This window comes from Glandiceps talaboti, chromosome 13 (assembly GCF_964340395.1).
Source record: "Glandiceps talaboti chromosome 13, keGlaTala1.1, whole genome shotgun sequence".
NCBI classification, from domain to species: Eukaryota; Metazoa; Hemichordata; class Enteropneusta; family Spengelidae; genus Glandiceps; species Glandiceps talaboti.
The window spans coordinates 9,648,583-9,771,231 of NC_135561.1; the positions used below are offsets into that span (position 1 = coordinate 9,648,583).

The window sequence follows — 122,649 nt, forward strand, 5'->3', positions numbered from 1 at the left end:
TGACTAAATATATACACGACTCACGTCATACAGGCAAAGCTAGATGTGCGTGTTGTTATATCGCTCAGTCACGATATCTACATCTGCGTAATCTTGCACTCGTAAATATCAAATTTGTATTTGAAAAAGTGACTTTTATTTTTACCGTTCTCCCTTTTGTCATTTTAGGAGAAGATCAGTGATGCCAAGAGATGGCCTAGACCTTGATTACTGAACTTCTGATGATCGACGATCGTTACTAAAACAACAAATATCATCATTACCTAGCATTCGTCGGATTTTGTCGTAACTGGGTTAACAGTTTTTACATAGTCTGGTAGTCTTGTAAATTGTTTTGGATTTGTTTTTTTTTAATGATGGTGTTACAATATGAATAAATGATTTTTTTTTAATTTCCCTAAATGTTTGATATTTATATTGGCTTAGGTTGATGTTGTTTTAGAGTGATTGATTGTGAAAAAATCGTGTGTTAAAGATCATCACAATAGCCTTGGATTACAACAATAGTTTACAGCCCTAAGTCAAAAATCACGTCTTTTGGATTTATTGTCATTTCAGAATAAGGAGTGGTACAAACGCGCCATTTTGATACAATCCTAGGTAATGTTCATGTTACAAATAAATGTTTCGATTGAAGGTGGTCGGGTGTTGATCTGCAGACAAATTTATGACATGACCGGTTCAGGAAATTAACTCCTCGTCGGTTTATTTTTTAGCAGTGCATTATGTCAACAATGTGTGTTCCCCTGAATTGTACCAAATAAACAGGAGTTTATCCCGCCTCATATGACAATTTGGTTTTGCCAAATATGTGTGAATTTGTGTGTGTTGATGAAAAATGGTGCGTTTTTTTTATTTGGATACGTAATGTCGTCTTGACAACGGTTATATTGCCCACGGGCGAGCCTCACTTACCCTGCTAATATCCCGAATGTTTATATCTGAAACAATGGAAAGATGATATGTTTGTACGAAGGCATGTGATAAAGATAATTGCAATAGGATAGGACATAGTAATTTCTGAAAACATATGTCAGTTTGTATGCAAAGATAAATATTCAATTCTGCCAGATTATGTATACGTACTCTGTGTAAACGTGACAGTGAAAATTGGAAGGTTCACTTACAAAAGCGTTGGGTGAATGCAAAATAATTATACAGTTGAGCCTAACCGTTATACACATTCTTTGCACCTTGAACAAGCAGAGTGAGCTAATCATCGATTACAGGGAGAACTCTTCTTTGATAATATTATGGAAATCAAGCTATCGGCAAACTATAATAATAACACTTTATTTCCACAAGATTAAAAGATTACACACTAAAATGAACAACAAAATACCTTTGATCAGACGTGGAAATGTGGACAAACATAGTTGTCAAACCTCTCTCAATGAAGACAAATTAATACAAATTTACAGCAAGAAACATTTTTGAATTGAACAGTTGATAATGAAAAAATACCATGATGCATAACATAATGTGTGATGATAAACATTATAGTAAAAAAAAAATAATAAACAGATGGCACCTATTACTGATTTAGGATGTACTTCTTGAAGTCTGTTTAACTTACTCCGACAATAGGTATCTCTTATATAAGAAGGAATTGATAATGGACACAACCTACAAATCTGGTTTTTGCATGTGGTAGATTGCACAGGTGGATGAAAGCGGTGCAAAAGCAAACTTCATACCCATCATATGCTTGAGACGCTTACAATTCATGGAATTTTTTTTTTTTTTTTTTTTTTTGGGGGGGGGGGGGGGGGTTCTGGCGATATTTCATTATAATACCTAAAGTTACTACTGACCAGACACAGCCATGGAAATACGGATAACCTGCATCACGGTTTGTCGTGCTAAATGAACGGTGACTGATTGTATAGGTCAAAGTGTAATTGCTCGATTTAACCCTCATGGAAGAGAGGTGTATTGACGATTTGGTTCACTTCAGACAAAATCTCATGTACATACGCTTTCCCATACTTACGTCGAAAACAATCATACAACTCATGCAGAACCAGAAATGTGGTTTAACAACACGATAGAATATATCATAGAGGAATCTTAGAGCAGTGACCTAAATAGTGATTTTAATTTGTTAAAGATCGCTAAGTAAGAATTCCTATGTCCATGATTTTTCTGTTTAATGATTTATTTGCAATGAAATCAGTTAATTAGTACAAAGAAATCGTCCTCTGGCGTTTTCCTAGGATCGCTACATTTTACAGTCAATTTCAATACTGTGCAGCTTTTCTGTTTTATACAATATTGCAGAAACTAAAAGGACACTGGACATGCTACACTTATTATGATAGCAAGATTAAATGAGTACAATTTCTTGCTACATTTTGTCTAGGTGAAATGAACTACACATGCCACCATGCATACATCAAATGAACTCCACAAAGGACATATAATGCCCGGGTATCGAGTTTTTGATGGTAAGAAAAACATTGGCGCCCAAATGTCTGCATGGAGTTGCAATTATTTAAGTGTGGCATACGAGTTTCTTGTTGATTTCTGCATGCATGGTCGTATCAAACGTAAACAGAAAATCTGCACGGTATTGTGAAATTCACTATCGTCTGGCTCGACAAAAATCCTACTAACATGGCTGTATTTCATCTTCTGGCCCACCAAAAACTGTACAGCGTTGTTTTTTTATAATCACTCGCTCAAACAACAATATTACCAGCATTATATTGCTACATTTTTGTTCGTGATCTACCATTATCTTAACAGCTCATCGCCCAATCATATACAAATGGACATTTTAGTACAAGATACATTTTCGACTTTTTGTCACTAGATTATAATGTTGTAAATTCTACTTCAATTATTGTTGTCGCAGACGATATAATGTAATTAACATAATTCCATTAATATTGTTTGTTGAGCTAGATGATATTAAAGAACTAGCAATATTCGTAAGATTTTTTGTCGAGCCAGTCGAAGTTGTCTTTCTATTCACCTAGCTTTCATTGCATTAGCGTCTGACGACAGATCATTACAATGCAAAAAACAAGTACAGCTAGTACAGGTGGCTAAAATGCGATCGTATGTCCTTCATTTACGTCGCTGTTGAATAAAACTGCTTGAGCTTCCAACTGTATCAGATAACAATTTTGTATTTGAAACGTGTGGCGTATGTATATTCAAGAGAATCAATCGGGAGTGTCATAGAGGGCGAACCTGACGGTCATTTTTACCTTCCGTGAGGGAAGGTTATATTTTAGGACGGGATGTCTAAAACCTAACCAATGAGTTTTATAGGTTTGTGACTCTCAACCCTGTGAATTCTACGAAGCAAAGTATTCGAAACCATAAAATTTACCAATTATGCAATTTACAAAAAAATTATTCCTGAAACCTAGAGCAATATGATGGCGTCTATTCGACTGTCTCGTTCAGTAAACCACGATCCTTCTTGAGCCTTGGTTTATCAATGAAAGGGTGGGTTCTATTATTTGCCAGGACATAGTTTAGCTTCTATTTTAAAATATTGTACATCGACAGGAAATAGATAGAATTTGCAATACCCAGAGACATTAGATTTGGTTATTTCCGTCGTGGTAATTTATAATGAAATTTTATGTTAAAAAGAGAAATTATGACATAGGTGTTACTATAGTTTCCTCCTGCTGCTGGAGTCTGTGCACTTGGACTACAACCATGGCAACCATCGTTATACGAATATGTATGGTTCTCTTCATCAATGTATACGCACCCTGGTAATCTGTTAGAGCAGCCTGTCAAAACAATAGGAAAAGATGTTTTTCAAATTATGTTTTCGTTTCTATACTTCCCTGGTAATGAAATATTGGTTTGCTGCGTGGTTGAATGCTACCTTTTAAAACTAAATTGTATCACTATTTCGTTTTCATTCAATGGACCGACCGGAATTGCCTCCATCTGTTACCCATCACGTGACCTATCATATATTCATATTTGCATAGTATTCGACACTTTGTAAAATTTTACCCACTACATGGTATACACAAGGCACATAGATTTCGTACGTACCCCAAGGACATTTATTCCTACGGTTTTCACAGCACGACACACGTGCAATTTTGCGATAACTAGTACGGATGCTGACTTCGGCCATTCCTAACAGAAAGGAAAGGGCATGACGTCAAATGAAATGTCGTGAGGATCCCGGCTTGAAATTGGTTTCATTGCATTGCCGTTGGAAAGTTTAAACAGATGTTGAAAATATATTTAGTTTTAATTTATGGATAGTGGAAATATAATCAAGGCGATAAAATGTAGATTAAATTAATTCAACAATACAATTTAATAAACTAAGCCGTTGGGTATACTTAAGCGAATGGAATTGGCAATAAGGTTAATTATGGTTTTATACAAAGTGGCTCTCATTGGTTGCAGGCAAAGAGCAATAAAAACTATTGTATGATAGATTTGTATTGCCCAAGTAATTTTTGTCATATTTGTTTGAAAGGTGAAAACGTGTTACACATATTTCCGAGAGGCTAGCCGAGAGTTCTTACTCCGGCTGACGTTCCAGGAGGCTAAGTAGAGAGTTCTTACATTCGTATATTCGCTGTGCTGATTTTGCAGTATCTGTCATAAATATGAGTCTGAGATGGATATTCTTAATAGTATTTCTCCAAGCTGTCAATCATATCAACGTTAAAGCAGGACCGTTGCCATATTATCCTGATTTGATGTTACATACGCAGGGTGGAATAAAAGTAAGTTTTTTTTTCAAGTTTCATTTTGTCCCCTGTTTATGTATAATATTACTAATAAGGCCCTTCACTCTGTAGTTCTGTGGTGTTGTCCTAGCATACAATTCAATACTGATACATATGTTAATCAGCATCTTGTGAGGAATTATCATTGTAGATGTAAAATGTTTAAGCAACGTTACATATTTATTTCCCCATATTATATTCGATGCTATTTGGGGTCATGCTGTCGAATTTACACCTGAACTGAAATATCCGATACTAAGATTCGAATAAAACCATACAGATACATCGAAATATACATAATTGTACTTAGTGGTAGTCGAATAATTACACTTTTATTGTCTGCACTATTTTAAATTAATAATCAAAGAAATAGTGAAGATGAGGATGAATCTACTCGGTTGTACCATGCTGTTTATCAAAATTTGGAATCGTATTTCTTTTAAAATGATATTAACGGGCAGCAGTTCACTTCATACACACAGGTCCAACGCTAAAAGAATGTTCCTGAGAATTCATTTGTATGATTTTAAGTAAAATGTTTTGTCCAAGTAGACTCTGGAGTTCCATGCAAATAAGGAGAATCGAACAGAGAGCTTTAATAGTGATTGTGCTGTAATTCATCAGGCTTGTCAAGGAAAACAATGAATTTGATCCTGACACGTCTATTGAACAACAACTGAACCATTAGTGCAATGAAGAGTAAACATTACATTCAAAATTACATCCAAATATCACGAGTACTCATCTGTTACCTTTCAGAATGTCTTTGAAGACATCTCGAAGCGCCAATCGGGTAAATATACAGAGTTAATTCTCTTCATGATAGTGGGTAAAACAACATGTCCATTCACATTCTATGATCCATCATTCCTTTCAGTAATTTTAGGTTGATGTGAATGTTTCCAAATTCTTCACATAACGCAGGGAACGCATAGGTGTCTAGATGAAATGAAATTAATCAATGTCGAGTTGTCTCAATGTTGTTACCTGAACTGCATATTGGAACTACTAATATTTAAAAGTTTATATTTAACAACAGCTTAAAATTCCGATTTATTTGAGAGTATACCTGTATGCTAATTAGACTTCTAATAGTAAAGCAGTTGCCATGGTTAATCTGCTCATTTAGGAAGAACCTTATTAATTATCCAGGATCTTACCAACCTGACTGTGTGGACGCATTCGGTGCTGAAATGTGTTATCTACTGGTTGCCCACGGAGCGTGTGAAGCACAGGATCTCAGTGTAAGACAACACACAAATTTGTACTGCTGTCAAAGTTGTCACAACATACAGTCTACAGGTCAGTGAAAAAGTATCATAACACAATAACGCTTAGGAGAATTATTACTCTGGTAATCAAGATATCGATTTACTAACTCAGAGATAGACTTATACGAAACTGTTTACACAACATGTTGACACACCAGTGATAAGCTATTGAATGGACGTTGGTTTAATTATAGTCTCCGCAGGTAGAAACAAGTTCCATAAACCTGCAGTGTACTGTTTTGGAACATTCAATATACCTTATTCACAGTGTGATTTAGATTCGGACAACAGAAGAACCGCCATCACCCACTTGTGTAATCTACCACATCGAACAACAATATTTTTAGTTTGTGCCTACCTTAGTGAATAGAAGCCTCGATTGCCAAAGTCGTATATGCCAAACTGTCCTACATTATCTCAATTACATTAGGGATGGGGTTAGGGACAGGGTTAGCACTATCATTTCAACATTAAGATGGTGTGGTGTGGTGTGGTGTGATGTGATGTCATACGCTGTGGTCTGGTGTTTCATTATCATACTCAAAATGATAATTTTGAAAAATACTATTCCGCTTTTTTTATTTACTTTAATTATGGTTTATGATATTGTAATTTTGTAACTCATCCCTTTAACGTTATGATAAAGTAGTCTTTGTTCATATTTCAGATTGTATTGACGTATTTCCGCAGTGTACAGAGTGGGCTAACCACGGCGAATGCCATGGCAACCCCAATATGCTAATTACCTGCTGTCTATCGTGTAGTGGTGAGTTGTTCCGTACAGTCTGATTCTATCATCTAAACAGTTAATTCATGTATTGTATTTGATAAGATGTTGAATGGTTGGGGTTTTTTCGTTTCGGTTGTTTACCCCGTGTAATTATATGGATTATCTCAATTATGACGTCATTCAAAATTCCTGATCAAGTACAAAAATGATAGCAGTTTTTTGACAATGTTCACACCTTCCTACTTTATCATGAAAGCCAGTTAAGAAGAAACAAACGGTGGTCTGGCTTGATAACGCCTTACCAACAATGTTGCATTTTATTGTCTGGTGCAACAAAAATCTTATAAACATCGCTACATTTTATTGTGTGGCACGATAACACGGAAGTATAATTGTTACATTTTAACCCATTGACATGTCTGAAAAAACGTACATAGTGACGATGTATATGATTTGACCACGATTTGCTTCATAAGATATTGGTATCTCACACAAAGAAAATGTAGCAATATGTTGTATGATTGCCGTTACGCCTGGTGACGCAAAACTGCAAGTATTTGCAAGAAATGTATCTAGCCAGATAATAAAATGTAACACTATTAATCAGCTTTAAGTCGTTGCAGAAGACGGTTTATCTCAGTTGACTTCTATTGTAATCCTGATATTCTAATGTCGGTAAAGATCAAACAAGATATAATTAACATTATTAATTAATTTCATATGTAAATATTCAATATAGAAATTGATCCATGTCAGCCTAACCCCTGTCCGACTGGTGATGCATGTGTGAGAATGACCAAGAGTGGCTACCAATGTGAGATAGGTAAGGATAACGTTGTATGCTCCCTGATATCGTATTATGTATGACCCAGTTAACACTAGTCTTAACGTTCAATCGAATCGATAAAAAATAATGAAACAAGAAAGTAAAGAATTCAAATTCAGAAATTCTACTACTTCAGGAACACGAAACGATAATTTTAATGAATTATTTTGTTGTTGTTTTGTTGTTGTTGTTGTTGTTGTTTTTATTGTTGTTGTGGTGGTGGTGGTAGTGGTGGTGGTGGTGGTGGTGGTGGTGGTTGTTGTTGTTGTTATTATTATTTTATTTTTTTTTGTTTGCACATATTTTAGGTGGCGATCCTTGTTTAAACAACCCTTGTATGAATGGTGGTACGTGTGTAGCACTGAGCAATTCTGAATTTGTGTGTGGCTGTGCTCAACCAGATACAGGGGAACTTTGTGACGAAGGTAAGAAACTCAAAATGCTACGTTTTTTGTAGTTCTTTGTGGGATTCCTTTATAACAAGATACAAATGATATATGGAATGAATGCTGTTTCTTATTTCAAGCGCTTGAGGAATCATTAAATTCAACAATTCAATATGTAACGTATTATTCATCACTCATTCACTCACTCATGGTCCAATTCGTCATCAAATATACCAAGCAAGCTCACGACCCTTTCCATCATCTAAGCATGTGATATATTACACACTTCAAACAACAAAACAAACCGTCCTGTAAGAATAAAATTAATGATCAAATTACCAATCAACCATCCTGTCAACAATCAAACTTACTCAAACTTTCCATCGATCGGCAGCTTGCGCAAACTCTGTCGACGATGCTATGAATATAACACTGCTGGACTGGAGTGAAGAGATAGTTTGTTCTGAGGTAGCACGTCTCGGGCTATGTGAGCATCCATACACCCGAGATGCCGCTAAACATGCGTGCTGTGCAAGCTGCAGAGATGAAAGCCCATTCGGTAGATATAGTTTACATTACTTATCGATGCGTTATTATATCGTTAATGTTATACATTTTAAAAATTATATAGCGGTAATATCACAGTTGAAAATGATAAGTATATTATTTTATAATATTGCTTTTAAACAAATAGCTTTTAACTGCTTCCTTTCTTCATGAATGTCAATACTTAAATGGAACACCACTTCAGGAAATTTAAATAAAGGCATTTTCGGAACCTTTGGGTTTTGGACAGTGATTTCATGTTTTAACATCACATAAATTTCGCACCATTACCAAGAAACACCAATTTGAATCTTGTTCAACATCCACTGTTCTAGCAGTGATTCAGTGTTACCCTCAAGGGAGTTTATTTAAATGATCAATAACTACTCATAAGTAGTTATCAGTGAGGGTAATAGGCACTTTGGAGTCATGAATATGTATTGTTCATCTTATACATATGCATGTCTAGTGACTTCCAAAAGGCACACCGGATCACTGCTAATACATTCATAGAACAGTGAATGTGAAACAAGATTCAATTTTGTATTTATTGGCAGTCGCGGGAAATTCATGTGATATAAAATCATCCCGGGATTTCAAGTTGAGAGCATACATTTATTGCCTAGAGTAGTGTTCCCCTTTAACTGATAATTTGAGTGTGTAATTAATGAGTTAGGTGAATAACAAAAACGTCAAATATTGTATTGGTAATTTAAATCAACTATATCCACAGGTTGCTATGATACTGTACCCGAATGTGACCAAGCTAGTGAAGGGACCTGCGAATCGCTGGTCATTGATGGAAAGCTATTAGAGAACCTGTGTTGTGTGTCCTGTTTGCCTTATAAGGAAGTACCTCAAGAACAGGGTGCGTATATTTAGATCTTATTCACCAATATTTTTTGCTTCGTTCAGCTAAGGAAAATGCGAATGCGCTAAGGGGACTTTGTCATTACGAGTCGCTAGACGAGTAGTGATAACCTTAGGTCGAAAGCACTTTCCGGCTGAATGAAGAAAAATATTGAAAGATAGAATAACTAGCGAAAAATTGAAGAAGAAAAATTTGGGAAATTAATGGCAATTTCGAACGTTTGACTCATATTTCGAACACAGCAGAACCAGTGACGTAGACACGCATTGTCGTGACATGGAAGGAAGTTGTCGTGACGTGGAACAACTAGGATATATTGTTTTTCTAAATGGCTAGTGCATGGTATAATACGATATTTTTCCTTATTATATTTATTCGGTCGGTCACGAACATAAGATGTCCTGTCACTACAAGTCAATGACGTATAGTGACGGAATCTTTAAGAAGTATTGGTAAATGGCGGCGATTTTGAACATTTATCACTCATTCAAATAACTTCATAGCTAAGTATTGACCTGGTGATAATCTCAATTCCTAATTTTCCCTCGTAAGAACTGTAAAGTACGTAGCATTATTGTTGTTGTTTATAAATGGGTCTAAACTAGTCTTTATTCAGAGAACATCTGGCCGTGCCAAATAGTACGAGGGCCGTGGCTCGCATAAATAAACATATCAGCGGAAACATATATGTTCAAAACAACGTATGCTCGTTGGGTTTATTTCAATGAACGGTGTAAATTATCGATTTACAATGGTAATTGGATTTTTTTAATCAAACATTCACATTTTGACACAAATGCTTTTATTGAAATACCATGTAAATTAAATAAATAACTGATGTTGAACCGGGTTGTAACCTAGAAAATTTTGGGTCACTCTCTGATCATCAAGTCAGATCGTCCTTGATTGACACGTTTGAATTTTTCAAATACAAGGTTCAGTCGTTTGGTAAGGGTACTTGTAGTTACATCAGACAAACCCATCAAAGAAGAATAGCGAAATGTTTCGATTTTCCATTCTTAGTGATTAAGGTCATTTTCATGAAATGTAATTTCTAGTATGAACATGAAATGGTCTCAATTATTTCAAGGGAGTTGTTTGCCTCGATTTTGATTTAGTTTTTAGTAAATTAAGACTTTATGTTTGCTCTTTACATTTTAGGCTGTGAGAATAATGATGACAACTTCTGTAATGTGTTGGCAACACATGGTTGTGATAGTCCCAACTTACTCATTGATTTCGTCAATGAGATCGAGTGCTGCAATTCCTGTACTACAATAGATCCACAGGGTAAGTATTGTATATACTACCAACTTAAGTTAACACACTAACAGGATTTTAAACGTTTATGGTGAATTTGATATGTGACAGACAGACAGACAGACAGACAGACAGAGACAGACTCGCTTTTTCTTCCTATTTCAAAAGACTTCTGACAGACAAATGTGATACTACCAATGGAGTGGGAAGATCGGAAGTAGATCTCTAGTCCAAGACTAATCATTGCCTTTTGTTATCTTACACTCCTTAGACTGCATCGATGCGTTTGACCACTGTGACTATTTTGCAATTCGTGGATATTGTAGCTATCCCTATCTGAGTGAAACCTGTTGTCAGTCATGTAGTAGTAAGTTGGTGTAGCCCCATAGTCAAATATAATAACGTTTGAAACACGGAGAGAAAGAAGTAACACTGATAGGCAGGCTGGCAGACAGACAATAAGTATGTCTTTGGTGTAGTTATGTGCATAATACCTCAAGGAAAAAACTATATCACCATCGAAATGCATTGGTTGCTAACGTTTTATGATAGGTACCTTGTGTTATTTTCTTTCTTTAGCTAGCAGTACTTTCAAAGACTTAGATTTTACCTTTGATATAAAACACATGTATTCAAGTGTGTGTATATTTGTTTGGTTGAATGTATGTCTGTGTCTGTGATTTTAGATTATCAATTATAGCACAGTGCAAAGTCATGAAAGTAGATAAATCAAACCAACATTTTATACCAACATCAACTTGGATGTTATTGACAGAATGCTCTCATAAATTACCTGTACGAAGATTATCCAGCTGCCAACGCTACTATTAAGGACTGTAGTAGAAATACATCAAATTTACTTTTCCACAAGTAATTTTCATCATTCCTACGACAGATCCAAACGTTTGCCTGGACGATGATACTCAATGCGGTGGTATCGACTACTGTGTCCCTCTGAACACTATTGACACAACTTGTCTTCCCGGTATGTACAGCAACTTGTTTATTTCTTAAACGAATGTCTTCATTTTTCTGTAGACTTAAGAACAGTATTGATCATTAAGTACATTGACCGAAAGTACAAAGTGTTAAGGAAAATATTCATTGTGATTGTACTTCTTTGAACATCTTCGGGACAAATAGACAGACGTGGCGAAAAATAACTTTGGCAAAGCTGATAATTGTCAGCATAACGTCTTTAGTGCACGCACTAAAGAAGAGTTAATTCTAACTATAATGTTATCAACGTATGTTCAATCGATTAGGACCTAATCCCTGTGACTCTCAGCCATGTGAGAATGATGGTTCTTGTGTTGCTGTGGCCGATGGAAGCTATCTCTGCCAGTGTTCAGACCAATGGATGGGACAAGACTGTACTCAAGGTATACACACTGCGTTAACTAGCAATACTAAATACAGCAGAAATTACAACAGCGTTCAGTTTCAATGATTAAACATATTTTATAAGAGCATGATTCATCAAGAAACATCAACAAAAAACTTAGATAAGTAACATCTGTTCAATTAGTGTCAGTTATAAATAGTGGTTGGTGGGTTCAGCCAGATTAATTCCATGAACAGCGAGTTCACGAAATTTAAATGACCCAGCTAAAGTTTATATTACATGTACATGTCTGGTTGTGCCCACCAACTGTGATTTAAAAACTTTCATTAATTGGGCAGATGTTACTTAGTCATCTTGTTTGTTGCTACTTCTTTGTTGTTTACTTAAGGTCAGACATGTTTGATCACTATACTGAATGCTGTTATAATTTCTGCTGTATTGATTTTTAGGCTAGGGTGTGAAATACTTTTTGTCAAATATTTCTTCATTTAATGTCATTTTTATTCAAATCCATATTTAGTTATATGTCAAAATTAACATATATCATTTATTTATTTATTTATTTATTTATTTATTTATTTATTTATTTATTTATTTATTTATTTAATTATTTATTTATTTATTATTTCTTTTATCAATTTCGATCAAATATTTGTTTTTTAGGGAGCTATATCACTTAGATTGCCATGTATGTTTTCAACACATGTCGTCCATAACTAACATAATTTTAATTATTACTTATTGAAATACATCACATGGTAATTAAAAAAAAATTGGTATAATTATTTTTTGTTATTATTCTTTCTAGTTTGTGAGGATACTGTCAGTATATACGTATGTGCCTACTATGCCATGAATGGTATATGTGACACTAATGTTGAAGAGGCTGTACAGTATTGTTGTCGAAGTTGTAGGGACATAAAACCCGGAAGTAGGTGGAACAAAAAATAACAATAAATACACACGTGCGCACTCGCACGCACATACACAAGTAGACACGTGCAACGGCAAGGTTTTGAGTGTAGTTGTAAGGACGTAACACAGAGAAGTAAAGGGAGAAAAAATCAGTAGAATACGTTTCATCAAGATATTTAGAGAGATAGAGAAAAAGAGAAAAGAGAGAGACATGCACGGACACAGAGACGCGCAAGCACATACATACATACATACATACATACATACATACATACATACATGCATACATGCATACATACATACATACATACATACATACATGCATGCATGCATGCATGCATGCATGCATGCATACATACATACATACATACATACATACATACATACATGCATGCATGCATGCATGCATGCATGCATACATACATACATACATACATACATACATACATACATACATACATACATACATCCATGCATGCATGCATGCATGCATACATACATACATACATACATACATACATACATACACACACACACACACACACACACACTTACATACATACATACATACATACATACATACATACATACATACATACATACATACATACACACACACACATACATACATACATACATACATACATACATACATACATACATACATACATACATAAATACACAAAAACAGAAAGGCAGACGCGCGCGCGCGCTCGTGTGTGTGTGTGTGTGTGCGTGTCTGTCTGTCTGTCTGTCTGCTTATGCTTTATATCAAGATTTCTATCTGTATCTGTAAGTGTGTGTCAAATGCACCAACCTTTCAGTGAATTGTGAATAAATCAAACCACAACAGTAAAACATAAAACAATGAATCAGGACTGCTACTGTGTTTGAACGGTTAGTGTGGTTTATCATTAATGTCGACTGGCCTCGAGGGCGAAGCCCAAGGGAAATAGGTTGATGTTGAGGTGATCGACAGGCCCGAGGGGGGAACTGATGTATGGTATTGCCCGAACAAGAGGCCAGTCGACATTTGTTTTATAACACATCTCATTCATACTAATTACTATTAGTATTACAATAAACCTGACACTACAGACAACGTCGTAGTGTACACAGTTCTGTAGGATTATCCTCCACTACAGGCAATACCGTTCCTACTTCCACACAGTATTTTTCTAAAATACTCACAGCATTTTTGATAACACAGTTTGTGCGCTAAGCATCTTTGTGTGACACCAGTTCTGCAAGATCTTCTTCAGACACTTTCCAAAAATGTGAATTATCGTTTGCCGCCATGGCCATTGACCCGTCTGAATATTTGTCGTCCGCAAGGAAGACGCTCACGCATGCGCAATGGGCAGGCAATAGTCCACTCGACTTTTCATTCATGGAAATAATAGATCGGCATTTCCCGGGCAACAGTAATCAAATTACGCATGCCACGTGACAGGGCATTGACCAATCGCAACACGACTCTCGCAGCTGATGTGTTATAATACCAACTGTTATACTAGTATCCTGTCCCCTTTTCCGCTTCAATACAACCTTGATAACGTTCTACTTCTCTACCATAACAATGCATTTCTATTTGTGTAATAATTAGGTTGTGTGGATAATCCAGGCTGTGATGAACTTATTGATGATTTGAATAGTTATACCTGTGGATTCTATTTATACTACTCCTACTGTTGTCGCAGCTGTATGCTAGCACTGTTTGGCGATTCTGACGGTATGTTAACTTATTGATACACTAACTCTCTTGATGTTACCTCCCCCAACGATATATCTCATATGGTATGATTTAGATTACATGACACTCACTTGGTGTAACATTCCTTCTTCTATTCAGAAGTTTCACAAATATGTTGTTGTTGTTGTTGTTGTTGTTGTTGTTGCTGTTGTTGTTGTTGCTGCTGCTGCTGTTGTTGTTGTTGTTGTTGTTGTTGTTGTTGTTGTTGTTAGTTTTGCTGTTTTTGCTGTTAGATTAATTGTGCATCCCATGTAGTCACATTATATCACCAATCGTGCACAATGGTTTGACCTAACTATTCAAAAGGCGCAAAATATACTAAGAATAAAAATTAACTTTGTAAAAACCGTTAACTTTTTATTCATATTCATATTCATATTCATATTTATATATCGTATTCATATTTATATATCGTATTCATATTTTTATATCGTATTCATATTCATATTTTATATCGTATTCATATTCATATTCATATTCATATTCATATTCATATTTTATATCGTATTCATATTCATATTCATATTTATATATCGTATTCATATTTTTATATCGTATTCATATTCATATTCGTATTCATATTTATATATCGTATTCATATCCATATTCATATTCGTATTCATATTCGTATTCATATTCATATTCATATTTATATATCGTATTCGTATTCATATTCATATTCATATTCATATATATATATTCACTGCATTAAAAAGAACACGTCTCTTAAGTCTATGCAGAATGCTTTTTCAGGTCGTATAAGACGCGATGTTTGTAATCAATGCAACAATTTGGAGGAGTCTCTAAACTTATAGCAAAGACACTTCACTGTTTCTAATAAACGTGCATTCCTTTGTTTTTATCGAACTTCGAGAGAGTCATTTCCCTGTTTTCTATGTAAATGTGTATTTGTAGTTATTGTTCGTATTGATCATAAACAAAAATGGTGTCTTTTTGTTGTTTATTGCATGACTCAAACTTTTTTCGCTTTCCTTTGATTACATTTTGACTATCTCAGTCGATGAAGACATCGTGTGTATGGCTAAGACAATGCGGGCAAGACTGTCCGTTGATTGGTTGATGGAAACTCTTGCTATTGATGACGTCAATGCAAATTCGTTTCATCTAAATGACGAGAATTGTCATGGAAGCCTTGTCGTGGGGGCGAATGAGAGTAGTGTAGTATTTGAAACTGGTCTCTATGAATGCATGACGACAGCTGTGGTACGTTAACATTAACATCATTACGTATCGAAAGAATTTTTATTCTATATACTTCTTTTAAAAAAGCATTTACCGTACAAGATCATGCATATGTGATAATTTATCCATCCTTCCATACATTCATCCACCCACCCACCCATCCATCCATCCGTCCATCCATCCATCCATCCATCCATCCATCCATCTATGCATCCATCCATCCATCCATCCATCCATCCATCCATCCATCTATCTGCCCACCCACCCACCCATCCATCCATCCATTCATTCATTGTCAGTCAGTCAGTCAGTCAGTCAGTCACTCAGTCACTCAGTCACTCAGTCAGTCAGTCACTCAGTCACCCAGTCAGTGACTCAGCCAGTCGTTCGTTCGTCAGTCCGTCCGTCCGTCCACCCACCCACCCACCCACCCACCCACTCACTACTCACTCACTCACTCACTCACTCACGCACTCACTCACCCACCCACCCACCCACCCACCCACTCACTCACTCACTCACTCACTCACTCACTCAGTCACACACTCACTCACTCACTCACTCACTCACTCACTCGCTCATTTTATAAATAAAGTTTTAAAATTAAAGTATCTCTAAATATGTCGTTCCTATAGCAATCAGCAGATGGTGACGTCATCATATTTTCGAATTCGGTGTACAGTTCAAGAGGTACCAATCTGTTGCATATGAGATGTCATTATGCTGCACACCTAGTTATCAAACCTATCCACATTATTGCCAACCCATGGTACGTAATGATTTACATAATGCAATTCAAATACAGAATACAATATATGTGAAGAAAGACAAGACGTCAGTCGTCGTCCTAAAACGACTTGCCCTCTTTTTGGCAATCACTATGCGAGAGTGATAAAACTACTATCTCCTTGCAAGACAACTCTTGCAATTTATAGCTGGCGTTATAACATTTGAAAAGTATTCTACCTTTCTTCACATGTTTTCTTTGAGTCTATCAATATGTGAAGGAAAATGTATGTATGTATGTATGTATGTATGTATGTATGTATGTATGTATGTATGTATATGCGTGCGTGCGTGCGTGTGTGTGTGTGTGTGTGGGGGGGGGTGTGTAGAGCGTGTTCGTCCGTACTTACTGTGCGTATGAGCATGTGTGCGTGCTTGTGGGGAGCGTGCGTGATTTGGATACATTATATTCGTTGTCTAATATATAGTACAGTTCATATTACATTTGCCCATACGCGCGCGCGCGCGAGCGCACACACACACACACACACACACACATACATACATACATACATACATACATACATACATACATACATACATACATACATACATACATACATACATACATACATACACACACACATACACACCACTGAATAATCGAAATGATGTCATACAACAATGAACAATGAATGCCAAACAATCATCACATGTACATTAATTTGTACGTACATTTTATAAACAGCGTTGTGTCCGTTGAAGTGGAAGGATGGGGACAATTCGAATACGAGGCAACACTATACACGGACGATACGTTCACTGATATATTCAGCGAGGATGACTTCCCTATCATAATGTGCGATGGCCGACTCATCAACATTGGGATTAAACTTGACGGTGATGATTCTCTTCTTGAAATGGGAGTGGAAGATTGTTATGCTTCTGGGACCGATGACCCTGACGACATCAGTGGAGTTCGATATGCGTTAATCACTCATGGGTAAGTTACCATAAATGTTAGGGACTGGCCGGTTTAATACTTTCTCCGAACTGGGATGATGATGGGTGGGAGTAGACTGTCGACAGTCGCTCGCGCCTTTTTTTCCCCTACGTTATATCTTAAACTCCGATCCGGCGCAACACTAGTCTGATATCGAGGGCCGAAGGCCCGATTGATCGAGGGCCGAAGGCTCGTTATCAGTATGCGATTATAATAGTGTTGCGCCGGATCGGAGTTTAGATAAGATGTAGGGAAAAAAGGCGCGAGCGACTGTCGACAGTCTAGGGTGGGAGTTAAGGTTAAGGGTTTTTTGAATTTTGCCATCGGGCGGCAACAAGTTTCTGATCGCCCTATGAAACTCAAAACAGGCTGATAACCCCCACCACCACCACCACCACCACCACCACGATCATCACTTATTTCTTAACGTGATGAGTTCTATTCAATGAGAGATTAAAACATTGTCGATTTCTTTCAGTTTCAAACTAGACGGCGTACCCCAGTTTTTGTAATAATATTTCAGATTCGAAGGGCCCGATGCAAATCTACCATAAACTTTGCAGCTATGAAGTTATTAAATGAGCCACGATTGGATTTCACACCATTCGTGCAATGCTGTAAAACACATCGAAACATCAAACAAATCTCTCTCTCTCTCTCTCTCTCTCTCTCTCTCTCTCTCTCTCTCTCTCTCTCTCTCTCTCTCTCTCTCTCTCTCTCTCTCTCTCTCTCTCTCTCTCTCTCTCCCTCTCTCTCTCTCTCTCTCTCTCTCTCTCTCTCTCTCTCTCTCTCTCTCACACACACACACACACATCTTGTTTTCTGTATAAACCCTAAACTTTATGTGATATCTTTAATAAACGTAAATCGACATTAGCGGGTAAAATGGCTTATTAATTAATTTGATTTCTTTTTATTCATTTCTCAGATGCCTGGAGCCTACAGTAACCGAGTATAGCATGAATCCACCTAATGACTTGGAGAAACACTACAGTTGGGATGCATTTGACGTCATCAACGATGGTATGAACGAGGGAAATGACAACGTCGATTTATACATTCACTGCAGAGTACATGTTTGCAAAAAAAACGAGATTGAGACTCAATGCTCGCCGGTAAGAAATATGTATAGATTCACTCTAAAAGCCCAATGATAAACTCAGCTTGTGCCACTTTCAGCCAACTACATCCCATTCAAACCTTGCAACAAATCTAATATTAGACACACAGTGCAACTAGTTATCTTTCGTCAAAATCAAATCGAACTTGGTGTTTCCATGTTTCCAAAATCTCCAACTGTGTTTATAGTAACTTCCTGCAAGCTTTACGATAAAACATGGTGGAATGAGTTTAACCCTATATTTTTAACCCGTTTACTGATCATTTTCAAAGGAGTGCTGGGATGTGGCTCGTCGAGATATCGAGAATGAAAACACTGAACGGGAAATCGTCTCAATATCTGATTCAGGGATTTCTGGCAGCATGGTGATCACACACGGTCCTTTGAGAAAAGCATCAACGTAAGGAATTGTCAATTACTTTTATGGTTTCAACCAAAATTGATTTGAATTGAAACAAACAAATTGTAATAAGTTTAATATTTTAATGAGTACTGCTAATTCAGATATGAGAACTTCCAAAGTAAATACTATGTAATATACTAATATATTTTTCTCTCACTTTTGCTATCTGCCCAATATGTGTATTGTTTCACTATTTGTAAACTCTGCATATGGACCGATGACCTAGAAACGCAATAAACATATTATTATTATAAATAGGGTACATTAAAAACCCCACTGTTACGTTTTGTTGGCCAAAGTTCCTGACTTAAAGCTGTAAATGAAACATGGGTCTACTACTTGGAGCTAAACAGAATGGAAGTATAACATTGTTACATGAAAGTCGAGTGAACCTGAGCTTACTCGATACGTGCATGTGATATATATTCCCTGCTTTAATAGCTAGATGAGGAGTCACTAGCAGGCGTCGCCATAGAAACACACGTCTATCTCTATTATGATAGTGGATACATTTCCGTGGATAAACTATATGTGCGTGTATCTGTCGATATACCTGTCGGGTTTTTTTTTCATTTGTCAGTCAGTATATCATATGCGGGGATTACAATGCCAATCACTCCTAAAGTTTGGCACCACCATGAAACATGGTAGCATATCTTCTCGCCTGAAGTTGTTGTTGTTGTTGTTGTTGTTGTTGTTGTTGTTGGGGGGGGGGGGGCTTCTATATAAATTGCATTTACTAAATATTATATTGAAAGTCTTGGTCAGGATGTCAAGATATTCCTGTTGCTCTTAACTTGATCACTTAAAATCGTTTATTGAGGCCTCTGTTTAACGATTGTATCATTTTTTAAATCTTCTCTACAGCTGTGACGGTGACTAAGAGAAAATGTTTGCACCGGTAGAAGGGACAACTGTACAGCATAGAGTGCTCACATTAAAAAAATGATCGTTATTTATTTATTTATTTATTTATTTATTTATTTATTTATTTATTTATTTATTTATTTATTTATTTGTTTGTTTGTTTGTTTGTTTGTTTGTTTGTTTGTTTGTTTGTTTGTTTGTTTGTTTGTTTATTTATGTCTTTATTTATTTATTCATTCATTCATTCATTCGTTCGTTCGTTCATTCATTTATTTTATTTATTTATATATTTATTATTTGGTAGTGTATGTAATCTATACTCTGTATATCAATATCAAATCTCGTGTATCTTTTCCTTGTACATGTAGCTGTTGATGTATGTATAGTAATATTAAACGGGGCACAAACTGAGTGTATACGTGTCTTGGCGTAACTTTTACTGACTGGATATATGAAGGGGTGGCTGGGTGGTTGGTTGGTTGGATGCTTTGGCTAGATGTATGAATGGATGGATGGATGGATAACTGGCTGTATATATGTATGAATGGATGGCTGGCTGTATGAATGGATGGATAGCTGGCTGGCTTGCTGGCTGGCTGGCTGGCTGAATGGATGTATGGGTGGCTGGCTGGCTTTATGAATTTATGGATGAACAATGTAAATACCTATGTTTTCAAATGAAGCCATAACCTAACCCTGCATACTCTTCCGAACAGGGAATTATTATAAAAACATCCTGTTGTTGATGATGATAACTCGTCACGTGATATCGTCAAACAGTAATGAAACTGGTGTGTGTGTTAGGGGGAGGGACAGGCAGGCGGACGGACAGATAGACAGACAGACAGACATGGATGCCAAATTTACATTAGTAAGGCGTTAGTCTTTTATTTCATGTTGACCAAGGAAGGGATCATAAAGCAACGTAACAATTTTGATATTAAAGTTTTGATAATAAAAGTTGAAAGTACAATGACGTCCGAATACGTTTTGAGGCAAGAAAAGACATTTATTTCCGAGGCTTGTCTAGAGTCAGACCAAGAGAGTCCACATGTCTTCGAGTTTAGTACGAATAATATAACACTTTCAACAGTTTCATTGACCACGGCTGCATAAACTACATGTCCACAAACATGGTAGTTTTCAAGCAGCCAGCTTCTTTACCATCAGCATGAAGGATGTGAATTGTTGCTTCGTATTTGCCCTGTAGTAAAACAATGCAATGGCAAAATGAATTAGTTGCTTCGAATTACAACATTTCTGTCTGTGCTTTTATTAATGTGTATGTATGTATGTATGTATGTATGTATGTATGTACTCCGATATCATTTCTACCAGAGGGGGCGCTTTAAAAGGCTACCAGCTTGGCTACGAGTATCCAGTCATCTATCGTTATGATACATTCATGTATATACTTACATCGACGAATAGTTTTAGAAATGATGATATATTCGGTGAAGGAAGGTCAATAGATATGTTGCCTTGGTAACGGCCTGTAGATGGACAATCACATACTATGCTTTGATCGCTTGAACACCAGTGATCACCAAGGAAATCTTCGATGAGGTAACAAAAGTCGTAAGTACTGGAAAAAAGGTGAAACACATATAAAATTATTCTATTCGAATACGAAAAACAGGTTTAGGTAAATGGAACCAGACAATTTTTTTTCTAGGTCTAAGGACTCCCAAACAAAAAGCTTGTTTTGAGCAAAGATTTAAAATTATGATTTAGGTGAGATTTATCTGTTTACAAGCACATTCAGGCACCATGCTAATAAGACATGGCGTTGCATTCAACATCGTAGTCGGAACTTGGAAGAGATGCATGCATGTAAGAGCGTATGATCCCTACATTCGTAATCACGATAGAACTTGAGCATTGCGTTTGTCAACAAACAAAAGCACTTCATCTGCACATGTGTATCGGCCAGACTCTGTCCTTTAAAAGTAGCATGTAATAAGTATGATGACCGGAGGGTAATTTGTCCCAAAGCTAGGTCAAGCTAGCTTTTAACTTTAACCTGTACAGATATATAGAAAAAAAGCGTATTGTACAATGAGAGGTAATGCGTTCAAACAACGTATTACTTTTTTTCAATGCCATACTAGTGAGTTCGAAAGTGCAAATGACCTTGACACAGGTCGATGTTTGATCGTTTTGGGTTAACAATAAATATTTTTTTCTTTTCGAAAAGCTGTTGCTCGTTTTACGATGAACACAAATTAAAATAGTTACATTTATATGGTATAGTGTACAATTTCTACCATATTTTGACAGCTATATTAGATTTACCTAAATAACGTAAATTTTATTGATGAATTGATAAAATAACACGTCATGTCTTTCTTTGTTCTTTGAAATGACACATTTGATTTCGTCACATGAGCAAATATACCAGGGAAATTTGAAAACCCATTCAAGTACGTCAACTTACCAGGAACCGAAATCATTTTTACATCTCACAGGTATTTTAAGCCATCCTATCTTTTTCATATCAACTTTGATCTTTGCCCCCTTTTCGAGCTGATGTATAGTCATATCATACCCAAACTCAACAGTACCGGGAAGCTTTATAGGCGATGGGGTGAGTGACAATTTAGAAAAGGTTACGTCACTTCCTGCATTTCCTGTGGATCACAAATTTTGAGAAAAAAACACCTGAAGTTTAAATCTTGTTTAGGTAAATATAATACATGTACTATAATTAGGACTACAGGATCATGGTACTAAAGTCAAGGGTTGTTTGTGTTGAATGTATGCCTAAAAGTCTCTGTCTGTCACCCTTGACAGCTGTGCAATTTAACTGTTCAAAAATATTTTGTGATAAGTTAACATAACATGGTGAGAGAGAAAATTAGTAATTTGAATACGTTTCTGTATCCAAGAGTCTCCTTATTGCGTTGTAGAAATAGTACCTTCTTTGTCAAGTTATTAGTCACAAAACTGTATTAATGTTAGAGAAACTCTTACCTCCACAAGGTTTCCAGCTGAAAACGCTGCGAGTTTGTACCATAGATGATCCACAGTATAGTGCGAATACTAGGAATACCAATGGTAGAGAATTCATATTCACGATTGTTGTCATAGGAAGTGTACGTGGTGTGTTTGTCGATAAGCAGAGACCTTACGTCATATCAGTGTCTCACCTGACCTCGTTGTGAAGTGTAAAATGCTGTGGCAAAAGGTCTGCTGGAATACCAACGCCCATTCTGAATCCGTCATGAGCATTACATGTACATTGTATTCCATGCATGATAGTGGCCGTGTTGAATTATAAAAAAACCCCAGAAATGTCACTACTTTGCATAAATCGAAGGTCAGATGGCTATAACTGGCACTTGATGATGCGGTCTATTAATAGTTACTTATTTATGCTGGTCCTCTAACGATTCGAGTTAGCCAACCTGTAGACTAGAAGCGAGAGTGTCGCTTTACTGTTTCGGCCATTATATCTGCCATTTTAAATTTTCACTTTTTTTACAACCACCAGTATCTCCCTGGCATGCCTACAGAGACCAGGTGTAAACTGAATGCCTTCCGTAAGGGCAAACCTTTAGATCTAATTACCAAAAAGTATGCAAATAACTTATTAAAACTAAAAGCTACATCACAAATATTTTAACGACAGGTGCAGTTTGGTATCGCAAATGTATGTACCAAATTATATTGAATTTAAAGCTTGCATTCTTAAAATAGAGCTAAACTACTAATTACATAAATTGCTCATTAATATTCATGTATGTTTACAAAACCTAATCAGTTCTTGCTATTACCCTACGGAATACATGCACCAAATTTTGTTTGAATTGAGCCAGCCTTTTTGGAGAAAATTGTAATACAGACACAGACACAGACAGACCGACAGACAGACACACAGACACACACACACAGACATACATACATACATACATACATACATACATACATACATACATACATACATACATACATACATACATACATACATACAGACAGACAGACAGAGACAGACAGACAGACAGACAGACAGACATACTTTTCATTCCCAATATATAACCTTCCTTACGGAATTCGAAGGTAAAAATGGCAGTTAGGATAGCTAAAATAGCGTAGTCATTAGTCCATCAAGTCCGTGCAGATAGTCTAGATTCAAGTTCATGTGATGAACCCATAATTTATGTTAATGTTTCCACGTTTTGCTTCGGGTTGTCCATGACTTTATACCAGCAATTATAACGACTGTTTGTAGACGGAAGGATGAGCAAAAAGGAAAAAAAATGGCGAATTAGAAATAGGACACATCGACTACACGAAATCACTTAATATGTACTACACCGCTTATGTATAATTTCCGAGAGAGAGAGAGAGAGAGAGAGACAGAGAGAGAGAGAGAGATGGAGAGAGAGAGAGACAGAGAGAGAGAGACAGAGAGAGAGACAGAGAGACAGAGAGACAGAGAGAGAGAGACAGACAGACAGACAGACAGACAGACAGACAGACAGACAGACAGACAGAGACAGAGAGAGACAGAGAGACAGAGACAGAGAAAGAGAGAGAAAGACAGAGAGACAGAGAGAGAGACAGGGAGAGAGCGAGAGAGAGAGAGAGAGAGAGAGAGAGAGAGAGAGAGAGAGAGAGAGAGAGAGAGAGGGGGGGGAGGACCTTGCTCATAATCAAATACACGTAAAGACAGACTGATGACATACAGATGTATAATTAGAGATTAACGTATCAGACTTTATATGCAAGTAAAGCGTTAGTTCTTTATTCCACTAATTATGATTTCACTGTATATGTCATAATAAATGATATTATAGACAATGATCAGAATGCATGTAACTTGCCTAAAGTACAGACTGTAATGTTATCAGTACAAAGACGTTTTCGAAAAAATAAGGTAATATCTCAGTCTGAGATGATTTTTTCCGAGGATTGTCTGGACCATGATTATGTTCTTCTTTACCACGTCCTTTCAAATTAGTGAATTTGCTCCATATCTATTATACTAAATCTACAAAAGTGGTAGTTTTCAAGCAACCAGCTAGTCTACCATTGGCATGCATGATGCGAATAGTTGTTTCGTATTTGCCCTGTAATAGAACAAAACAAAATGTTACAATATTACAATAAATACGCTGCTTCGATTTACCACATTTGCGAGTATGTATGTATGTATGTAAGTATGTATGTATGTATGTATGTATGTATGTATGTATGTATGTATGTATGTATGTATGTATGTATGTACTATGTACGTACGTACGTACGTACGTACGTACGTACGTATGTATGTATGTATGTATGTATGTATGTATGTATGTATGTATGTATGTATGTATGTATGTACATTTTTTGTATGTATGTATGTATGTATGTATGTATGTATGTATGTATGTATGTATGTATATTTTTATGTATGTATGTATGTATGTATGTATGTATGTATGTATGTATGTATGTATGTATGTATGTATGTTATTGTGTATGTATGTGTCTGTATAATATATTTGTGGTAATGATGTAAAACTAGGTTCGAATTCTGTTGATAATTGGTTTGATGTATGTCTGTTTGTTTTGCTTAATATCAGGATTTCACAAGAACGACAATTATCGTGAAACATCTCGTGAAACAGCCACTGATGCTTTTACAACTCCCTGGATGAAATAGATTGGTGATAGACACCGAACAGTGACATTAGTGTAATTCGGGGTTGCTGTTCATCACTGGCATGTCTTTTACCGTAGGGGGCGCTTTCAAAGCCGGTTAGTCTACTGTTAAAGTATATATTGCTGCGTAGATACAGTCTTCTATTCTTATGATAAATCCATGTGTATATACTTACATCGGCAAATAGTCGGAGAAATCTTGATATTGGTGGTACAGGTAGGTGAAGAGATCTGGTGCCGTGGTAAGGACCTGTAGAGGGACATTGACACTTGACGTTTGGATCGGATGAACACCAGTTTTCGCCAAGGAAGTATTCGATGAGGTCACAGAAATCATAAGTACTGAAATAAAATATGCAACGTTTTATGCTGGTTATGTTCATAATAATAAGTACATCACTTTAGAATGTTAATTTAAAAAAATACATTGCCGTTAACCACAGCCTCTTTTTCGGTACTGTCCAAGCTTAATATTTCGCATTGTCGCGGGTTTGTGAGAATGCAAATTTGATGTAGTCGCACATCGGGTTTCCAGTCTGCAGCTCAGAAAACTTAGCCACCAACATCACAGAAAGTAATAAGAAACTACACAAACTACGCTTTAAGAGCAAGATCATAACATTTTCACTAACTCAGTGTTTTTGCTAAGGGCTGGGAACCCAGTAACAGGAAGGGGGAATCTGGTAAGACTGGCAGAGTTTCCAATACATTAATTATACCATATTACTAGTATATTATAGCATTACCAATTCCAGTGAATTTTGTGACGTCATCGCTGTACATTATTACTGATAATGTACCCCATTATTGGGCATCGCGGCCCCGGAACGAGCATAACAATACAAGCTTATTTGTTGTGTTTCTTCGTACGACTAGGTATTTTTTCGAAATGTATGTTGTTACTTATGATTGTCATTTCCACTGTTTAAAAATACAACGCATTCATGAAACAAGTTTGTCTTCACAGCAGTTCATTGAAGTGTATATGTGTGTGTACGTGTACGTACGTGTGTCGCTATGATTAGTATTCAGCTTCCGCGCCGAACATGGCAGACGATGTTCAGCGCTGTGTATATTATACGTTGTTTTGCGTTTCTCGGTCTACAAATTCACTGGAATTGGCAAAACTATAAAATAATAACAATAATGTATGCCCTCCCAGTCCATAATGGACTCAAGCAAACTTTGCACTCCATAATGGGCTCGGCTGTCGCCTCGCCCATTATGTCGTTCAAAGTTTGCTTTCGTCCATTATGGGCTGGGAGGTCGTACATTATTGTTTAAATATTGGTGGGAAACCTAGTTTTAAAAACCTAGTAAAATGGGAACTCAGTACAGGTAGATTTTACATACTTACCACCCATAACAAAAACGTTAACACTGCAAATGAATGAACTAACTTGCCACCAAAATACAGGCAGCAAAACATATATTGGCGATCGCATGTTTGCCTATTGTTGCAGTACCTTTAATTGGTTTATTTCTCTTATACTAAATGTAACAAATTGCAGTCATGTATCTTAAATTACATAATGCAATTTGTAGTTTCTTTGACTTATGTGTGATGGTATCAAACAGAGCTACTGAATGGTAGCATATAGGTATTACCTCTCCCAAGTGTCGACCGGGCGATGCATCTAGTATCTACGGTAATGTGCAGTTCATTCCTTAAACTAGCAATTTTCTCATCAAATTCTTAGAACAACGCTGTGGTTCGACCATAATTGACCAATTATTTTTTTTTACATCTCACATTCATTAATCTTAACTGGAGATGACATTTTCAAAAATACAAGTGTACTTACCAGGAACCAAAATTATTCCGACATTCAATTCGTTTACGTGAGGTCGACCATAATATCTTTGTCAACTTTACCATTTCAACTTTAACCTGTGCCCCCTCTTCAAGTCGATTTATGTTGATATCATAACCCAACTCAGCGTCGCCTGCGAGCTTTAGAGGCGACGGGGAGAGTGACAAGTCGGAAAAGGTTACGTCACTTCCTGTGAATAAAAAATAGAACTTTTCAATACAATATAAGTCTTACTTTATAATAGAATAACAGATGTCGAGAATATAAAACTACAAAACTCTTAAGTATATAGAATTTGTGTAGGTTGCTTGACATTGCCTTCTATTGGTGTAGAAAAGTATAGTACTGGTAGAAATATCTTTCTCATCCTTGGACACTTTAACCAGGAAAGAACAGGAATCTTCAATATTTTGTTACTTATAACAACAATAATAATAATGTAGCGCTTTTTCAGTTTGTGCGCAAAGCACTTTATTTATTACCCCACAATTAGTAGCCCTGGCACTGATATATAGAGGCACAATGGCCCTTTACATTCTCAACTCCCTGGGGGGGAGGGGGGCATAAAATCCATCGCAGCCTTTATAAACGCATGGGATTAAAGCATTCACATTGCAACGTCTATCCTACCAGGTTCCCAATCATACAGCTGGCTTGAGTGAAGCAAAGTCATGGTACAAATCTTGCCCAAGGAGTCCACTTTAGTCACTCAGAAACAAATACGGTGGGGCTCGAACCGGCAACCTGCAACCTATAGAGTCCAAGCCGATCACGCTAACCATGACTCCACACTTGATTAGTTAACAATGAAAACAAGTAGAGTCATTAATAATTTCATTTCTTGATCAGTTGATAAAACCCTAACCATACCTGAATGCATTGTTGCACCATAGAAATATTAAACATAATACCTACTTGTGGCTATAATTATAATTTTGACTCCTAGTCGCTTATAATACGTCATTTCCTATTTATAGACTAGATACAAAGCAGGTTACATACAGTAAAAGCAGTTGCCAAAAAGGAATTGGTGTGACCACAATCGCATTATTACTACGAAAATTGAGATTCAATATGTTCCTTTTACTGACCATAGTCATTCCTTCTTGATGATATTATACTGTTTGGCGAAGAGTTTACGTGTACATATTTGTACCTATATAATTCGATGTTTAACCGCTTGCGTCATTTTCCGGATTACTAGTGTATAGAGTAAAAGTAGGTCACATAGATGCAGTTACCAAAAAAAGGAATTTGGTGTCACCAGAATCTCATTATTACTTAGTTTAATAAAATTGACATTTAATATTTTCCCCTTTCCTTCTTCCATTTTGATGGCCATTCTCGTTTCTTGTTGACAATTTTGTATTTGTATTGTCTGGTGGGGAGTGTATGTGTGTTTACGTATACGCTTTCACTTTTGATCGTTTACGTCATTTCCGACTTGGTAGACTTCCATCAGCGTAGGACGACAGAGTGACATTACTGTGACAATATCGGTCAACTACTATACAATCTTTCTACGAAGCGATCCTTACACGGTCCTCCATCCTGCGAGGAATGCACTATATGTCTTCGGAACTTCCTCCCAGACAAAAACACAAATACGATGCAAAGCGTATCGTACTTCAATGGACGGCTACTCATGCTTTCAGTGAAAACTTCTCAACAAAACGTTCTCTTTGAATTAGGCATAAAAACATTGTGTGGTTCCGACTACATTTAATTTTAAATTAGGTGGGGTAGATAGATTTTTATTTTATTTTATTATATTTTTTTTCCATGAGTTTCCAGTTCATGTTTTCCATTGTTTTCCAAATGGTCTCTGTGTTGTTTATTCCTTCCTATCAGATGTACAGCCATTACAGATTGGAAGAACAGTTTTATACTGTCTGTTTAAGTTGATGCCAGTTTCTGCACCCACCATTTCATGCGAGATTTCACGATTTTCGGGATTTTATTATTGAATACGTAAAAAATGTTTAGGGTCGGCGTGAAAAACTAGGTGGGGTCGGGTAACCAGAACCAAACAACTTTTTAAATTAGGTCTTGATATTAATTAACAACGTAATGTAGAATATGCCTCGGAATCATTTCAAAACTATTTCTGTAACTTTGTTCAAGAAAACTCCGACCTATTCTCAGTTAAAATCAATTAAAAAAAATATGGGTCACCATACAAAGTTTTGAAACAGAGCTCAAAATGATATCAAAACATTTAGTCATCTTAGAATACAATATGGCAGCTGAATACTGTGTCTGTGATAACTCTACGGGGGGGGGGGGAGAGATTGAGGATTTCTTTGAAAAAGGACGATGAACCCCCAAATTTCTTTATTATTCTAAAAGGACATCGACCAGGAAAAGGCATGTATTGTTTGTCGTTCCAAACTATTAAATATAAATATCGGTAAGACTGCTCAGTCGAGTCAAACAACGATTTGTTTATTATTCAACTTCCTGCCATAGATTAGTCTCACGTCTTTTCGTAATGTAATGTGTGACTAAAGAGAACTCTTGATTGACCAACCTAATTCAATATTCTTCTACCGTGAAGTGTGTAATGTGAAGACTAGAAAACCAGTATATTAATGTCGAGACACGCTTTAAAAGAAATAGAATTTACGCCGTGACTCAACGCCTGGTCGACAAATTTGATAATTCTGTGTTAGGGGTGAGATCAGTAGTTCAATGTTGGATAACAAAATAACTTTTTTAGTATGGGGATTGGGGATGGTTTTTTTTGTCCCATTTCAGTTCTCGTCCTACAAGATCAATTGTAGGTTTAAAGGAATCTGTGTTGTGCTTCTAAAATACAAATATTTCTTGAAACTGTCCTGAAATCAAGATAGGGGAGAATTTTCTCTATATAATAATAAATGCGTAGCACTTAAATACATCAAAGTGTCATTAAAAGAGCTATTTATTTCCTCACTACATACTGGCTTTGTATTCATAGTACTACATACTACTACATACTGATTTGAAATTGATAGTGTTGTCTGACAAGTATCCCGGATGTTGCCATCCCTATCGATGGAAAAATATTATGTGTATATTGGGACATCTGAGAATCTATGTCTGTTTATTGCCTATTTCACCCTAAGAGTATACAAATGACTTTATCGCTAGTCAGGTTTGGTTCAACCTCAAAATACACGGTCATGCAGAGACGACTTTTACACGAGGACAACACCTCAAAGTTGTGATGTTGACAATTGGATTATCGCGGTTTGTTACTGTATCCTGATGGAGAAAAACAAAGTCAGTGTTTGTTTTGTCGGTTACCGAATTGTTTCAACCCCCAAACCAATTTAACCTATCGCTATTATGTGTACGTGTAGTATACGAACCAATACTCGTGTAGGTCAAGCAGAGATCATAAACGTGGGCAATCGAATGATTCCAGGCTAACGTTGCACTGGGTAATTTTTTTTTATTAAAGTGATGAAATGTTTATCAATGACGACTAACGCTGGTATTAAGCTAATGTGGCGAGTTACATGTTGGTATACCCTAAAATGACGAGTTCAGTCTGGTCCGTCTTTTCTATAGATTTGGAAAAAAGAACAACATATGTCATGTATACCCGTACTTCCTTGGATCACCCATCAAGCGACTAATGCACCATGCCATAACACCCACGTTATAAACTCAAAATATAGGTCATCGTATTGTATATACAATGTTGTCTAATGGAATATGTGATAAATTGCATCACCATCACCCCGGAATCATTAGGGACCGGTCTATCTCGGGGGGGGGGGGGTACTTGGAATGATTGGATATCCCCCTGTTTTGAAATTGGAAGTAAGGAATAATCCCGTTTTGAAAATTTTGAAGGAGGGGGCATTGTGTTTGGATTGTGATGGAAGAATGAGTCGTTTCTATGATGACCTTGTCTGAACTACGGTACATTTCGTGTCTTCATTTCTTACCCACGTTCTGTAATTCTGTACGTTTCTTCACCTAGAGTGATGTTGAAACACTGGCTAACTACAAATACATATATTACCTTCCACACTAGTCACTATCTCATGTAATTACTTGCAAACATACTTCAAAGTTCTTTAAAATTAGCTTTTCGAAACTCTGAAATTATTACCTGCATAAAACGTTGTGGATAACCTAAAAACTGTCGCATAATTAATAGGGCCAAACCCCCTAGCCTCCAGGGTTTCCAGGGGAGACTCCCTAGGACGTCACATTTACATTGATTCAAACAATAGCCGTTGATTGTATACGTCACTATATATATGACTAGCCAATCATTGCAAACTACATTATAAGCCCCACCCCGTACCCACACTTTTCGCCCCTTCTACACCCCCGGCCCTTCACAGGGTAAATAAGCACCGTGATGTATTAAATGTTTTATTATTTTAATTATTCAAACAACTAAAGTTTCTCTTCCATATGAGCAAACGTGTTGGGGGCGTGGCCTACATACCAAATTAGCCATTCATCTGTTGATTATGATAATGAATGCATAATCAAATTACGATAGGCTGAAACATCATAATTCGTTCTAAAGGTGGTTTAGAGGTCCTGGTGTCTAGCGTTTACGCTTAAGGATTGATTTTACAGGTACGATTGATATATTATTTTCATTATAAATTCTCTTTTACAGACACGGTATATTTTGCATTTGAAATTCTGTCAATTTTGGTATTGGCGAGTCTTGCATTGCACAAAGAACACACAGTGCAAGATGGGTGTCGACCTAACTGTCTGGAGGGCCAAAACTGGAACATTTGGAAGCGTGGACATTCGAACAATAGCATCCATTCACCTGTTGAATTCTTTGCGGACATTTCGGTTACTGGTGGTATGTATGTGATACTGATTTTATGTGGTGATATCAAGTTAAATCCATACCCTCCAAGCACTATCTAAGAGGAGTTAAAGACAAACTACAATTTCAGCTACTGGTGACTTATTACCCCCCCCCCCCCGACGTAGAGGATAGTGACAAAGAGGTCGTTAACCTGGCAATAAGGCGAGGCAGATTTTACTGTTTATTTATAGATTTTTCAAAAGTCTTTCACTCTATTTGTCATTTTTTTAGTGGGTCAAATTATTTAGACTAGGTATTCATAGTAAATTTGTATCGGTCTTACTTTCAATGTACAGCAGCAAGCTTGAGTCCTGTGTCAGAGTGCAAGTGAAGGGCTTACTTAAATAAAATAGATTATTACGTTAATTATATTTGTCATTATGGTACTTAATTGTCTGTTTCAATTTCCTCTCATCAGAAATCATGAATTGGATAATGTTCCTTTGTGTCCTTGTAATGACTGCTGTGGGTCGTTCAACTGATTACTGCATAATTGGTGCTGGACCAGCGGGACTACAAATGGGATATTTTCTAGAAAAAGCTGGTCGTGAATACGTCATCTTTGAGAGGAACGACGCAGCTGGTTCTTTCTTCTTGCACTATCCAAGACATAGAAAACTGATCAGCGTGAATAAAATTTATACTGGAAGTTCTAATAAGGAATTCAATTTTCGTCACGATTGGAATTCTTTGATCAGTGATGACGAGCGATTGTTGATCAAGTAAGTCACATGTCAATCACGTGATGTGATGTGACCTCGTCTAAAGTCTGTATATACATCACAAAAGTTCAGGAAACAAATTATCATGACATCACCTAAAATATACTTTCTCTCATTACTTCGAGCCAAATAGAAGTATACAGCCCGTTTCATGACAATGTTAACTGACTCTGTTTGATACAATCATGTTGAAACCAATAAAAGTTGCACATTCTACACTTAAGCAAAATCGAAACTGCTTGTTGCTACATTTTCTCAAAATGTAAACTATTTAAGCGTACTGCAACTAGATGCAGACATACAGGTGCCAATGTTTTGATATCTGCATTTACTGTATGCATGGCGGCTCATTTCATTTAGACAAAATGTAACAAGAATATGTACATCCATTTAATCTTGCATTGTTATCTGGAAGGGTATTTAAAACGTGCGTTTTATAATAATTGGATTCTGCATAGTTGTGCGAAACAGAGCTACTGATCATTAACATGGAACGGGCCGTACTAAAATGTATAATTTAAATATTCAAGTGTTGTACATGTAATCAAACATGGCTACCATGCTCAGACGCAAAGGACTCTGGGATTATCTGTGGTTATTGTAATACCTAATGTGGAGCTACTGATAAAATTAACCTCCCACAATTGTCAGGGTAACTATGAATTGATTATTTCTGGTTAATAACAATGTAAAAATATTGTTTACAATACTAATTGATTAGTATTTATTATTACATTTCCCATGATACAACATTCAACATGGCGGGTTTGCAAGTTCCCTATTAGACACTCTAAAACGCACAATAGTCTGTAGTGCTTTTTTCAGACGCTATAGCTGTATGTGTATTCCTTCCACAGCTATAGTTCTCTAGATTTGTTGTTAATTAAAGAGGTATCTCAAGATATAGTATCCAGATATTAAAAAAACCCTACAATGAAAACCAACTAACTATACACAATCTTTACTTTCAGACATTACTCCAAAGATTTCTTCCCACACGCTGACGTCATGGTTGAATATCTTTCTGATTATGCTAAACGATACCGATTACGTGTAAAATACAAAACTGACGTCACAAACATCAAGAGGATCCATGGAGAAGACGTTGACTACAGATTTGAGTTGACAGATCAACATAATGTGACGTATAAGTGCAGGTATTGTTATTGATTTACTAGTTATTTGTTCTATGGTCTGGTTAATTAAATATGAGTGACCTAAGGGGTCCTGTCGTTTTGAGTCGAAGATGAGAAGTGAAACATATCTTTAGAGCACATGTATTTTCCGGTCGAATGAAGCAAAATATTTGAGAATAATATTATTATACCTGCACATGATAATTTACGACGACTTTTGAAAAGTATTGGTGGTGACTTGAAAGTTTTTGACTTAGTTCTGAACCAATGACACACGCCCGTTGTCATACGTAGAACAACCAGATTATAAATCCCCATATTTTGTTCGAACGTGTTCAACCTTAGTTGCCTAAGGTATAATAACTCAAGTAATTATTAATTCAGTTGGCAATCATTGTAATTTCTTTTCTCCTATTTAATTTCCGGTAACAAATTATGGAAACCTGGACACATTTTGTTTCGGACTATAAACAACATCTCCATTCATACTTCAAGCAATGTGGATTCTAAACAACGTATTCTGGAGACGTCTCCATATTGCCTATGATCACCCACCACAATTTCATTCAAAATTATAGAAATTATATTTCATACTAGGAATTTTGTGACAATATCAAAGTGGGTTAAAATGATAGGAAATAGATGTATTTTTAAACTCTTGAGTCCTGGAGAGTAATTTCATGATTTTACTTTTAATCTCCGCGATTATAAAAAAAAACATTAAAGTGAATCTCTATTTGACCTTCATTATTCTCATAGTGGTCGCGTGTTGACTTAGCAGATATACATATTTATTAATTGAACTCTACATCTCCATGATATTTTATCTGAAGGTAATAAGCACTTAGGAGTCATGAATATTCATTGCTCATTTAATGCAATTAATGAAACTTAACACCCATTTCTCGTCCATCTGAGCACTTAAGTATATCGGTGTATACTGGTTTATTTCTGTTTACAGGACACTTATCATGTGTACCGGAATTTCGACACCCAATAAACCTCTATTTCCTGGTTTGGAATACACAGTTGGGTACGAAGACATGTCAATCAATAAAACAGATTTCATGGGCAAAACTGTCCTCATTCTTGGTAAAGGTAACTCTGCCATGGAAACCGCTACGTATGTAGGAGATGTTGCCAACTTCGTCCAGGTTGTATCTTCATCATTTCCAATAGAAGCCTATAGCTCCCATTACGTAGGTGACATAAGGTGGGTAATTTGGTGATATGGTGATTTGGTTTCTTGAAATCATATTTTGTGATGTTTCTTGTTTTTTATTTCCGGTCATCCGAAGATACTTAGTATAGTGTATACACTTTTATAGGTATAGACCTTGAAGAAGCTAGTCTAAGAATTTTTTTTTTTTTGAAAATTCGAGTTTACAAATTAGTAAAACTTACTTTTTGTTCCACAATTTATTCGAATCAGAATCGATCATGGTCAAAATTTTGTTCGATATCTTAGATTATATTTATCTCTGGCTCTCAATTCCTATCTCGTTTTCTACTATCCCACCTCTTGCCCCTTTCTTTCCCCATTACACACAGACACAAGATATATTCGTTTCCACTCTGTCTCTCATCATGTGTATCTCACACTCTCTTCCTCTGCCGCTTCCCAATCTCAGTCTGTCTGTCTGTCTGTCTGTCTGTCTGTCACACATACACACTACTACTACTACTACTACTACTACTACTACTACTACTACTACTACTACTACTAATACTAATACTACTACTACTACTACTACTACTACTACTACTACTACTACTACTACTACTACTAATATTATTCTAAAAATCACCAGCTATTTTAAATGTTTAGTACATTTTCGTCAATTGCAGTCAACAGTTAAAATACGATTTTGTGGTTTTCTTCCAAGTTGCCATCATCACTAACGTAACTCGTACCTTTTCAGGGCGGTAAACAATGATATTTTTGACACATTCCTATTGAAGACTTTAGACGGAATGTTAACTTTTAAACTTGACGGTGTCCTTGGCGTTCATAGAAACGATGATGGTACACTACGTGTTACCTTGGACCATCCAATCAGTGAAAGAGATAGTTTTCACATGAGATCTTCATATGACGTCATAATACGATGTCTGGGATTCCTTTTCGACTTCAGTATATTTGACGAGTAAGTTAAGTAACATAGAACGTAGTGTCGGTTACCCAGACTCCCACCGCTGGGCTCTACTACGAGACGTCTGGTGCGGTCTCGTAGGCAGGGCCCCCAGCGGTGAAAGTCTGGGTAACCGAGACTACATATAGAACAACAAATTAATCAGTTTAGACAACCATAATACATACAATGATTAAAGGAAAAGTTCAGTCAGACCATTTTCAGCATTTAGTATACACTTGACTTGACTGTATTGATAGTCAATGATTTTCAATGGTGAGAAGATGACACCTTGGTAATTTCTTCAACCTGAAATCTTGAGGAGAAGCCATACTGTACTTGATACAGTTTCCGGACATTTTGGCGATTTCCTGCAAGGGCAGTCTTTTTCAGAAATTATGATAAGTGAATTATTCAACTGCAATTCTTTCAGTTTAAACATACAACAACCCTGCGTATATATTTTCAAACATGTATATCTTTCCATTACGATCCCACTGACAGCTCCAGTAAACCGTTCCCAGCACCACCTAAGAAAAGTTACCATCAACCTAAGTATCCCCTTATAAACGATGATTATCAATCTATAAACGTTCCCGGATTATACTTTGCCGGTACCAATTCACATTCAGTGGACCACAAAAAATCGTCAGGTGGATTTATCCATGGATTTCGATACACAGGTAGTCCCCAGTGTAATTTGTTAACTGATCAGTTCTTCACTGTGTTCAAGAGAGAGAGATGAGAGAGAGAGAGAGAGAGAGAGAGAGAGAGAGAGAGAGAGAGAGAGAGAGAGAGAGAGAGAGAGAGAGAGAGAGAGAGAGAGAGAGGAGGGGGGGGGGAGGGAGGGAGGGAGGGAGGGAGGGAGGGAGGGGGAGGGAGAGACGGAATACTTTTCAAACATTAAACTTGGAGTCTTTATTTATCATTAATTTTTGTTAAATCCGACAGCCCGTGTACTCCATCGAATACTTGAACACCGAAATCATGGCGAACCATGGCCGTCAATTCGTCAGCCAATCACTGAACTGCTGAATCATTTGGTGAAGAGAATCAACGAAGCTTCCGGTTTGTATCAGATGTTTGGCGTACTTGGTGACGTCATTGTTTTAGATGAGTAAGTCTTTCTTACCTAATGCATTCGCCTTTATCATTTAGCCTAAACCTTTGAGCTGGTGGATTTCGACAATGTTCTCTTTTGAGAGAATTAGTTGAAATCAAGAGCGAAGTCAGTTTTACGACTTTTAATTGAATTGCGTTCACAACTGGCATTGATTTTGTGTTTTCTTTCTTCGATTTCCTAATCATACAATCCGAGGTGGATCCGGTCCGAAGTTTCGATTTTTGATCTAACATGCACTGTTACGGTCAGACGTTGATAACCGCCACCGTTTCACTTCGAGTTTTCAATAAATAAAGGGCTAGGTCTAGCCCAAGGTCTAAAACTCAGTGGTCTGAGGGGTCTTTTAGTGATCAGAGGTCTAAGTTGTATTCTTATGATGCTCGGATGTCGTTCTCGGACTGACAAATACAATGTAAATCGGTCTACGTTTTTGCTAGACTGGGTTACCCAAACTCTCGCCGTTGAGGGCTTTACTGCGTTTTTGCAAGCAAACATTTGTAGAGGGCGCAATTTGTTGAAAGGGCAACATGTCTTCTATTATGTCTTCTCAGTGAAGCGGATGTGTACGACTACTATGAAGAATTTCCCGTCAAACTACTGTCGAAGTTTACAAACATAACTGGCAAAACAGCTGATAGGGTTATTGTTTTCTTATTGGAATTCGGCCATAATGAAGGTCAGAAATTGAATTTTTCAGAAAAATGTGATATTCAAGTAAATATATAGTTTATGAAATTGATGTAAATCATTTTAACAATACCAGGACAAAAGACTATTGTTTATCATATATCAAAACAAACGCAAAAATAGCGAAGTGAGACATATAAATTATGAAAACATGTCCTTTCACACACACACACACACACACACACGTACGTACATACATACATACATACATACATACATACATACATACATACATACATACATACACACATACATACATACATACATACACACATACATACATAAACAGAGAGACAGACGCACGCACGCACGCACACACACACACATACACACCAACACACTCTCTCTCTCATACGACTATGAATATCATCGTCCAATTTTAACTAATGATATTCAATGTCTATTCCATCAGAGGTTAATGAACTTGGACTTTCTAAAGTTGGTCACCAATCTTATTTCTTGCATCCAGTTCTATACTATTATGATAGTTTACCAACAGGTGGGTAGTATTTGCCTACTTATTTTACTATTACGTGTGAGATATATGGGAATATATATGCAATCTACCATTGCTGCATCTTCGGACCGCAAGGGGGTGGGCTTTGATGTACATTCTCTTCATACAATAGGGAGTGGTGGCACGGACTAGGTATTCATTGACAAGTCAAGATGCCATAACTGATACAAATTGGTTTTGTGGGACATTACACATGACCTGCACTCAAAACCATCGACTGTGTTGTTGAAGAAATTGATGATGTGAAAGCTTGAAATATTAGTTATACTGAAAGTACATTTTGTAAAAGGAAAATTATATACCATATTGCAATTGTGTATTTCATTTTAAATTAATTCTAAAATCAAAATCGAATTTCGTTAACAGATGATCAAATGCAGGAAACAGACGATACATTCACTATCCTTCCTCGACCAACCAGAATCCACCATATTGCGTCTGATGTGCTGACGTCATGGAAAGCTCCTAGAGCGTAATTATTACCTTTTTCTCCCGTTACGTCATATTATAATTTATTAAAGGCATATAAGCTTTAGCAAGACTTTATTTTCCATTAAACAACACATATATTTATACTGCCGGAATTTTTGCCAAAAGCTTGAATAACCAAGCTAGTAAGAAATCAATGCATTCTTTCAATAATGAAGCCAGAATTTCACTGAAGGTAAATATATCAATAACAATAATTGAACATCAAAATATAATTTCAAAATGAGTGTAAGCGATGGCTGGTGTCTATAACTGTTGAGTGTGACTAAAATGTGACGTCATTTCACGGTGTATTTTCTAGCATAGGCTCGCGCATGCCTGCATTGTCCTAGGGCTTGTCACAAGAAACGACGCACTGTCTATTACTGATAATTGATCCCAGCAGTGCTAATTTTGTAGCCTTAACTTTTATCAAAGGTTTACTTAAGAGGATTTATTTAAAATGGTTTTATGTGATAAATCACCGTAAGAAAAATAAGCTCGATTTATGCATCTTAGCGGGAAAAGCCGGAAACTGTTACGATATAGTTGACGTACGTCGATTTTAACTTTGAAGGGGCGCTTGTCCAATATTTTCTTGTGTATCCCTCAATCTTACCCTACCGTGACTCTGCAATATTCGTTTACCATATCATAGGCTTCAACATTGCTTCAATCCATCCATATTTTCGTGAACGGAAAAACTACTACCGCGGTACGTATACGCTGTTCTAGAATACTACTAACGTTGAATATTTCTCTCTCAACAGCCACATACTACCATTGCGTCGTTTCCTCGAGAACTGTGCACGGCAGCAGGATCTTCGGTATTTCTATGACGATCAGTGTTTCCGCCTCGCTATGACTCACACAGAGACGCCGATCTCGTGTCAAATGTATTACCAACAAGGCAAAGGCATTGATGGCGTGAAGATCGGAAAAATGAACTATTTATGACCAGGGACTGACAGGGTTTTGCTGTTTCAAGGCTACACCACTTCATAGACACTGAAAGAGGTGGCGGTGTGACAAAATTACCACTGTTTGCAAACTAATGTAAAATTTAAAAAGTTAATAAGTAGACAATGTATATCATTTTCGACTTCTGTTTCATGTCACACACGAATTTTTTGTTTATACTTTAATAGAAATTAGAAGCATCTGTTATGATTCTGTTATGTCATTTTAAATGAGATATACTTTTCTGCATTAAAAATGTTTTTATCTGTATGAACGTGTGTTGCGTACTTTAATGTTTTTGTACCCTATTGACTTCATCGAACGTACAATGCACGTTTTGTAATTAATTCTAGCTCTAATTTTATCAACATTGCAAAAAAAAGTCAAGACAACTGTCGACTGTAGAGAGTAGTCATAGACCTATTCCAGGATGATAAAATGCGATTTGTTTTACGGCAGGACTGTCGTATCGTTTTACGACAATGTAAACTTACCTATTTACGGTACTTTATCAATCATGGCTGCGCCCATAGAGAAGTTGTGTGTTACACTTGTTCACGGTAAGTGTGCCAATCACAGTGCTGTAAACTTTCGCTTATTTTCATTTTCCCGATAAAGTTGGTACAGGACAAGACAAGTAGACTAGAAGTCGTGTCGCCCTGCGTTAGTACTTGCGATCGACCGGGGAGCACCTGCTGCATGCTGCAACCGTTGCAGACGGTGAAAGTGTCTACATTACTGACATGACTCTCAACACGGAGAAGGAAGGGACGGGTTACTCCGTATGCAAGCAGGACTACAACCTAGCTTACCGTCACACGGAACCAGGAAACACCACCCTTTCTTGTATTGTTAGCTTGTAAAATTATGTGCCCCAAATTATGCGGTCCTACTAATTACTGCCCGGGACTGCCCGGAAGATATAAGAACTTAAAGAAGTGCCCGGGAGCAAACTGGTGGCCAAGTGGCATTTAAAAGTCGATATTTATTTTATGTTGTGTGCATTGGTTGAAACTTTAGTGCTTTTGTAGGACATTCTTTGAATTATTATGAGTGATGATATATCAAAATAATATTAAACTTGTCTCTGAATTCATTGTGCGGCCTAATCTATGCTATCGCTAATACAGGTGCATTGTGGGAACTTATTTTTCAATATTATTTTCTCCATCTTGCCTTTTTTTCACTGTATTCAGCATCTGTAAAGCACAAGTTAGAAGTGACTAAGTCTGACACAGACTCTGATAATACAGATCTCATTGTGTTAGACATACTTGAAGCTGCCAGGAAAGTCACTGGTGTACCAATACATGCACAGAAATTGATATGTAAAGGTAAGAACAAAACTGTATGGCCTGTAAAATAATGACTTTGTGCTTGTACGATGTGAAACAACACAATCATACTAAATCCATGTTTGTAAAAAATTGCAAAACATTAAAAAAAATGTTTAAAATATTTGTTATAATAAACTTTTTACACACTTTTTAGCTTTTTTGTAATTTTTTTAGTTACAAAAATATATTTGGTTGATACTGTTTCACATTGTTTTTTTCAAGTACAAAAATATAGTAGAGTTGTTTTATGAATTAAAAATCCAAAATAAATTTGTCATCGATATGGCCACTTCAAGTTTGTAAGGTAAATATGTAAATGTGTGTTAGCCAGCGATAAATAAAGGTTTCCATCAATGAAATTGTATTCTAAATTCTGTCAACAAAATTTTGATGTAAGAGACGAGAATAAACTTCTGAATACTTTTTCAGGTAAATCACTAAAAGATCCTAATCAAAGTCTCCAAGCAGCTGGTATTAAAGATGGGTCCAAAATAATGATTATTGGTAAAAAGGTATTTGGATTTTATAGTTTTTTTTCTTATAACAATTGTCTTGGTATTTTGTAAGCCGTTCTGTTTCCTACAGTAGAATGCGTATATGATGTGTTTGGTTTTTATCCACAAATATTAATACATGTAGTAATATCACTGACAAAAGTAACTTAGAGTAATCCTTGTTTTCAAAATGACTTTCTGGAAACCTAATATGTTGTTCTCCTCGGTCCTCCATTCTCTGATTATATAAATATCTCTATCTTTGATAGACCAGATAACAGAACTATATAGAATCATCTATTGATAAACCAAACTACCCATCTGTGTCTGTTTGACCACTAACCAACCAACCAACTTCCTAACTAACCTACTTACCTACTGACCAAGCAGCTGACTGAGCTTCATACCTACCTACCTACCTACCTACCTACCTACCTACCTACCCACCTACCCATCCACCTCCATGACCACTTTAATAACATACATAAGTGGATGATTTTGGCCAAATCGAATTATGTCAAAAAGTATTGAAAATAACATAACTATAACCCCCTCATCAGGTTTGTTTATTTTCTTGGTAATTTTGCCAGACTAATCCAGATGAAGAAGCCAACTATACAATAATTTCTACTGAGGAGAAGAAAGCAGAGAACCTTGAAAAGAAACAGAAAGAACTCGAAAAAGAAGTGGAAGGGATAGAAAATGTAAGAAAATTATCTTTCATCAAGTTTGACCCTTTATGTTTCTGTGGTTTTTGTTGCTATGGTTCTGGTCACAATACCTTAAAAATGGTTGTTTGGTTATCTGGGTGTATAGTTTTAAAATGTTTTTCTTACAGTTATGGCTAGATCATGGCTAGCAATATTTTCAAATAACCAAACTTTATATAAATGTTTTTTTTTTAGGGATTTCTACAGGATGACTTAATTCCTGAAGCATGCGACAAACTGAGTAAACGATTAGCAGTATGCAATGAAGAGTTTATGAGAATTATGGAAAAACTAGACTCAATGGTAAGGAGTTACTGCTGAGGAAACTGAACTGCAAACTGTCACCTTACTAAGATAGAGATAAACCAAAACTAATCTAGATCGATGTGGTACTACCGCAAGTGGATAACAGTAGTGCCTTTGTTGTGTGGACATAATCACCCTGCGATTAAGATAGTGTAACTCTCTAAAATATACACTGCAAGACCATGTAAATCATCAAAAATACCACCTATAGTGCTTTGAGTACAATTAAACCAACACCCATTCATTACCTTATTTATTATACATGTATCAACATGTCGCAACAATAGTTTTAGTTTGTGTCTATCTTAGTTAGCTGAAAGCTTGGTCTCCGCTGTTGCATCATGCTCACCTTCTAGTATACAACTTAGATATGCATGTTGACTAATTATGAAGATATATCATACATTTGTGTTCTCAAGTACTGTGTCAATCTAACACTAACAGTGACTGTCTCTCTGGGGCAGAGCCTGAGGTTAACAGGTCTGTGTTGGGATGACCCACTAGACTGTAAGATACATCGTGTTATTCAGCCCTATCAGGCTTGAGTGCTGGCTGATAGCTTGACATGAATTAGACTGTAAGATACGTCGTGACGTTTCGCCCTCACCGGCCTCCTCGGGTTGGCCGATGGTTGAGGGCGCACCGTCACGGCGTACCTTACAGACTAGACATGAATGTCTGTATCTCAAAGACTAATGACCCTCATGCCCGAGGGAAACTGATGTATGGTGTTGCATGAGTAAGACCAGTCCAAACAAGTTTTACAACACACCACATCATTAATTTCAGCCCTCCTCCGTTTTTCTAATGAGGAATGCCTCTTGGGACAAGGTTTGTACATAACCAGAATATGGTATTGCTGATGTCAATCACAACAATTTGGAAAACTATACATGTAATAATAAATTATAACTTATTCAGAAAGAACACAACTTTCAAATGTCATTTATTGTCAGATACATATTGATGTTTTTGTGAAATAAAATACCTTTTTTTTCTCTCTTTTTTTTGATGAAGAGTATTCCAGAAGACCAGAGGACCATAAGGAGTAAAAAGAAGGCATTGATTCATAGAATGCATGATTGTATGGATCGTAACGATGCACTGAAATCTAGAATTGAAGACAGAAAAGCGAAAATCAGGAGGTGATGACGAGATGAAATCATTTGAAAGCAGACTTTGTCTTGGCTCTTTGACTTCTTGACCTGTGTGCCAAGCCATTTTGAAGCATCACTGACACACTGCAATTTCTTGTGGTGCCAAAACAACCCATGTGTTAGTGTACCAATAGTGTGCCCTCTATGCCACATTGATGTATCACTGATGCACAGTAGTTTCTTGTGACAGACCTATTCCTTAATACTCTATGCTGACTCACATAGAATCCCATTATTTATGAAGTGTGCCCTCTAAGTCAAATTGATGCACCACTGACTCACAGCAATATCTTGTGACCAACCAGAATTTAGTACTCACAAGAAAACTCGTATTTCATTTTTTTGAGCCATGGTCAAAATTTTCATCTGTCACCAGAGAACAAAAACTGACCATAGACAATGGAGGTCCTGACCCAACAGTTTGGTGCAATTATATATGAACTAATCTGTCTACTGGACTCTATCCATTTGATAAATTATAACATCAGGTTTCTGTGATGGGTTTGGAGCCTCCAGGAAATTACATCAGTTGGCATTGCTTCTGTCAATCATTTAACTCATACCAATGTGCAAAATTAACAGATTTATGGACACCTCCAGAAAACAGCAACTGTCTCAGTTTTAGAAACTACTCCCATTATGAAAATAAAGAGTACTCCCTAAGTCTATGTGAAAGTGTACATATTCTATGAAGAAGTGAATTTATGGAATGACAATATTGTGTTTAATCAAGAGGTGAATCGTGTACTGTGAATGCTGGGTAGAAAGGGTTGCATGATTTTCATATGATTTACATATTATGATGACTGGAGAGAATTTTAACTTTTTTTTCAATAAAACAATCTTCATACCCTAGCAGATAAACCTCCTTTTTTGATAAACTGAAAAAATACAAATGAATTTCAGACTTGGGGAATATTTATATGTACAATCTAACAAAAAAAATGACTGATGCGTTTGCTTGCTTATGGTAAGAAGGAATGAGACAAGTTTTATGCAACGACATAAAATGTAAATAGTGGCAGCTACATGTATGTGTCAAAGTACAAAACACCACAGCCCTGGACCCCATAACTCTGTTTACTGATTGAACACTATGTTACAACATTGAGTAAGACTGTTACTGTTACAGTCATTATAACTTCCTCAGATATAAACAAACTGATGAAAGCAATGTATGAACCTATATCAAAAGGTACCTGCTGTTGTTTTTTTGTGTATTGTTGTTTTAACGTAATGTTGTCTTTGCATGAAATGGCTCACTTCATTCAAGCAGCCACACACAAGTGGGTTGTGTACACGTACATGCAGACACACACACACACACACACACACAATCTCTCTCTCTCTCTCTCTCTCTCATATACACACCAGGTCAACTGCTAATTTCAAAAGTACATGGACTTTTTAGAAATTCAGGGACTATTAAACTCTGATCTCTGGAACTTTCAAAATACTGACCTGATTTCAATAACATCTGATCAATTTGTCAAATTCCTGAAAAGGCAGGTGTCAAGGAACTGAATTAGCCAGCTGTTTTTGCTGGCTATTGGTATCTACATCCCTGCATACACACTCCTGCACATATTGTGTGTGTGTGTGTGTGTGTGTGTGTGTTGATATGCAAGATTGTGTTTTAGAAACAAGGCAAATGTTGGGGTTTGTAATATATTAGCATATCATTAGAAACATGAGTACATTGCAAGGTTGATATCGTGGCTGTTCATGCCATCATCCATCCATCACGAGCAAAACATCTATAACCTGGAAGCCAGAGGATGAGGGGTTCAACTCTTATAGACAACCATAACAGGCTGGTACGCTGGAATGGGGTGGTTTTTTTGGTGCTCATAAGGAATGAGAGAGGGTATACTATTCTGGGCCAGAAGATTTTGGAAAACCCTACCTAACTAGATTGGTAGATTTTCCTTCTCAGTCAATTTCAACTTGAGTATTGCTGTAATTTTCGTACAATTGTTAAAACTAAGATTTCATTTCTCAAAAACTATTATTTTGATCAGGTTTTAGCTATTTCATCATAGAACTGCCGTCACATGTATCATAGTATAGTATCTATTCTGTGCATTACAGTTGGCGTTATAGTTGGTATGAGAAGGGTATGACAACACTTTGGGTTTGGAGGTCTTGATCATTTCACAGAATTACCCCCCTCCAACCTTGGCCTGGAACCTGGGTCTTTGTATACAATCACATCTATTTCCCTTATTCAGTTCATTTGACGACATTACTACCACAAATAAAATGTCTGTTTATAGGAAAATGGGTTGAAATAAAACCCTTTCGTTTATTGAGTAGAATGTAAAACATACTTAAAAGACTTTTTCAACATAAAACAATAATTTTTTCCTCTCTTAACACAAGACAAAGACACTAACATACAAGAACAAGTTTATAGGTATGAAAAAAACCCACATAGAACTTTATACTTTAATAATATCTATAAAATAAACAAGTATACAAGGTGTAGATTGTACAATCAATAATACATGTTTTTTGTTTTTTTTTGTAAAGGTAGTAATTATAAAACAAAATCTCGCCCAATACATTTACATCCTGGGGTTGTACTCCTATGCAAACTGATGAAAGGCCAGGGGAAGCTGAGCAGTGATGCAAAATATAATTTACAAAGATAACAGTGACATCCCTGACAACACTTTGGTGTGAAAATCGAAGTTTGTAAGGGGTTAAGGGTTGGCAGCTATTGTGTCACTTGTGCCAGGATATGCCAAAGTACATGCAGGGGTTTACTTTTTTGATTATATATGTTGAAGAAATGCCCTGTCTGAATTTGTTAAAACATCTTCTAAATGCTGTAATATTCTTATGTACAGTACACCTTGTCTTGGTTACCCAAACTCTAGGTGGTCTGCTAGTAGAACCCCCAGTGGTCAGTCTGGGTAACCAAAACTTAAAGTGTGTAATGTTTACCACATTTTGTACACAAGTGACAGCACCTGAGGTTTCTTTTGTTTTTATGGCAAAAGTTTCATTTTTTTTCAACAATCTATTAATGCCATAAAACTGACTATCACTAAATCAAAAATGTTTGCTGCAAAACAGGGGAGTTTGATTATTATAAATTCTTGTAATATAATGTACACAATCAAAACAGTAAAATTATGAAATGAACTCCAATACTTATTACCTGGGTTAATCAAATTAGTTATGTTTTTTGATCATTAGCAAATAGATATATGGCACAATCCTTCGACTGACAAGTCGATATGGGCAAAAATTACCAAACACATTAACTAGATAGATTACATTAACACCAATTGGGCAGATACCATCAGTGACAATCATTTTGATAGCAATTGAAATGAAAAAAGTATACAGTATGAAAGCTATACAGTACTTCACATGTACACCGTCAAATCTGTTACTGGAAAGACAAAAGGATGTATAATTTGAGCACAGAGGGCGCTGTTTGAAAAGTTAGTCATAAGAGGAGGCTGTTTGAAAATGATGGCCAGCATATAGTTCATTTGAAAGTGGAAACTCGGCACTAGTATTTCATGGCAAAAATTAATCAGATGCAAATGAGTACTACAAGAGCTTGAACCTTCAAGTAGTTGCACCTTGGTTGTCATGGCAAAAATTTATGACAATTATCGGAAATGAGATAGTTGTACTCTTTTTGTGGCATTTCATGGAACTAATGAGGTATGTTTTCGAACTACAAGTTGTACTGCCAAGGGTTAGCGTCCATGATACGAATCACACAACACCTATTTTTTCCAATCTTGGGTTCCCCCACATAATACTTCTTTAGAAAATAGCTACTAAGTAGGTACCTGGTATATATAGCATATTGCTTGTATGAAATAAATGTACAACCAACAGCTTGACAAATATCTAATGGTTGGTGTACTGAAATCGAAGTATTAGAAAGTGCTCTGTGATATCAACATTCCTGGCAATCTTTTAAACATGAAAATGTCATAAGTATAGCACCCAAATCAAATTTTGCTTCCCTCAAGCCCCATTTAGAGGAAAAATCTTCTTTCATTTGACATGAAGCATTAATAAATTTCCTACCCCTAAGCATCAACTACATCTAGCTAGGACATATATATCTGAGAAAAAAATCACTTCAACTTAATAAACGACTGACAACTGTAAAAATAATACATTTATGAACAGAAGTAGACTGCAATGTACAGGCTATGTATAAAAGTAGACAATTTGGAATAAGTTATCTGGGTGAGAAAAGATATGAGCCGCTAAAACGCTCTATAGCATATGCATGATTCCAATAACATGCCTGTCTCTATGCAGTTGGTATAGGGATGTCTTTGTTCAAATTGTTTAAAACGTTTATAGTTTTTAACTGACCACTACGTCATCTTGGTTTGAAAGAGTGCAGGATCTGATGATTCACATATCCACCAACAGTTTCTGATCTGGACTATTCCATGTTTCCACAGAGGAGGCTGACTTTAAAAACCCAATGATTAATGATTCAGTGTATCTTTTGTTGGTCTGTCACCCTACCTAAGTGAGTTGTCCTCCCCTATAGAAACATAGAATAATCCAGTTTACAGAACAGATGTAGGAATGAACAAGTTCAAGAATTAATCGATCTGAATACTGCTTTCTGATTTTGCCAATGTGTAAACATATTTTAGCTGACAAAAGGTTTAAGTATATTCTTTGGGTTTGAAAATATTTCCAAATCTGCAGGGTAGTCATTCAGATACAAAAAATAGGAACAAGACACTATTTTTGTGCATTTTTTTGACTGATTTACAGCTATCATGCCATTGTACTCTTTTTGAAGTTATACGATAAATGGAAATATATTCATAAAGTAGTCTTCAAGTTTTTAACTGTATGGTCATTTCTCCTTTCAAAGAGACATAAAAACTGGTCTGTTGATGAAATAGACTGTATGTTGCGTCGTTCTGCCCTCACCCAACAGTATACCTGCCAGACTACAGATGAAATGGACCTACAATATATAATCAAGTTGACATGCAAAAGTTGCATTGAAAACAGTACTAAATGCTCTCTATATTCTAGTATTTCAGTAAACAGTACACAACTTACATCAACAACATGTGTACAACAAGTTGTAGTCAACACAAATCTACAATGATGGTATGAATAAAAATGACACAATCTGGGTTTATATGTTTGTGGAATTTGTTTTGCTGCATGTTTAATAATAAAATGTACTTGCAGTATTCTACTGACTGATGCATACTTAAACTATCATTAGACGTAAGATTTGTTCTGTCGCTCCGACCTCACCAGTCTTCTCTGTCCAAAGGGGGTTGACTGATGTGTGTACAGACTAAATGCTTACACGTAATTGATGGAACTCATACTTGGCATTAAAATATAAAATATCATTGGTCTGATGACAATGGATCATATGTATCAAATGTAGAGGAAATTCCTACTATGCAGTCAACTATTTTAAAAATGCCAGAAGATGATTATGTCATAGAAGGCATGCATTGACAATATTATACTACAAAAAGTCTAATTGGGGTGTTAAGTATTTTCTTGTGAGTAAAAAGCTTATAAACCCAGCTTGTGCCACTTTGAGGACATACCAATGAAACAATGATTTTACTAGGTATGACATACTAAGTTTTAAGGTAAAATGGACCTCAGGGACCACTTTCCCTAAAAATCAAAACTCTGTAAATCGCTCAAAACTTTGTCACATGAAGCTTGTTTCTGCTCCTTATAAATAAGACTAAATTTAGGGCTTCATCATTTTGTTTGAAAGGAAATTAGCAAACTTTAATTTCCCATAGAGTTGGTACAGTATTTGGTGGCCATATTGGATTTTCAAGTGGGTTATATATTGTAATCTTAATACCATTTTGACCTTGAGTTGAAAATTTTGCATTGTGATCTATCTTGACTTCACCTGAAACTGGGCTGGATTTTTCTTGAAAAAATTAACCATTACAGTAAATGATTTGAAGATTTTCATATATGTTTTCATTCAGGTATATACTGTTATAGTGCCACTTAAAGGATATACAACCCTGGTAGTCGAACATTCAGTTTACTAAAATAGACACAAACTAAAACTATTGTCGCAACATGTTGATACAACAGTGATAATCTATTGAATGGACGTTGGTTTAAGTATAGTCTCAGTAGGAAGGTGTCTCTGAAAACTAGTTTATTTAGAGTTCCAAAAACTTGCACTACTGTTTTGGGACTTCCAATGTTTACACACTGTTAAACTTTGTGATTAGAATCACACAACAGAGGAACTGCTACCACCTACTTATGTAATCTACCACATTGAAGAACAATAGATTTAGAGTGCGTCGATCTTAGTAAACCGAAGGCTGGATTACCAGGGTAATAACATTGTATGTTTTATCAATGAAATAACGATCTACTTTCGTACAACAATTCTGTAACAGATGTTTTACAAAAATATATCAGATATACTATTACAAAGGTGACATCACATTCAGTTTCATCAACCTGCTTTTAAAACAAGTACAAACATGACGATAAATTATATACCCTTTATAAACAAAATTTAAAAAAAATAATCCCAAAAAACTTCAAATTTATCAAAATAAAGTTTGGAGAAACAGTTATTCTTTTCAACATCTAATAATAACGATAGTTTTTAGTAAGCAATGCTTAGACATTGAACCAACAAATTGTAAGCAGAAACAAAATGATAGACAAACAAGATTTCGGCATCGATATTTTGAATTTATTTTTTGATATCTGTAATATTGGTACAAGGATGTTTTTACTACACCTTCGGTTCAGAATACATCTTCATTTAGTTACAGAAACAGATTTTATTTCTTTGTCAATTTTTTTTTTTTTTTTTTTTTTGGGGGGGGGGACAATGCTTATTATTAGTGAAAATTTAAGTTGCATTGACGGCGGTTTATAATCTGTAATAATAAATTATCAATAATTGGCAGATACCGATGATTATGGCAGATACCAGAGACAGAATGTTTTGTGTTTTGAATACATAAGAAAAATATATTGCAGAGCACGCTTTGAGTATCGGTGGGATAAACAAAAATGGAAAAGATTAAGTAAATTTTACAAAACTTGCTATAGAAAAAAAACACTATCCTTATGTTTTTTTTTGTAAAAGTACTGAATGAATATATACATGTGTAATAAGTAACAGTACAAAAATGACAAAAATGATAAAAATGCCCTGAAAAGAAATTGCTTTCTATACATTATAAAGTTTTTTGTCCTTTTTTTTTTGAAAAGTTTTTGAATTGTATACAGATCTGACCTTCCTAATAGAGGTGTTGTGATAAATATAATTAATACTGTGGTAGGGATGGGGTTAGTTTTTAGCAAGTAGTCGCAGATTATGTTCAGCACAATGAAGGCTTTAATGACTTGGTTTCTGTAACTCTATGTAATTACACCCTCTATATAGGGTATCAAGCTTTAAATATGAGTAAAGTAAACAACTACTTATGCTTATAAAATATCTGACTGACCAGCACTCCTTGGTAGCTGGGGAGAACCCTGGAACACACTTTGAAAATAAATGATGTTATAAGAGTAAAATAAACAAATCTGGTTAGAGAAATAAAGACATTTCTTGATGTGCACACCACAAAAAATACAAAAAAATAAAAATAAAAATTGAATGTTTGGTATTCTTGACAGAAAAAATAGCACCATGGTGCAAAATTATGAAATCTCAAACAGCAAAGAGTTGTTTAAATATTTTAAAAAATAGATGAGTACCAGAACTTGTTAAAGAGCAAAGTTATTTCAGATGCAACATATCTCTATGAGTTGAAGGTTATGATAATAGTGGTAGTGATAGCTAGCTTGTTACTAAAAAAAGTTGTGTCTATTACTTATCTGATAATTTGTAGCTAAATAAGGTGGTGTCTATTTCATATTGATATTTTGTAGCTAAATAAGGTGTTGTGTCTATTTCGTATTATTGATATTTTGTAGCTAAATAAGGTGGTGTCTATTTCATATTATTGATATTTTGTAGCTAAATAAGGTGTTGTGTCTATTTCGTATTATTGATAATTTAATTGTAGCTAAATAAGGTGGTGTCTATTTCATATTATTGATATTTTGTAGCTAAATAAAGAAGAATAGTGTTTATTCTATGATATTTATTGGATATTTGTTGCTAAAAAGGTGGTTATTTAAGGATATTATCTTTACTTTGTTGGTAAATAAGGTAATGTCTATTTATCTGAAATCTTTGACAATTTGTTGCTCAGTAAGGTATTTGCGTCTATTTGATATCACTGATAATTTGTTGCTAAGTAAGATGTGTCTACATTGTAATACTATTGATAATTTGTAGCAAAATAAAGAAAGTGTGTCTATTTCTCTGATATTATTGATAATTTGTTGCTAAATGTGGTGGTGTTGTGTCTATTTTTTTCTATGCTATTGGGCTTACAAAAAAAAATTAGAAAGTTCGTGAGACTCACTATAATATACTTCAGATATTGATCTTTGATGAGTTTAAAGTGTAGTGGTCATGTACTGCGCTTTACATGCTGCAGATGTGTGTTTGGCCGCTTACAAAAAAGGGTTTGACATGAAAATTTGAAAGTTTTGTGGTTTTTCAAGCATCATGTGTAATCCTTGGTTTGATATTTGCTCTTCTTTCTGTCTATTATTCCTTAGCAAACTTTCCATTGTGGAGTACCTCCATGATGGGTGCTAGTGACGTGGATGGCCACTGCATTTTACAAGTATCATGGCTTTACCGAATAACAAGGGACAGAAATGTAAGAGAAACAAATCAAGTAAACACATCAAACCATGATAATATACATTGGGATTATGCACGGTACTTTGAAAATTGACAAAACCTATGGATTTTAATGTCAAACTCTCGTTTGCGAGAGCCCCAAAACATATACACAACAGAAGATGTGCAGTACATGACAACTGCACTGTACGTTGAGTTTTAATGCCATTGCTGTTTCGTTTGACTACACTAAGATTACAGAAGTGTGTATTTTGAATAGTATACATGAAGTGGAAGATGAACTTCTGATACACAGTAGTCTGCTTTTGACAAAGGAAACATTACTGAAGCAAAAATCATTCTATTAAAGGTAATGCCTTGCTAATGCTGTAAATAAATTACTAAAATGAATAAAATGAGAACAGCTGATAGTTTTATATATTTTTTAGTTTAAACCTGTTTGGTGTAATATGATAACACCACACATGTCTTTTTTCATTTAAATCTAGATTTTAACTATAATTTACTGTTTTCATAAATTTAGATTCAATTTTTTTCTCATCACAAAGTCACTTCTTTCTCTTGAATGCATGCATATGGTATGTTTTCACACCTCTCTCACTGTCTTCCTTAGACACCACCACTGCCACCCTCTCCCTAGACCCCATCCTTTCTTCCCCACAATGCACAGCAAATTGTAATCATGGTCAGTGGTAAGTGTCATCATTCCATCTAGGATGAACTCCACTTTCAGCTGGGACACCGGAGCTGTGACTTCTTTTGTTTGCTACAGTTCCGTGTCTTTTTTTCTTGAGTTGCTTGCAAGTTTATTTTTTTCTTCAGGTTCTTTGACAATTTTCTGTCTTTGTACAGTATATCACATTACATCAGGCTTTAACCTCTCCACCCTCTCCACATTCTAAAAGAGAAGATAATCATGACATTATTGGCAACAGTGTCAGTGTTTCATTGCATTGTCACTACTGCCCCAACATGGTGCCAGAGGATGGGGTGGTTAACCCCAAAATATGTTAAAATGGCCAAATGGATGAGGATTTGAAATTTATTTTGGATTTTTCATTTTATAAAACAATTTTGTCATGGCTTCCGACTTGAAAAATCAATGTGAAACAACACAGACTAAGTCTGTGTTTGCAACTCAATACCTTGCAAAATGCTAAAATATGTGAAAAAAGTGTTTTATTGTACGTACAAATTATTATATTATTCTTTAAAGGGTTTGATCACCTTATGGATTTAAGTTGTAAACATCCATACTAGGCAATTGAGGTTTTGGCTTACTAAGATAGACACAAACTAAAACTAAGTGTTGTTTGATATTGTAGATTACACAAGTGGGTGATAGTGGTGCCTCTGGTGTGAGAAATTATTAGTTACCCTGTAATCAAGGTAGTGTAAACAGTGGACATCCCCAAAAAGTAGACGGTGAGTTCTGGAAGTCTTAAAAAATGGCACCCTACTGTGAGTATAATTGAACCAGAGTCCATTCAATACCTTATATCAACATGTCACACAACTACTGACATCAGACCATTGATGAAAGGAACCTGGTACAAACAGGGAAAGTAAACAATTGAATTGGATTAATAACACTTGGCTCAGCATGTTGGAAGTGCAGTGACTTGTATTACACACGATGGTTTGATAGAATGTAATACAAGTCTCTGTTGTTCCAACATGCTGTTATTAATCCAATTCAGTTGTTTACTTTCCCTGTTTGTACCAGGTTCCTTTCATCCATGGTCTGATGTTGGCAGTTGTAGTTAGTGTCTATCTTAGTAAGCGAGACATTGATTGCCAGAGTAGTATTTTTTATTGTGATGGTGTAGATAGTTACCTACCTGTCTGGATCAGTTTCATCTTCCTCATCCTCATAAGGTTCTGTTAAGACATAAAAAATTTGCATCAGATTCTATAATAGTCATCAATAAGCAACTAAATAAGTCCTTACAAAATCAAAATTGGAGAGACCTCTGTCATTAAAAATATATGGGGATTTTCATGTGAATTTTATTTCTTTGTTTCAAACAAATATAAACATTTAACAAAAACAGACAGACAGACAGACATGCTAAACAAACACACACACGCACGCGCGCGCACACACACACACACACACACACACACACACACACACACACACACACACACACACACACACACACACACACACTCCTTCTCTCTTCCCCTAGATACAAGGCCAGTTTCATGCTCCAAAAGGGATATTCCAACAGGATACTTTATCACTGCAAATATTTGGTAGTTTACCTCCATTGCTACCTGCAATTATACAACAGATTCTACCACAAACCCAAAAAGTTTTGCCATAAATGAAATCTTACCATATACTTCACCAGGAGGTGACTTTGGTCTAGGATTGCATTCTTTGGCACCTTTGCACTCTCTAAGCAGCATTAATTCATCATGTAGCTGATGGCGGATTTCAAGAGGCATGGAGTGTATCCTATTCCACATCTACAAGGGTAATCAAACAACAGACCATTCAAAATAATGTAATATGACACTGGTAATCCAGCTTTCAGTTTACCAAGATAGCTGCAGACTAAAACTATTGTTGTTTAAATGTTGTAGATTACACACATGGGTGATAACGGTTCCTCTGTTGTGTGATTCTAATCACCCTGTGATCAAGATAGTGTAAACATTGAAGTCCAAAAAGAGTACACTGTTTCAAGTTCATGGAACTCTCAATAAAACTGTGACTCCTCTCTACTGAGACTATAACCATAGACAGTGGAGGGGAGAAACCAACATCCATTCAATACCGGTAGATTATCACTGTTGTATCAACATGTTGCCACAATAGTTTTACTTTGTGTCTATCTTAGTAAACCAAAGGCTCAATTATCAGAGTAATAATTGCCCTTACACACTGAATAGTGATTTGGCGACTCACTGGAAGTGGCTCAGTTCAACTGTGCCCTCAAATGATGGCTAAATCTTGTTGTTCTCGGTCAAAATGATATAACTGGGATTTATTGTGAGTCAGCACATAGTAAGAGATAGCATCACTAGAAATTGTGTGCGTCAAATTGGCTTAGAGGGCACACTGCTCACCACATAGAGATAGGGTAACACCAAATTTTGGTGCATCACTAGAAATTGTGTGCGTCAAATTGGCTTAGAGGGCACACTGGTCACAACATAGAGATAGGGTAACAACAAAGTTTGGTGCGTCACTAGAAATTGTGTACGTCAAATTGGCTTAGAGGGCACACTGCTTTGTTCTGTACCTCAGCAAGGTATGGAAGTAGACAAGACCAACCTTTACATAAATTACATTACTGATAAAATTGCTACTGAATACAATAATGTCATCAGAAATGTCCTAATTGGTATACCATGTCCATGACTGTTTTACTTATAATGGTTACACACAGTTTTAACAAAAAAGAAATAAAAATAACCAACAATGAAATAATTTACCTGTAATGGATCTTCTCCAGGCCTCATATCAAAGTATTCAATAAATCCTGTTATAAACTCGCAGTATAGGAAATCATGTGTTCTGTTGATTGTTCTTAAACACCAGTATGTGTTGTTGATAGAATTTGGACAAAAACAGAATGATCCCACTGTGAAAATAAAATCAAATATCATAATTACTTTATGTGTAGAGGAAAACATGCTGTAGGAAAAGTGTATTTGATAATCTTTATTCAAAACTGAATAATTATGTTTTCAAAACAAACACATGGGCAAGATTTTACAGATTTCCCTTCAGCTTTGGGACAACACATTGAAACTATGTTACACACTAGCTAACACATCTCAAGATGTTTACAGTCAGACCACAGTCAATACTGAAGTTACTCGCACCAAGCAACGCTGTGATATACCCACTATTGCAGGCTACATGTGACTATTAAACACTGGTCAACTTGCTACAAAGAACACTGGTCAAATTGCTACAAAGACCAGGATTAAGAACTTGATAAGATTACAAATGGCGATTACTCAGTCGATCACATATTTCCAGGACCATCCATGGAAGTCCTTTAAAATTCCAAGACTCTTAAAAACTACATTCTTTTCCTCAAACTTTATTATTTTTATTATTAGACTTTATTTAATCTCGATAGACTGTTGAGCCAGTGGCTCTTCTCACACAGTATCGAGAAAAACATTAAAATATATACATTATATATACACAAACTTGTACATATACTTACAATTCCAAAGTGGTGGTGTCGTCCAATGATCATTGGTTTGATAAAAACAACTCATTCCTCCGACTGAACACGCCTCTTCTTCTGGACTTTTAGGGTTCTTTTCTTTTTTCTCCTCCTTCTTCAACTTGTTAGCTTTCTTTTCAACCATCTGATCAATCTCTTCCTCAGTGAGATCAAATTTTCTATTGATAAACAAAAATGACATTTATTACAAATAAATTGTACAATATGTAATCATACACTTAGTATTGACACATGTAAGTTAGGCAAGTATTAGTCTCTTGGTTAAGAGAATTTCTCTCTTGTTTTTTTTTTAGATAAATACTTTCATCAAAAAGTAAGCATTTCTTTTACTGGTACATCTGCTTATTTTTATTTCCATGCATATTTGAATGTTATGACAGTGGTTATATTTCAGCTGGCTTTCCCGTTCACCTCACTCATGTCGCTTTCTCACAAAATTATACCAATGCAGTCACACAAAATATACTTATTTGATTCCATTTCCTGGAAAATAACAGTGGACTAACTTGAGAGGAAGGCTAATGTCACAAGTAAAGTGAACTTGGAAGACTTTGAAGTATCAACGTATGTGACATCACGTGTTAACTAATGAGGAATATATTTCTGAGACAGTCCATAAGTCAAAGTTGAGTACAAAATGTACAAATCTTCCTTCATACTAAAAATATAGACTCTCTCACAGTCCTTGGAGCATTGCATAGCTAAAAGGGCTGTTTTGTGTGTACCGATATCTATACTTCATAATTGAACTGTGGGTCCTCATCAACTGCATAGCACTAATCATTTGTTGATGTGGCAATAACACAGAGTCGCAGTAACACGTCAACAAATGATTAGCCCTATGTAGTCCATGAGGGCCCACAGTACAAGGATATTTTAGTACAATCATTCAGTAGATATTGGTACATACAAAACAGCTAATAGTGATGTTCCCGACGACTGGTGAGAGAATCTAACTAAAAATACTTACTTTTGTAATTTTTCAGCATATCTCGATAAAAGTGCATCATTATCAAGATCAGATAAATTTTCTTTGCGATTTCTGAAAGATAAAATATGCTATTAGTTAGTTCTAATAAATACACCTGATCTGTCCTATAAACAGTTAAACATACGATGCCATACTAAGAATTGAGGTGTTTTAATAATGTGTTCAATCACACTTTATTACCGGTTCCTACACTAATAATTGATGATTTAATAAGTATAAACTGTATATTAGTTTGTATTAATGCTTCCAGACAGAATATGGCTCTCAGTCCTATCAAATATGCTTGATAAAAATATCGACAAAAAGGCGCTGTAGCACAACTGTAGTTGGATGTTGCTATGGGCATGGTCTTGTTGCTAGGCATATTTGACTTTTTAGTTATATTTTGGGCTAGATATTTGCCTCATAATGAGAACATAGCCAGATAATTTGATCATTAAAATGCATGCAAAATTGATTTCTGCTGTATGCTGGTGAATTCTTAACCAGGTTTAGTAACAGTACTGTATATGATACATAATACATAATGTCAACGATATGTGAAAAAATGCATCAAATGTTTTCTTACTTTTTGCTTGAATCGTCCTCTTCATCTTCTACATAAATCTCCTCCTCTTCCTCCTCTATTTCCTCCTCATCCTCCTCCTCCTCCTCTTCTTCAATTATCTCTTCATCTTCATCTTCATCTTCTTCCTCTTCCGTTTCTTCATCTTCACAGATGCAAACCTTTCCCCTCCTTGGTTTTTTGTCAACTACAAACTCTCTGATATCTTTAAGGTTATTGATGCGGTCTTTTAAAGACTCAATTTGTTTAGACAGGAACTGCCTGTGCTCCATCCATGCTTGTTGTGATGCAAAGATCTAGATAAAAAAACAACATTTAATCAAATTTACCCAACGGACTTAAAATGTTCCTACATTAGATCTATTCTCTAGACAAAAAAATAACTAAAAATTCAAAATTTACCCAATCAAATTACCTCCAATGACTAGCATTAGCATTTCATACCTAAATCACAGAATTTCATTTTTTGGGGGGATTTATTGTAACGTGAATGGCAGTGATGTTTGATATCTCACTCTCTGATAAAATACATGAATGAATGAATGAATGAATGAATGAATGAATGAATGAATGAATGAATGAATGAATGAATGAATAAATGAATGAACAAATGAACAAATGAATGAACGAATCAATGAACAAATGAATGAATGAATGAATGAATGAATAAGTAAATAAATGAATAAATAATTAAATAAATACAAATTACATGTACTTAAAACTAATCAATAAATTTATACACTGAAATGACATACCTCATCTTCACAAACAACTCTGCCATTTTTATTAATTTGGCACTTAGGATCTATAACAACTGCATTGCCTATTGATCCATCTGCTAATGTTATGTCTGGGTTAGCTCCTTGGAACATAGTCTCCACACCAGTCTCATCTGCATCTCTCTCATCTCTCATGAATCGAGGTTTATAGTCATCTGTAGACAGATAAACAGTTGTATTCATGTAGTTAAAAAGGGGAAAAGTTTGAACTTCAGAATATAAATTGTCTTGACATGTTCACAGGTTCATGATCGTTGGTATTTGTTTATTTGTTCTCGTTAGTTAACATATGACTTATGACATTGATATTAGCAATTTAACTAATACCATAATCCTTCTCTTAATTTGTTTAAAAAAAAAGTTTCAATTTTGAAAAGTTTCAATAAATACTTGTAGAGGTATATATATCTACCAATATCATACATGTAAAAATTAAGAAGTACAAACAAACAAACATACATACATTAATACCATATACATTACAAGTAAATACAGAAACATACATGTATACAATTTACAAACACACACACACACACACACACACACACACACACACACACACACACACACTCACTCACTCACTCACTCACTCACTCACTCCGAAATATTCCCACACTACATGAACATATTACATTACATACAGTGAAGTATACATGCACATACATACATGCATACACAAACATGTAATATACACACACATACATACATGGACAGATGGACAGAAACACAGACAGACAGAGAGACAGAGACAGACAGACAGACAGACAGGCAGGCAGAAAAAAAAACATACCTTGACTGACATGGTCTTTCAAGAATTTTCTTTGTGACTTCTTTTCTTTTTTACTGAGTTGACTCCGATTACACTGACATCGTCTTTTCTTCTTCTTTGGTTTTCTCTTTCTTTCTTTTCTAACTTTAGGAACTCTACATTTTCTAAACCTGAGAGTGCCACCTTCCTGTACACATTCCTTGGCCTGTCAAATCACATATAAGGTAGTCTTTTTATAAGTCGTGCTACTTTGTGTTCCATGTGTACACGTGTGTGTGTGTGTGTGTGTGTGTGTGTGTGTGTGTGTGTGTGTGTGTGTGTGTGTGTGTGTGTGTGTGTGTGTGTGTGTGTGTGCGCGCGCAAATCTATTATTCAAATTTCAAATTGTGGCTTATAGTTTTGATCCACCTTACTCTTTCTTTTCCTTTTATTTTTATATAGTGAATTTGCTTGGTGTCTATTACAAAGCTCTCATGAAAAAAAATGTCTCGATACAAATGTGGTTTGAGGCATTTTCTCTATATACAAGATAATCTTGTCCGAAGCAATAGGGGGTAGAGAAAACCACAACAGATGGTTTAGCATACTAGATTTTTGAATGAATATTTTTGCAGACCTCCGCAAATACCTCACAAAATAGTACTGTAGTGTAATTATGCACTTTCTATTTCATGCTGGAAATATTTACTGCATAAAACTGTTCAAAACCCTAGCAAGACTGGTCTGGATTTCAAGTGAACTCTCACAATGTTCAAAGAGTGAACAGATAATGTTATCATTACCTGGTTAGGTTGGCATGGTGACTGGTATTCCAGTTTAGAACATTCTTCTCTCATTCTTTCATCTTTAGGAAGGTAATTAGATCGCTCATCATCCATTTTCCTATCGTGGTATTAAAGAAATTACACTTCATTAATATGACAATTAGTTTTGTACATCATCAAAGTTATGGTTCTTGTGATCTGTATATATTGCCATCAGCTTAAAAATGTGCTTTTATGCACATATTTATGTACACAAAGGTATGTGATTAATTTCAAGGCATTGTTTTTAATTTCACACCAATTTAAAATGGATATGATCACCTTTACAAATACCTTATCTACCCTAGCAATGGTTAATGCCATATGTATGTATGTATATGTAAATGTATATTAGTATATACCGGTAGTATATGTGTACAGTATATGTGTATACTTTGTTGTGAAACGCATGGTGGTTCACTTTCTAAGATTTGATTGGCTGTTGCTGCTTCATATTATGACTAGTGATCCATGCCAGGATCAAGCGTTCTTAATCTCTAATTCTACATAATTAACATAATCTCTAATTACAAATTTTATGTTATTTCATTGGCTAAGGATGCATCACATGACTAAAACCATAATAAAACCATTAATTAACATATGCTAAATGGGATAATAGCTATGAAAAGATATGTGGGTTGCAACAGACTTAGAAATTTTAAAGAAAATTTGAAATAATATTTGGCACAGAGGGATTGAAAATGGCACACAATGACATTGTTAATACTTTATAAAAAAGAATGTAGGATTTTAATTTAAAATAAATGCTAGTGTATGGTTGAATCTCACAGCTTGCTGCCTTTGTTGAATTGTTAGTATTTATATTATTGAAAGTAGCATGTGCCGCTGGGACTAATTTCCCTCAAAATCAAAGTTCTCCTAAATTTGTGTTCCTAGCCCCTTTGAAATAATTAAAGAACTTTGATGATTCATTGCCTTGTTTTCAAGGAAATTGACAATCTCGTTTCCTAGAATTGCAAGATAATTTAAGGCCTAATGAAAAAAAGAATTGTGTGGTTTCGGCTACGCTCAATTTTATAATAGGTGGGGTAGGTAGATTTTTTATTGAATTTTTATTACAATTTTTTCTGTGTGAGTGTTTAGTTTAGGTTTTCTGTTGTTTTCCAAATGGTTTCTGTGTTGTTTATTTCTTCCTATCAGATGTACAGCTGGCCATTACAGATAGGAAGAACAGTTTTAGAGTGTTTCACAATCTTTGTGATTTTATTATTTTTTTCTCGAATACATAAAAAAAGTTGATAGTCGTCAGTGGAAAACTAGGTACGGTCGGGTGACCGGAACCAAACAATTACATTTTTTAGGCCATAAACATAATATTTGGCAGCCATATTGGATTATCTAAAATGGTTTCATTTTGACCTTTATTTCATATATTGGTATTGTGTCCCCTAATTCAGTTTGAACAAGAATAACAGTAAAGATTTTCAACTCCAATGCACATACTATGTCACTGTAAAATACCAAAAAATTCAGTGGAGACAGTTGGCTGTTAAGGAGTCTAGCGTATGGTTAAAACTCTCACAACAACCAGAGTTACCAGACACACAAATTAACAAGGATTTAATGCAGTTGTTAATGGGAAAGTATCAAGTTATTGCAAGCGAAAAATCGACAGATGTATTAAAAAATGAAAAATTTCAGACGGGGAAAAATAAGTACATTTATATTTAGAAGTAAGAATAAAGCTGCAGGCTTATACCTAGTTGGAATACGGAACAGCCTGTTAAGAAAAAAATAGTATATGAGTATCCGCAATTTTGTACATTAAGATGCTTGTGAATTTACATACGGTATAAACAAGTGCAAACATGTCTAGTCTAGAGGCTATCCATCACTTCAAATCTCTTTTCACATCTAGATCAATGAGGTGCTGAGATGAAACGTCAAATTTAAATGAAGCCACTCTCATAGTAATTAACATCATGTCTTTGTTAATCAATGATGGAATTCTGCCCAAATATGGCAATCGGGGTGTAGTTACACAATGTCCAAATATGGTACATTTGTTAGCTCACGACATACTTATACATTGTTTACATCAGTCTAACAGTTGGGGTTTACTCATTTGTAGGAACTACTTTTGGTTCATGATTTCTAGTTGAGCTAGATGGGGTGAAGAGATCTTGAGATTTGCAGCCACAGATAGCCTCTAGACTATAACATGTCTTACAGCATAGGTGTTTATTACATTTAATATTGGTAGACTTGGTATATATATTTTAAAGCCATTAATGCGTCACTTACAAAACAAAAATAATAGAATGCCATACATGTATGTGATTTTAAGTCTACAAATTATCAATTAGTGAAGTTTTATGTCAACAGATGATATACACTTATGAATAATGATATAATCCCCATAGGCAACATACAGTTCATTTTGATTATTAATATTTAAAAAAGACTGAAAATCTTGACAAATGATGACATCATAAAATGATTAGACACTTTGACTTACCCTCTTTCTATAAGGAAAGTATCTCTCCACAGTCTTCTCTTCCTACCATTAGGTCTACCCCTAAAAATAATATGAATGACAAATTTAAACATTTTATTAATTTGAAAAAATGATACACATCAAAATTTGACCATAACACCCTTTTCTGTTTACTGATGACCCCATCCAATAGTACTTAGTAGACATATCCAATTATATATCAACATACATTTTCATGGAAATCTTGCACATAAAAATCTTTGAGTGTGTATGTATGTATGTGTGTGTGTGTGAGTGAGAGAGAGAGAGAGAGAGAGAGAGAGAGAGAGAGAGAGAGAGAGAGAGAGAGAGAGAGAGAGAGAGAGAGAGAGAGAGAGAGAGAGAGAGAGAGAGAGAGAGAGAGAGAGAGAGAGAGAGAGAGAGAGAGAGAGAGAGAGAGAGGGGGGGGGGGGAGAGAAAGAGAGAGAGAGAGACAGAGACACACAGAGAGACTGAGAGACAGAGACAGACAAACAAACAAACAGAGAGATGAAATATCTGTATGTTCTCACCTTGTTCCATTACCATTGTATACAAGTTTTAGAGCTGATTTTCCATCCATATCATCACGATTAGATATACCTGCCATATCCAGTATAGTTGGTGCTATATCAACATTTAGTACTATGCTTGGAATTCTGAGAATAAACATACAAGGACTTCAATGCACCAATATCTTTGTCAATGTCATAGGTAAAATATACTACCAGTACTTGCTATCAGAATTAGACATTATAATGTCGCAAATCATGACAGAGAAATTCAGTTATTCTTTGGTGGTTCTCATTCTTTCAATTTCGAATGGTGAGTGTTTTGTTGTAAGATGGATTCTTGCTGGCTACTTGTAAGTACAAGATTCGGTACGAGAACTGCTAGGAGTATAATATTGTGTCAGATATAGGTACAAGGCACTCACAGAACAAACGACAATAAAAGTAGGAGGTAAATAACGAAATCATGACAAGTTCTCTACATCAGATTTTTAATCAGATTACACTTGGATTAGAGTCAAAAGTCTATTATTGATAAATATCAAGCGGGACCAAAATCCTATCAAAAGCTAAAAGCTAATTTCCTGGTACTAAACACAATACATGTAATACGTTTATAGACAATGGAAATATTAAGATTGTCCCACTATAGGTCTATGCCTGAAGCAAGCATTATAAATAATTTTTGAGGCAAACATAATCTGAAATAACCCTATTCTTACTCAATTCCTCCAGGAATATTAGGTCCACGGATATAGAAAGGAACTCTGACATCAAACTCATAGGGCATGGACTTGCCTTTAACCAGACCAAACTGTCCTGCATGATAGCCATGGTCTGATGTAAACAGGATGAAAGTATTGTCTAATTCATCCATATCTTTCAACATGTTATAAATCTGAAACAAAGAAAAAACAAGCCTTCATTGAAGACACAGACCCAAATGGTGTTTTATCGCAGCTATTATGCAAATTTGAATGGTGTTTCTCGATTATATTGCATAACTTCATAATTTACTGATCAATTTGCTAATTGACCTTGAATATGGAGGTCAAAGTCAAAGATTAAGGTATAATAATAAAACTGACCTTTGGGGTATAGACATTTAAAATGAGTCTTTGTGTATTCAATTTCTTGAGTTAACACAGAAAGAATTTTTTTGGGGGGCAATTGACCTTGAAAATGTTTGTCAAGGTCAAAAGTCACAGTCTCATTAGAAAACTCATCATTGATAACGTAAGGGTAGACACTTGAACGGTGACCATATGTATCAAACTTTTGGAGATAACGGGCAAAATATGCTTTCTACTACAAATATTATGGTTGCAATTTTGCTATATAGGTCAAGGTCATATGCCTCACAGTCAAACCCAAGTCATGATGAAATATCACTTGAAATGTTTTAATCAAAGAGCGATGAAGATAACCAAAATTTGAAGACTTTCGAAGTCAAAGTCTGAAAAGAAAGCTTATACTATAATGAATGACAGCTGTTCACTTACTTTTTCAACTGCATCATCAACAGAAAGTAATGTTTGCAATCTCTTTTGTTGTAAGACATCAGTAAAGGCCATCATTTTGGGAGTCATTTTACCAGTATATTGAAATATCCAGTGTTTATCATGATTAGGGGCTACATTCCATGTCTCAGTTCTGAAGTATGATATATAAACACACCTGAGTAATGTGACAACCTAAAAAAAAACCTACATACACACACTGAGGAATACAGATTTTGACTGGTGCAAACTTTGTCAAAATGTTCCTTTAAACAATCAAGATTCACAAAACTCTGTGCCGAGCTAAACACTAAACAGCTGAGTAATGTGACAACCTAAAAAAAACCTACATACACACACCGAGGAATACAGATTTTGACTGGTGCAAACTTTGTCCAAATGTTCCTTTAAACAATGGAGATTCATAACTCAGTCCCTAATTAAACACTAAACAGCTGAGCAATGTGACAACTTTATAAACACACACACACACACACACACACACACACACACACACATACACACACACACACAGACACACACACACACACACACACACACACACACACAGAGAGGAATATAGATTTTGACTGGTGCAAACTTGTCCAAATGTTCCTTTCATAAAACTCTGTGCCTAGCTAAACACTTTATAGAAAGTGGAATACAAGAATAGTACTTGTTGATGGTTTGGTAAAACTTTTACTTCCAAGAAATCATTATTTACCCAATTAAAAGGCCAGAAATTTAATTTTGAATTGAAACATGGGTCTTTAATAACTTTTGTTTCCATCCTGTATCAGGAATCATCAGTATAACAAGGGAATTGTAAAGTACATTTATCTTTTGATTGACAACTAACCTGTGAGTCATAACACCATTAAACATGTGTTGATATTGGGGGGCAGCATCTTCTGGGCCATGTGGTGCAGGCATTGATAATACTATAGCTACTGGTCTGGTGGGATACACTTGTTTTGAAAGTTTAAAAAATGTGACGCTGTCATTGGCTATAAGGTCTGTTAGATAATCACTGTAAAGAGACAATATAAGGAAAATATGCATAACTATGCAGCAGAATTCAAAAAAACAAAAGGAGGAAATATTGTATAGTTTGGCCACTGGGGGCACCATTCACATTCAGAAGCCAATTTACATATTAGCATACAGATCATTCTTGCAAACCAGAGTTATCATTTCTATCATTTTGAAATAATTCCCTCCAAGTGGGAGGCTTGTTAAGAACATTGCCGTAAAACAGGCCATGGTTTGCGACGATACATACAGGTATGTAAGATAATGTTTTTGGTATCATATGGCTCGGCAAATTCTTGTATGCAAATACTGACTGTTATATGTGATAGTATTATTGTGTACTTACTCATGATAATCGCTGGAATGCCTTATTTTGTTACCATTTCTATTTATGGTGTAATTATAAAACCTAGAGTTTCGTATCAATCCAACCCACTCCATCCAGCCAGGTGGGATGTAAGTACCATTATATGTATTTAAATATTTTCCAAAATAACCTGCAACAAACATGACAAGACTGTATTTACTTCCATTCCTAGAATGAGTTCCTCCACACAAAATCACCATTTGCATACATACATGTACATACATACATACATACATACATACATACATACATACATATATTATATACAAACATACATACATACATACATACATACATTGATAGTATATCAATTTTCTCATTCATATGCTTTCAAATGAATGATATGCCCATTATGAAATAAAATCCAGCAACTATCATAATAAAGAGTGTTAAATGCAATAAACTATAAATTGTTGCCCTTTGCATGGGTAATATCTCTGTTTTTAAAATCACGGTGTTTCACCTGATGTGCCAAAAATTAGAAGGGCGCCCTCTCAGTTGTCATAAAGTTTCCTACTGTTGACATCCCTAGCAAATGTTTTTTAAGTTTTTCTTCTGGGTTACAGGGTTTATCTCTTGAATTTTCTCATTTTCAGGATAACTAGTCTGCAAGGTACAGACATTCGTGCCATGTTATCAGCCAGCACTCATAGTTAAGAATCCTGATTTGGCTGAATAACTTGACTATATCTTACAGTCTACTGAATAACTAAATAGTATAAGCAATAATGATATTCCTGTTTTTTTTTCACCCTCACCAGTTCTATAATCTTCTCTTTGTAAATAAGTAGCAAAAGTTTTAGTTTCTGGTCCTCTCCTCCAGCTGAGAGATCCACAATGTTCATTATTTGTATACACTTCATGATTGTGAGTATGAAGTCCTGTTAGTATGGTACTCCTTGATGGACAACACATAGGTGTCGTTACAAATGCATTTGTGAAAGTAGCACCGCCTTCTCCTAAAATACGACGTGTTTTGTTCATTACGTCCATGGAACCTACGACAAAGAAACATAAAGAATCGTTTATAATTGTTGTCAATATGATGATATAATATGGGTTGGCGGTGGCTGAGTGGTTTGCTTGTATGCCTGTTACCTCTGCAGTCTGGGTTTGAACCTGCCAAGTTTTGGCTGGGTTTGATTAAATTTACCCCTCTGTAAGTAAGAAGAGTGTGGTTCAGTTTGATTCTACCGTACAATGTAGGTTTTCCCCGGGTACTCCGGTTTCCTCCTTCACTATAAACACTGAACCAAAAGAGCCTATAAATGGGACTATCTCCTGTTGGTCATCCGATAAATAAAATAAATAAAATATGATGCAAAATAATTCTGCGAGTAGGACTCGAAGGTTCTTACACAAAGTGAAATGACCAGTGACCATAATATGGTTCTTGGAGAAGGCCTGGTTAAATTTTTTCCTGAAGTCAAATAATAAGTGAGCCAATCACTTTTCCCCTTTCTCACAGTACCAGAAATCCATGTCTAATGTTTTCTGATTGGCTGTAGTGCACACATTTATGATTTGTCCTACATATTCTGTTTAAGTATTTGATTTGTAGCAGGGAAGTTTAACCCATACAGAACTCCACAGTGTTTATTTTCTTATACTTCTCCATTTTCAAAAACAAAAACAAACGACAAGTATTTGTTTTACAGGAAAATTCCAATTTAAAACATTCATAAATAAGATATTCTGTGTTGTATTGGCGATATAAACTTATTTCGCAGACTTTTTCTAAATATCGTGTCTAAAACAAAAATTTCTCGGAATTGTCATTTCAAAACCTTTGTTCCATATTTCAAAGAACTGCATGATCAAAATGCAACAGTTGACATTTGCAATCTGACAAAAAATCTTATGTGCTGGTTGGATTCTTGTTCAATTTTCTATCACCTTAAGTTTATGTTTTACTTGTATTGTCGTTTGTTTCATACAATGTATATTTCTGAGGAGGGGTGGCACACAAGACTAAATTATGAACATGCAATTCAAAACACAAACACAAGTGAAAAAAGGAAGGTTATAGTGAACAATAAGCCAATCCCCACATAATATTTTTTGTCATATGGTAGAGTATGGTGGTGCATAAGTGATACTTTTCTGAATATTTTCCATTTACTCACCTAACATAACATCCTGATCATCTGTAAGTATAACGACAATATTAGGTTTACTGCTTCGGCTTCTCTCCTTTGTTTGTGTCTTGCCTTTACCCCTTGGGTTAAGTACAGTTCTGTGAGACTTTCGGTTGCCATAGCGATTCTTGTCAGTTGCAGCATCCAGTGATGTGTTCAAGAGAAAGATGAGGAAGAGTGTTGTTGTCAGGTAACGCAGTAGTGATGGCCACTGCTGGTTCATCCTGATCACCTAGACATGTGCTGTTTTATGGTTACAATCTGAAACGAGAAGGGGTGAAACACAAAGATCAGTGGACTGTTGTAAGATATCACCATTACAGTTAAAACAACAGGGAATATACACCCAGACTATGACTTTACTGAGAACTATCTGAGAACTATATACCACTTCACATATCATGTGACAATGTTGGAAAATTTCAATGACTTCCTCAAAATCAAATTTCCTGGACTTCTACAAAAGTACACATCCTGCTAGCCATTCCATTGCAACGATAGAAGTACGATAGTATCACTTCCCATAAGCTTTTGTTTGCATTCACCAGATTTGGCATTCCCTTCAAGTTCCCTACTCAATGGCAGGTGCCACATCTAATAGACTAGTAAACAAAAGCCTGTACATGTATATATGATATTGCCGCGTAGCTATTGGACAGTAATGTAAACTGATAGACAAATGCTACCATTGTCCAAAACTACAAGTTGGGAATAAAACATCGTTTCAAAATCATGGGTGCCCAAGCAACCATTTGGTATGTGTTTAAAAAATTTCTAAAAAATATGGACTAGTGTTAACCACTGCTGGGCTTGAATTTGGCACGCGCACTTCTATATACCATTAGAACTTGGTACATTATAGCAACTGAAAAATCCACACTAATACAATGTACCTGCATGCAAGTATTTCACTAGTCTTGCTGCAAGACCCCTCAGGCTATTCTGCTCACTGTGACAGGCAACTGAAGGTCGCTAATGAGGGCGATAGCTCGGGTGTTCCCCATCATATCTATAAGAAGAATGCCTGAGGTCTAGCAGCTAGACTAGGATTTCCCCTTCACTGTCAATGATGCAAGTAATTTAAAGGGCCATGTTTCAGTCCCACATCATCACATTAGTGTTACATGTACATGTATCCTATCAGTGGAGACATAAGGATTACATAGGATCATTCTTTTGTTCGGAACCAACTTGTTCTATAGCTTTGCCAAACTGTAGACCCAGTGTAGTCTATGGCCAAACAACCATTTTATAATGTTATTCACACCTACGTTAATCCTAAGTGGGCCTCTAATCTGAACTTGAATGATCAAGGGCATACAATACTGTAATTTGTTACTTTTGAGTACAGCTGTAACTTATTCTCATTACTACACGCCTGGATGTTTTTCTAAACAAACCAGAAATGCTATGATAGTAACCAGGTGATGAGAACGGAGCGATGGCATGTGAAGGGTCTTTTGGATTGCACATGTCAACCTCTCAAAGGTGTGTGGAATCTGCTGTAGTATTAATGATAATATACACCTATTCACAGTCTAGTAACCGACAAGGAGGTGTACATAAACCAATGATGATTGATTCTGACATGTACTTTATGAAGTACAACAACACTTTGCTCAAATAATTCGATTGGGAGGATTCAGATTTGAAGACAGGTATACAATTACTGTATTGTTCTGTTATAACAAAGGTAGTATTGTTTCACATTGTCATTATGAACTTCTAATAGAATGATCAATCAATGAATTTATCATCAACATGACAAACAGTATATATACAAAGGTGATTGTAGATTTAGACAAGGTTAATATATGCCCTATATCGTACACTGCAGCAGAATGACTTAGACTTGACAAGTTAATACATCGATAACCAATCACATATACCAAATACAGGGATGAATAAACCACAATACACTAATCCTTCTCACAAACCACGTTTTGTCTAATCCATCAATAAGAATATAAATCTAAGTAACAGTGGATGAAGTATTTGTGTGGTCCTGCTTGCAAATGGTGTCTAAGATATGAAGGAAAGGGTTACAGTGTCAGAATCAAGTCCTGACTTTAATATTCGGTCTGCAAGCTGGACTAGTATTTGCGCAATGGTACCTCTAATTTAGTACCACTCTCAAATTATTTGAGATTTGGTGCCACCAATAGCATCTAGAATAGTGAATTACATATAATAGCCTGGATGTAACGTCTTCTCCAATCATCTCTAACGAGAGATCTTGAGATTCGATGCAGGATAGCACTAGACTATATGATGATAGATGAAACTGACCAATAATTTTCACTCTTTAACTTAAAGATTAAAGTCGTACATCAATTGGTTTACGGTTACTGATCATATGACTGACAGTTCTTGTCATATAATATATATCATATGATAAGAACCACACTTAAAAATAATCAGTATTTCCCCCCACAACTATTTGTCAACACATGCTAAGGTTGATCGTCACAGGTATAATTGGCACTTCTGATAAGGTATATCACACACATCTTGTCAAAATATGGTGTTTGTAACATTCCACAGAAATAATCTACTCCATACCTCTCCAGATGTTATCAACATTTCTACTTGAGGGTATAGAAGTACTGTATGGGCTGACAGTCAACTATGGACTGATAGAGAGCTACAAAACAGACAACAGTAGCAGGGCTCGGGCCTTCGGCCCTCGATATCAGTATGCGATTATAGTAGTATTGTGCCGGATCGGAGCGCCACAACGACTTAAAGTTTAGATAAAACATAGGGAAAAATGGCACAAGCGACTGTTGACAGTCTAACACTGGACCACAGACCACATTAGCATACACTGGAGCACAGTCTGTGGTCCAGTGTGTGCTACTTTTGTATGTGGTCCAGTGTGTATAGTGCGGATAGACAAATATAGCACACACTGGACCAGATACAAAAGTAACACACACTGGAACACAGTCAAGAACTGGAGCACAGACAACAGTAGCACACACTGGACCACAAAGTCAATGTAATCAGGTTATGACACTTCAAGGAGATACCTGGTTTTACTCACAGTCCCTCTACATGTATGTATGAGAGCGGGACTGTGTTAATACAATGCTCCCTTTGTGGCGATGACTTGATGATATTCATTTTTATATTATACAACACTTTGTGCATCATTCTTCATCCCTTATTTTTACATACATTTTGAAAAATGTTGTACATGTATAAATGTATGGTACACATGTATACAAATAAACCTAAAGAATGAACCTAAGTTAATGAAGCCCTATATGTATCTGATATTTGATTAGATTATACATTTTTGTATGCTGACAAAACTAACAGGCTTCATAGCCTCAATGAGGTCACAGGGAGCATTGGTCATAAGCTGATTGACAGGTCCAGATTATATTTTTTAAAATGAAAACCATACTGTACAGTATGCAGATATTTACATGATATGTGTGAATTAATCTCAGGTGATTACATGCATCACATGGTATATTGGCCACTTTTTGATTGCTAGCTAGATCTATATTTGGACAAAGTATGTGTCATGGTCCACTGAGCAATGGCCAAGGCTTACATGGTGTGAGTATATGTCTGATTTAATAAAAGGTTGTTATGTGACTATAAAATACAATTCATGATAGACTAGGTAGTCATGCATGATGATGAACTTCAATTTTGGGTGTAGTATCGAACACCAACATCACATTATGGCATTGGTCAATGTCTGATTGGCAGGTCTTGATTTGACCAATTACGGAATACATTTCATGGCAGACTGAGCATACTAGGACAAAACAACACATGGTATTGGTCAATGTCTGATTGGCAGGTCTTGATTTGACCAATTTCCGGAATACATTTCACGGCAGACTGAGTGTACATGGTACTAGGACAACTGCTTCTATTCAGTGTGCACCAAAGGAAGTGAAATTTCCCACTCTTAGGGGGTCTCGTGACCAGTAATAAAGGACCTCCTAGATCTTCATAGCTTAGATGACCTAAGATAACCTGTCATTCAATTAGACATTCCCCAGAGGGGGTAGGAGGGCCTACCAATAAAAAACAAGTCGGTGATAGATGACCACAACAAAAGTTAACTGGACTTTTCAACAAACTATATGCCACAAATCATTGATGTAAGTTGGCAGTGCTTGCTTTGTGTACAACATCTCAACTGCTAATTTACTACTTTTGCTACTGACACTTGAACTTTCATTGAATTCAATGTGTAAATGTGATTGTGCCAGTTTTCAACTCCTTTATATTTCTGTCTTTGCAAACTGGATGGCGGTAACTTTGTCAGTACTAGGCCTCAGTTTGAATATACTGGTAAAAAGTGATACTAGTACGAGAAATATGACGTAAACCAAACTTTCACATCAACTTGTAACACGAAGAAACAACTTTCTCATTTTAAGTTACGTTGGCCTACGATGACAAACACACTAGTATACATACAATTACACATTCTTCCATTCCTTCTAGTACTACATACAGAACTGAGTCAATAAATTAACAAACTTTGCTCAGTTTCAATTTGGATGGCTTTAAATTTTATGAATTCTAAGCTTTTCAATAGTTCTGTTTGTTCACATAATTTAATGTAGTTTACAATGACTTGGAATCTGTAGATGGGAGCTTATAACTGTCCAAATAAATACAAAATTTTAAAATAGTTTAAAAAATCATGTTAATTTATGCAGACTACAATCAACTACAATTTGATTGGCTAACCCCAGTCACAAATTTAAATATTCAATGTTTTATGTAGTAGAAGTAATGATAGCCTGAGCCCCTGGTACATGACACAATTTCAGGGAGCATGAATGATTTACCAGACAATACAAATAAACAAAGTAATGGAATAAAGTAGAGTGGCAACAATTAACACAATAATTTCCTGTATATGAAAATTTACAACCATTTTAAACCCTTTATCATTTAGGCAGTATATTGTCCTACTAAATAATATAAATATTAGTATATGCAATTTTCATTTGATGTTTTGACAGGTTTTCTTGGAAAAAGTAGTCAACCTTTAATGTATTACTGTACTTTATGATAGCATTTCTATCATGATGAGAAATAATATTGGGTCCATACCTAAAATTATTACTCGTAATGTATTAAAGGGGTACACAAATGTGGCTGATTTACTGTAGCAGCATTTCTTATGTTTAGGAAATACGTTAGTCTGGATGCCAACTGTGATTTCTAACTCTGAGTGAAGGTATAAATCGTAATGATACTGTATAGGAACTAGACTATGTGAGTGGAAGTATAAATCGTAATGATACTGTATCTAGGAACTAGACTGTGTGAGTGACGGTATAAATCGTCATGATACTGTATCTAGGAACTAGACTATGTGAGTGAAGGTATAATTCGTAATGATACTGTATCTAGGAACTAGACTAGAAATACATGTATATGTACAGAGAAGTCATTTCACCAACACTGTCACTGCATGCACATGGCTTCTCTAAAATACAACAATGGAATTGGGCAAATCTGCCTCAGACAAGACATCTTGCACACTTTTGTTCAAGCACACTTTAACAGTGGTCACTGTTCCAGGCTACAATAGTTTTAGACCATATATATACTAGTAAATGTAGTAACATGGTAACAGGTAAAAAAAAAAGATAGTTAGACTTAAAGAACTAACAATCTTAATCTTATTAAGATAGTTTTCAATCAGATCATTTTGATCACGATATCAAAATGTTATCTAACATAATTCTTCTTAATCACAGTCGAAACATTTCTCGGAAGCAAATTCCAAATTTTCACCAACATCTCATCAGCATAATGTCAGGAGTGTACTAAAATACTCCATTGATGATGTTGATGAGACGGTGACAATGTGAAATTCACTTCCAAGAAGTTTTCAGACTCTCAGAGTTGGACCTGTGAGTTGAAATTTTTGTTAGTATTATAAACCCAGAGTCCATGAACATTCATTCTGGGGCAGACACAATTCTAGTGTCAAGTTCTTCATTTACAGAGTACCACTACTACCACCCCTCTTCTTGGTTAATTCAAATGTCTATTAAAACTTAAAGAGTATGATGTTAAAATTGTCTTAAAGAGTATGATGTTAACGTTGTCTTAAAGAGTATGATGTTAAAGTTGTCTTAGGAAACATTCTGGCACAGAAAACAGTAATGCTATATCTGGCATACCTAAAATGCATATTGACTTAGTTTGAATTTCATTATTCTGTTTACTTTTCTTTCAACTTTCTCTTATTTTTGCTTTTCCTGCTTCTAATCTAAATCATCACTGGATATCAATGTTTCATAGATTTGTTAAGAAAATAAGCCATATGAAATCCAAGTGGGTGATTTTATTTTTCCATACAGCTATAAGTCTATATGGCATCCATTTGAAAACATGTTACACTACTGTGAAATTTGATAATTTAGAGTGTGGGTAACATTACACACTCCCTGATTAACTTTCTAATCATTCACATGTATAGTTGCCAAGGTTATAACCGGTCAATTTCTACACAGTACAGAGTTGCTTGACTTGACTGACTCCAATGGGAAGTCCTGTCAAAATAGAGGCAAACCATGAAACCGTATAGAACTATACACCATGTCAACTGCTGTCAAAATAAAGACTAACAGTATACATGTAGCAGTGTATGTGTACACCTTGTCAATTCCTATGTTACCTATTCAGGGCATCTGTATGAAATGCCTGGTAATCTACACTGCCATACAATTAAAATAATATGTTTTTTACATCTGACAATTGCAAGGCTCAGATTAAAAGCTGTAGTAGCCAGATTTAGCCAGAAAGATCCAGTCCTTGTTTGCACTTATGTAATATGTTTGAAACATTAACTGGTAACTGAGAGTGAAACTGACATTTCTTGTCTACACATACCATAAGTATTTTCAGTACCTGCCAAGTCTGATACTCTGATTTCCATTCTAAACATATAATAAATAATACCCCTGGTAGCCAAAGTGTCTTTCTGTTTTCAATCAGTAAACAGGAAGTGAATATTGACGTAGTTAATTTTGTAGATGTATGATCTCTCCAGTCAACAAGGCCACATGATTCCTCCCCCCCCCCCCCCCCCCCCACCCACCAATTATACAACTCATATTCAATATCACATGTTACTCATCTGGTACAATCAAGTCACTCATAACTGTTAGCTACAGGATCTGTTTTCCTTTCGTTGTTTTTATTCAAAAATAAAATATTTTCATAAAATAAAATAAAATAAAATTAAAAAAAAAATTAAAAATTAAATAAAAATAAAACAAACATATCCTGATAGCCCAAAGCTAGGAATTGTTTATTTTTCATGTAAAAGGTTTAAAACCCTGAAAACAGCATTTTCTTTCCTTCAACTGCTTGTGTGGCCCAAAATTATAGACTTGTAAAATGTAAACCATGTTTAATACATTTCCTACATTACTTGTTCAGTAACAATGTCACGGATAAAACCCACAGTTGAAAGTGAACATTAGTTTTACTTCATTACTCAAAGTGAGTATTAAGTCTAAAAGAGGAAAGCATTGAGAGGACATTGACAGCATAATGGCTACTTGTAAATTGTTCCTAATGGTGTGGTAGCATCTGTGCCAATAATATTGATGGCATTCCTAAATAACTCAGAAATGGAGAGAATGACCGGCTACAACAAATCTATCACGGTGCAGTCTGTCAAAGAAATTAACGTTAATGGAGCAGAATCTCAGCTGTTTTGTGGTTAGCTTGTGATAGGTTGTCGTGACGATTATAACACCGTTTTTCTTGAGGATTTAGAATCTCACTATATGGAATAGAATGGAGTTGAATGTAAGCTGTTTTGTGGTTAGAAATTGATAGGTTGGACTTTGGATCATCATTAGTGTTTTTCCGGGATTTAGAACGTCACTAAAGAATGAGACAGAGAGATCTGGTATTAAGATTATACCAGTTTCCTTTCTCTCATTATTTTGTTGGGCAACTGGGTATTCATACTAAGGTTCTACTGAACTGAGAAAATGAGGATTATGGGTAGACACTGAGACAAGTATTCCATTTTAAAATAATTTAATAATGTACTTTCATCTCAACTATTACTAAAAACAAAGTGAAAGTATATATATATCTACTGATTTCTTATATGAATTTTAATTAGAAATGCAATTAGAAGATAACACCTTTTCAATTTGTCTCTTTGAGAATGCCTGAGGACTGAAACTGCTGAGAAATTCAAGTCATAATCCATTTTTTTTTAAAAGTCAAAAGTTAAATTTTCGGTAATAAATTCTTTTCATATTTACCAGTGTTTTCACTCAGTTTTAGATTTAAAAAGAGTTTACTCAGTACATAAATGCTGAGAAGAAATCTTCTACCATTTGAATAACACAGCTAAGGTTTCCTAGAGAATGTACACTGTAATTGCTGGAAACTCTCATTCTAAGAAAAGAATGGGAAAAACTTAATGTATTCAAAATCGGATTGAAAAGCCAGGGGAACACAGGTAGATTTAGTTTGACTTTAAAGCTCTTCACAGAACACTGTTTTTTCTGTATCAAATGCAAATATTTCAATAATTCTAATGATGTTTATTTAGCCATGGATTAGATGGAACATAGCTGTGGCTAAATCAAGCCCTATTAATGAGACTTAATTGACCCTCTTCAAAACAAAGTCAGACAAAAGGATGAATTGGTCAAAATGACTAGTTGTTACAGCGAAGTATATTATATCAGTGGTACCGGGCTATTGAGGAGCTGAGTAGAAGTGCACTTGTGTAATGGTTCCCTCATTAGAGTCGACATAGACTCTACTTTAAGAACGTTTTGGTCACACTCTTGTTTCCCTATAACGTCAGTTGCAGTCTCCTAAAACACATTTCAGAACTTGTCAATGGGAACCACATGTGAAATCAACATAATTCCACCATTCAAAGTTAATCAGATGTGAAATTCTTGTCTTTCAGTACACACACAAGAATTTGAGACCATTGTTGAATTTCATACATCTCAGTCTGGGTCAAGCCAGTGGCTTTTTGTGTAGGCTGACCTCAGAATGGGCTAATCCAGCAGATCTCACTACAGAAAGCACTTGATCCAATTAGGGTATTGTGTATTGTACAGTGCACAGATATTTCCTTAGTCTGTGTGTGTGCCTCTGTGTAATGTGTTGTGCACAGCTATAACCCTAGTCTGTGTGTGTCTGTCTTTCTGCTAACAAGATACCAATCGCTAGATATTTAATATTCAACTCAGTGCAGCATATTGAGAACTGTCCATATAACCCAATTCAATACCACTGAGTACTCAGAACTAACTATCTTTGGAGGCAATATCATTTCAAAGATCATCATTTTTATCACTTTGTATTTCAGGTTTCAATAATTCCAGTTTACATTTGTAACTATAATAAATGTACATCATTTTAACCCCTTCAATACTGAAAACATTCCCGCCAAAATTGTTTGGACAAAATTCTTGTTTTATGTAAGTTTTTGGCATATATCAGCTTCATTTTAGACTGGAATTAAAGAAATGTTATTTCCTAACAAAGTAATATTATTGTAATTATGAAAATATTTATATAAATTGGGTCCCCATATAATTTAAAACTCGTCTCTAGTCATGAAAGGGTTAATACAAATTATAATGGGGACTAAGTTTAATCCTGTCACCATTTCATATGAACTGTAGTCTAGAGGCTACCTGTGGTTTTGATTCTAAGTGAAGGATAGCCTATATGTAGCTATAACTTTACAAGAATTCAAAACCACTGAAAACAAAATTGCTCCTTTTATATTTACTAATATAACAATTGAATATAACAGATGGATTCTTATCCTAACCCAATATGAGTATTTAAGCTGAATTCCATCTCAATTACTAGTCTGGATGCCAACGTGGTATCTAACTAAGTGAGTGAGTGGAGGTGTAAATCATAACAATACTGTATAGGAACTTGACTACTTCTTGTCTTGAATTCTAAACTGGTACAGAGTATTACGTATTAAAAACTTCATTACACTTCTCCAGTCTAGTCAAGACGGTTGTTCAAACACAGAAATCTGTGCTCTCCCCAATCATGTTCATATAAACAGGTTGACATCATTGCATCCCTACGTGATTTTATTTTAAACAGACTGGAGGGGGAGTCCCTGGTTGGAATATCAGTGTAGTCCTAGAAACATACATGTAAGAAAGGTCAAAAACCTGTCAGTTTGCGATGACATGGACATGTGCCCTTTACTGCTTCATTCACCACAGGGGAGCACCACAATTTAACACTTTTTGTAACCGTCTTGACTAGACTGGAGAAGTGTAATGAAGTTTTAATACGTAATACACTGTACCAGTTTAGAATTCTAGACTCTACTTCTCAATATGAAAGATTAACCAACATCAAAAACTCACATTCTCGCAACTCAGAGTACAATTTTTCTGTTTCTGTCTTGGACAGTGCTGTAAATGAGGCTGTGGTTTACGATGATGTAAACTCAAGACAGCATAAATCTAGGGCCAATAATGAAATCCACAGCTGGGCAGATGGGATGGTTTGGAGGGAGATCGAGGCAGAGGAGATGGCAAATTTCTTGGCTATCAGCCATAACAATGCAGCCACTTGTCATTCTGATTCCTTGTGTGAGAAAATCCTTAAACACAACATTTGGGAATGGATTATGAAGCTGAGTTACATTGTGACAGTATGAGTAAACTAATTTTGCATCACTGATATGTACTTTTTCTGGAACGTTCTCACGGTTGTGGTTTATTCCAGGTGAGAACAAATTGTCAGACACACATGCACACTGCTATTATCAATACATTGTTTGTTGTAAGAATAGATCCCAACACATGCCATATAACAAATGGTGTGATTAAATTGTGATAAAGTGCACTGGACCTTACACACATTTGTATATGAGGCAGCTAGTACACAAGATATGGTACACGGCAGAATGATTTCAAAACTGTTTTCGTACATGTATGTGTACACCGTAAATCCTGGAGAAAATGAGCAACTGAGCGTAACGTTTTAACAACATACAGCAAAAGTGTAAAGGGAACAATGATCACATGATTATCACAAACAAATGTTACAACACATGGGTACCACTGGGAAAATGGTGTATGAGTTACAATGCATGATCATCACCTAATGGCTTAAATTCACAAGCAAATCTGTCTTATGCAATGGTGTATATACTGTATATACAAAACTGCCAACAATCTCAGAATAAACACTGGCATAGTGATATTTACCAAGTCTGCATTTTACCATAATGCAGCTCAAATAACATGAAATCTAAAAGCACAGAATCAGAAAGATAACATATACTGAATTCCAGACAGAAAAAGCTTGAATGAATAACATGTTCACCTACCAGTCCAACATACCTTACATCCACTGTAACATGGATTCTTCATTTATAAACTCCTAAACTTACAGAGCTCACAAAGTTAGACAAAAAGATATCATGTTTCTATTCCCACTATCTCAACTAATATAGTTTTACACATAGTAACACTGGGTGAATTAACAATCAAAGTAACATACCAGAGAGTGGTTACCTCCTTTCAGACTGAGCTACTAGGCGAATCAAGATCATTACTTTGACTTCAAAACAAATGTCACACACGCCGGCACCCCTAAGTCACTGAAAATATGTCTACAGATTGCAGATCAGCTTGTGCAAATTTGTACACTTCTTGTGCTTTTGTTGGTTATAGGAAGTGGTTTGAACCACTGCCCCTGTCTTAAAACTAGGACACTTTGATGTGACCCAGGTACATGTAGGTTTTTCTTGACAAGTACCACGTATTTAAGGTTGATGGATACGAAAAAATAAAATTATTTTGAAATGGGAAGTACATGTACAAAAGGTAAAAAATATATCACATATCAGCTAACCATACATCTGTTTTATAGTAATTGATATTGCATAATGTACTTTTGAATACTATGATGTGACATGAAGTTTGAACTTAGAAGTGAACATGTGTTGAGCATGACAGGGCTGTAACTTCTTTCTAGCCTCTGATTCTGAAATATCTGCATTAGCCTGTAATATTAATAGCTAGTCTAAATAGAATACCATCGCGATCTCATTTTGCTTTGATTCTCATTTTTGCTTCTATCTATAAAGTTTGGACCTTAAAGAAAAGTGAAACAAAATCACAAATCATGATGTTGACAGGCTATTTTTGCATCAAAATGGACAGAAAAAAGTTCAATAACACTATAAAATTGATCTTTTTAAAGTATCAAAATTGAGCCATTGCTGGTAGTTGGAGAGTCAGAAAAAACATTAAAGTGACAATTTCACCCTAACTGATTCCGTTGAACAAAATCTTTGGATTTTAGATCCTAAGCATTGATTCTTTTCATAAAATTTAATTTAATTTAATTTATTTTAAATTTACTTTTAATTTAATTTTTTTTTTTAAGTTTATTAATTTTAATTTAAGTTATACTAAAATTGATTAAATGTTAGTGTTATTATTAAGTGTACAGTATAACGGTAGTCATAAACATAATCTACCTACCTACCTACCTACCTACCTACATGTACCTACCTGAGTTCTTTTGGTATTAATACTACATATATACATGGATTCCCTACTGACATTATGGTACAAGTGAGGATATGCCAATCTATAGACGTTTTATCAGATTCCCTCCTCTGTTACCTATACTAGTCTAGTTCGTGACGACCGTGTTCCGATTTTACAATACGTTATAAGATAACATAGTGTAAAATCAGAACACTTTTGTCAGGACCTAGACTACAGGACTCCCAAACCTTTAAGCAAAAACACTGCATGTAATTCCTTGATGACGCACATGTTTTTATCCAATGACAGAAGTGCATACATGTAGCAATGCTAAACATAATAGTTTCTCAAAGACGTGTAGCAACTGTCCCTTTAAACAGTTTTTTATACATAACAAATGGAAAGTGTACTAATGGAGAAATAACACTGTACACATGGTCTACCCTGGTATGTATAACAACAGTGACAGACATCATTAATCAGATTCTAACCTATAATCACCCTCCATTACTCTCTAAAACAAATTGACATCACAAATGACATGTCTTATGGGCTTTTGACAGAGATGGACCATACTGACTTTAAAAGACTTATAAAACTCCTTTCACCACATACAAATTGCTTAAAGCTTTGAAATCATTTGCAGTGTTTTCATAAGGGCAGTATTAAAAGTAGTTAAAATCTACCTGAGTTCTGCTGTCACTGTAACCACGGTTACCTATCAAAATTACTGTGCAATGTATGTGACTACATTGAAGTACATGAACATGTATGTATTGACTCGCCTTGCCCATTTCTGTTAGTGTTACCAGGGTCTGAAACCTTAGCAAAAACATTGGAAATTTAAGCACATTGATAGAGTTCATAATGCCAAATTTTAAGCCTTACCTGAACCATTGTGAACACTTGATACTTCATTTACATACACATACATGTACATATACATACATGTAACATGTGCATATTTGTTTTCTTTTTCAACAACATTTTTCAAGTGTATGATGTATTAAAATTAATATTATGTGAAGGAGGCCAAATGAGGTTCCAAAAATCCCAAAAGGTTTCATAATAAACCACATTAAATGCTAAAATGTATCTGAACTGAACACATGTATTTTGCACATTTTTTTATTCATTTTATTTAATCTTTCATATACAGACACCATTTCAGTGTTTAAACACAAAGGAACCTGTTGCAAGATTAAGTACACAGAAAAACAAACAAAAGGGACAAACTAGGACAAAAAGTTATAGGGCACAGTGTACAGATATCCAATTCCATTACTAGACTACATTCTTAAGAAGTTATTAAGGTCTCTTTTAAATTGATACAATGTATGATACTGAAAATTAATTACTACACAAGGCTGTATTAGTACTATTACATAATAAGGGATAGATTTTTTGTTTAATTTTAGTGTGCTGGGGCATGATACGAAAAGTTACTGCACAGGTACATATATGTAGAACTTGTGATTTCTCAATAGTTGATCATTATAGGTACATGTGTAAAGTACCATAACCAAGTGAATACATGGTTATACTTTTTTTTTTTTCAATTCTGACAGGACCATCATCGTATGACCACATTCTCCACTTCATGTTACTATACATGTAGATGAAACACTTACAATGTGTAATTGCCAGTGTCCAGACTGCAGTCATCCAGACTTTGGGTCAAGCCAAACACAACACTAACAAATGAAATCTAAACAATCCATAGTTATTCCAAGCAAGAGTCAAGGCTTGCCCTGCTGTGATTGGTTATTTTTAGAACCTCTTATGGAGCTTAAGAATATATACAGACAATTTTCATTCCCTGAGGGCACAGAAAATGTAATTGTAGTACCACAAATATGCCATGCTGTAACTTCTAAATACTGAACTTTTTGTGAAGAAGGTAACTGTAGTGAGGCTCATTAAGAACACTGGCATAAAACAGGCAGTGGTTTGCAACTATGGTGATGGGGTAAAACTAAAAGTTATAAAACAGTCTCAAAAAGATATTAAAACTTAAAAGCATGCATATTTCAGAGTAATTATGAAGGTAAAAGTAAATTACTATTGTGTGCATACGATGTGGAGACTTAAAGGCCCATGTTTCATTCCCAGGTTCTCAGATTTGTGTTATATTTCAATAAAGCCATAAGGATTACATTTTCTAGATAGGATCACTCTTTTGTTCTGAGACTACATGTAACTTTTTATGTAGCTCTGTCTAACAACGTTTTCTCCTCATATGGCCGGGGGCCTTTTAAAGTGAAAAAGCAAATCGTCATTGTAATACGATCAACCACTAAATGTAAGTTTGTGTCATTGGTTCATCGTGATTATCTTGAAACATACAATTTGTACGTGCTTTGAACTGAATGTGTGTTTATTACCTTTGTAAATCATTTTGATCTACCAAGCTGATGAACATTTTGGGTCATTCATATGTTATAGTGTTATCTAAGTTGCCAATAAATTAGAAAAAGGATTCTAATCAACTACTCATGAGATATAGCTTAAAAAATGCACGTTTCATCCTACAATGACGAACAAATGTTCTTAGAATAAAAAAGTTACATACATTGTAATAGTCTGTCAATATGCCTAGACAAATTAGATTTCCAGTAATACAGTCTATACAACAACTTTCCCTTTCAAAGTGAAACCCTCAAACTCAACTTAATGACTTCAATGGTGACATGTCATTACATTACAACCAATTAGGACAATGAGATTGTATTCAAAATCTCATTTTGATTTGACTAGGGCAATGAAATCAAAGTAACCGATATATACATTAATCACATGCAAAGAAGATTTGCTAATTTGAGTATATATGCTACAACAGCTCAAGGACTCAGACATTCCAACAGTGTAATACCCATAATGTGCATACCTTCCTTGTATAACTTCCTACCACATGGTGATTTGCAGCAAACAATGCTGCAGGATAGATATGCCACATCAATTCAGTTTTGAATCTTATGTAAAACACACCTTAGTGCATATATGCATGTAAGCCATCATTACTAATTATAGCTGTCAGACCAATAACTTAAGTCAATCGATTGATCAATCTATCAATCAATCAATCAGTGGGTAAATTAATTGATTTTGCAAATTTACAAATCAATCGCCTGCCCACCCATCTGCTCATCAGGCAATGAGTCAGTCAGTGAGTCAGTCAGTCTGTCAGTCAGTGTGTGAGCTCGAGCAAGTCAGTCAGTGCATCAGTCAGTCACTGAGTCAGTCAGCCAGCCATAGTCAGCCAGTCACTCAACCAACCAGCCAGCATTAATCAATCAGTCAGTCAGTTAGTCACTTAGTCAGTCAGTCAGTTAGTCAGTCAGCCCATCAATTAATCAGCCAGCCAGCCTGCCAGCCAATGACTGAACAAATAAATCAACCAATTATTCTAGACTAGCAATCAATCAATTAACCACTGAGGAAGATAAATCAACAACAAATGCAAGTATTTAATTATTTCAAGAGTGTCAATCAATCAACTAGCTACATGCACATGTATATAGCTAGAACATTCTTCCTACAACAAATGCCGTAAAGTACAAGTGTTAAAAATACACATAAAATACCAACAGTACATGTACAATATTGAAACTGTGTTAACAATTCTAGACTCTTAACAAAACATGTTACTATTCCCAGGTGTACAGATAATCTAGAGAGTGTATGCTCTGAGTGTATGGATCAATGCCCAAATGAAACTGAATCAATTCCAAGAAAGTTAAGTAGTACACATATAGTCATCAGACTACCTAAGGACATAACAAATGGTCTAGAAAGATTCACAGGTATCACTTTAACATATGAACATTTCACAAGTTTAAGAATTAAAATTCTATTCACCTAATACATGCCTGCTTTATAGATTCTCTCTCTCTCTCTCTCTCTCTCTCTCTCTCTCTCTCTCTCTCTCTCTCTCTCTCTCTCTCTCTCTCTCTCTCTCTCTCTCTCTCTTTCCCTCTCCCCCTCCCTCCCTCCCTCCCTCTCTCTCTTTCTCTCCCTCCCTCCCCCCCTCTCTCTCTCTCTCTCTCTCTCTCTCTCTCTCTCTCTCTCTCTCTCTCTCTCTCTCTCTCTCTCTCTCTCTCTCGTCCGTTGATGAAAATGACATCATCTCTATTTATAGTTATTCTACACTTTTTCAAAATGTTTGTGTCAAAATGATAAAATCTAAATGTCAAGCTATACCTTCATCCCAGAGAAACATTTGTTATAATAAACTATCTATTACCACTATTACAGTATAATAATAATAATAATAATAATAATAATCTTTTATTTGTCCAAATAAATTCAGAAATTTGTTGAATGGTCACCACAAGAGCCATACCATAGTGCCCTAGTATTGAATTCATCTATTTGATTGTAGAAGTACATTTAGCCTGTCTATTGGCGATGATTGAATAAGTAGCACAGACTTGATATATTAATTCTGACAAGTGGTGGAGTCACGCTCACACTCAGATTCAACCGGTAGACAAGCTGAAGGTATTTAAGAGGTTTGACCCTGCATTAAGGTCAAGGTCATTGCCATGTTTAGTAGACTAGTAGAATGGGTTGTCTTTATTCTTTATTGACAGTGAAGTAGAAAATCACACATTTTACATGCAGGAGGTCAAGAAGTGTTAGGAGTAGAAAGTACATATCAGATAAGGAGTTTTAATGAAAGTAATGATTTTGACCTTGACATAAGAAGTCAAGGTCATTTGAAAAAATTCTGAATATGTAAACCTATAACACATGGTGACAATTGTTAGTAATTTTTAAGATCACAAACCTTGTGACAGTCTATTCTCATAAAATAATTGGGAGGAGACTTAAATTCTGTTACCAGTAATTAGCATAACTCTGTAGTTGTCTTAAAGAAAAACATGTAGATGGTTACTGCCCAACTCATTAAAACAGAATGCAGTACAAATCCTAAACAATGTTATAGTCTTAAATTGGCTATTATTTAAGCCTTGTATTTAGTTGGTGACATAATATTCTCAATGCAGCATTAGTTACGAACAAGCTCACCACAAAGGAAACTAGTTTAAGCCAATTTAGTCCTTTGTTTCTGCTCATCAACCTTTGATTGAGTTTTGGGTTGTATCTGAACATAATGATCTTAGAAAACTTAAAGGGTACAATTAACTGTATTTGACAATGCACATTTTCTATGACCTATCAGCCATTATTTTATGGAAGAGAACAAATATAATGTCCAAACTTTGATATAATGAAATTATTATGTAAGTTGTAACTGCCTGAAGTATGGTACATGTTGTATAAGGTATACCATAATATTCTGTGTCTTGACAAGGAAAGTACTAAGTTTCACAAAATGGCTATTCCTTGTCCAAGTTAGGTGCCTGGGGCCAGAATGACACACCAAATGACTGTCACAAAAGATCACATTTTCTATAGTGATCCCTTAGAACGCTTTAAGTTCAAATTACTGAAACAGTCCCCCACCCCCATCCTGGAATTTGTGACCATTACATCTTTTATGTCTGTAAGAATCAGAATAACTAATAATGTTTCATAGTTATTTGTCTATCTGGACAGAAAAACAATTGAAGTACAATACCTCAACTTAAGAGAGGATCGAATAACATTTTGGAAAAAGGTTCTGATATTCTTTCTTGTGGATATACATTTTTGTAACATCTCAATTTCTTGAAAGGAAACATTCCAGTAATTTGAACCTTAAAACAAAATACCATCTTCAAACTGTAGAAACACATTTAGAAAATAAAACGTGCCATAGTTGGAAAGTAATAACTTGACTGTCAATGAGGCTTGGTGAAAATTTGGATGGCTTTACCATCATTCTCATGGTTGAGTAAATCTGTGTTAGGCACTATAGTCTGGTAATCTGGTGTTGCTATTCACCGATCACACACACTAAAACCAGATCTCAATGGCTGATACATTGTCCAGGTAAGTGATATCCTTCTACTTGTCAACCAGTCACAAATCAGACCCTTTAACGTCAGCTTGAAAATCATGCGAATTATCGTCAGCGAAAATGTCACTTTTTGACAAATTTTTTTTAAAAAATTTGCAAACATTATCATAATTTTTAGATGCATTTGTTTGCGTAAGTTCAGTAGTTGATATCTAGTCTAAAAATATTGTAGAAAACTTGAAACGCAAAAAAAAGAGTTAAGAAGTTTGACTAAAAAGTTCAATCAACCTGGTCACTGAGAAGAGATTGCTTTCAGCCTCACAAGTGTTTCTGAAAAGCATGGGGGATACCTATTACATTCATCTAAGACTACAATCTTTCATCACCTTACAGTCTGTCAACTTGAAGGGAATAATAGTGTTTTTCTTTCTCCTATGTTTAGCAACAGACAAAGAATGCAAATTTTACACATTTGAGACCGAGACAGGGGATGAAGTTTCATGTACCCAGTGAAAATATGCAGACATTATCCATGTCTGCAGCCGAGGTCACTTTGTTCTAGTAATTAAAGCTGCTGCACCTGTGCAACCTTGGATGATTTGTGTGGTCAAAAAATGAATTTTTTTTGGAATTTTGTTATGATGTGTTCCCATCACAACTATGGTTCAAGGTACATTGTATGGAAATCTGTCTTCAGTTTTACTAGAATCTTTTCTGTAAAATTCGCCCTTTACTGGTATTCCAAACCATACCAAAAACAATGAAAAGATGAATAAATTACGTAATTTGCATTATACATGTAGAAAATAACTTGTTTTTACATATTTTGTGCGTTCATATAACTTATATATATAATATACAGCAAAGAATGATATGTGCATAGGGTAGTATCCATTTATCGTTTTTACATTCCGCTGGTATGTGTTGTAAGACTACTGATATGTTGAGAATAAAACAACGGAAATTGAATGAGGTACTACTAGTAGCCCATGGGGGTAGGGTAGGGTGGGGTGGGGTGGGGTGGGGGGTGTACACCATAGCTGGTAACTGGTATACATGTATATCTAGTATCAGAGAGGAGTACTACAACTTCAAAATGCAAGATGTGTGCATAGTCCAGAGTACAAATGTATGGTTCATATAATTGTAAACTAGTAATATACATACTTTCAACTATGTACAAATTAACCCGTCAACCAACCCACCCACCACCTGTCTTTCCTGTCTATCTATTCTAGCATAAAGTCTTAATTATGCCAAAACATGTGGTTTCCTTAATTTTACATGTTGCCATTCATAAATCACATTATTAAATTTGACATAAGGTCCCCACAAAGTATGAAAGTATCAGGTATAGGTCAAAGGTCATCCACAAGAATTCCTGTGTAATGCATCCATATACAGTATAATAGCTCATTCAAGTAACTTTATAGATGATACATTTTAATTGGGTGTCACTTGATAATGTCAAACTTTGATTGGCTGGGTATTGTATTCTATTGTTACAACACATACTTTTAAAGGCCTGGGTTTCAGTCCCAGCCTCTCATATTACTGTCATCTATATGATCTTTGGTCTTTTGTTCTGGGCCAACTTTTTCTTTTGTTCTGACAGATGTCTGTTTTCTATACTTTAATTTTAATCCTACACTGAAAGGAACAGTTTAAAAGATTTGTTTTATTACTATAAGTACAACTACCAACTTTTAAAATTTTCATGACGTATATCGTGTCAATGGCAGCTCGGAGACTAATTTATTTAGCGTTCCCAGTTAGGTTTCCATAGCATGGGACTCCACATGTTAGAACAGTTCCCAATGCTGAATAGTAATACTAGTACACTTGTAGGATGTATTGGGACAGTATAAGAAGTACCGGTACATACATATACATGTAATCTAGGGTATATATGCCAAACAATGTCTGTAGACATGTACAATAACATACACCAATACCTGCATCAGCACTATTAGTATTACATCCTAAGAAAGTTCTAGACACCTAAAGCATTGATCCACAGAAATAAACTTACATGCAGCTCCTTGATATACACTGTAGATTGGCTATAGAGATAAACGTGTTATAATGAGCCTCAGAGGCCAGTTGTATCAAAAAGGCCTGAAACATAATCATTGTAATCATTGTATTTTTCGAGCGTACATCACAAGGCATAAGAGAGTAGTTTTTGCCAACTACTAGCTCTTACATGTTCCCACACCTCAGCAAGTTACACATTGCTAAGACTAAGAGGTTACTGTGTATATTTATAAAGACACTGCATGATACTGAAGTTCCAAGTCTTCAGCGCTAATAACTTGTGACACTTCTAATGCATCCATAGTAGATTGGAATGTTGCTGAGATGGCATGACCAACAGGTGAAGGTGGCAGTCATCTTAATGATATCAGAAATTAATTGATTTGTATGTAATGATTTATAACGAGTCAAATGTCAAAATATCTAATCTCTGCATGGAATCTAATGTGACATGTATCAAGTCGTGAACCACAACATTTTGTTGTAATGTCCTAGAATGAACTTTAGACCTTAAGATGTTAAAAGAACATCTTTGGAATTTCTTTCTAAAGGCATGCCTGGTCAGATGGTGGTGCTCCCTTGCTGTCAATTTTGAAATAACAACAATGGTTTATACCATAGTGTAGAATCATATTAGCTAACAGTACCATTTTTACCTCTTCTGCATGTGGTACAAGCTGAGTGATACCGACAACCACATGTTTGATGTTGCCATTGCTTTTGACTATTATTTACGGGGGTGGGGGGTAGTTTGGTGAATCATTCATGTATGTGTGTGGTGGGAGAGGGGGGGGAGAGACAGAGGAGGAGGGGGCATCTAAGTGGTCATTGGACATGCACTTCTCTATGAGAAAATTTGGCTAATCACTTTCAATGACAAAATCAACTTTGTTAACAATGTATTTGATTTCTGTATTTGTGTACATTCTCCATATATTTACCTTTTATAGTTGGCTCATCAAGTGTGTACATCTATAGAATCTCAAGAGAATCTCTTTCCGGTGAAGAAATGTACACATGTAGCTTTGAGAACAGAGAGGCACTATACACACATTCTACAGTGCGTTTTTTTGGAAATGAGGTATTGATTGACTGAAATGGCACATGTCTGGTACGCTTTTATCGCAAAGCACAATAAAAGCATGGTGTATTGAGTTTGACAGGTTGTATTCTCTTCAGACTCCAATGTACTCCTAAGTACCGTATACTCTACAGAGCTACTTTCTTCAACAAGGGACTATCAAGGAGTTCTCAAGAAAACCAATCTCTCAACACTCAACTCTCCAACATCCTGAACTTTTTGACTTTCAAGAAATGTACCAAGAGAAAGAAAAATAGAAAGAATGGTTTCTGAATAGAAGGTGGCGACAACACATGAAATGGACCTAAAAGAATCAACTTTCACACCCATTTCATTCCAGTCTTTGACTTACTAAAAAACCCCACTAGGGCTTCACTTTCACAACTCTGCAAACTGATACAGACTAAAAGCACAACTGTGGGAAAGTATAGTGTTTGTTAAGTTTTGTAAAATATCTCTACTGCTTAAGTGTTTATGTAGTCCCTTGCTGTATCTCAGAATCCATTCTCTGGTAGATTTCATTCAAATCGAAAAGCTGGAGATGTCGAGTTGCTGCTTGTAGCAGTTATCCAATTTCATTGAAAGTTGTTTTCGTTTTTCAATTAGATGGCTTGAGATAATTTGTAAATCCAATTTGTGTTATTGAGTCAATCCAAGACTAGATACAAACAAATTGCAATTACTAAATTGTGGACTTAAACTTATAATTAGGGTTAACATTTCAGAAGGTGTTACTGATAGTTCCATATGTCATTGTCACTAAATACTCAAGGAAAGCTTTACAACCTATCCACCAGGTTCATAGAAACCTGTATCAACTACCTTACTTACATTTTGTTCAAGGTTAGTAGAACCTTGTCAACAACACAGGGTAGTGAATGAGTAAATTTGACCTACATTAATTTTGTAATAACAATCAATCAATCAATCAATCAATCAATCAATCAATCAATCAATCAAGCAATCAAATTTCTACAAAGAAATGTTCTGTTCAGTAGTGCTGATTATGACAAGAAATTGATATGATTTTACCATTTCGACTTAGTCTTAGTCTGTCCATAGCTTTGAATCCTCCTAGAATTAAGGATTCAAAGCCAGGGTAGCCTCTAGACTAATGATTCAAAGCCAGGGTAGCCTCTAGACTAATGATTCAAAGCCAGGGTAGCCTCTAGACTAAGGATTCAAAGCCAGGGTAGCCTCTAGACTAAGGATTCAAAGCCAGGGTAGCCTCTAGACTAATGATTCAAAGCCAGGGTGGCCTATAGACTAAGGATTCAAAGCCAGGGTGGCCTATAGACTAAGGATTCAAAGCCAAGGTAGCCTCTAGACTAATGATTCAAAGCCAGGGTAGCCTCTAGACTAAGGATTCAAAGCCAGGGTAGCCTCTAGACTAACGATTCAAAGCCAAGGTAGCCTCTAGACTAAGGATTCAAAGCCAAGGTAGCCTCTAGACTAACGATTCAAAGCCAAGGTAGCCTCTAGACTAACGATTCAAAGCCAAGGTAGCCTCTAGACTAAGGATTCAAAGCCAGGGTAGCCTCTAGACTAATGATTCAAAGCCAGGGTAGCCTCTAGACTAAGGATTCAAAGCCAAGGTAGCCTCTAGACTAAGGATTCAAAGCCAAGGTAGCCTCTAGACTAATGATTCAAAGCCAGGGTAGCCTCTAGACTAATGATTCAAAGCCAGGGTAGCCTCTAGACTAATGATTCAAAGCCAGGGTAGCCTCTAGACTAAGGATTCAAAGCCAAGGTAGCCTCTAGACTAACGATTCAAAGCCAAGGTAGCCTCTAGACTAAGGATTCAAAGCCAGGGTAGCCTCTAGACTAATGATTCAAAGCCAGGGTAGCCTCTAGACTAAGGATTCAAAGCCAAGGTAGCCTCTAGACTAAGGATTCAAAGCCAAGGTAGCCTCTAGACTAACGATTCAAAGCCAAGGTAGCCTCTAGACTAAGGATTCAAAGCCAGGGTAGCCTCTAGACTAATGATTCAAAGCCAGGGTAGCCTCTAGACTAAGGATTCAAAGCCAAGGTAGCCTCTAGACTAATGATTCAAAGCCAGGGTAGCCTCTAGACTAATGATTCAAAGCCAGGGTAGCCTCTAGACTAATGATTCAAAGCCAGGGTAGCCTCTAGACTAAGGATTCAAAGCCAAGGTAGCCTCTAGACTAAGGATTCAAAGCCAAGGTAGCCTCTAGACTAACGATTCAAAGCCAAGGTAGCCTCTAGACTAATGATTCAAAGCCAAGGTAGCCTCTAGACTAATGATTCAAAGCCAGGGTAGCCTCTAGACTAAGGATTCAAAGCCAGGGTAGCCTCTAGACTAATGATTCAAAGCCAGGGTAGCCTCTAGACTAAGGATTCAAAGCCAGGGTGGCCTCTAGACTAAGGATTCAAAGCCAGGGTGGCCTATAGACTAAGGATTCAAAGCCAAGGTAGCCTCTAGACTAAGGATTCAAAGCCAGGGTGGCCTCTAGACTAAGGATTCAAAGCCAAGGTAGCCTCTAGACTAACGATTCAAAGCCAGGGTGGCCTATAGACTAAGGATTCAAAGCCAGGGTGGCCTCTAGACTATAAAAATATGTATAGACAGTAGTGATGTTCCCATCAATTGATAACTAGTTTGCCAACATGTCCATGTATACTCATATCTGTTACTGTGAGTGTATGCATTATTGCACTGACATTGATGTGTACCTTGTTTCCACTGGAGGAAGAAGCTTAAATTGCAGAGAAAGCATATGGCACATGTATTCATTACAGTGAATTTCATATGATCTGGCTATTTAGACCATAGTTGGAGAAATATACGCATATAGTGATTGATATTGACTGAAGCTTTAGATACCATTGATATTGTATATTTATATTTGTTGCAATCTTGTTTTGACTATTATGACAAATTTTACTCCCATGGCACTTTGAAAATTTGAACGTGTATTTTTGGTAGCATAATATAACTACATGTAGTAATATTTTCATTTTAACATGTGTTAGAAATGACCCTGAAATGAACTAACTAAACCAACCAAAACCAAACAAATCACTTGGATAAATTCAATAACATGTACATCATTACGTGGCATGTACACATGTACATGTTGATGTAGAGTAGTGGTTGCAATGCATCATCTAAAAGTTAAACATTATACTCTGGGCTGGCTTGTGAAAATGTTGGACTGAAGATCTTCATTTGAGCATTTAAATTTCTGGGTTCTACTGTAAAAAGCACCGTGGTAGGAGTTAGTGGTAATGTCTGGGTAGCAATGGTTGGTAGTACAGCCATTTGAGATGTTCTAGCCAACTTTTTTCCTTCTTTATTTGTACATTTTGAGATGAGGCAAACTAGGATGTATGCGTATGAGTCATAGAATGCCTATATTGGGTGGGATTCCCAAAATTTGAGAAGAGAGGAGTGTGGTAAGACAAAGGGGCAATGTTGTTAGTTGGTTGGTTGGTGAACACTGGCCTTGGTGGCATGGTCAGACACTCTTTACATGTACATGTATAAATCATCATACAGTACAATGTAGTGTTTGGTAGGTCTTGGGTTCAAGTCCCAGCCTATACCTATAGCCTAGTAAAATTTTCTCCTTCTCTGCTATGCACACTATAGTCTATGGGCTAGATTTCTTATGTTGTATAACTGACAGGAGCTATTATACATTGGTTGATCAACATTCCGTGCTAATGGTTACACTACATCATATGTCTTAGATTGAGTTTAACAACATAAAATTTCTTCTCAAATGTAATTTATAAACAAATACACACCTCACTAATATGTTCTTATCAAACACAAAAATAGCTGCATTAAAAAAATGCCAATGTCACATATTTTAATTTAGGGCAGAATTTCATACCTTTTGTTGGGTAATATCAAATTTCAGCCACTGCACTGGTCTCTGTAATATTTCTTCACAGGGGTATAATAATGTCACACACCCCAGTGAAGGTAAGAGCCAAGAGGCTAATTTTGCTCAGTAGGAACTACTACACTCTCTCCTTCTCTTATTTTACCAAGAATTTGTTGTTTAAATACGCATTCTCATTTGTTGACTGACTCACAATATCCTGTTACTCAAAACATCCACTTCACCAGTATATTGAAATACATGTATACCTTTCATTTGTTACTCCTAATATTTAGCCAATAATACAGTCAATTAAATGCAGATGTAAACAAACATGTAATAGGCTTGAAGGGTAAAGATTATCCAAATGGTTTACTTTGAATCAGATTTTAATACAATTTATGTGTGAGAAACAGTAGTTGAGTTCCTATACGACACAGTACGATAACTACAATCACATACACTGTATAGGGAAAGTCCTTATTCTAGCACACAAATCTGTGCCCCCCCCCCCCCCCTAACAAATGGGCGAAGGGTAAACAACACATGTCATTCGTAATCCATCACAAATTGACAAGCAGTTACAATTATTTAGTTTCTTTAGACAATTGCTCATTAACCGAACTCCACTTCTCTAGTCTGAAACTAAAATCATGTTGGGAGGCGATAACTGTCATCATGCTTCTATGAACACAGTTGGGGGTAGCACAGATTTCTGTGCTGTAATAAGGACTTTTCCTATATGTGAGTGAAGATGATGGTAGATGGTAATTGTAATGTGTCATATAGGAACTAGGTTAGAGATACAGATGCTATGGTCAGGGAATTAAAGTATGCTCCTTACAGCTCAACAGATAAGCAAGCACTAATGAGAGAACCTGGGATTGAACCCTTGGCCTTTAAAGCTTCCTCATGAAATTCTCATGAAATTTAAGACTATATAGTCATGAAAATGCCTGTTTAACAGTTCATTTTATGATGATAGCTCAGGCAACCATTCATCTAAATAAAAGCATGAAGTTTATAAATATTGTGAAACGTTAAAGTTGCTTCATCAAAATAGTTTTACTTATTTTTTCTGTTCCGATAAAATTATAGAAAAATATTGTTTACCAAGACTTCCTGTGTGACCAGTTTTCTCATACATGTTACATTTGTATGTTACCTTCCTGTGTGACCAGTTTTCTCATACATGTTACATTTGTATGTTACCTTCCTGTGTGATGTCTTCTTATAGCCTTCCTGTGTGACTTAATTGTTGTTGGAAACAGAACCCAATCAAAACAACTGACTCACAGTTCTCTTTTCAACAAACATTCAATTCCTTGAGAGTAAAGTATTCCACCATACAAATGTACTTAAATGCCAACATAGTTACACTCTGTGGTGTCTATTTCAACTTTGATTAGCAGCCAGTAACTTTCTCAGCAAAAATGACAAGTAGCTATAATCTGTCTCAACATATACATGTAGTGCAAAAGACAAGAAGTAAGGATATCCATATCTTTATGAAAATCAGAAGTGCAATCATCATTCTTTAGAATGTTGTATAAACATATGATGTAATTGCTGTGAAAATGTTTTACACTTGTCAGCATTCAGAGTTTGGTAGCTTGGTATACTACTCTCTCACGAGACTGAAAAGCACCAAAGTGTCTTGTAACTGTGATATGGTCCAAGGCTAACAATGTGGTAGTTGGGAATCACAAACTGCTGACTGTTTGATCAATTAATTAATTAACTGATTGACCCATTGATTGATTGATTGATTGGTTGGTTGGTTGATTGAACCGGGAAATTTCCAGGATAGAAATATTAGGTGAGGAACTACTACTACTGTAGTCTTGCTGCTAGACGGGCTTTCCTTCGATACTATAAGCAAACGAAGTTCGCAGTGAGGGCTGGCCCGAACTTGGATGTTCCATCCTCGATAGTGATGTTCGGTCGTGTGTCGTATTTTATCAGAAGAACATCCGAGGTCAAGCAGATAGACTACTACTAATGTAGCCCAGAGACTAAGCTATTTTGCTTGACATACTTTTCCATATGGTAAACGAAATTGTTAAGCCAGCTAGCTTGGGCTAACTAAAGGAAGGACCAACCTTGTATTCTGTGTGTAATTCCAGTAGCCGAGTCTAGTTTGTGTATGTCTGTCCCATTAGGGATGATTAATGAACTTGACTAGCCATGCTTGTTTACCGCTTGTGTCAATTTCCGCCCAGTTGTCAACACCTAATTAGTATCTGTCATGCACATGCACAGGTAATAAAACCCACCCAAGGTACAATGTATGTCTAACACAGAGTGCAAAGGACAATAACCTCAATTAATTAACTCGATTATATACATGTAACAAAATGTAAGCTTTGCCCAGACTTCTGACCTTACTGCCTGACCTTCCACCTATTGTCACAACAGTTCACATCTAATTTCAATGTCTGTCTGAAATGTTCCTTTGCTGTAGGCATGCATTCCTGTGAGGCACACTTAACTCAACAGGCTAACCACAATAATGATCCCAAACACCTTGAAGTGTAGCTGTTAATACAAATCTTTATACACGTTTTTATAATAGCAAGTTTCAAGATCACTGGACTCAACAACTTCAAGTGTAAATATACAAACTCATAGGCATACAAATGTACTTTTCTTGAGAAATTGCTATGGATGATGCATTCTAATCTAAGGCTTTGGGTTCTAGCTTAGATAATTTTGTGTCTATTATATAGTATAAGATGAAACATGTTTATAATGTTATAGCCACTGTACTGGGTCAAATCTTTTTTAAAGGCAACATTTCAATCCCAAGGCAACCTATTACAGATTCTGGACCAAGTTTCTTTTTTATAGCTATGCCAAAACTGATTTTGCCACCCTTTTAAAACTTACACTAGGTTACTTAACTACAGTACATGTACATAGTATGACATACATGTGTCTTGTCATTCAGCCCCCACTGGCATAGTTCCTAAAACGTGACAGGGGTTGGGCGATGTATGAGGGCACACTATCACAGCTTACCATATTAGTGGCACTTTCAATAAAGAACCCTTCAATTTACAGCCATCCTTCAATTACAGCCATAGGGGAAATCCAGTTTTCAACAATCATTTGTTTTCTACAACTCACACTGTGCAAAGCACATTAGACAACATCGTTCTTTAAGATTATAACTTCAGGTAAAGCCATCAATAAACCAATTTCATTGATTAGTAGTACTATTACTTAATAGAATGTGTTAATGTGATTCAGAACTCTTCCTTTGAATGATGAAGTGGTGAGGAGAAAGAGGAGGTCATACTCATGGGGGGGGGGGGGGTTTGAAGAGAAACAGAACAATAACTATTGGTAAGTTTTAAAGGAATCACGATCTTCCATAGACAAGATAGTGGTGATTATCGACTTGAGAATTTGACAGACAGCTTAGGGGGATGGCCATGAACGCCTAATGAACAGCTTTCCCTATTTGCAATAACTACTTTCTCTTTTACATCTGAAATAAATGCATGAACAGTGTTGTACATGGTCAGGCAATCACTCAAGGATGAAGGGCTTGAGACAGCTTAACAACACAACACAACATTGCATTTCATTTTGCCAAATAGTCAATTTAGTCCAGGGACAGCCACACAGCTAGTCTTTGTTAACCTGGGTAATGTTCAATTACTACATCATCAGCACATTGAATTTCACTTTTGAGGAATCAATTGTGTGATGACAACAACCTGTCAAGGTGATACCACATTCTCTGTGCTCAAATCAAGTCGTGTGAAATGAGCTGTGGCCATCTTTGTGTATCAAAGATACCTACACCGTAGATAAATGGAGGGGAAAATTGACACAGGAACGCTATGTCCTAGCATCTTTTCAAACATATTCAATGTCACCTGAAATCACTTAAGTGGAAGAAGCTGACAGATGTATATCTAGAAGTGTACAGACAAGAGAACCATTATACATGTACAAGATAAGAATAATTAATATACTAATATACATTAACAAATTCGGAATTTCAATCTCCGTGGACACTAATTTTTCTCCGTCCTATTTGCGTACATTATCTTTTTTTGTAAATCGAGGAGAAACGCAATTGCTGGGACTTGGAAGAGACAACATTTTGCAGTTACCAAATGTGGGGAAACAAGTTAAACAGATTTAAAAGCCAAGTTCTCCTCCACGATCTATGGTTCTATAACAGTAGGTACACAGTATGAAAAACAGTTATTTGGCAGACCTATAGAAAAAGTTGGTCCTAAGTAACCATTTTTGCTATACTGATAAAATTACATTAATATGAGAACCTGGTATTGAATCCCTCCCCTTTAAAATTTGCAAACATATGGATGACACTTGTGTCATCTTTTTTTAAACTGTGGTTTCAGTTATCACTTTTTCATGTCTACTGGGAGGGTAAGTGATCTCTTATCATATTTTCATGTCTACTGGCAGAAATATAAGTGATCTCAATTAATTTTTTTTTTGCATGTCTACCAACAGAATGTGATGCCGTTCTACCACTGAGTAGAGCAACCTTTGCAAAGCCAATAAACTGTGACTCATAATATCCTGCCTACTGACAGGCTTACATCACTATCTATCTTCAAGAGATACAAGTGAATCAGAGTTAATTTCTGTTCCTGTAATTGAAAGAGATGGAGCATGTTTAGTTCTAATTAGATTTTAAATAATCGGGAAGCAGTTGTGTATCGGTATCTTTTGTGTACACTATGTGTTCAAGTATAGACCCCCTTGCAGCACTAGATTGGTTCTTGCATGTGATGTTGAAACATGCTGTGGTACAATGACAAGGCAGCCAAGTGGAAACGTTTACATTTACAATTCGGGAGGAAAAATAGAAATTCTTGGTGTGGCAAACCAGACAGATTCTCTCAGGATGTCTGAATTAGTCACATGAGGCAGAAGAACATCATGATAGCTCCTGTAATTGGATTGGGAAGCGATCAAGCTGATTAAAATCCGATGTACTGTACCCTTCACGATTTCTTTTTGGCTGTTACGTTTACTGTCAGTAAATGTAACAGCCAAAAAGAAATCAGATTTTAATCAGATTAGGAAGAGATGTATATGCAAATAGCTTTTTGAAGTATAGAAAAGTCTTATGACTAATATAACTTATAAGAAGTGATGTACATGTACAATAATGTAGTATATATAAGAATTATTCTTGGTAGAGAATTGTTTTTAGTAACCTTATATAAGGTTGCAATGTGTACAGTGTACATGTACCACAAAACAAGAGTGGGTTGCCAGTAATGGTTTTCAGACAGATTGGCCCTGAAGAGTCCTGTGTATACATCTACCACTGGATATCCCATGGAGTCAGTCAGTAATAACATTATAATCTTTGAGAATCAGCTGAAGACTGTAAAATCGCTAACTTTGCTAGTGGTGAAAATATCCAGGTTTACAGTACCTACTGGTTTATAGATCAAAAAGGTAGTAATGAAAACACAACATAAACTCGATTGACAAAAGTTCAAACCTCAACAAAACTGTAGTACAAGTTGTTAATAAGTTGCCAAAGTATACTCCTAGTCTAGTCCCTATATGTTATCGCGGCAATTTACATCTCCAATTAGAGACCACGTTGGCATCCAGACTAGATTACTCCTATCACTGGCTAAATACAGATTGTTCTTGATTAATCAATTCAATGTATATAACATTCAATACAATACATTATCAATACTTTTACTTTCAAGCACAGACATGAAAAGAGTCAGTCTTGAAAATAATGATGGTAGGTAAACTCATGGGCCGTATACAAAGTTATGGTTGGTAACACAGGCATTCCATGTAAGTTTAGGTCTAGCGCATTTTGTTATTTTTAGTAGTACAAAATAGAACACTGAGAAATATGCCTAGTGTAACAGCTACATGTACTCTGTTCCCTTTCACAGTTGTGAAGTTAAACAGCTGGAACATGTAGAAACAGTCAGCTTTTCAGACTGCAAAGCTGTCTCTATACCCAATGGAACATTTCAAATCACGTAATGACAGCTGGTGTCTAGCTGGTCCAAGTTGGGATTTACTTTGTACATTTGTAGATGGTAATCTCTGACATCAGTTGCACTTGACTCCAGCTGTACTTGACTGGACTACAGAGTAATGTCACTGAGACTTCAAATCATCAACTTCTTAATACATGTATGATCACTCAATAGACTTTAAAATTTACGTTCTCAGGGCAACTCGTCCGAGCATATAGCTAACAGACTAATAATACCCGGGTAATAATGCAACTTACTAGCATTGACTTAAAGTAATGTAACTTTCAAATGTGAAGTTCACTTTACAGATTCCAAAGTACATTCCAACATTCCGATGTAATATTACTAATCTTTTATACTCATCCAAATAAATTTGGACGTTTGTTGAATCGTTGAAACAAAGCAGTGCCCTGCTGCTGGTGTGCTGTTGAAGCAGAGAAAAACCAGACTTCCTAGGAAAACCTGTGTTGTTCACCGGGGTCAAACTGAGCATCACCCTTCTTACATATAGATCTGGTTAATGTACTTTCTAACACTGCAATGGGTCTGGCACTGTGGTTCCCAATCCTTGCCCAATGCAATATATAATTTCTACCTACTTCCACTATAGCAAGTTGGGTGGAATGACAACAAAAAACAACTAATGATACAAACCTAACTCAGCTTTAACTGCAAATCTGTATCACACACTTTTAAAATCATGAAGACTCTCCTGTGTCGGCTATATGTATGACTTACACGTTGATTACCCAATGCTGTACGTATGGTTTGAATAATGGCCAGAGTACAAATCTTTAGCTGTTTAGAAAACACAGACGCAGATGGAAGGCATTATCCAAATTTCATTCTGTGTGAATTTTAACAGGTTTAGACAAAATCCACAGTTTGAACTGAAACGCCCTCCAGTGAATCATAAACACAGTGGGAGGCCATCCATATGAAAATAACATAAATCAAAACTTATTATAAATATCAAGTTAAACCCAAAATGTTCATGACTTGGTATTCCTGAGGTATCCAGGTATTGTTTTATGAAGATACAATCAAGGAGGATGGACTAGAAGTCTTGATTTGGATAACAGATGTGGAGGTGATTTTAGTCTACGATGTGGACCGGAATGCCCTTGAGAGTCACTCAGTTGTATCTTATAGAGTCTGAACTTTGCAAATCACAAGTCAAAGCACATACATAGTACATAAACCTGTTTACTACATCATGTGTGAATGTAACACAGATGAAAATAATCACAGATATAAATCTATTCATGGCCCTTTTCTGTACATAGAAGTCCTCAAGTCAAGTATGTGTACAACATGGAAAAGTCTATCAAATACACTCCACATTCAGGGCATAACTGCATATTGTTCCATTTTCGAGATGTCATATAATCTGATATGAACTCCATCTTAATAAGCATAGAGTTTCATTCATATTAAACTGAGATATGGAATGCGATGAAAAAAATGTACGACAGAAAACCCAATGTAGCAATAATTAATACCGTACCTGTTCACCCTAGTATACTTTTGTTTTAGAATAGTCCCATTATTTTTTTTTGTCAGGGACACATACACAGTCTATTCTGGGGGTGAAGGATCAAAGTTTGTACATGAATTCCTGGGAGGGGGACTGAGGACATAGCATTTGTATACCAGCTGCGGGTCTCAATACTGACAATGGCAGGCAGGAAATGGATCTATGTTATGTAGAGAAAGAAGTTACTTGGGAGGTATTCAGACCAATTCGAGCGGGGACGTCTTAACATGGTCAGAATGGGAGTGAAGGACCAATGCACAATAGTTGGGATCCTATTGACTGGAGGAGTGGCATTTACCTGACTTGTCTTGAAAGTTCTCACACAATTCCCAATAGTTCTTTTCAGTATAAGATATCTGTGGCATTTTGAAAACAAACATCCAGTATTTTGAAACTCACAAGGCCCATTCTGTCTGTCAGTCTGAGACTTGATGGTTGGCCAACTTGTTGTTATTCACTGTTAGTATTCTGACACACTTGCTCAATTCAAAGTATTGCACACTGTGTGATATACTGTACATGTATATCACTGTAGCCGTAAGGGCATTTGTGCATGGATCGTTTGGAAATCTGTCGGATGTGAGGAACGGTAGATAACATCCCGATCTCTAGGCATACGGTCTTTGATAAATTCTGAAATGACCCAAAGGAGCCAAAGTCAGGTATACATGTAAACACCAATATTGCACTACATGTACAACATTTTTTTTATGAATGTCAAGTGAATATTTCCTATTATATAATAGGATACATATATGTACATTGATTTTTCTGATCATGAATTTCATTTGGTTTGGAGGTTGCCAAAGTATAAGAGTAATTTGCAAAAGTTGCCATTTTGATGAGGTACCACAGCTGAGGGCAATGTGTTCTACATTGTAGGATCTGTCCTGCAAACATCCCGGATGTTCAATCTGCAACCATTGCAAGATTAGATATTGCTTGGTGTTTTGTTTTTTTCCGTTTTTTTTAGCAATGTTTTTATTCATCTCATTGGTCATAATATTTACCTCCTAATTCTATAGTCTCTCACAATCATATTCAAATTAGAATTTTCAATTTCACATGCAGAAGGCTACGATTCTCTGGTCAGATTTTTTGTTGTTAGCAACGTGTGTTTACTGTAAAATTTAACACAATTTAATTTAACTTTGAAGCTTATTAAATCATTTGTCTCTCAATTTTCAGGGTTTTTAACTTTGAATAGATAATAATATGAAAGATTACGAAGTTATGCTTCATAAAATTTGAAAGGAGTCTCGAGTATTCAAGTTCAATGGTTTGGCAATCTGGAATGTATGTCTGAGTGTCAGTGGGCGAGGCTCAAGTCATAGCTGTCTCCTTCCCTAAAGTCACACAGAAGAGTCAAATCCCAGCTAAAGTATATTTGAGAAATGTTATATTCTTCACAATTCCTACTGTCAGGAGGAGTATTTTTTTCAACTGTTGCTACTGTAGGCAAAGTGAATCTGTGTTTGCATTATTGTAAAGTGGCCTGTACGTGGTTGTACAATAGTGCATTAGCCAGGCTATCAGACAGCCAAGAGGCTTTACAATACCAGGCTATCAGACTGCCAATACTCCTTGAGTGATTTCTAACTAAGTCTGGATACGGTATGCATTCACATAATGTGTACACTACAACTCAAACATGATACGCCAGTACTGCAAAATGCAATGGCAAACACTTTGACCCAATTCAAGGCTGACCAGCTATAAAGGGTGATCACTTTATCTTTCTGCTTCTGTTTGTAGTGCATGTGGTGATACACTTATGTGTGCTACCCTGGACATCCAGACATACAGAAGGTGACACATAGTAGCTCCTTCCAAACATGCCATCATATATTTGTGCCAAAACAACCCCAAGTTTCAAAGATAACTCAAAAAGAACAGTAACACACCATAACTTGTAGCTGAAATAAATTATATTTCCCAGGAGATTGTCTGACTGCACTCAACAGAAACTGTTGTAAGATTGACTCTATAGTAAGACTCAGAGATTAAGATATCACTTGCCAGCTGATAGCAGCTGTGGTCTACTTTGTGAACATTTCAAATATCTTCACTTGGTTCCAGTGTAAGGTTTTGGAAGTCAGTAACTTGGTGGCAAAAAAGCTCTCATCCAAAGACAGAAAGTGTCTAGAGCTAGAGTATGGTGGTCTCAGGCTTGTAACAGAATGAAAAGCTCTGATTAAATTTCCATATATAGTATCATCATTTGGTGGGGAACCTGAGTTGGTGGAATTGAGCTTGTCTTTAATTTAGCAGCTGAGCTGGATGGCATAGTTACTTAAATCCTGATAGCTAGGAACTTTGTTTATTGCCTAATCAATATTCAAATTTCTTAACTTTGATACATTAAAAAACTGTCACTTTTCCTGAGTCCGAAAACCAGAATAAGCAGATGCATCTTTCTATGAATTAGTTGCTTCAAATTTAGCTGTGAACATACACCTTTATTACATTCCAATTCTGGAAATAAGGTGTATCAGATGTTTAACTGGAATTTAAACATGTGATACACCTGACCATCACTCAATTTTCAGGTTGCAAGATGCATTGCGTGGGAGGACATCAATTATGTTACATTTAGTCTTGTTTTGTCTTTTAATATGTCTGAAATAACATTTTCATCAGGAAATGTTGGAAAGACATGTTAACCTCTTTAATTATGAGTGATTTTATAGAAGAAAGACTTAACGCCATCACTGACAGAGAGGGATTTTACGGGTGAACCCTGGGTACAGTCAGGTGACATCTCCTTGAGTAGCACGTGCAAACCCCTCAGCGCGTACATAATACATGGTATTGTATGGAAAGATGCACAATGCATCTAAAAACTGCTAACAGGTCTATGGAAATAAGACGCATGTATGAATTGGAATCTGACCATCACACACAAAACCATGGCAAAGGTCAATGACAAGATCATAGCTCTATTATACTTGAACTATTAATATCCACAATATCAAGAGAACACATACAATGTACTTTACATCTGTTTTCACTTGTACCACCAAGGTATGGCAATGAAATGAAGCTAAAGTACTGTCTAAGTGAAGTTTTTAAACTCTCGTCTTTATTGATGCTACAATGACAAAGAATTTCAACGATCTCAACTATAATCACATGTACACTATCTACTAATGACTTTGTGATTGATTAATTGGTTAGGAAAGGGTTTTCTTTCAAATTAGATTTTTAGAATCACCACATGTATGGGAATTTGTATTTTAGAATTACCACAACAGTTTGTATTTTAGAATCACCACATGTATGAATGTTGGATTTAGAATCACCACATGAATATGATTTATATATTAGAATTAAACACATTTATAGAGGTTTGTATTCTAGAATTACCACATGTATGGGGATTTGTATTTTAGATTAGTATTTTTGAGTTGCCATATGTACATGTATGAGGGCGAGAATAACCATACATATGAATATTAAATGGGGTTCAAATTACCACATGTACGATATTTTTGAGTCACCATGTTTAGGGGTTTGTGTTTGTTTTCAGAATCCCCATATGTGTGGGTGTTTGTATTTTTAGAATCACCACATGTATGGAGTTTCTATTTTAGAATCCCCATATATCAGTGGTTTGTATTTTTTAGTAACCACACGTATTAAGATTTGCATTTTTAAAATCACCAGGGGGGGGGGGGGGGGTATTTTTAGAGTCATCCTGAATAGTCCAGCCTTGTCAAGTTTTTTTTCAAAATCAGGGGTTTGTGTTTTCAACTTCTTTAGTTCAGCCTTGCCCATTCACTACAGTAAGTGTTAAAATCAACATGACAGAAAGGCAGATAAAGTGGCTGCTTTTCAGAAGGGTCACTCTTAAACTTTTAAGGACTTACCTCGGAAACCGTGTTGAATGGCGAAGTACTTGGCCAGGGGTGGTATTACAATGCATCCAGAGATAAACTAAAACACTGGTTAATGGCTGTTAGCAGGAGTGCTAGGTGTCTGACTTGTTTTCAATGCTGTCTGTATACTATGCAACAATTGCAAACAATTTCAAGGTGATACTTGCTCTATTTCTGGACACAATTTACATAAAAGATACCAACACCACTATCTGGAAAAAAACAACACCAGAGAAAACAAATTGGATTAGTTGAGTACTGATGAATGCAGGAGTATAGACAAATTGAATGAACCATAGTGGAGAACAAAGTGGACGAAGTCTGAACAATTCGCACTGACATGGCTTCATTAGCTCATGACTACTCTATATACCTCAAAAGTTTTGTAGTCCGTACAAACACATACAAGAACTTACAATACTCAAAGGTGTACTTGAAAATAAAAACACTGAAGGATTTTAGTTCCAACCCCCATCACCTCAAGCTCAATAAACCCAATATTCTTGATGAATGTGGCCTCTGTGTTCTGAATGGCACATTGCATGACCCAATTCACAGGATTGGCTTACCAATGTATCGTTGAATACCTGTCCAAAATAGACTCAAGAAAGGCAGTGCCACCTCCAAGACTAGGTGTGAAATAACAAAGACAGTTCAACAATATATCTACTGGCTAAGAAAACAGATTTAACTGCAGTGGTGACCAAAACAGCAACTAACGTTTGCTCTTTATATTGCAAACTTACAATCTCTTGTGGGTCTCAAGAGAAATTAATCGATGGGAACCACTACTTGTGTACTGGAATTCAAAAGTTACCATGGTTGCACACACAAGAAATATGACACTTCAGTGGGCCTGAGAATAAATCTTCAAAGTTTGAGAACTTCACTTATGAGGCTATCACCCCTCACCATGATACTGTTCCCCCCCTTTAGTAGTTACTTCCAAATGTGGAACAGGCCAAATCTGAAAGTTTGGATAGGCTAGATTCTAGGTACTGCTGCCTTGCTATTATTCAATGAGGGGTGAAATTTTACAGACAAGTTAATGCAATGGAATGCTTAAATTGAAGTACGGATTGTTCATGATGAAGAAGTTTAAAGCTCATTTTCAAAGCCTGCAGTATATGTTTATTTTGCATTCTATTCAGTGCAACCATTCTCACACTCTGTTCAAATAGAAACACTACCCAGACACTAAAAACAATAACTTATTTGAAAAATGTGACTGGTATTTCAAAAATGAAATGAAATGTCTTCAGTTGTTCTACATGCACTTGGTTGGTGCAGAGAGTAAAAAAAAGTTTGGAAGTTTTTGGCTTTAAGTTTAACAGGTAAAACACAACTTGAGTACAGAAAAATTAGAATACTGAACAATGAAAATATACTTATGTACTTTTGCACATGCGTGGCAATGACGTAAGTACAAAATGTTTGCCCCAGTCTAAAACACAGGTAAGTATAACATATATATCAATAACTACGATATTGTCATGATTTTAGATCACAAACGTGCCAATCTTTGGCCAAAATACCAATAGCCATTGCTTTACAGAGCGGGAATAGTCATGAAACTATACCAAACGAGATAACGATCTCATGCTATGACACAATATTTGGCATTTTGTTGACTGTTCCCTCTAAGGCTCACGTTCAGGCACACACATGAGGAAAAATTCACTCAAGGCCAAAAATATCAAACATGCTAGATATTTGGCTCATAGCCACAAATGACCAAATTCTCATAAAAAGTTGCCTGCACACATGAGGAATTGGCACGAGGAAATTGCGACAAGTTAAATTTTGTTCAGCTGATTCCTCTAGTGTGTGCCTGGTTTAAAGGTCCTATCTACAAGTAACACGCTGCCATTTTCAAATGAAGACGCAACAATTTTATTACGTTTGCACCTACCATCTACATAGAGATAGACAAAAATGCACATGAGAATGCTACAATTTGAAAATGCTGCCAAAAGTGGATTGTTTCTGTTTTCATTCAAAAACACAATACACTGTCAGAAATGGAATGATATGAAAATGGCCAAAAAAGCAACGATTCGAAAAATGCTCAAATTTAACTTCAGGAATGACTTTGTACTCTACATTTTTATGTTACAAATGTGCAACAGCATAGTTTTTGAATTGTTCTGTCTTCTGTCCTTCCATGTAAAAACTCAACAACATTTTTCAGTCTATCACATAACCACATAAAAATGCATTAAAATGAACGATTCTATCATTGATTTTCAGCATTTTTATTTGGAAACACTGCCATATAAATGCAGCCAAAGCTTTTCAACGATTGAAGTAGCAAGTCAGTGTGCTTCTGGGGGTCAAATTCAAAGATAATATTTACAAGCAAATCTTTGACAGTTTGACACTTTAGTCAAGATCTGCTACAAAAGTTTCATGACATCAAGTTTAGATTCATGTATTCAAGAGTCTATTGAATGAACAACATATGTTACAAGTGAATTCACAGACTAAACAAACCAAGAAAAACTGGAAATCTTTATTAAGTGCAATGACAAACAGATTGAAGCTTCCAAGATGTTAAACAGTTTACTAAATTCATTGAAGGACACATCCTTGTCTGGCTGGGAAATCTATCAATCTATCCAGCAGGACCAGGGTATTTTATGATGCAGAACGCCAAGTAGACATACATATGTATAGACAGTAATTACAGGGATGAGTACTCTATTTCCTGAAAGAAACCAACTTTGTGGCGATAATTTGTTCTACTCACGTCATACTGAATAACAATATATTGTACCTATAAATTAGCGAGTGTACAATCTGTAGCAGAATTTCTTTTGCCAATTACAGGAACACTGAGGGAGTGTGAGGGTACATGTAAGTGACAAAGAGATAACATGAGTGAGTGAGGGAGTGATGGGTGAGTTAAAGATGGAGGGAGGGAGGAAGGAATGAGTAGTCTAGAGGCTATCTGTGACTTTGAATCTCTTCTTACCTTGAGATATAAAGTCACACATAGTTTCTAGACTAGTGAGTGAGTGAGTGAGTGAGTGAGTGAGTGAGTAAGTGAGTGAGTGAGTGAGTGAGTGAGTGAGTGAGTGAGTGAGTGAGTGAGTGAGCAAGTGGGAGACAAAGAAACATTGAGAGAAATAGAAAGACACTGACTTAGGGAACATCCAAGACACAGATAAAAAGAGAGAAAATGTGTGTGAGCAAGTGTGTGTGTGTGCGTGCACGTGCGTGCGTGTGCCTGTGTGCCTTAAACACATGTAGTATATCTGTCATGGCTATCACTAAATGTTAGAAGATGGTGATTTTACTGTAATTTCTAACAGTTTCGTGGCATCCGACTTGACTACCAAATTCATATACCATCAGCCTAGTCTTAACTAGAATAGCAACTTTACACATCAGAGAATTTCTAGAATTTTCAAAACACATTTATATCTATTTTCTTTCTTCCCCAAGTTTCTTTTTAGTTTAGTTCATTTGTACACCTCTTTTATGTAATTAGAGACCATGATGGCATCCAGACTAGTTTCTTTCCCAACACTGCCAACTTGTGACTACATGATTAGATGATTATATAATATGTCATTCTAATAAAAAAGTACATGTCTACAGGTTCACAACATATGTTCACATCATCATCATCGTCGTCATCATCATCATCATCATCATCATCATCATCATCATCATCATCATCATCATCATCATGTACTCTATGGGTTATAAATTAGGACTGTATGTCTATCACAAAAAAACTGACCAATCACATTCTTTGTATAAAAGTGTCATTAGAGACCAATCATGTAATGTTAATCATATGATCGTGTCTTTCATCAAATCTGGAATGAACCAGGTCTGTGATCTACTACATTCTGTATATTAATTATACATGAAATAGATTAGAATTTACAGGTCAATCATTGTTCTAGTCATTTCCATTCACAGTTTCAACCTGTTTTAATATACAAGTCCAATATTTGCTGTGTTGTGTAATGAAAGGGGAGTCTGAACTAACACAGCCAGTCTACAAATAAATGGTGTACATGTATCAAATTACTGTCTGTCCATGTGTACTACATGCAATGGCACTACATCTTAATTTAAACTGAGAAACTATCAAATGCATCCACCACCACCACCACCACCACCACAATCAGCAGTATTCATAAACAAAACATACTTGATGGATTTTAAATTGTATCCCATGCATCTCACAACTTCTAGAGTAACGACTTTGACTATACTGTGAGTGGATGTGTAAATGGTAATGATACTGTATAGGAACTAGACTAGTGAGTGGAGGTGTAACTGTAAATGGTAATGATACTTGTATAGGAACTTAGACTAGTGAGTGGAGGTGTAAATGGTAACGATACTGTATAGGAACTATACTGTGAGTGGATGTGTAAATGGTAATGATACTGTATAGGAACTATACTGTGAGTGGACATGTAAATGGTAATGATACTGTACAGGAACTATAGTTGTTTACTTTCCATGTTTGTCAGGTTCTGTTCATCCACAGTCTGATGTCAGCAGTTGTAGTTGTCATTTGAGTGAGGTACATTGTACTTATGTGTACTTTTGTCTGACACTATATATATACAATATATTATTACAAACCTTTTGAAACGATAAACATCTTACATTTCAAAACATCTCTGTTTCCGTAATGATACAAGTTTTTATGAGTTTGACAATTTAAACTTTCACAAAGGAAGTGATAAAAAATGTTGCCCTGAAAAGAATATGTTTATTTGGGTGATAAACTAACTGGTGGGCTAGTGTAACATCCCTTTACATCCCTTTCGTTATCATCATTCGAATATCTAGTATCTGTACATCACTCAGGAAATTTCACAAATATAAAATATATTTTAGTAATCGAAACAAATTTATTTGAATTACATGTATAAAATTTATTGAAATAACATTTAATTTTAAGTATAAATCGTTAAAAATTGCGCTTTGATGCAGAAATATCAAACAGTGTTTGCATAATTGTAGTTTGGACTTGTCCTACCAATATCAGTTCAAGTGTTGACTTTTTACGACTTTTAATATGAACAGCCTTTACATAACATTATTGAAGACAATATAGAGACATTTTTGTACCATTTTGTGTCATTCTGACAAATCTTTCATGTACATGTAGATTTTGATGATGACACACCCTTTTTTTCTTTTCTTTGTTCTCGCAGCTTGCGCTTCGATGAATCATTGCGCCGCCATGAATTATTTCGGTTTCAGGAAAATTTCTGCGTTGTGTTTGAGAATGTTTAGCAGGGCTATCCATATGATACACTGCTGCATATTTGTTGAAAAGAATAAATTTGAACACAAAAAAAGAAATTTCTTTTGGAATAGAGTATCTTCCATCATTCAAAACATCGTGGTACATTTTTGTAATTACAGGGAACAGTATCAATAAACCTTGACCTAGTCGAAACCTTTTATAGCGATCTTCTGGTCCCTTTCATTGATGTATTCCTATAACTTGACTGCAATCATTAAAATATTAACTTTTAAAAAATAACCTTTTAATGTTTCACAGGTATTTCGTTCATACATCTTTGACAAATATCATGGTATGTAGTTGTAAATTTCTACTACCAAAGGTCAAGTCTATATAATGCTATCCATGGCAATCATAAGTCTATACTCACCAAGTGAAGTACGTCCACTGACCATGTGAAATTAACAATACATAGACACATACGGATCAAAGTTAGTCCACTACTGCCAGTGACAGCGAGTACGTGTATAACTCCTTGAAGAACACACGTTGAGTGGTCTTAAATTCAGGTATGCAGACTGCATCTGTTGGTGCGGAGCTTTTATTGGCTGTAGATGTATTGTATGTGAATGCTGAGACTGTTTGTGCCCATGGGCTTTCCAGACACCAGGGGGCAACTAGCTCCGCCCCCTTTTGGCACCTATCCAGTGTACTCACTTTGACTGTAGACACATCTGTTAGCAAGACTGCCTCAGGGAAAAATAGTCAAAATCCCTCCCCAATGATACGATTTGTGGAAGCACTACATTGTGCATGATTGGTGAAACGACCATGAATCTCTCATAGTAAGATTAAATTCGTGACTGGATCAATAAGTCTGTACAACCAGTTAACAGGCTAAAACAATGGAAAACAATTCTCCAAGGTTTTTCCACTCCTACCTTGTTTGTATAACATTTTCATTATAATCCCCTGTTATTGACATGTTTACAGTTATCTAATTGGTGTTCCTCTGGACTCTATTTTCTTCCCTATCCTTTGTTTTCAACTAATAGCTTTCAATTGGAATTAAGTTGGACTAGGTACACACAGACTGTACTGACAAAAAATCATCCATGTTTTTCTCATGATGATATCTCAGTTACCTAGCTACAAAGAGATCACGGACACTAGACATTGATACTTGGCTATTCTATGATTATTTTAAACTCTGTTTGAGTTCAGATCTTTACATTACACACCATTGTATTGATGGCATTCCCATTTTTTGCTCTAAGCCTATATATCCCGATAAAGGAATCTGAAGAGTTGCAGGCAAAATTCTATTTCAGGTTTTCGACCTAATGAAGTAGCCTTCAGCTACTTGCATTGATACCATTGACTTTTCACTGCACAACAATATAACACTTTAGAACTTGTATAAGAAATAGACTTATAATGGGAACTGAAAAACAACTACTGGACGTTTACTTGCAAGCATTACAGATCATTTTAATAGCCAATTAAAAAAATGTATATGCTATTAAAGGTACATGTAGTTTGTGACTGCAGCCCTAATTCTCAATTCATGTGTACAAAGTGCAAATACATAAATTTGTACATGATACATTTACTTGCAAGCAGTTTACATTGTAAATTAATGCACAGATAACTAACACATGTGTTAGTTATCTGTGATTAATGCCATTTTAAGTCAATACTAAAAAGTCATTCTATAAAGACCCAGTTACAGGAGGCAATGCATGAAGCAATTTGTCACATGCGATGAGGCTAGCAACTATGACAGAGAAAGTTGCAGAAAATTCAACATGTCGGATTCCTTGCGACGCACCTAGCGACATCGCAAGGACCTGCGATTATATTCGTACACGAGGCAATTCGTCGCATCCGACAAATTGCTTAGTGCATTGCTCATTGAGTTGCCTTGTGTAACTGGGCCTTTAAATTTATAATGTAATCAGTCCTAGGGTACATTGTAGCTGAGTGCTAAATTGCAACTTTTAAACTATTTCTTTTCTAGATATTCATCACAAATAAAAGGCATGTATTGCAGTTAATCCTCTTTCTACTGGGGGTACATGTATTTGTTTTGTACGCAAAAAACAAGAAAAAAAAAAAAAAAGAGAATTAATTTTTCTAGATAACAAACAATTTAAGAGAAATTCACACATATTAATTTAAATATATTAATAATATGCGAATTAAATGACAAACGTATTGACATCATCATTGATTAATATTCATTGGTCTCTGATTTTGCACCGTATCTCAAAACATGATTTTGGGTATCGTGTAGTATTACCTTACTGTAATTTATAATGCATAACAAAATAAACTTACTTTCATCACATTTTTGTCATCTTAATTTTGTGGCGGCAATTATGAGCTAGCCACATTTTCTTCCAAATATACACAAATTAATAACTGAAGTATAATAATATAGCATTTCTTTTCAGTAAATTTCAATGACATATACGATGTAATTGCTCTCAAAGTGAACTTTCCAAATTTTTTCATTACTTAGCTAATACATTGTACATTTCTGCCTTTTTCATTTCATTTGTTTGATTTCATACAATGACGCATAGATTTTGAGATGAACTAGTGTGTAATCATCGTTCTACGAGAACTATCTATCACAGCAAATTGTCACATCTGATGGATGGCGGAATCAGAAAGAAAGGTTGTGTCACCTTTAAAGTAGCTTAATAAATAATATCCCTGTGTACTTTAAAATACTGGTATAGTCAAGGCATACAGAAATAATACCAGTGACAGATGGACCATTGATTACGTATTCCGTTCACACTTAAAATACTTTATAGCTAACACTAGTACACATGTAAAGTGAAATGATCAGCTTTAGAGGATTTTGACCAATTTCAGAATGAAATTTGTTACAGATTGCTCAGGAGAATATTTAGGGGAGTAAAATCCCTGTTAATGGTATTTTGTACATGTCAGTTACTGCATTAGTACGAGTGCAAGGCTGTGTGTCACTGTAAGGAACAAAGCATACTCACACAAATCACAAATTTTCTTTGCTTTCTTGGGTGTAAAATTGATAAAAAAGACAGAACATTACTTTTCAATTTATTATCAGAATTGTCAAAGAGTGCTTTGATGTAAGCTAAATTTAGAAATTTGTACGTGTACATGTATGTAGTCTTGTTGTCAAGTGTTGATCATACTTTTAATGTACATTTGGACTAGTAACTTGTTTTATTTTACCTTACTCTATTTTATATATCAAAAGTACAATGTTGTACGTTTCAATTTTTCTCTTTTTTAAAAGTAATTTTCACTTTCAGTAATAAAAAGAAGAGATGTAACTGGTTATTATTGTATGGAATGTGATTTTGTCAATGGTGGACGAGGCAAAATTTATTTTGCAAAGAAATGATTTCGGAATAATAATTTTACAAAATTATGATTAAGGTTACTATGGATATTCGAGCTTATGACTAAATATTCCATGATGCCTTCTCTAGAACAACGATTGTGTACATATGTACTGGATGGTATTGTATGTACATGTATGTTATGTTATACACTTGACCTCACCTTGACCTTTGAACCAGACATCTAGAAACATACTGTAACCAGACAATGCAACAATCAAAAGAGAAATACTAGAGAGGCCTTCCAGAAACTGGATAGTTCCTGAAACACAACTGCAATATCTTACATATCTCAAAGCTTTCAAAACAGTGTTATCGAGAGTAATTGATATGCTATTCAACATGTCAAAGTCAAACAATGAAACTGTACTACATGTACCAGTATGCTCTCTACGTTTAGCATAAAGAAAAGAATGTTATAAATTTATTGACATGAGATTTGATGCTAAACAGGGACTTGACCTGGATAGTACTGTAGTTACTAGTTTTCATACTTTATGCAAATGAATATATTAATATTCAAATTTAGTAAAATTATGCTTCTGTGACATCTGATTAAATGAATAAAATATGTAAATCATTTCATTAATATTTAAGGTCATATTTCATCACGTTTACATGTTTACATTCATGTATGTTATTCTGTACTTATCTCAAACTTTGAAAGTGCCGACACGAGCGAACATATTTAGTTAACTTCCAACAACTTGCAACAACCAAAACATGAAATGGGATCAACATCTACAATCCACGATAGAGAATCTCGGCCGTCATAGAACTACAGTACATATATATTATCAGTCATCTAGTCTAGTTGTATACGGTATCATTACGAATTACACCTCCACTCAGTTTAATAGTTAGAGACTACGTTGGCATCCATGGTATTAGTCGTCTAATGATGACAAGCCTGTTTACAGCACTCAAACACTGACTCCGATAGCACTTGTCTTATTCAGCTTGTCTTGCTAACTGCAACAAGTTAATACTTACGGTTTGAAAATCGATGCAGTTAGCCCCCCCCCCCCCCCCCCCTTAAGGGGCTGTTAAGGAATACCTTACAGTTGCTTAGTCACAGTGGCAAGTAATTCCATAATTTTGAAAATCAAACAGTCTGAGGTGTTGTAATCACTCTCTATTTAAACTAATCACCTGCAGAGGTAGTCTATTCAACTTACTACATAGATAGACACAAACTAAAACAATCGTTGCAACATGTTGATATAAGCTATTGACTGAACATTGGATTATAATTATACTCTCAGTAGGGTGGTGTTTCTGATAACTAGCTTTCTTCAAGTGGCAACACTATCTTGATTACACCACTGGGTAACTACATGTACATCCACACAACAGCAGTAGCCCTACCACCCACTTGTGTAATCTCTACTACAAGTTTGAGTTTGTGTCTATCTAATAAACTGAAACTTCAATTGCCACTGTAGTACTAGCAGTAGGTTGTACTAGTCCCATAATGTACAAATTCAGCCTCAGGAGGGAGACATCACACTCTGAAATTACCCAATTGAGTTCATTAACAGCCCCCTTGCTGTTTATTCTATCTTTGTATTTACTATTGTTTGTGATTAATTGGTTTGTTTAGCACTTTCCTGATCCCAACTTAGCATAGTCATAAAATGCCTAGTAGTACATGTAAATGTAATCTTTATTCTAAAGCCTACTGATAGTTCATTTACATTTAAGGAGAAAATTAAGTGTTCAAATGTAGTGAATAAAAACAAAAGTTATCTATCCCAAAAGGGCAATTAGTTGTGGTGGAATTTAGAAAATACTGCTACACACCAAAATAAGATGACCAAAACAACAACATGGATGATAAAACAACAGGAAATCATAAAACTACAGGAAATCATAGCAACAACTCTATTAGACTCTCTCCCAGTCCCTCGGAGTATTGCTATTAACTGTTTTGTATGTACCAATATCTACTGCATAATTGTACTAGAATATCCTTGTACTGTGGGTCCTCATGGACTACATAGGGCTAATCATTTGCTGACATGTTACTGCGACTCTGTGTTATTGCAATGCTAGATGCCATCACAGTAACACGTCAACAAATGATTAGCCCTATGTAGTTGATGAGGGCCCACAGTACAATTATGCAGTAGATATCAGTACATACAAAACAGCTCTTTTAAGTTTTAGCAATGTGATGCTCCGAGGACTGTGAGAGAGTCTACAACTCTTTTAAAAAAACACAGATAACAATCAATGACAATTAAAACCTTCTGGGTTGTATAACCATGAAACCACATAGAATGAATTAAAGCATTCCCTTGACCATTTATCTCCTAAACTGTGCAATTAAAGAATTAAAATGGCTCCCTAGTGAAAATCTCAAATTCTTGTATGAATGAAATAGAATGTTTGTATAAAGTTAGTTTATCTCTTTGCACAAGTTCAATGATTTCAAAGTGAATGGTGAAAGTATAAAAATGTTGTAGTCATTCCTACCTGTGATCACCTTGGCTCTATTACAGTACATTGTTGTAGGTAGTATATATATAATACTAGTAATTAGTAGTCGAAGCAAAGCATAATAATTTTGGGTAGTGATGACTCTAGCTCGAGATACATTTATGTCTTGCTGTTATTTTCTTATGAAACTCATCGAGAGCATCTTGAGATAGTAAAAAGAAGACAGGTCTCTGGGCTATGACGATTCTAATGTGAATCATTCTGGCTCTGCAGCAGTAAGCACTGACATATGAGCATTAGCAGGACTGGTTATAAAATCCTAACACTAACAGCAAAATCTCTTGGTGTTGTCATAAATCTATGATCACTGTGGCCCTACTACAGTAGTTAGGAGACTTTAAAGGCCTATGATTTCTTGGTACATTAATTGGTATGGTCATTCTGGCCCTGTAGAAGTTATGAGATGGGCTATTATTAGAAGGCTATAATCCTATGATTTCTTGGTGTAGTGGAGATTGTGATCACTCTGGTCCTGTAGAAGTTAAAATAGAAGGCTGTAAAACCCTAATGGCCACTCTGGCCTAGACAGTTGACAGTCGCTCACGCCTTTTTTCCCCATGTTTTATCTAAATTTAATTCGTTGCTGCACTCCAATCCGGTGCAACACTACTATAATCGCATACTGACATCAAGGGCCGAAGGTCCGAGAGATCGAGGGTTCGGCATGATCGGAGCGCAGCGACGACTTAAGTTTAGATAAAACGTAGGAAAAAAGGGGTGAGGGACTGTCGACAGTCTAACTCTGGCCCTGTAGAAGTTAGAATAGGAGTGGGGCTATTTTATAGAAAGCTATGATTTCTTGATAGGTGATGAATGATCCCTCTGACACTGTAGATTTTAAAATATAACTATAAAACACTACCATTTCTTGGTGAGCAATAGTCTGGATGCCAACTGTGAAAACAATGTGAGTGAAGGTATGGTAACAATACTGTATAGGAACTAGACTAGGTGAGTGAAGATTATGATCACTCTGGCCCTTTAGTGGGGAGGTTATAAAGTAGATGATTCCTTTGTGGGTGGTGATTATGCTTACTTTAGCCCTTTATTGAGTAACTGGCCAAATAAAGTGCCTTTAAAATTGATTTCTTGGTGGGGGGGGGGGGGGGGGGGGACTATTATTATCACTTTGGCCCAGAATTAGTAGCTTTAGCAGGCTGTAAAAAGTCTTAGATACTCTGTGGGAGATGAGTCAGGAATGGCTAGTAATTGATAGGTTTATTACCCTAGATGTTATCTTTATGAATCAGTACAAGTAAAGCCCATTCCTCAGTAAGTGGTACATGTAATTTATTGCTAGAGTAATGGATGTCTTTGCAATGAATGAATGACTTGTCCTGTCACTGACCCATAAGGACTATGAAGACAAAGTTTAAGTTTTAACACTAACTAAGGTTTGGGGTATCACAAATACATGTACTTTGGCTGTTGTTTGACTATAGGCTGTACAAGCTACCAATGGACCATTTTTTAAAAACTGAGGTATATAATAACTCACTCAAAATACTGTACACCTTGAACAGTATCACATCATACATGTATACAGGTAAATGTTTCTGTAACTGTACACATGTGCATATTATACTAAAAAAATAAAAATAAAAATAAAAATACATGGTTTATTAAAACAAAAATGTGACCAAAATAAAATGGTCAAATTGCTTGAGTTCACACATCAGTAAAAAAAACATACTAATTCCTATCAAAACTTATTAATCAAACCCTGAATGGGTTCGAACTGGACCACAAAGAGGCATGCCATTGACAACCCTGAATGGTTTGAACCCAACCACAAAGAGGCCAATACTCAGCCACTTACAACCCAATTATAAAACATAGTGGTTCCAAAGTATGCAAATTTTGATCCTTTCAAAACATTACAAGCTGGTCCAATTTTACAAAACAAAAGACTTGGGGGATCTTTTTAATTGCTAAATCTCTCTGTAACAAACAAGACTTACATAATTGTAACCTACATGTACCTGTAGACTTGAGAATGGCTATCGATACAATATTCCGCTATCCTAACTATAGCCTACCTGTAGACTTGAGAATGGCTATCGATACAATATTCCGCTATCCTAACTATAGCCTACCTGTAGACTTGAGAATGGCTATCGATACAATATTCCGCTATCCTACCTGTAGCCTACCTGTAGACTTGAGAATTGCTATCGATACAATATTCCGCTATCCTACCTGTAGCCTACCTGTAGACTTGAGAATGGCTATCGATACAATATTCTGCTATCCTAACTGTAGCCTACCTGTAGACTTGAGAATGGCTATCGATACAATATTCCGCTATCCTAACTATAGCCTACCTGTAGACTTGAGAATGGCTATCGATACAATATTCCGCTATCCTACCTGTAGCCTACCTGTAGACTTGAGAATGGCTATCGATACAATATTCTGCTATCCTAACTGTAGCCTACCTGTAGACTTGAGAATGGCTATCGATACAATATTCTGCAAGGACGGAATTGTTTGATTCCGGTTACCTGACTCCTAGTTTTTCACTGCCGATCCTAAACTTTTTTTTATGTATTCCAGAAAAAAATAATAAAATCACAAAAATTGTCAAGTCTTGTGAGAAATAGTGGATGAGGAAACTGACATCAATTTAAAAAAGACAATTTAAATATATATATATATATATATATATATATATATATATATATATATATATATATATATATATATATATATATATATATATATATATATATATATATATATATATATATATATATATATATATATATATATATATATAATAAATGAAAAATCTACCCACCCCACCAATGGTAAAAATTAAGCATAATCGGAACCACACAATATTTTTTTTTAGGCCTAATACAAATGCTTTCCCCTTGCTTATACATTGTAAGTTACGGCATGTACTTGACAAATCAGGAATTTGAAAACTTGAAGGTGCATTTAATGAAGTGCTTTCAGTTAATTAACACCTACACATAAAATGAATCACTATTAAGAACTGCAGGGACTTCAATTGTAAACTGATGAGTAAGATCTTCAGAGAATGTTCTGTATTTATAGCAAAACAAATTCCAAGCATACAGATACAGTTATTACTTTAAGATATAAAAGGCCCATGTTTCAATCCCAGGTCTTGCATATAGTGTTATCTTATTAGTATTCTGGTTGCCAACGTGGTTTCTAACTAATGTGAGTGGAGGTGTAAATCGTAACCATACCATATAGGAACCAGACTATTTTAATAGTGGACCCATAAGGATTACACAGGAATTTCAGGATCATTTCTTGCTCTGGACCAACTTTTTATTGCTCTGCTACACAACAGAGGTTTTTTTTTCCAATTTTATACCTGGATTTTAATTTTAATCTGAACTAGGCAATTTATGACAAAATTCTCTCTGGTGCCAGTAGTGATTAACAAATAAGTAATTACACTGAACAGTGGACATAATATTGAAATGACAGATCAGAGAACGAAAATAAATTGTGAATATTATAGAAACTCTTTTATACATGTAGTTTGTTGTAGCTGATATGTTGAAAAGACATGTCCAAAACAGTGATTACGATCTAGTGCATTTTGCATATTATTTACTTAAATATTTTATTTTATTTTTATTTCTATAACATCCAACAGGCATTGCCCAATAACAGGAGGAGGGTTCAGTGTTAGTGCATGAGGAAACCAGATTACCCAGGGAAACCTACATTGTTCGGTAGAGTCAAACTGAACGACACTAGTCTTACTTACAGCATGGTAAATTTAATCAACCCCAGAATGGTTTCAAACTCCAACCACAGTGGTAAGAGGCAAGTTGTTTAACCACTTGGCAACCGACAACTGGATATAACCCAACAACCCAGTATACTAATACTATTGCTAAACTACCATATCTACTTAGAGGGTGTCTGATAAATCAAAAACACATTTCATAGTCATCAATTCTGGCAGTCAATTTAGTTTTTCTCTAATATCTTGTACAAATTGAATTAATTTTTATTATGCAAAGTGGTTATTGACCCTTGGTGACTTTTGGAATCAATTTTTTTTCACATCCAGGTGGAATGTAGTCATGCAATGCAAGCCTTGGTTATTTTTAATTGTGTGTTCACTCAACTAGAACTAGAAATGTTTTACTACCAGTCACTGCCAGTCTTTGGATAAGATTGCCTTGAACTCAGTAAATGCCATAAAACATAGGAAATAAGCAATTGAAAGTTTACCTTAGTAATGTGTCATAAAACAAGATAACTAAGGAATCAAAGGGGTTGAAACTTTACCTTAGTAACAACACCAACAAGGGAAATATAAAGGTATTGAAAGTTAAATTTTAAGTGCAAGAATCTCTTAAAAGGTAGCCATAGTAACAACCAGTCCAATGTTATTGTTAATGTTTACATACAGAAGGGGAAGTCAAGCAAAACTTACTTAGATATTCATTTAGGTAATCTTTTAAGTTTAGTCTGGTGAGGAACCCTGTAAAGTGAGTAACTCTGGAGATATTACCTACTTTCTGCCCTTAGAAGGCGAAGATTGGAAATAATAGTGGTTCAGTGAATGATAACAAGTACATTGGAGACAAGTAGTAGGGTAGTACACGTAAATACAATAGGAGCAAGTGAATGGATTTGGATGAACTCAGAAACAGAATGATGTAAATGTGTATCTGGTCATTAGAAAGAACGCTTGACATCATTCTACAGAAACTTCTACACCTGATACAAACACATCAACTTGTTGTTAGTGTGTACCTAACTTTCTTCAGTTAATCTAAAGTGTATTGATTTCCTTAGTTGTTCCAAATGTGATTTAGGTTAAAGGGACTAATGGCTACTTTGTAACAATGTAGTTAACTATCTTAGTATGCAGTAAATTAGTGTTTTAATTTATGGGACAGTATTTAGCCTAAGTAATAAATGAGTACAAAATGGTATCTCAAGAACATCTTCAAGGTTCCACACATGTAGGCTATCACCAAACCAAGATTTATCGATATAATCCTGACAAACTCTGTCTTGGGTGTTGCATTGTTATTTACAATGTACAGTGCTGATGTTATTGACGACATGCTCCAATAACTGAAGAAAACAGGTGCTACAAACTGAACTAAACAAGCTCCAATAACTAAACTAAATAGCAAACCATAAACTGAACTAAATTGCAAACCACAAACTGAACTAAACAAGTCTTGACAACTACAAAATATCTCACAAATGGTTAGTCATCACCTAGCCTTTCTAAATTGAAGATGTGGAAATTTTTCAATCGTATGTGAATTACATGTACACCCATCAATACTCCAATCAATCAAATGCTTGAAATTGAAATTTATGAAACAGCCATGAGATGGATTCCAAGGAAACTATCAATGCTACCAATTACCTATTCTATGGAGTGGATAAGAGGTATGGCTGATTGGAAAATTTACACCTAGTTGACATTTATTACACATGGGTGATATTTGTTAATAGATTGGATGGCTGAATGAGCAATACCTTTAATGAGTAGAAAACTGTAGTGTAATAAAGTTGACACTGTCTGGTCAGATTGTGAGCAGAATATTTAATTTAGTATATGAGTGTGTATGCCAGAACCCATGGCAGTCAAAGATTTGCTCTTAGGGACAATCACACAATATCACACAAGCTCAACAAAAGAAGTGTGTTTGTTTAGGGGAGGGTGGGCAGGCGGGGGGGGGGGGGGGTCTGGCCAATGTGATTGTTGAACTTCATTGTCACTCTTTTTAATAACCAAATTTTGAAAGGTTTCACACCTTCAATCATAAAAGCTTCA

The 122,649-nt window shown here is 35.7% G+C and overlaps 4 protein-coding genes and 1 long non-coding RNA gene across 8 annotated transcripts in view; 3 read left to right on the plus strand and 2 right to left on the minus strand.

The window, feature by feature from the left end:
- The window catches only part of LOC144444424 (uncharacterized), a 3,696-nt gene extending 3,345 nt beyond the window's left edge, over positions 1 to 351 (plus strand). Inside the window, exon 4 of the long non-coding RNA XR_013481832.1 lies at positions 169 to 351. This is a non-coding gene — a long non-coding RNA (uncharacterized LOC144444424). The remainder of the gene's footprint in view (positions 1 to 168) is intronic.
- A 20,471-nt stretch (positions 352 to 20,822) lies between these two features.
- On the minus strand, positions 20,823 to 27,559 carry LOC144444655 (uncharacterized). Of its 4 annotated transcripts, none has more exons than XM_078134153.1 (6): positions 27,404 to 27,559; positions 25,775 to 25,940; positions 22,923 to 22,991; positions 22,387 to 22,579; positions 21,369 to 21,534; positions 20,823 to 21,153 (listed from the first exon to the last, which is right to left on the minus strand). In XM_078134153.1, the coding sequence occupies exons 2-6, from the start codon at positions 25,860 to 25,862 to the stop codon at positions 21,067 to 21,069; spliced, it is 603 nt and encodes a 200-aa protein (XP_077990279.1). In that variant the 5' UTR covers positions 25,863 to 25,940; positions 27,404 to 27,559; the 3' UTR covers positions 20,823 to 21,066. The 4 variants fall into 4 exon arrangements, with proteins under 4 accessions (XP_077990279.1, XP_077990280.1, XP_077990281.1 ...); XM_078134154.1 differs by lacking the exon at positions 27,404 to 27,559 and adding an exon at positions 26,956 to 27,035; XM_078134155.1 differs by lacking the exon at positions 27,404 to 27,559 and adding an exon at positions 26,956 to 27,032 and having other exon boundaries at positions 22,923 to 23,363.
- A 4,640-nt stretch (positions 27,560 to 32,199) lies between these two features.
- LOC144445016 (FAD-dependent oxidoreductase domain-containing protein 2-like) lies at positions 32,200 to 40,186 on the plus strand. The gene is made up of 11 exons (XM_078134567.1): positions 32,200 to 32,240; positions 32,668 to 32,971; positions 33,943 to 34,128; positions 35,069 to 35,320; positions 36,030 to 36,254; positions 36,750 to 36,922; positions 37,191 to 37,356; positions 37,914 to 38,038; positions 38,462 to 38,548; positions 38,933 to 39,038; positions 39,805 to 40,186. The coding sequence occupies exons 2-11, from the start codon at positions 32,673 to 32,675 to the stop codon at positions 39,989 to 39,991; spliced, it is 1,806 nt and encodes a 601-aa protein (XP_077990693.1). The 5' UTR covers positions 32,200 to 32,240; positions 32,668 to 32,672; the 3' UTR covers positions 39,992 to 40,186.
- A 325-nt stretch (positions 40,187 to 40,511) lies between these two features.
- LOC144444202 (BAG family molecular chaperone regulator 1-like) lies at positions 40,512 to 44,803 on the plus strand. The gene is made up of 6 exons (XM_078133619.1): positions 40,512 to 40,554; positions 41,191 to 41,328; positions 41,761 to 41,843; positions 42,416 to 42,529; positions 42,731 to 42,838; positions 43,859 to 44,803. Exons 1-6 carry the CDS (start codon positions 40,512 to 40,514, stop codon positions 43,988 to 43,990), a joined length of 618 nt encoding a protein of 205 aa, XP_077989745.1. The 3' UTR covers positions 43,991 to 44,803.
- A 7,342-nt stretch (positions 44,804 to 52,145) lies between these two features.
- Positions 52,146 to 105,800, minus strand: LOC144445134 (extracellular sulfatase Sulf-1-like). Its single transcript, XM_078134692.1, has 21 exons — positions 105,717 to 105,800; positions 68,881 to 69,153; positions 67,513 to 67,752; positions 66,734 to 66,884; positions 66,215 to 66,385; positions 65,359 to 65,509; positions 64,579 to 64,754; positions 63,878 to 64,003; positions 63,348 to 63,407; positions 62,583 to 62,609; positions 61,373 to 61,388; positions 60,845 to 60,928; positions 60,084 to 60,267; positions 59,270 to 59,448; positions 58,518 to 58,810; positions 57,929 to 58,000; positions 56,935 to 57,116; positions 56,189 to 56,337; positions 55,084 to 55,216; positions 54,583 to 54,622; positions 52,146 to 53,639 (listed from the first exon to the last, which is right to left on the minus strand). Exons 2-21 carry the CDS (start codon positions 69,113 to 69,115, stop codon positions 53,615 to 53,617), a joined length of 2,694 nt encoding a protein of 897 aa, XP_077990818.1. The 5' UTR covers positions 69,116 to 69,153; positions 105,717 to 105,800; the 3' UTR covers positions 52,146 to 53,614.
- Between the last annotated feature and the right edge of the window lie 16,849 nt (positions 105,801 to 122,649).

Excerpts from the sequence above, each read along its gene's own strand:
- LOC144445016 (XM_078134567.1), top strand. The coding sequence starts at position 32,673 with ATGAATTGGATAATGTTCCTTTGTGTCCTTGTAATGACTGCTGTGGGT. Across the intron at positions 34,129-35,068 it reads AATGTGACGTATAAGTGCAG|GACACTTATCATGTGTACCG; the intron begins GTATTGTTATTG and ends TTCTGTTTACAG. Across the intron at positions 37,357-37,913 it reads GACGTCATTGTTTTAGATGA|TGAAGCGGATGTGTACGACT; the intron begins GTAAGTCTTTCT and ends ATGTCTTCTCAG.
- LOC144445134 (XM_078134692.1), bottom strand. The coding sequence starts at position 69,115 with ATGAACCAGCAGTGGCCATCACTACTGCGTTACCTGACAACAACACTC. Across the intron at positions 64,755-65,358 it reads TTGATGATGCAGTTGAAAAA|ATTTATAACATGTTGAAAGA; the intron begins GTAAGTGAACAG and ends TCTTTGTTTCAG. Across the intron at positions 64,004-64,578 it reads AATATTCCTGGAGGAATTGA|AATTCCAAGCATAGTACTAA; the intron begins GTAAGAATAGGG and ends GTTTATTCTCAG.
- LOC144444655 (XM_078134153.1), bottom strand. The coding sequence starts at position 25,862 with ATGTCCCTCTACAGGTCCTTACCACGGCACCAGATCTCTTCACCTACC. Across the intron at positions 22,992-25,774 it reads TTCTCCGACTATTTGCCGAT|TATTCGCACTATACTGTGGA; the intron begins GTAAGTATATAC and ends TGGTATTCCTAG. Across the intron at positions 21,154-21,368 it reads TTCTAAAACTATTCGTCGAT|GGCAAATACGAAGCAACAAT; the intron begins GTAAGTATATAC and ends GTTTTACTACAG.
- LOC144444202 (XM_078133619.1), top strand. The coding sequence starts at position 40,512 with ATGGCTGCGCCCATAGAGAAGTTGTGTGTTACACTTGTTCACG. Across the intron at positions 41,329-41,760 it reads ACAGAAATTGATATGTAAAG|GTAAATCACTAAAAGATCCT; the intron begins GTAAGAACAAAA and ends ATACTTTTTCAG. Across the intron at positions 42,530-42,730 it reads AAGTGGAAGGGATAGAAAAT|GGATTTCTACAGGATGACTT; the intron begins GTAAGAAAATTA and ends TTTTTTTTTTAG.